Source organism: Cuculus canorus, chromosome 1, assembly GCF_017976375.1.
Source record: "Cuculus canorus isolate bCucCan1 chromosome 1, bCucCan1.pri, whole genome shotgun sequence".
NCBI classification, from domain to species: domain Eukaryota; kingdom Metazoa; phylum Chordata; class Aves; order Cuculiformes; family Cuculidae; genus Cuculus; species Cuculus canorus.
Genome location: NC_071401.1, coordinates 197,087,058 through 197,231,236, shown reverse-complemented (window position 1 = coordinate 197,231,236; position 144,179 = coordinate 197,087,058). Strand labels below are relative to the sequence as shown.

General features: G+C 36.8%; 1 long non-coding RNA gene across 2 annotated transcripts; it reads left to right on the top strand.

Annotated features, from left to right (window-relative positions):
* The first annotated feature begins 84,352 nt into the window (after positions 1-84,352).
* On the top strand, positions 84,353-127,004 carry LOC128854094 (uncharacterized). 2 transcript variants are annotated; one of them, XR_008452996.1, is made up of 4 exons: positions 84,353-84,455; positions 120,220-120,330; positions 125,843-126,007; positions 126,947-127,004. It is a non-coding gene; the product is annotated as an uncharacterized LOC128854094 (long non-coding RNA). The 2 variants fall into 2 exon arrangements; XR_008452995.1 differs by lacking the exon at positions 84,353-84,455 and adding an exon at positions 99,186-99,349.
* Positions 127,005-144,179: the final 17,175 nt, after the last annotated feature.

Genomic DNA, 144,179 nt, shown 5'->3' with positions numbered 1-144,179 from the left:
TTAAATAAGCTATAATGTGATGGCAATTGTAATACGGAAAGGAATGAAAATAGTATCCATTTTTTCTGTCAAAAATTGTATGCTAAGAAAATTAGTTAATTCATGATTGTTCAAGGTTCTGCTCATGCACCTGTCCTTCCCTTTCATATAGATTCCAAGTGCTGGAAGGTCAATCAGGAGTGTAAGGCAGATCATATTTTACCATTTATTTTTAAGCAAATGTACAGTAAAAGCCACTTTCTGCTCTACATAGATCTTTTTCAATAACTAGCCAAATATTTAGAAAATGTCACTACTTTCAAGAGAAATTGCTACTGAAGTAAATTTTAAAATGTGTTTTGGTTCAAGAGAGAGCAGGCAAGGTCAGCAGAAGTAGGTCTAATAATAAGACTTTCTGTTTATAAGAATTATTTCAATTAAATTTGAATTTTCTTCTTTAAAAACCCACCAAATTCATATAGAGGTCATTAGTTTATGAAAAACTTGATTCAGTAACTCATATTCTATGTGATTCAGCAATTGCTGACAGGAATTGTGAATCATTCTTGAAAACTTAGAAATGCTAAAGGCAAGCTGTTAATTTCCAGATAAAAGTGGCAGCTGGTTTTGCTGAAATCTGATTTTACTACTCTTCAGCAGAATAGTACGTAACTTTTCGATAACAGAGACAAATCAGGAATTTTAAAGTTTTGTTTTGCAGGTTTTTTTTTCTTATATCTTTTCCCAAAGACACAGAACAATTCCAGTTCAATATGAACTGCAAGCATAAAAGCAGGTCTACAAATAATAATCAAAAAAATCTCCTGTGAGTAGCTAATAAAATGGACACTCTTCAAAGTTGTCCAAGACATTACAGTTGACAAGTCAATGAGATTGCTTAGAATCTTATATTAATCCAGTAGCAATAAACTAACACAATTTTATAGTAATTCTTCCTGTACCTGTACTAAAATCATTTTACAATTCCTGAGTGTATGACTGAAATGAGGGGGTTTTATACCATTTGATCTCCAGCAAATTATTCTAGCGGATAGAAAGACTGCAATCTCTTCCTTTAAAGTTGTGTTTGTCTTATGCTGCTTACAACATATACTGAGATTAGAAGTCAGTCAAATGAACAGCAATTGTAATTGCTAAAAGAAAGGGAAAAAAAGACTCAGAGGGATATTTACCTAGAATTTTGCTTCTAAACATCCCCCAAAAACAGAGCATCCTCCTGGAACTTTCTTTTAAGAAATATATTATATTTGATTCGCAAGTTATTTGAAATGTTTTCCAACGGGAGCAAATCTATTCCAACCATATAGTAACACCCCCAGCATAAAGAGAGTCAAAAGATAAGTAAACCAAGAAACACTTTGAAGGTCTGCCCACAACAAACAACTCTGCCCATTCCCCAAACAGGAGCTCTCATTTGCATGAAGGTGAAAAAAGCAAATAGTTATGATTCTATGACCATGCTTTTAAAGCGGATTCAGATGAGCTGAAATAACAGCCTGTCTTACAAGAAGAGGATACTACTTGCCTCACTTCTGCTCTAAACTTTTGCTATGTGTTATTACTGTACATTATGGGTCATGCAATTGTCAAAATAGGTAAGCTACTGAGTTTATAACAGGCACACTTGAATATTTACAGCCCAAGTGTGAAAAATCACCCTTACTCAAGAGACCAAGATCTGTGACTGCCCCCCTGCTTGATGACTGCAGAAAACTTAACTAGAAAGTGTGAGCTTCTATGCCTCATTGACTGAGGTGAAGGAGTCTACGACGTTTTCAACAAGTTTGTTACAAGAAATTGCGAGCTTGTAGAAGTTTATGAAGTTAGAATTTAGAAATCAGCATATATATTTTTTTTTGCAAATTAATTTCCTAAAAATATATTTTAGTTACAAAGGAGAAAGTTGTAGATGGGGAAAGATATAATGAAAGTGAGTAAGTCCACTTGAGCTGAGTGTGATATCTGGCCTGCAGGGGGATTTGAACATATGTCTTCCACAGCACACACTAGTATTTCCTTTGAATCCTTTTCTTATTCTTCCTCTAGACCAATGAATAAGCAATTATTCTCATATATGATCATCTCCATCAGACAACTTTGATGTATACTGTTAACTTAGTCCGGAAGAGCGTTAATGTTTGTTCTGTGTGTTCAAGAATGCTTGCTGAAGAATCTCTCTTATACACAGTACATTTACTCTTTGTCATGTTCTCTGATTCATTTTTGTCGGCTAACATGATAGATTAATGATGTATCAACAATCCCTCTGCAGGGAGACGACTGTGGGTTTTATGTGTTCTGAGCTAGAGCCCTAAACAACAAAGCACTTCTACCCTATGCAGGGAGAAACAAGGAGGGAGAAGTGACAGAGAACAAAAGAGGTTTGCTTTGAAGGAAAAGAAGGAAAATACTTAAAAGCCTGAAGATTCCTGAGGAGGAAAAAAAAAATGTTTAGTGCTAGTTCAGAAAATAAATTAGCTGTGCAATGAATTACACAGCATTTGAATGAACCCTTTTTACTTTATTAACACAGTAGCACTTTAATTTTAAATAGTATTCCAATAATGGTCTTTTTAATTACATATATTGCAAAGCTAGCAAGATTTTATTGCACTTAGTACTTTCTTATCTATTGCATAGAAGCTACCACTTGTTGTATCTGATTTCACATGGTATGATAAGTACATCCTATATTTCATCACAGCAATGAGTTACTTTCTATCAATACTTTCCCACATAGCAAGTCCTCCTGTAGGCTCTTGGTTTCCCAGTGCAGCCTGTAGAAGATGCACTGCATTTGTGTGAGTCCAGCTGTCATGAGTTTCCTACTTTACTGGGCAGGTTAGCTCTGCAGTTTAACTTGTGACACTTCTTCTATCATATTCATAAGATTGAAAGGGTGAGGACATGCATATATTGCTATGGGTATATGTTATATTTAAGACTTACATTGATCATAAATTTTATTCAAATAAGAAAAGTTTCATACACTCATATCCCCTGCAGAGGATCCATGGCAGGAGCTTTCCTTTACCCATCTCTTAAGTAATTCAAACCACGGTTGTAATGTCACCTCTAAGCCAGGTTAACTCAAATGAAGAATCTTTCTTAAAAATAGCACTTAATTTAGAGTTCAGGGGTGCATGATGACAGCCCTCCAAGCACTTTCCCCAAGTGGAGTGTAAGATTAGCCTCCAAGCAGGTGTTTGTACTAGTGATCATATCGTACAAGTAAATAAAGGACGCTTTTTTTCTTCCATATCAGTGCTACACTAGAAACTAGTGATAGTTTGCACTGTAATCCTAGTGCATACGCCTCAGAATCAGAGGGACCTCTGTGCTTCTCAGTGCATGATGGCTCTCTACAACAGGAACTGGAGTTATTGCCATCCAGGACTTCCCCTGAACAAGAAAAAGTCCAAGTCTGTCCTTATGTCACTGTGGCTAAGGTGTTGCACCTTCATTATGGGACAGTGCTGACTAGCGTGCATGTGACACCACATTCCCACAACCCCATTGTCATTGCAAGCTAGTTCTACAGTTCTGCCTTTGCAGATGAAGTATGGGCTCAATGCCTTCTTATCATACTTTATTGCTGAGCATAAGCACATCTTTAATTTTTAACTTTTGGTAAACACCATCAGTTTGCTGTAGCTTTTGCATTTATGTCTATGCACAAAGATTTATTGAACAGTGATCCTAATACAGGTATAGAAGGCATTGCACTAACTGTACTATTTCATTTTCTCTAGTATAATTCAACATTTGAGCTACACAATCTTTTTTCATGTGAGAGTATAGTTTTGTTTCTGTAAAAGACCTTTATTTGTCTCAAATGTATAAAATTTAAGGTCAGAAGTAAAGGACTGTCCTTACATAATCCAAGCTCTGGCATAACATGGTTCATAGAATTTCATCCTGTAATATTGTCAGTGTTTTATGCAACGTCTTCCTAGGGGAATAATGGGAACCTATTTGTGCTAAGAGTTTTAGGAAACGTAGCCACTTCCATGTCCCCCATAACTGCCTAGGAGATATGCATATGTTAACTCCTTCCTATTTAAGTACTGAGTAGTGTTTTCTTAAGAATAAAATATACGCGGTATAATGAAAGCCTGCTGAAATTCTTCTACAGCCTACATGTCCTCAATAAAACAAAGTAATCAAAGCTGTGGCACATTCTGAAAAGACTCAGTTTATCCTGGAAAAAAAATATTCTTGTTAACTGGCTCCATAAAACTAAAGATAGAAAGAAAATCTACCAACACACAGCAGTAAACCTGCTTCATAAGTAGTCTCTCAACAGAATAAACACTATTTAACATTATTGTTACTATTTTTATTATATTGTGTGGGAGGAATTAGATGGAAAAGTTAAGAACAGATTTGAGACAAAAGCCTGAGTCAATGTGAATGCCTAATTTCAAATAGGTTGTTTAATGACCTGCTTGGCTGGGCTTTTCTTGAAGCATACAAAAAGCTAATAGGTGGTGTTCTTATATTTGTTTTTTTCATGTTTATTTTTTGTGCATACAAATAAAATTGAACTGCAAAGGAGTTGGCTTAAACTCCTTACACTGCATATTAAATTGTGTTTCGTTGGTGGTTTGAAGCTTGGCTACTGCAACTGAATGAATACTATTTGACTGACTGAAAGTGAGGCATATTTAACCTGTAAGTATTAATCATGTACAAAGAAAGTAAGTGTCGTGTTAATATATTTTATTAATTGCAGGCTGCTTGGCCTGAGCAACGTGGCCCTGTAATTAAGGTGCTATACTGGGATAGAAGAACAGTAGCATTTGCAGTTAAGATATCTGTAAGGTCACTTTGAGAAAATCACCATTTCTTTCTCTTTTCCCTTCTCCACTACAGCCATCTCATTCATTAAGGAGCAGAGTCTCTAGCTTAAGCCATTTCCCTTTGCTTTTTTGAAGGCATATCTATACTGATACTCTAACCTGGAGGTCAGAAGTAACACAAAGAACAGTGATATATGTTTTATGGGACCTAACTCAAACAGTGTCTATTGCATGCATGAGATATGAGATCCAACACAAAAGACCCGAGACTAATCCTATAGCTCAGGAACTGAGAGTGGGAGAAGAGAGACAAAGATATAGTTATAGAACATGTTCTAAGCTGTCAGAGCGAGACAATGCTCAACTCGATTGCTTCACTCAGCATGAGTGGACATGTGATCAAATATAGAAATATTCTTACCTTCAGTTGGAAAATGTCAGTATGCAAGAGTGAACAGTGAGTGAACACTAAGTTTCTCGTGAAATTGAAGAAGTCTGTGATGAAAACTTTTCAATTATTGACTGAGGCTTACAGTGAGGAATGCATGTCTCGTACACACACTTGTGAATCAAACAAACTGTCTTCAGAAGGCAGAGAAAGCATGGAAGATGATGATCACCCAGGCCACACATGCACAGCAGTTACTGATGACAAGACTGAAAAACTGCAAGATGTGATTCAAAAAGACAGAAGATTGTACATACAAGTACAAGAGCTGAGAAAGTTCATTTGGACAGGGAAAGTGTTTGACACATTCTTATGAAAGAATTTAACTTGAAAAAGGCTTGTGCAAAAATGGTTCAAAAAATGCTCAGTTGAACAGAAAGAATGTCACAATGAATTGTGTTTGGACCTTTTGCAATGCACTGAGGATGAAACAAATTTGTGGAATTCAGTAATTACTTGTGATGAAACAGATATTTATGCATGATCTGGAAACCAAGTGACAATCAATACAGTGGAACCGCAGCATCTCCAAGACTAAAAAAACCCACACATGAGTCATTTGAAGTTGAAGGCCATTTTGATTGTTTTCTTCAATATCCAGAGTATTACGATGGCAGAGTGGGTTCCTAGAAGCCAGACATTAAATCATTGAAGTCTTGACAAAATTGCATGAACACATGAGATGAAAATGACCTGAGTTGTAGCAAAAGGGGTGAATTTTCACCAAGATATGTGTGAGACCACGACATTTTGTGTAAAGCTTTTTAGCTAATAACAACTTCACTGCACTTGAGCACCCACCAGACATGGCTCTTTGAAGTTTTTACCTTTAACCAAAAACCAAGTTGATGCTCAAAGGAACCCAAGTTTTACGAATAGAAGATGCAAAAAGAAAAAGCTAGATCCTCAACAGCCTTTTCAAAAATTATCTGTAGAATTGCTCTCAACGTTGTCAGCATCATATACTGTTTGGTGTCAAGTCAGAAAGGAACTATCTTTAAAGATCACTGTAGTTGATTTTCTTAATTTGTTGAATAAAAAAATTACAGGCACAGTAGTGTTTTTCTGTGTTGGACCTCATACAGACAGCAACTCAATCCTCATGTGCAAATGTATACATAATAAACAAGGAATGCAACTTGTGAACCTGGAGAAGTGCATGCTTCAGGTATTCATATATGAAATAGGCTATTAGCCAGCTAGTTGACTACTGCTCTCCAAAATAATTGGCACATAGCTGAAGTTGTTAAAAAAATCACTGAAATTATTATACTAGTCAAAACTAGTCATTTTCATATGAGTTTTCATTTATAAACTGTAGGCAGGAAGAAAACTAAATCTGAGCAAAAAAACTCAGGATAACTCAGGAGGTTATCCTGGACAGAAACAAAAAAAAGTCGAAAAAGAAGGATTAACATAGCTAAAATTTCTCCAAACTCTTGTAAAACTAAAATGACTTAGTGAATTACATAGTGGATAGCTTCTATATAGAAAATAAATATGCAAAGCAAGTTGGAAAAAAGTCACACTGCAGAGCACTAAAAAAAACTCCATAGAAATAGAACATATAAAGTGTTGGGAAGTCTTCAGCTGGCACATCTCCTAGAAGAAATCTCACTGAAGTCCACTGGACAGAATTTTTCAAGGAAGTACAAGACCAAGTCTTATGCCTAGGACCCGGCTTCCTACCTATTCAAACGCTCCTCTAGAAATGATGTAGTCATCATCTGGAGCTTCACTCAGACTGCAATGAAGTCAAACAGTGTCCAAGCCTTTAAGAAACGGGCTTTACAGGCAGTAGACTTGGTTACTAACTCTAATATTTCCAGAAAAAAAGTATTTATTTTCAGACAGTAGGTATCAGAGTGGGATGTTTGGTTTGTTTTGGGTTTTTTTTTTTCAGAAAAGGAAGTCTCTTATTTTTTATTTTGTCCCAGCATCTAAAGAACATTTAAAAGGTAACAACATGTCACAAAGCAATGCTGCATTCTTATATTGTTTTGGTGAAGAAACCCAGATGCTTCAGAATAGGAACAATTATGTACAGAAACATTTCCTTTGAATCTGTCATATATGAAAGATTGATTTAAACTTGAAACATGGATTTTTCAAAGACTTTGCAGTATCCTCTTTTAGAAATAGTTCCAGCAGCTCTAGCTCTCCTTGTCATGAACAACAACAAACTCTTTGAACTTTGGTTGGGAGATAATCAAAGACAAGTTATACACTGTCGCTAAACAAATTACTTGGTTCATATGGAAAAGAAATGAAAGATTTTGCACACTAAGGAAAAATACTAATTTGATTCATCAAAGTCTGTTCAGCCTAGTTTACAAGGACTGGGCTATTAAAGAGCAAGGATGGAGATTACATAGAACAATATAAATCATAATTGTGTATAAAGATTTGCATCACTAAGATATTCAGCTGCAACTAATGGGATAAGCTACAATCTTTATTTTGAAGTAGAAGAGTTTGAAATTGCTAAGCTAATAGCCAAACACTTTTTAAAAACTGTATTTAAATCTTTAATGCATTCATGGTTGCTGCATAAAAACATGGTAAGAAATAAAATCACTCCTATTTAGGTTGTTCTGAAAATCACTCTGTACATTTATTGACAGACACTTTGAAGGTTATTACCAAAGATGAAGATAATGCAGAAACAGAAATAAAAAACTACAAATGAACAAAAGAAAGATTTTAACTGTACTTTGCATGAATCTTCTTAGTTAAGTGTTCTTCTAAAAACGTATTCTTGCTTCCCAAAAGATTCTAGTCAAGTAATATAGTTGGCATATTACTGTAGGTAAAGAGAAATCTAGGAACATATCTATTACATTAAGTAAGGAATAATGTTTTGACAATATTTTACTTTTTATTAATTTTTAAAAATTGAAAAACTGAATTTATTTTTTAAATTTCCTTTTTTTTTTTCAAACAGAGGTAAAAACTGTAAAACTCTGGTAAACTCTGTCATAAATTAAATATTTCATTAAGTAACAAGAAGTGTTTTAGTTTTCCCTCTTCCACCTCCCATCTCTCACAAAGACTCAAATATAACACAGAGTTTCATAGCGTTTATTGGCTTGATAATAAAAGGTCCTGGGAAGGACAAGGACTGTGAAAGAAGGTGGGAAGAAGCGAGTTGTGAAATATTTTACCTGACTCTCAAGTTCCACAACTACTCACATATATGTGACATTCCTGTCCTTACATACTAGGAGAAAAAAAAAAAAAAAAAGGCATATTTTTTATTTTGACCATGTGCTTAAATCCCACTGAAGTCAATAAAGCCAGAGTATAAATTGGAGCTTTAAGGAAGCTGAATAGTAAAAGACAGTTCTAGGTTCAGCTGGGTATTTGCCACAGCATGAAAAATCAGTTGGGTTTCTCCTCAAACATTGTCTGTCTCTTACCATTCTTGTAACCATCAAAGGGCCCAGAGGCTGAAAGTTAAGCATCTCTTGCAAAGGGCAACCTCAGACAGCTCTTCTTGACAGGATTTTGAAGCAGAACAGGAAAAGCAAGTCAGGTTGGGGAGATTCTCTACATCTGTTTTGAGCAATTGATTCCCTAGAGGTAACTCCACTCACATGAAACTAATTTTGCAATGTTTTAGCTAGAATGTGATTGAGTGAGGGAGCAGATTGAAAACTGAAGAAACTTGGTATTTGTTTTGTGAAAACAAATGAAGAGGCCATTAACCTCCCAATAGAACTGATTACTGTATATGTTTTTAAATATTAGTCCTTTCTTTTCCCAGGCTTGAGAACTGTACAACAATTTTAGTGAAAATCAAGATGATGCTACTTGTCAACACTAAGCCAAGACAGATTATTGTGATGAAGGAATCACAACTCTCTGAACATAAACATGAAACTGAACCCTATAAACTCTTGTAGCCTCTCTCGGAATCAGTCAGCTGTAGGTTGGATTCCCTTTTTCAGAGAAGAAGGGAATCAAGGTCTATTTCAGAGAGCATTAAGATAACATCTTAGTGAAGTAAAGGAAATCCTCTTTTAGCAGTTGGTGTCTGCTCAGAGTCAAGTAAAGACTGCCCAAGTCCTTGTATTCCTAGAATATCTAGGATCACAAAAAAGTCAATTCTGTTGCTATGCTTTCAGGTTTACTTAAATTTATCAGATTGTATGTGCAAATATTTTATAATTCCACTGCCAATTTATAGACACGAATGACAGTTTTTCTCTACACATATTTGCTTTTGTGCACCAATACAGATACTTAACAACATAAAATTTCTTTGGAATGGTGGCAAAGAGTGTACCAAAACCTCTTTGCTCTTGGTCGGCATGAAACCAGTCTTAAAAATTACTATCTTTAATCATGTTCAAGTCCAGCCATGGTTTGTGTTTTTCATTCCCAGTACCTACTTCTCATGTGGTATAGCCTGATCAAAACCAGAGTTTCCCATAGAACAAGCACTGTTTTGAAATAATGCTTTAGGAGTGTTACTGGTAACTGGTAAACCACTGTGAACAAACCTGGGTGCAGGGAAGTTTGGATATATGAGCAATTGTTTATCTTAAAAATGAACCTTATAGTAATTTTATTCTTTATCCACAAATCCCCAGTTCTATTGCTTCCAAACAATTTTGTAACTTATCATTGTTTTACTCATACTTGTTAAAGGCAAATCAAAATATTATTAATACATTGGTAGCCAAGTAGAGAAGTAACACTCAGATAATTGCCCCATACCCCAATAATAAAAATCTTACCAGAGAAGTTCAGTATATCACTGTTAAGTACTGCAGAAACTATACCGGAGACAACTGCATGAAAGCCAGGGGAAACCAGGATTTATAAATTCTGCTTCTCCTACAACTACTTGTCTTACTTCCTGTCTGTATACAAGGAAGCTCCCAGGGAAGACATCATTTAGCTACAACTCAGTGTGAAGAATCCCATTATTAATTAATTATTAATTTGCTTAGTCTCCTGCAATTTAAAGTCAGACTCTTTTAGAAACTCTTTTTTTTTTCTTCTGTGTTAGAAAGTTAAAAAAAAAAAAAATAAAAAAAAAAATTCAATCTGCTTCTGCTGTCCCCCTAAAATAGAATTTCAGGATGAACATTATTTATTTGGAGAAGCTTTATAACACTGGCTGCAGACAAACCTGCAGACAGGTGATCTTGTAAACGTTCTAATACATTGTCTAGCCAACTTACACAGCTCTTCAACTTCAGGCTCCCTCCTCTTTTACTTTGGTACTGAAAAGGTTTTCTGTCTTAATCAATTGCTTCAACACGTGTAGAAGTCATCACCCAAGCCTAACATTAAACCAAAAATGAATTGAACACACTCCTTCTAGATGGCCGGGTAGTACAAAGAAAATATTTAGTTAAGTTATAGCTTAAAATTAAAATAATATTTTAAGACCTGAGTATGTCTCCTCTAATCAGTGTTTCTCCACTAATCATGAAGAAATTGTGACTGGGATGCAGAGATATATGGATGAGCTCTTTTGAAAGCTGAAAGCATATAAATAATTATTGCTTCTTTTTAAAATTTTTACCTGCAATAAAGAGATTGAGATGAGCCATTTTTTCCCCCTAGATTAAATATTTAGGGATTTGCAAGTCATTGAATCTAAGAAATAGTGGTATCTGTTGTTCTGAGCAGATAGGTGTCTTGAGTTCTCTTTCCCTGTGGAGCTCTTTCACAGCCAAACCTAAAGGCCGATTGATTCTACACAGACTTTCAAAAGATATCAGGCAGGCTTTTCAGCCTTCAAATCCAGGAAGATTTACTCTTTCTCCACCTCCCCAAGCTTCTGACTGGTTGTTGAAAGAGAAATAATTTTATTTCTTCAAGTTGGTGTTAATTTTGTATCACTGACATAAAGAGACAATTTCTAAAGAGCTTTCACAGTAGTTTCAGGGATAATTTAGCCCTTGTTTTGATGGCAGTTCACGTTCTCCATGAAAACTAGGAAACGTTTAGATAATGCTTTGCTTGGCTATGGGTTAAATACTCTGGCTGAGGGAATGAAAGAACAGAACTGCATCAGCATTGCCGTGAACTGATCACCCCTTCGCCCCATATCTGAAAGAACTAGAAGAAGGTCTGTTGCTTAAGTTAGCTTGTCAGGGTGGATCCACCCTCAGATAGACGGGCCTTTGTTCAAGACTGAATAGCTTAGCACAACCAGGGTGATTCTAAGGCATAACTAACCATGCAAAATGAGTTATGAACATTTACTTTCATTTAAAGAACATCATTGTTGGAAAGAGAATGAGGAAAATTTTGTCTTAGGAAAATGCAAATATTGCAAAAAATGAAAGGACTTAATGAAAACACAATCTTAAGAGATATGTAATCAATGGCAAGCACTAATAAGTAGATTATTGTACTGTCTAAAGAATTATTTTCATGTTTTACATTTTTCCTCGCTTGGAACATATCATCTAAATTGCACCAATGATTATCACACAGTGAACTCAGGGTGCCTGTTTGTATCAATGAACCGTAAGTTCTCATAAAAATTAAAGCATACAGAGCTCTTGAAATAAAATAGAATGGAAAAAGAAGCGTTGGATAAATTCCAGCTTGGAAATTTATTCAAAGTTTTATGTGAAAAAGTGAATGTACTTTATGATCCCTCTGTGTATAACAGTTCTTAAACATGAGTTTTAATACAAGCATATGAAACCAAACAGATTTATGAACAATGTAGAGTTTAAATCATTGTGTACACATAGCAAAACCACCCCAACTCATCACTAGTTTCTTCTCACCCTGAACTTTCCCATTAAATCTTATAAACCTGATAAAAAAGCTTGGAGATTGTCACAAGTTTAAACTGTTTTCTATCGCTGGGTCAATAAGATTTCATGTATTTCCAGACAATCTTATGATTTACAGTTCTCACATTCCAGTCTGGTTCTGACTATAACAAGGTCCCAGCGACTGTCACATCTGTGAGTCACATTATTAATCGATTGCCAGACTCTGTTTGAACTGCTACATTTGTAAAGGAGCCAGCATGAAACTCTTGTTTTTTGCAGACTGTCTGCTAGATCCTTAGTGAGTGTAAACTAAAGAAGTTTCATAGACTTCAACACAATTCCAGCCAAGTACAGCCACTGATAGTCCCTCAGTGCTTATCTCAACTGCTATTGACTTATTAGGTGTCTAAATAGCAGTAGCATGTAAGTGTAAGAGTAACAGAACACGTATTTTATAGACATACCAGAAAAATATTTTAAGATGGCAATGAAAAGAGAATGCTTCTAGTGCACTGGTTCACAAAGATAAATGTTAACAAGCTTACTACATTCAATTACCCAATTTAGCAATCAGTTTTTCTCATGCTGTCTTGTTATCCTCTGTACAAGTCATATGCATCAAACCATTGATGTTAATACTTTTACTCAAGATGGCACGAATCTAGAGGCATGCAATATAACTACGTTCCTCTCATGCATGGAAATGATTGAAAACTTTACTTATCTTAAGAAATGGATAAGAATTATGTTACAGTGTGTGAACAGCATGATTATATTACAGATATATATTAAATTTTGAACTGTTTTTACTAATAGACTACTGAAGACTGACTCATAGACAATATCCTTCTGCCTGACATGGTATTGAGAAACAGCAACAAAATCATTGCTCTATCAGTAGAGTTCACACTTGAATACAGCACAGAAAAAAATAAATGGAGTCAGACAAACAGGGAAAGTAATAAAGTCATGAGACAAAAGTAACAACAGCATATCACCAGTTTAACGGCTGCTAAGTTCCTTCTCTTTTACAGAAAGATAGTTTAAGGAGGGATTTTAAGGACAATGTCTATGTGATTGTTAAATGAATGACGAAAGGTATGATGGTGAAAAAAATCTAAGTCACTTGCTTTACAATCCATAAAGTTTAAAAAAACAGCTGGTGAAAAGTGGTAATAAGGTTGGAGATGAAGTTGGCACTTCAGTGTTGAATAAGAGATGATAGGAGGACCCTTAAGGCAAGCTGGTGTGATAGTCCACATGGCAAGGAAAATTACAAGTAGGGTGAAAATGGATGGGACATCGCAATAGCTGTCACATCAGATTTGATATATAAGACTACATTTTTCAAAACAAGATAACGTTGTTTTGTTTTTTTCATAATAGAAGTGTAAGATGATGAAAACCTGGACAAGAACTTTAGATGAAGATGGGTAGGAAGGAATATATCTTGAACTTGTTATATGGGAGGAAGATGACCACATTGATATTGTTCAGATGTGGTGATGTAGTGTACAATTTACTGTGGCTATGACCAAGCAAGATCACCATTCTGACTGTTAACATGATCAAGGAAGGCAGGAGGGAAGGTAGGAAATTGGAAAAGATGTGGTCAAGTATAAGGAGGAGAATAAAATGCAATTTGTCCATTTGGAATATTGATCTGAACTTGTACATGCAGAAAGAATTACTTAAATAGAGACGGCATAGTGAGAAGAAAATGGAATAAAAGAGCCTGGAAGACTGTTCACAGGGAGTGGAAAGGAAAAAGGAGAAAGATCCTCTGAAGCATAGAGGAAGAATCAAATGGAAAAAGAGCCAGGAAATGTTAGATCCCCAAAACTCAAAGAAAGACAAGTTTTTGATAAAAGCAGAGATGATAGAACTGAAGAAACTAAGGGAACATTAAAGATGGGGACATAATACTAAAGACTCCAGAGAGGTTATGGAGGTTGTGGTTATACTCCAGGGAGTCTGTGGAGTCTCCCAGCCTGGAGATATTTAAAAGTTATCTGGATGTTGGCCTGGGCAACTGGCTCTAGGTGGCCCTCCTTGAGCAGGGGGTTTGGACCATATAACTCTGGAGGTCCCTTCCTCCCTCAACTATTCTTTGATTCTGTGAAAGTTTGCCTATGAATACTTGAGAAAAAAATACTGAAATGGTCTTTGGGGACTGACAAACATATTTTGCCTGAGAAAACCTATGGTGGATTTGGTGGTTATGACCCCATAGATACATGGTTAATAACAATGGACCTCATTTTTTTTTTCTTTTTTTTTTTTTTTTTGTAAAATGAGAGTAAAAACACATTTAAATGGTAACTCAAATGTTAATTAAAAGAAAAAGAAGGCAGATAAGACAATGAATGGTCAGCTCAGAAGACTGGAAAGGCTAAGGTGACTGGAAATGCTAAGATAACTGGAAGAGTGAAAGAGGACTAGGGAGGACAATGACTGAAAAATGCCTACATGTACAGAGGGGGAGAAGGAGGTGAGAGCTAGATGTCTGCCTGTGTAGAAGTCTTGCTATAAGTTTTATGCATTCTGATTGAGACAGTCAATGACAGGAGAAGGATGCTGAAGGAGACACTTCTAAATCTAAAATTGTAAGTAAGTTTAGGATGTCCTACACTTGAGTTTTGAGCTGAAGTACTCAGAAGTCCAATGCAAGTTAACTGAGGATATTTTTATTCAGCTGTAATTCTTACTATTTGACTTGCAAGGTAGGAGTCCACATTTGAGCCATTCACTCTAGGCTATCTTCACAGAAAGTGAAGAGAAATACGTACGTCTAAGGAACAACTTAGGCTGACTCATCTTTGACTCCTACATTTGGATGAAATGAGTTGGTCTATTATTTCTATTTCTTTTCAGTGGTGGCAAAGGGACGCTCGGGTAACCAGTTCCAGCTTCAGTGTTTGCTGTAGAGATGTATATGATCTGGTTTTGGCCTGCAGAATGCCACCTTTCAAGCCACATTTTAAATACATCAAAAATAGTTAACACCTCCTTGGCCTGAAATACTCTAAAATAAGTTGAGCGTTGTCCTGAAATGTCTGAACAAATGCCATATGCTGAAATCATAAGAATCTACTAGCAGTATGAATAATATCCCTTTACTGCCAAAGTACAGAAACGCTGATTTAAGCCCAGTGGCTCAATTTAGCTCTAATGGTCACCTTTGCATTTGATCATGTTCACATAAGATGTTGTGAAATCACAGGAAATTAGGGAAATATTTGTTACCATGCCAGGCAGCAATAAACATAAATCTTATGGTAAAAGACAGTAGTGTCTTTTTTTGCCTACATATTTCTTTCTAGTAGAGAGGGTCACCATTCTAATTCTGTAACATAAACTTTTATATACACATATTATTTATATTAAGAGAGCTCCTCTATTGCAATAGTGAGAGCAGAACCAAAAACTCCCTTGACTGCATCCCCTCTAACATCTCTGCATACACACAAAATTTGGGACAAAGTTCTTTGAACTTATTCACCTTTCTAACTACTTAGTCAGCCCAGGAAATATAGAAAAAGGTAATTTCATGCAAGAGACCTTGGCTGGGGTTGATTTCAAATAAACATGAATTATGACAGTTATCAAAATAGTAATGTAATCCATCCTTCTTCTTGGGCCTGTATTTATCATTATTACCTCTGCATGGATCCAAACGCAGATTTAAAAGGAAGTTTAGGAAAGCACTGATACTAATGTTCTGAGTCAACTTGTATTTGTGCTGCACCACTTACATCCTGGGCAGGATGGTTCAGCACAACTCTTCACATTGGTACAACATACATGTCCAACTTATTTCCCTTTATTGAGACTGGAATGACTGTAAGAATCTCTTTGCTGATGACCTGGAAGAAACCTGGAACTATTGCAGCAGCTTTGGATTGCCAGACTAGCAGTCTACTGTCAGACACCACTGATTCTCTTCCACAATGTGGTCTCAAGTTGTTTGCATTGGCTCCCCTGCTAGGTGAGCTGTCATCTGGCCATTTCCACCAGTTTTCCTTCACTAAAGAAGAAGTCTAACCCTCAGCTTTCAGCATTTACAAAGCACTGTTGTTTTCTGTTTAGCAGTGAGGGGTAGAGTTGAAAGCTCAGACTGGCATTCTTCATTCTGACACTGTAGAAGCACTTCACCTCAACAGCTCAGTATCTGCCAACACACTGGCATGTTACACGGGAATGCTTCTTACTTCCAAAATAAACCAAAGCAAGAACAAGAAAAACATATTTCACAGAAAATAAAGGAAGTTTCAGATTATGTAACACGTATTCCAATCTCACTCCACAGAGCTGTGAAGAATTTTATGTCTCTCAAAACAAAAAAAAAGTTAGAAATTATAGAAATACAGACTACAGGAAAGGTCAGAAAGGGATTGTGGGCCTACACTTGGACAACACAGGAGTACTTAGTCAGAAAGCAAGGCTCTGGCACAAACCCCAGACCTTTATGGCAGAGAAGTATCTTTAAAACAGCTATAAGAAGTGGGGAATTGCAAGGGTAAGATTTGCATAGCCATACTATCAAACACAAGACCAATAGTGAAAGACCAAAACCTACCACTGTGTCACAGTAAAAGATCAGGAGAGGTTCAAGGCATCTCCTTTTATCAGAGTGGAGCCAGACGAAATGCAGATCATTCAACAGTCCCCCTTGGTGAAATCATAGGGATAAAAAATTCTATGGAATCTAATTCCTACAGTCACTTAATCTAGAGTGCACAAACAGGATGTATTAATACACACCAGTAAGCATTTGATTTACCAGGAGAGTACTCTCTACCCACATCTTTTATCTATTATTGACATTGTTTCTATGATTACTTTTCACAATACTTCCTCTCAAGCTTTTTTAATCTTCCCTCCCCAGGAAAGTATTAGATTCATAGAAACAGAATAAAATGAGTTGGCAAGAATTGTGGAGGTCTCTAATCCAGCTTCTCTTTCAAAGGATGGCTAACTTCAAGATCAGATCGAGTAACTTATGGTCATACCAGCTGTTTTGAAAGCTTCTTAGGACAGAGCTTCCACAGGGTCCCTAGACAATCTGATCTGGTAGTTAAACTATCTTATTGAATACATAAGAAAATTTATTACAGTCAGAATTTCTGTGATTACTAATTGTGACTTTTGCCTCTTATTTTCTAGCCCAGTACTTCTGGGAAGAATTTGGTAAACTAGAGGTGTAGATATTTCCTGCGAAAGGGGTGGGTACGTGTGTAACTGGACACACTATTTCAGATTAGGCCTCAGAAGCACTAAGTAGAATGAAATAATAACTTGCCTCTCCATTAAGTAGCCCACTATACAGCCAGCCTACACACTGCTAACGTTTTTAGCTTGTTGAGTATCATTCAACTCCGTATCTGTATCAATGCACAGGTTTAGTCTGTCTTGGATGTAGGACTCCACATGTGTCTTTGCTGAAAATCAAAGTACTTCTTGCCTACCCTCCTAGCTTGCCAAGGCCCGTTTCTTCTGAAACGCAGCCCTGCCCTGCTGTGGTTTGACACTACCCCTGTATCTCCAGGTTTTCATGGATACATTAAACAAGATAGGGACAATACCAAGCCCTCAGGAACATCATTAGTAGTCTGTCACGTGTTAGATTTCAAACAGTAGTTTGTTGCTACATATTAAAATCCCTAGGCTCTTTGAAATGAAGCACAGCTTAAGTGAGAGATTTCAAAGAGTTGAACATAATCCTAGATCAGGCAACCCAAGCAGTTTTTCCACCCTCACTGCAGTCTACCTACCTAATCTAGACCTTTCTTGGCTACAATCTGACTTCAGGGCCATTATGTGATACTCTATTAAAAACCTTACTGAAATCTGTCTCTTATTCCTTCTTTATTACCCCCTGACCTCTGACAGATGTTCTTATTTTTGCTTCATATAATCTGATTTCTCTTTGCTCATACTATGTGTACTTCCATGTACATTTATGTTGCTTAGAATTGAGAAACAGATCTTTTAAGAACATTTATAAAGTTTTAGTAATGAATTTATCTACATCATCAAGCAGTTGATATCAGCACTACAGATGCCAGGGAAAAAACCTAAATGTTCCAAGAGCATTGATTCCTAATTTTAAGGGCACTGAGGGCCACATGCGTAAAGCTTATACAGACAATGTTTTGAAAATAACCCCATCTTTAGTACTTCATCACTCAGTGCTTGCCCAAATAGGTTTCTTCCCATGTTTTGCTACATAGCTGCCCAAAAGAATTATGGATGAGTTTTTTCTTCAGACTTCAGTTGAACATTGTCATAAACAAGCCAGTCAACAATTTTTACTGACTAGAGCATCAACTTAAAACCTAATGAGAAAGCAGAAAAGAAAGGTAACTTAAAACCAAAACCAAACCAAGCACCACCACTACCCCCCTTCAAAAAAAAAAAAAAAAAAAAGAGTACGAACATACAAACACAGAGCAAGAAACTGCTAAGCATCCAGTCTGCGAGAATGTACTCAGGTGAGCCATGTTTCTGAATTTCTTCTGACCCTGATATGGAGGAAGCACCAGTTGTAGTAACTGGCAATTAAAATCAGGAGACATAATGCAATAAAAATTAACTGTTATGATACCGCTACCAAGGTACTGGCACAGCAAATCCTCAGAAGTGCAGGTCAGTGGTGTGGCATGAAGAAACCTAGTTTGAAAGGCAGAGAAGGAGGGCTAGTAGGACACCTTTTTATTCTTCAGGAGAGCAGGAAAAAATCAGAGATGGCAAAGCAGAGAATAGCTCTGGTTCTTGGCAGACGTGGGAAGCATGTGTTTTGTATGTACTCTGTATGGAAGTAGGGAATGCTCAGTGGAGCTCTGAATCTTCTCAGCCAGAGCCCAGACACTCTGTGAAATAAAAACCCAGACATAGGTCTGGCTGAAAGCATTGGAACTAAGCTGAAACCACATGTGATTATACTTGTGTAGGTGACAAGAGAAACTGGAAAATAAAGTATTCTAAGCAGTCAATAAACCTGTCTTATAAAATTCCCTTTGTCTTCAGTGAAGAAAAATAACCTCAAGCGTAGCTGAAAATGTCAAAAGTTTTTTTTTAAAGAGAGAGTTAGTTAGGTTTTCTCCCTGCAAAAGAGACTAAATATTAGAAATATTCAGGGAATACTCCCAACTCTGTAACATAACTATGTCTCCTGTAGGCTTCTGCAGAAGTTAGCACATTCAAGATCTTTTGGTGCATCACTAACACGTATCCTGTAAACTATGCTGCAGGGTTTGGCTGACAAGCAACAGCTGTGAAATCTAACCGTCTCTCAAAATGTGCTTCCCTACATGATCTTGGATGGCTCAAACACCAGAGTAATCCTTTATAAGTATAAGCATCCTGATATCAGATACAGATAAGAATAGTTTTGCATGAAAACAGCTTATAACTGGCTGACTAACTTTTTGGGTTTTTTATCAGCTTTCAAAGGAAAAATTCAAAAAAAGGAAAGGAAAAGAATAAGAAAATGGGATTTTTCCTACTGTCAAGAAGTGTCCCTAGTTAAGACCACCATAATGCTATTGTTAAGCAGCATTTATGACAATCGCAATGTAAACAAATTGATTGCTTCAAAAATACAATTGATAGTATTTTCATCATGATGGCCATGGATATCTTTTTTCAAGAAAGGAGATAAATGTAAACATTTCATATTCACTAAGTCAGTGATGCAGCAACTTGGAAGGCAACAAGAGATACGTTCTTCAAGTGATAATATATGTCAAGTTTAAAAGATGTTACCTCAGTTTCTGCTTCCAAAAGCACTAGAAAATCTTTGATATTTCATGTCATTAGATCATTGAGTGAAAAGCTGATGGTAGAAAACACCTCTGAACGTTGCACAGTACAACTGCACAAAGCAGAGTCAGATAAAAGTTGCCCAGGACCACATTCAGCTGTGTTTTGAATGTTTCCAGTCATGAAGACTCCACAGCCCCTCTGGACAACTTATTCCAATGCTCAACCACTCTCACAGGAAAAAGAGTTTCTTAAGTTTAAGTAGAATTTCCCCTATTTCAATTTGTGTCCAATGTCTCTTGTCCTGTCATTTGGTACCATAGAGTTTGGCTCCATTTTCTTTGCTTTCCCCAACTACACACATTATTCCACCACCAGGTACCTACACATTGCTTCCCCTGAGCCTTCTCTTCTCCAGGCTGAGCAACTACAGCTCTTTCAACCTGTCTTCGTATGGCATATGTTCCAGTTCGGCAATCATCATTGTGACCCTTCAATAGACTCATTCTGGTATGACCAAGTATGCAAGCAAAACACCGCCACCGCCCCCTCCCCTGCTCCCCCCACAAAAAACCCCAAACCTCTAACCAAAACCAAAACAATCTATGGAGCTCTCTTCTTTCAAGAAGATTCTCCAACAGGATTCTTGCAAGCAGGTTCTGGAACAGGCCAGGAATACCCACATGAATGAACAGCAAGGGTGGAATAGTCCACAGGCTGGAAATTCCTAGACAGTCTCTCCAAAGTATCCCAGATCCAAGCCTCCAGATAGCAGAAAACAGCCCTGGAGAGTGAGTCAGGTCAGCAGACAGGGCCTCTGTATCCTGCTGCAGGGACTCTCCAATCACTCTCACTCACCATTTCCTCCTAGTGCATTTGCCTGGATCAGGCTCAGTCAGCTCAGATGCCTAATTGGCAAGAGCCTCTGATCTGCCTGACTGACCAATGCTGACCCGCTGCTAGGGTACTGTCCCGCTCATCCTGCAGTTCCAAGTCTGCAGGGTGGAGCAGGAACCATTCTTCTGATACCAGAAGTCATAAGATTCCAGCCTTCGCTGCTACAAGAATTTCCATTTCTCAATGTGAACAGACACTCTGTCTGCACCTCCTTCACTACAGTTAGTTGTTCATGCTACTGAAGGCACACAGCCTCAGAGAAGATCCCATCAGGTGATTTCTCTTCACCTTTCATGCTGTGCAGTCTGCTGGCCACTATCAGTGCACACTGCCTGCATCTCCTCCATGCCCTACTCACCTACAGTCCCTGGCTTGGAGAGCTGCATCCTTGTCTGGGAGCTGCTGTGGGTCAATGCCTCTGATGTTACCAGGATAGTGGTACATACAAAGAATTACTGCCACATCTGGATACATACCTCTGCTGTTTCAAAGCCTTGCCCACAAAATCTCTTTTCTCTGTAAGCTTTGTCTTAGGCTGGCATTTATACAAGCCTCTCCCCAGCACCTACTGCTCACTCCAAAATAGAGTCAGAAGCAATAGATGCTTTAGGCACCCTTTGGTGAAGAACAGCTGACAGAGCTTGTCAGAAGCTGCTAGAAGTTATAGAAAGTCATAACCTCTTGCTATTCTTTCCCAGTAACACCAAGACACTGTAGTATTCCTTAATCCCAGAAATCTCAAAAAGATCTAGAAGATTTCATGGCAGAACCCGGAAACTGCTGTGCAAACTGCTGTATCCGTTGGCCACACTGTAATAAAGGAGGTGAAGAAGGAGCATGATGTTAATTTGTAACGAAGGCTGTCACCCATGCAATAGGAGCTGGGCTGAGGACACTTTAAACTGCATATGAACTACTTTCAGCTGTGCTTGCAGATGTTTGTCCATGTTGTAAAACAACCATCAACTCTTGACACAATTCTACTTCTTTTCAGGCCAAGAACTAGGATTTGCTAAGAGACAATATCTTGCAAAATTTATGCCCAACCTTACAGTGTTGTTAGTCACTCCTTTATACAAGTTCCAGAACTTCATAAATAATGTGTCTTACCTGATCATGAGGAAAAGTGGGTCTGATAGGTCAAAGGCAGTCAGAGGACTGCACAGGCGATTACATAGATAGGTAATTAGAGAAGAAATGAAGCAATAAAACTAGCCTTGTGAAGAATAGCTCCCCCAACAACAACAGACTCCTAAAAACTAAAGAAAATATCAGGATCAGAACAATCAGAAGAGTAAGCTGGGCCAGCTTTTACTTCAGAAGGTCATAGAAGATTTATTACACCTCCATGGTGATATGGTGAAGGGGCTGGAGAACAAGTCTTACGAGGAGCGGCTGAGAGAGCTGGGGTTGTTTAGCCTGGAGAAGAGGAGGCTGAGGGAAGACCTTATTACTCTCTACAACTACCTGAAAGGAGGTTGTGGAGAGGAGGGAGCTGGCCTCTTCTCCCAAGTGACAGGGGACAGGACAAGAGGGAATGGCCTGAAGCTCCACCAGGGGAGGTTCAGGTTGGATATCAGAAAAAAATTCTTCACAGAAAGGGTCATTGGGCACTGGAACAGGCTGCCCAGGGAGGTGGTCGAGTCACCTTCCCTGGAGGTGTTTAAGGAACTGGTGGCTGAAGTGCTTAGGGATATGGTTTAGGGTGTGTTAGGAATGGTTGGACTCGATGATCCAGTGGGTCCTTTCCAACCTGGTGATTCTGTGATTCTACAGATATCTTTTGTGCTAAATGCCAGTTCAGTTCCAGAAATTTAACAAGTTGCTTCAAAACTGCCATATGTTTGCTCAGTCTTCTGATTTTGCATTGCTATATGAGCTAATTTGTGTGCCATGTTATGAAAGTCATGCTTGAATCACAAACCACTTTTTTTTTTTTTCACTGCGAAAAGTGAATCTGACAGTGCACAAACATTAGATCTCAAAGGCCACACTACAGAGCAGTGAGAGATTTCCAAACACCACACATGTAGCAGTATGTACATGGTAGAGGAGTAATCATCTATAATAGTTTGGTTTTGTGGATTCTTCACTGTTAACACTGATTTGTGTTTTCAGGTCTAGTGCAAAAGAAAAATGTCAAATATTTTGCTAGCCTAAGTATTGTGTACCGTGTAACATGTGGTGCTAATCATGAAAACAGTATCAAACATCTTCCTCATTCTGATTTGCAAGTCAGAAAATCTGAAAGGCTGTTCTGCCATAAGGTATATCAGAACTGCCAGTACTAAGCTCTTACTGTAATTCAAGGAGAAACAAAGCAAAAATTCAGAGGATGAGAAGCAACTGAAACTATAAATCATTATTTTTAGTTCCTTAGAATGGACATGAAATCCAGTCTGTCAGAATGATTGTGGGTTTTTTTTACTGCTATTCTGATCTGGAATGGCAGCCTGCATATAACTTTAAAAAACAGAAGTTTTTTTTCCTTTGTGTTCTGTTGGACATATAATACACGCAGCTTTAAAGCACCTCAGTCCTTACAGGAATGCTGTTTACATTAGGGCTGAATGGTTCGAAGTGCTTTCTGGATGAATGGCTCAAAGGCAACACGTGCCTTGTTCCTGGCACGTCCGGCTGCTGTGAGCCCCTGGCAGTGCGTAGGGTGTGTGGCAAGGCTGGGGTGAGTGAGAGAGCAGTTGTGGCTAACAGAGTGCCAAAACTGACTGAGTGCTTGATATCTAATGAGAGAAAAACTTCATCCCCAATTTTTGTGGATGGCTAAGTGACACAATCACCTCCAAACCGAGGAAGTTTAACAGCGGTGGCTACCAGCTTTTTCAAGCTATACCTGAAATGTGCTCCTGTAGAGCTGAGAAATGCAGAGTAGGTTTAAATAAATGAAGCTGGTCTCAGAGGCAGTCACTGAAATACAGTCTGCAGTATAGACTGCTTTAGATGAATGCTGTGCTTCTCAACTAGATGTAATTTATGTGCTGAACTGGAAAACTGTGCAATTCAACCATGTATACTTGTATCAGTTATTCATCTTCACAGGAGTTCATAGGGCTTTCTAATACACCCCAGACAGAGATGACTACCCCTCAGAGTGCATAATACACCTAATCTTTTGTACAGGATACTAGCTACTACTGCATTGCAAATTAATATTAAGTGCTGAGCGCTCACATCTGTTTTTAACAACACTAAAAATTGCAGCAAAATCATCTAGCCATGAAAAGTTTCCCAGCTGAAGGCCACCCAAGTCTGGAAAGTGTTAGCTGTTTTTTGTATTGATTTTTATTTGCTGGGGAACACAGGTTTCTCCCAAGCACAGACAGTTAGATCCATTTGAGCTACTGATTTCCCTAGTGTGTCCACTGTTTTCACTCTGGGGTGTTGTACTGTCATCACTGTAGCAGAATGAGTTCAGCTTGAGGAAAAGAATGAGGGAAGCCTGAGAGGAAGTAGGTCTGATGAAATAAGGATGAATATAAAAAATGTTCTTCTGAGCATAAATGATTTGTTGTACATCAAAGCATGTTTCATATATCCTTTGTAATCAATGGCATTGTGAAGCAGCTGGGTAACAGAGAGTGTGTTCAAGGGAAGGAAAACAGCTGCAAGTAGCAGAAGTTACTGAGGGTCCATTAATGAAATCTGGACATAGGTCCAGAGGTATTGGCATAAAGATGCCTTACAGTTTGTAAAAATTTAAAAGACAAAAAAGCAGCTCTGTCCAGCAATGTCTGAATAGTCAGGAGGACACAGATTGGCTGTGGAAAAAGGGGCACTCACCAAGAAGAGTAAATGAGATCACGTGAGACATTTCACCTTCTTTCACATCAGTTTTTTGTCAGCAATTAGACAAAAGCAAGAGTTTTTTTCTCTGTATCTAGGTATATTTGTACACATATGTACATATGAATGAAAGAAACCCCTCATGTCAAGCATTACCTTCTCCTACTGCTATGAGGCAAGCACTTTGGCTTTCAATGACCCAGTTATTCTCATCCATTTCATTACATTTCTTTTGTTGAGATCATTGCAAAAGAAAGTTATGCAAAAAGAAGCAAAGAAAACAGTTTCAAAATTAAAGAGAGTGTCAAACTAAGCAGTAAATCCCTTTTTTTTTCCCTAGGACAGAAGGAAAAAGCGGAAACGGTATGTCCTAGAATTTCCTTCATTCTGTTGTTAGAGATGTGTCATGTGTTTACCTTCTTCCCAGGCACAAGCTGATGTGTTTACAACCTAACCATGGTCCTCCTTTCCACAATCAGGGAATCCTGAACTACTACAAGTCCTCTGTAACTGCAGGATGCAAACACTCACACCAAACATAAACAAGTTCCTTTTTAGGTGGCTATAAACTACATTTTAGTCAATTCAAATAAAAAAACTAAGGCAAAAATGATGAGATCTATAAATTAAGTTTAATTATCAGGTGAAAATTGGTCCACTAATTGAGGAATTACACTATAAATTTACAAAGCTCCAAATAAAGAGTATCAGAATCATTGCCAGTTCTGATGTTAAAATATTCTGGTAATCAGAAAGCTAGCCCTAAAGGTTATCAAATGCTACTAGAAATGGCAGAAGTTGTAAGAATTCTTTCAAGAATGGGGTATTATCCTCACCCAGATTGTATCTGCAGTCTTGCATGTAATATGCTGATTTTTTCTGCGTATTGCTAAAGCTGCAGGAAACTCAGAAAGAGACTGATTTTTTCCAGCTAAACAGGTGCTGGAGATTTCCAATTGACCCTAAGTTCTATTCTGACATAATGCAGCTTGAAGCTAACTGTCAAATTCTTTAGAGACTTGTATATATTTTTAAAATGTGTTTTATGGCCTAAGTGGCTGAATATATAGATTTTTATAGGAGTGCATATGTGTGTACAGCCTGGTTAGTCTATTACAGAATATACTGAACTAAAATTTTATGCTCAAGTATTGGCTTAGAAGTGTGTTCAAATTTCTCTTTAACCATTGCCTCCTCCAGATGTTATTTTCTCTAACATTTTTTAATAAATGTAAAAGGCATTTATAAGCTGTGCTTTAATACAGTGAATTGGAATGCTTTTTCTTAATGTATGAACCAAAAAAAAAAGGCCTACATCTATCAATTTAATTTTAAATAATTTCTGTTTGAACAATCTTTTTCTTCTTCTGGATTGAGGTAAAAGTTGTGAAAATCCTGTTTGGTATACATTTTCTTGTACCGTAGCATGAGATCGAAGTGAGTTTCTAAAATAGTTTATTGGGATGGGTCTAGGTAGAACAATCTTTCTCCCTCATTCCTCTAGATTTTCTCTGAAGAAATGAACTTCCAAGGGATCTAAAAGAACCTCATTCTCTCTTAGCAGCCTATTTTCTGTCATAGAATCATAGAATCACCAGGTTGGAAAGGACCCACTGGATCATTGAGTCCAACCATTCCTAACACTCCCTAAACCATGCCCCTCAGCACCTCATCCACCTGTCCTTTAAACACCTCCAGGGAAGATGACTCAGTCGCCTCCCTGGGCAGCCTTTGTCAGTGCCTGATGACCCTTTCTGTGAAAAATTTTTTCTTGATGTCCAGCCTGATCCTCCCATGGCAGAGCTTGAGGCCATTCCCCCTTGTCCTGTCCCCTGTCACTTGGGAGAAGAGGCCAGCTCCCTCCTCTCCACAACCTCCTTTCAGGTAGTTGTAGAGAGTAATAAGGTCTTCCCTCAGCCTCCTCTTCTCCAGGCTAAACAACCCCAGCTCTCTCAGCCGCTCCTCATAAGACTCGTTCTCCAGCCCCCTCACCAGCTTCGTTGCTCTTCTCTGGACACACTCCAGGGCCTCAACATCCTTCTTGTGGTGAGGGGTCCAGAACTGAACACAGTACTCGAGGTGCGGTCTCACCAGTGCTGAGTACAGAGGGAGAATAACCTCCCTGGACCTGCTGGTGACCCCATTTCTGATACAAGCCAAGATGCCGTTGGCCTTCTTGGCCACCTGGGCACACTGCTGGCTCATGTTCAGTCGGCTGTCAACCAGCACCCCCAGGTCCTTCTCTTCCGTGCAGCTCTCCAGCCACTCTTCCCCCAGTCTGTAGCGCTGCATAGGGTTGTTGTGCCCCAAGTGCAGGACCTGGCATTTGGCCTTGTTGAACCTCATGCCATTGGCCTCAGCCCAGCGGTCCAGCCTGTTCAGATCCCTTTGCAGAGCCTCCCTACCCTCCAGCAGATCCACATTTCCTCCCAGCTTAGCGTCATCCGCAAATTTGCTGAGGGTGCACTCAATGCCTTCATCCAGGTCATTGATAAAGACGTTGAACAGGGCTGGACCCAGTACTGAGCCCTGGGGAACCCCACTTGTGACTGGCCTCCAGCTGGAGTTAACTCCATTGACCACCACTCTCTGGGCCCGGCCATCCAACCAGTTTTCAACCAAGGAGAGCGTGGGCCCATCCAGGCCAGAGGCTGACAGTTTCTGAAGCAGAATGCTGTGAGAAACTGTGTCAAAAGCTTTACTGAAGTAGAAGAAGACTACATCCACAGCCTTTCCCCTATCATTCTGAGTGCAGTATCATACCACTGCTCTTCACAGGGCTTCAGTGTCACAACTGGCTTAAGGAATTCAAAGTCAATGAAAGGGAAGTCGCCCCATCTTCCTCCTTTGTGGCAGCACAAGCGGTGGTATGGCCAGGTAAAGAGCCAAGGCAGTTCTGGCTAGAGACTGGCTGGATCAGGAAAACCCAGCAAAACAGGTGGAAAAAGAAAAGGATGGGTTGTCTGCAGCTCCAGCTCTGCTGCCACTTGATTGGTCAGAAGAAAAACGAAGTGAAATTGCTTAAACGGAGACATTTAAAAAAGAGTGAGAGAAGTCAGAAACCAAGAGCTTAGTGAAGGCAAACAGTAACCAGTCAGACAGGCAGAAGATTGAATTCAAATTTTATATCTGGCTCTCATATGCTTCATTTACTCAGGTTAAAAGAAGGGAATTGTTTTAATCTGTATCTGTGTAAGTCAGTATTACTATGCTGTAGCAAGGGAAAGGAGGTGAGGTTTCTTTTTACAAAGCAAAGATAAGCCTATGGTAAATTCACGCAATCCCCCAAATGGTTTGTTTCACACTATTTTGTATTTCAGAATGGTTTCCAAAGTGTGTAGATATTTGATTGGGCTGAACTGTTGTTGTAGGGGATCCAAGTGACACAAGGATAGAAGGATTAATATTGATTACAGAGCAAGTACAAAATTCACAGGGAGTTTCACACTCTTTGGAACACCTGAACTTTTTTTTTTCCTCCTTTGTTAATTACTAAGTGGATTTTTTGTTGATAATTTCTCTTTTGAATACATAAATTATGCAGAAGGATGGAAAACTTAACAAGTTAAAAGAAAGATTTTGTAGACCCATACACTTTTATAGAGGAAGTCATTGATGTAGTGATAAATGTCTCTCCTTAAACTAGGAAGCAGTTTTGATCATTTGAAGAGCCAAAAAAATGACAGAACTTACAATTATGCTTTTACTATCTTTGGTCTGGATCTGATCTACTACTACTGGCAGTGAAAATAACTTTCCCCACCTCCTCCCCCCAATTATTTCCTGTATATACCTTTCAACTTCTTCACAGTGAATTTTATCTTCACTATACTAGTGTAAAACGAAAAATATTTTCCTTGCTGTTCTTTTCAGTAAAGTATGTATCAGTGTGGGCTTTGTAGCTAAAATTGAATTCAGTAACCGGAAAAAAAGAAACAAGGTTATATTTTGTTCATTTGATAAATGGACCAAATTCTGCTCTCCCTTATAGTTGCAGAGTGCAATTCAGACCAGAATTAGGATTAATGTGGTTAATATATAAGCCTAAAAATAACATTTTGAGGAAAATCAGGTACCAAGTTTTCAGTAAATATGCATGTAAACTGTTTGGATTCATGAATATTCCTCGTTAGTTTAAAAAGTAGCTTAGGAAGAGAAACAAGCTTACTTTAGTCTCTCTTTATCCTCAAAAGAGCCATCATTCACTCAGGCCCAGGCATCTGTTTAAAATTTAGCCATTACTAACTCTCACATCTTCAGGACCTTCCCTTTAACAGGACGATTTAGAGAATTCCATATGTGCAAGGCTATCAATTGGCTGGGAGTACTTTGCTAGACTTGCATAGCCCATTTACCTAACGAACTGTTTTTGATCCAAGGTGACAGAAATGCCCAGAATAAAAATATGGGACTGTTATGAACTAATGAAATTAGGCGCGTACATGGATAACCTCTTTCAAACAGTTCGAAGTAAAATGTCAGAAGGTCATGCAGTAGAGCAGAAGTTAGTGAAAAGGAAACAGAATCACTAAAGCTACTAAGGATAAATAGATTCAAAGCTTCTCTTTCTAAGTTTGACCATGTCAGACAATGCTAGTAAGGACTCAGATGTAATATATAGGTAAAAACGTAATCAAATTTCATAAGCAAAAAACACAAAAGCAATCCCCCAAACCCCAAACTCAAAAAAACCCAAATAAAAACCAATTAAAACCCAACAAAATCCTATACTTAAGCATCTGATTCTGCCTTTTAAAAATGTCATTACAATTTTTCCCTTTTTTTGAAAGGAAAAATATGAAATAAAAATAGTTTATTTGAAACATTATCTTGAGCCATCATCACAACTTTCTTAGCTTTCTTAGACACATGTAAAGGCCAAGGTATCTCCATTCCTTGGAAAGGAACATAGACTCGTTGAAAGGCTCTTGGGAGCTTTAAAGATGAGGTGTCACCACATGGTAAGTGGCAAGATGAAAGCACATCTTTGGTTTGTTTTGAGATGTATTCCTGACCTCTAATGTAGTGCTACAATATTTTAAGAACTGTATTGTGAATTATCAGCTCAAGTGCGCTTGTTGTTGATCTCTCCAAAGCATTTCTCCCCTTGTCTGGCAGTATATAAACCTTCTGAAACCAGGACAGTATTATATGGTATTGTCAGAGGCAAAACTATTTATATTTAAGTAACACAAACAAAATTCACCAGCTGGGTTCAGACCTGGTGCAGACACAGCTGTATTTGCCAATTGATAATAACATAAATTTCTTGTGCAGATGGATCACAGCAGGTAGACAAGGTGAAGACAAGTTCAGACCCACATATGATACAGGTAACCACAAACAGGGGCAGTTTGGGAGCATAAAGGTTTTTTTGGGTTGATTATCTGAACATAACTTGTTTAGGCTGGTTTTGGCTTTAACTTGGTATAAAAATTTCAGAAAGAACTCTTGCTATAGACAGCCTTGGAACTTCATTTTTTTTCAGTAAGTGAACAGGATGGAATTAGGATAAAATGAAACATGAAACCAAAACATTCATAAACATGTGATTTTCACTTTTCAAAAAAAACCCTAAGTTTTATTTCAATTTGTGATTGCAAGTTTATAGAGTCCCTATTTTTAGCCCGACTGCTAGAGGTGACAGGTGAGGTTTTGCTAGATAAATTAGATACAAAAATTCTTAAATACATGGAATTGTGGCCTTCACCAGCTTAATACTCAAAGTAGGTTAGGTTCAGCCCAAATCATGCAAAAGAAGTAAAAGTCTTGAAGGCACCTTAGGGACTGATCTGTTACATGATTAATTTTCTGAGAGACATTACCAAGATAACTGAATTCTGAAGTAAACTATTGAATTTTTTAAAAGGTATAATGCAATATATGTCATAGAAGAGTGAAAAATCTTTATTTACTGGAATACCAGGAAGATCAGAAGTTATTACAAACATTAAAAAAATATATACTTCGTTCAGAAGGAAAAAATAGAAGATGAAAAAGGAAACAAATCCATACAGGGGAGTATTTTCTCAAGGTTTATCTAATCGATAAGTCCAGAGATTTTAGCCTTCCTATTAGTTATTGTTTTACATTGCAAACAACAGCTACTGCTTGTTTATAGTATTACATTTGCAGGGACCGGGAAAGAAGACTTTAAGCATTCCTTACTTCTGCAGAGTTTGCAGATCTTTAAATACTGGTGGCTGAACTGATTACTGAACACATCTGTAAGTTAAATTTTCAGAGGCTGTGTTAAGGCTGGCTAAAACCAGAAGTTACTGGGAATCGATGGAGAGGGTTTGAGATTCCCAAAAGAAAATCTAAAGCATACACATTTTCCTAAGGGTCTGAATGGAAATATTTGAAACCAGATTGCCTCTGCCAGTCTTTTCATGTTCAGAGTTATAAAATTGGCCAACTTAAGACAGACTAAATTTATAAGATTGAGCCACGTTTTGCACGGCTCAGCCCAAACCACAAGATAAGCATATGGATAGGGTGATGTTTTCTGTTTCTCTCTTTTTTTTTTCTTTAATTTGTCTTTAGTCTGATTTCACTTTCTGTGAGGTCTCATCACTCTGAACAATGGAGAAATACACAAACATTTCCAGTAGGATCAGTCAGTGGGTGATTGAAGCATCAGATTATGTTTCTGATGATTAAAGTAAAAGGAGTAATTGAAATTCCGTGTCACTCCAGTAGCTGAATGGGGTTGAAAAAAACACTACTTTGCTGCAAAGAAGGAGTATGAAGACTTAAACCCATTTCATTAAAGAAAATCAAGTTAAAGGTATAATAGTTTACATTTTTTGTACTGATTTCCTGGCTTGAATGACTTTACAAATGTTAGAATAAAGTTATTTTCCTTTTCAAATAAACTTTTGAAAAAGTTACAAGACAAACTGTTCTAGTTTAATTAATCCTGTTCCCTTGCTTCACTTAATATTGTTAGAAGGCAAAGATGAAATCTGGTGGGAAGGTGGCACATAGGAATTTAAGAAAATTTTCCCGCAGTTGAAAGGCTTATGAATCATAGGTTATCCTATGGAGCATCATCCTGCTTTTTGAGCCTAATTGAAGTTCAAGATATGACTAGCTCAGGAGCCGTGGAAATCACAGCCAATGTTCTCTCCAGAATCTGAAGCTGTGTTTGATTGAACTAGACTTCTTGCTACAAAAATCATGAGAAAATTTTTAGATGTCAAGCTGAATGAAATATTCAAGCAAGATTTTTTGTTTCCTTTTGAGAGCTTCCTAGTTTGTCCAGTGGTCAGGTAAACACAAACAGAATAATAACTGATTGTATACTTTCCAGTGAGAAGCTTATCTTTACATTCAAACCTTGTTTTCACATTTTCTTCCAAGTTTGATGACTATCTCTAAAATGAAAAAAAACATAATCCATAAATTCTTGTGATTCTTACTTGTATGGTGGTGGCTTCAGAGAGAGAACTAAGTTTATCTAAACCACTAAATTAATCTGATCATAACTAAGTTACTTGTACTTTCTGCAAAGTTATTTGGAATTTCTTAGACTTTTTTCCCAATATGATGAAGACTTAACAGTGGAAGAAATTCTTCATTGAAGTCACTCACAAAAATACTTAATTCTGATGCTGTAATCAAATCATGTTTGTATTTTGAAGAAATGGTTAAAATTCAGCATTGATTTAACTTGACTGGTTTCTTTGTCACTATGGCAGAATTAAGATACTAATTTAATTTAGTAAGTGACACATCTGGTTGCCATGCTGCCAGGTCCTGAAAACGTTCCAGAATCTTATACCCAAAGACACTGAGATGCACATTTATTTTGGGACTCACACTGGTCATTCATGTCCTGGCTCCAATCCCTTTATGTTTGATGACAGAAATGGATTATTTAAGTAGATACAAAATTCAGGCTTTTATGTTGTTTCAGTCTTAAGTGTTATGCATTCCCTTCACCTCACCACTAGGGGAATAGACGAGACATTCCTCTACACATGAAATGAAATACTTCCTTTTGTTAAGTCTCTTTTACATATATATATATATATATGTATAATTTTCTGAACATTAAAGAAAAAGTAGAAGATAAGTATTTTATTTTTTTACACAGTTGAAAGAATTATTTTCCTTCCCACAATTTGGATTTAAGTGGGAAATAATTTCCACATTTAATAAGCACTTTTCCTTTACTTTTTTCAAACTATTGCTCCCAAGAGTGATATTAGAGTTTGAGATGATTGTAATTCACTATAAAAGCTGAAGATAATTGAGAGAACATCTTTAGAAAGACAATCTAGGTCGACATATAAAATGAAGTATGCCAATGCATCAAGGTAATGCAACATGTGCAACAGAGGGAAAAGCTAAGAAGAAAACAATATAAATTGAGTAGTGGGAAAGTTTCTGATGTTTGAAGTATTAAGTAATTATTGAAAATACAAGAAATGTTTACTTAAATAGTGATGTTTCCTGTACACTAAAATAATCTCAAACACAATAACATTTCCAGGATTTAGAGTAGAAATAGGTCAGATTCAGAGTAAATTGAGAATAAATGCAAAAGTTTCTTTCTTTCCTCATATCCCACAAATACCACTGGGTTGATGACTTTATGCCTCCTTTGCTCCTGTAGCAGAAGCTTACCTGTTCAGAATGGGTGTTTTAGCATGAAAAGCAGAAAAGCAAAATAGTTTGGGAGAAACAGTATTCCCAGAGAACAAGGCAAGATGAAACTACCTAACTCAGAAATAATTTAGTCATCGCCTGCAAGTGTGTGTTGTGCTCCGTAGATACGCCATCATTTTACTGTAAGCATAGAATAAATTATATTGAGACATAGATCAAAAACTTTATAAAAAAATGCTTCTGTAATGCAGAGCTACCAGTAAAAAATAGTCTCTTGACACTGCCAAACCATCTTTCTTAGCTTGTCTGTGTCAGTAAGTGTTTAAAACTTAAAACAGAAGTCATATGACAGCAAAAATAGCCAAATACCCCCACAGAAAGGATATACAGGGGATAGCCAATTGCAGAATGGTTTGATGGTTTAGTGTGTAGTAGCTGAGCAGAGGAAACAGATTCTTTTGCCAGCTGGAAAGAAATTGAAAGGAAGTTGAAAAGTATGAAAGGGTTCAGGGATGAAGGAGAGAAGAGTTAAAAGAGGAACCTGTGGACTGAAGCTCAGATGAAAATCTGCAGTCAAAGGAGGAAAGTTCTTGGATTGAGCAACTAAAGAAGGCAGAGAAGGACTAGTTATGGTATGAAACAGCTTTGAGATGTCATTAACATCTGTTATAAATCAGGTTTTTTTGTGGATGGGGTTAATAAGTCCTAAGGAAAATCTAGCCACAAATGGTGTCAGAAAGTCTGCAAATATCCAGCTGAACCGTAAAGACAGGAAATCCTCATCCCCAAATTAATTTTCACTGTCAGAAAAAAGTAGTGCCTGTCACATCGTATTATCATGTATAGTTCAAAATAAGCTTCTTGTTCTTTACGCTTCCTATAAAATGAGAACAGAGAGTGAACTCTGATTTTGATGCATGAAAGCATATTATTTGCAGTTCATACTGTCTTAGTTTCATTTCTTCTTTTTCTTTTCCCCATATTTTTTTGCTCTTTTTCATCAACACTATGGAAGAGAACAAATCACTTCAAACGAAGGAATCATTCTCTGAAGTGCAAAGCAAAATCTGACTCGCTTTGGAGCTTACTCTTCATAGACTATAGAGACTTTCCAAGATACCTCCCCCAAGTGATTCCCATTTAAAGCATTAAGCATAGTCACAGAATCACAGAATGGTTTGTCTTGGAAGGGACCTTAAAGATCATTGAGTCCCACCCCCTGCCATGGCCAGGGACACCTCCCACTGGATCAGGGGCTCCAAGCCCCATCCACCCTGGCCTTGAACACCTCCATAAAGTTGATTTCAAAGTTTAAATTTACAATGGATTCCACTTATAAAATTGTAATAGTAGGTTTTCTAAGAGCATTTCAGACTAGTTGAGTGCTTCCCAGTTGAGTAAAAGCTGAGCTGTTCATACATATCAAAGCTTTCTCCGTTTTAAACAGATGCTTAGCTTTCCATTGGACTCTCAGAGAGATGGGGGGAGTTGTTATTTCAGAAGTGCCATTCTACAAAGGAACTTGTTCAAAAAGGCTGATCTATGCTCTTTGCTGTCTGTTCAGAACCTATTTTAAGGACATGACCTAATTCCTATCAAATCCAACAGGTTTCATTACGGACTGGAACATACCATGTGTCTGAAAAGGAGCACTTCCTTAGCATGAAGAAACACTACTTTTGAGTGGGATTTAAGAGTGTGTGGCAGAAGGAAAGAAATTTCTATCCTATTAAATTTTCTCCATGCTATTGTATTAAAAGTTGTAACTCATTTCATGTCTTAAAAAGTGTTTATGTTGGAGTAATTCTTAGCTGATAGAAATTATTGTGATTGTGATTGTGACACAGTTAATGGATGAGGGAAAGGCTATGGATATAGTCTACCTGGACTCCAATAATTGCCTTTGACACAGTATCTCACAGTATTTGAGAAACTAGCTACTACTGGCCTGGACAGGCATACCTTCTGTTGGGTTAAAAACTAGCTTGATGTCCAGGAACAAAGAGTCGTGGTAAATGGAGTCAAATCCATCTGGAGGCTGGTAACAAGTGAAAAAAAAAAGGACATACAAATATGTCCATTAGAACCCAGATTTCTACTCATGCAATCACAGCAGAAATATAAGGCTTGTGTAATGTGGTTTACCAAATACTGTTAATACAACTTAACTTTAGAAATTCTACTGTACATTGTTATTTTTCATCATTCCTCTGATCAAGTAAAAATAAAGTATCTCCTTTGAATAATCTACCCATACTGCTGGTCGTAACCAGAGCTGGGAAAAATACATGACTTAAACCCATCTAAATATATTATGAAAAAAACCCAACAGCTTTATAAATTTTGTGTGGGTTTTCTTTTAGGTATAAACTGTAAACTCTGTCATTATAGTTTCATGAGGATTTGATAAGTATGAGAAATTTTATATATGATAGCTGTGCTAAATTATCCCAAAAGAATGAGAACTTCACAAGACTACACTTCTGGGAATGATCTGTAAGAGTCTGCAGGGTAGTGTTCTGCTGCCAGACCAGTCATTTGAAAAATGACATTAGGGCCATCCAGTTCTAGTGGGAATGACTGTCTCATGATGTTTTTATTTTTGTTTGTGGCTACTAAATTCCCTACTGCTTAAATGCTTTTTGACTTTTTTATAAAGTCTGTCATAATATCGGTTTTATTTTGACATATAATAGATGTCTGTCTCCAGAGTCAAATGAAAGCTTTAGAGGAACACAAGCTAGACAGGGACTGTATTAGCATACTTAACACTCCCATTTATTGTTGTCCCCCCTCCTTAAATAACTCCTTTCTACTCTGTTCTTTCTAAAAATTCTAGTTTTTATGGAAAAAGTTTAGTCCTCACTTATTTGAATAGTGATATTTATTTTTTTCTCACATATTAAGAAAAGCAGCATGAGGTTTCTTCTCTATGTTATTCTACTCCATTCTGTTCCATTTTATGAAAGGACAATTTTGTATTCTTTTTGCTAATACAGCTTCAAAGTGCTGCTGCTGAATCCAGGAGGACAATTACCTTAAGAGTAAAGAAACGTATCTTTGTAGTGTTCTGTGTTTATGACAGACAAGGGAACCGGTGGAAGGATGCAAAGTGATAGATGAAAAGTATTTGCAGAAATAAGTTTTGATGATGATATTTTTTTGTAAAACCTTTGGCAAGTTATGTGTACTAGAAAAGAAAGAAATATAAATCTTCTTAAATTGGTGATGACATTTCTCATGGTCTTGAGAGAGTATTGAGACATAAATCTATGTGCACGAAACAGAGAATGATTATTTTTAGATTCAGACTCAGAAGGCCTGAAATTTATCTGTCCCTATACTCAATATTGGATTTAATTTATACAACACCTTCAAGTTCCTTCATTCCTTTTTAAAATAATGTTTTCCTGGTCTCAAGTTTTTTACATTCCCTAAAGTTTATAGTGCCTATTGCATAATCTACATTTTGTAGTAATGCTGCAGCTTAGCCTTCAGAGAGAATACGGAGAAATATGTAAATTTCTGTTTGTTTGGTTGTTTTTTTTAATATATCTGAGTTAGTCTACTTGTGTATGTGTTTTATTTAATGTGTTAAGTTGAAATAACATCATCAAAACAGTTAGAGGGGGGAGAAATCTATTCTCTTCAAGCCTTCTTCCCTAAAAGGCAATACATTTGCTCCCAGACACAGGAGAGATTAGACAGAAAGTTATTACATGCCATCAAAATGAAAAAAACACTCACAGATTTTCTCATACAAAATGCCATTCTTGCTTTTCCTAAACATCCCTCAGCTTGAATCTCAATACAGAGTCATCTATAGTTTTAATGCATAAACTCTTCATAGATTATTTTATGTACATGGAGAATGTATAAGATTTTTTTAGTCCAATCAGTGCATTCATGTGCCTGGAACTACTTTAATGTTTTGCTGGCAGACTTTAAATTCTACATATTTTCCCACTGACCACAATGGCTTTGCCTGTCAGGCATGGATTTTTCAGGGCCATTGACAGATATTTTCATGTGCAATGCATGCTATTACTTTTTCTATGGCTTCACCATAACCATTTTATGTCCATTTTTCCTCCGATCCATCTACAAAATCTGTCTAAACTTCTGGAGTGTTCATGAATTCACAAGGCATATAAGTGCATGCTTAGTTTAAATTAGAGTCTTTAATTGTATTATTTCTATTTATCCTTAAATGTAGGCTTCAATTCAACAATAGATGTTGAGTAAAAGCTACCTTTTGGTCCTAAAGTAGGGAACTGAATTCTGCTCTTTCACCTTACTAAATCCGAGCAGAAATAGTCAGCAGAACAAGATCTCCTGATTTGTTTATTTTTTTAAACAATCTCTGGATTTCTCCTATGACAAATTTTAATGAAACTATAGGGGTAAACAAATAATATTAAAATGTGTTTGTACATTTGAGTTTAAAATATAAAATCTTATGAACACAAAATATATACCTTAAACATTTGGGGACTTACTTGCTGAATAATGCATTGTTTGCTCATTCTGAAATAAACCACAGTCTAGAATACTGTGCTTCATATAACTTTTCAACAAAGAATTCCAAACTGTGAAACTGTAATTTGGAATATGATGCTACTCCTGTTTAATCTACTGTTTCACTAAGTCAAATGCAAAACTCTTCTACCGAGACCAATATTGTACGTAAAAACTAGACTCTTCTATGAAAACAAATGGCAGACCTAGTTTTCATTCAACACTGCAATAAAGTGAGCAGATGTAAATTAATGGTTAATTGAAACAAAATGAAACAATATTTCAAAATTATTATTTTTTTAACTTTTCATTCTATGTTTTCTATTATGATTTTTTTTTCTCCTACCTTTCAGGAAATGACTTTTGAGAACCAATGGAGCATTCCACTTCATTCTGAGTTCCGATTTTCATTTCTGTTCAGGTATCATTTGTTAAAGATAAAGGCAGATCATATGCAGGGGTTTTCCCTGACTGGCCTCATCCATCAAAAACTGTAGAAAATGTGGAAGAAAATTCTAACTCAAATACCACAGTAATTAATCACAGGCTATGTTTTAATTTGGCACACATTTTGACATCTTAATAAATATATGGATTAGCTAAATATCAGAACTGTGATTGACAGACAAAAACCTAGAGTGCTTTAGCCCAGTATTCCCAGATTTCACACACTGAGATGTCTTAATTTCATTAGATTTATTCTTATTTTACCCTCCTGCATATGGAATAGAAAGACTAATGGAAAATGACTGTATGCTTAACAGAAACTTAGAGTTGTGAAGACACTGAACTATGTTCCTCTACAAGATTTTTACTGAAGATTTCACTAAAGAGTTTTAAAAAATTCTTCTATAAAGTTGTTACTATGATTTTCAAGACTGAATTCAGTCACTAAGATGTAGAGAGGATTTCAACCCTCCTTTCTCTGTAAATTGGAATGTAACCTTAGCTACTGATTCCTCCACAGTTTTTTAAGGAAGCCAAACCTGACAGTTGCATTCACACTGAGTCTTTGCCTTTCTCCTGAACTGATGGGATAACTGAAGTAGGCTGATTCTCTTTGCCATGAATTACACTGAATGGACTATGCATTGTTTTGATAAAAATGTCCATCTTAGGAGCAATGTTTATTTTCTAGTCCATTTACTTTGGATGTCTTTTCATTGATTTATAAGTTTCCTTATAGCAAAGAACTTATAACAAAGATATAGATCATATTATGACTTCAAGGCATATAATTAAGACTGTGAAATAAAATAATCTAAAATGAGACAAACCTTCTGTATTTCTGTTTTATTTGGAACATTTGTTGTCTCTTGGGCTCCTAGTAAGAAAAAATCTTAAATATTGCATTGACCTAAATATCATCGCTATGCATAGGATACATTTTATTTTAACTTCACGATATCAAATCCCCTAGCTTACTTATTTGCAAAAATCTTTAGGTTTGCCAATAAAATTCAGCTGGAAAGAGTGGACTTACTTCTTTATCTAAGAGTTTGGAGTCATGTTCTTCATTATTTATATTCGAACAGCATTTGTAATGTCATATGGGCCCTGAGACTCATGTTCCAGAGCGCACAAACCCATTAATAGACATGGGTTACATCCAAGCAGTTTAGCCTTTAATTTAAGATGTTGTAGAATAAATTTAATTAAAAATAAAAACTAAGTCAGAACATAAGAATAATGTTGAAAGATTAACACGTGGAACACTTTTCCTGTTCACAACACTAGGTTAGATCCGTATTATAAGGGGGCTCTCTTCAAGTGCCCTAGAAATGGAAGATACTGGTTCAGCAGGTGGCACTATTCCCTCAAAATCATTGTGAAGCTTTTCCCTGGACAGGTATTTTGGGTACTGAGGGTGGAAAAAGTTCCATTCTTTGATTAATGATAATGAAATATAAAATATATAAAATGAAGGCCCTTCTGAAATCAGACAAAATAAAAAACCCACATCATTTAGGAAAACTTTACACAGCCTAGTAGGATTTTGTCAAAAAAATAATTTGTGCAGTAGAATTTTTAAATAAATTGAAAGTTGAATAATTTGTTACATTTCTGAAAATTAGCATTCTGAAACTCAGCATTCACAAAGCATTTCAAACAGTTAAAACTCTAAGGAAGTTAGATGTTAACAACTGGTGAGAATATGTGTACTTGAATACATCATTGATAGATTTCAGTTATTCAGTACTGCAGACAGCTTACATAAACTTTTTTCAGGCATCTGTATTCAGAATTAGACTTTGATTTACAAATCAAACCATTAGAAGCGTCTTTTCCATGATTCTTTGCAATACTACTGTACAATACTCTTTCATGGTATAATCAAAGTTTTTTTAATGTTAAAAATAACATCTGTAACAAGATCTGCATGAGCTTCACAATCAGAATACAATGTAGTATGACCTGAAAAAAAATGTCATCTCTATAGCCCCGAATTTCATAGGTGCTTTCAAAACCTACAAAAGATTCAGAAATATACCTACTATACTTTTATTTGTGATAGCAGCCTTAGGCTAAAATTCAGTGCATATAATACATCTTCCTATGAAGAGAACCATGAAAGATTTTCTTATTTCCTTGAGAAAATGAAATAATGGATAATTAAACTCGACAGGTGATTTCAATAGTTAAACTTTTATTTGAAGCTTACAAATGAGTCAGGAAATATTCCCCAGAAAACAATTTCTGTATTCAACATGTTAATGTTGCTTTTTCTTCCTAGAATACCAACGTATCATCCATCATCACAGAAGAGGTTAAAGTTCTTAATTTGACAGGGTATTTCTCGGAAGTGCTTTTAGGAAAATAAAGTCACATTATATAATAAGAGCAATATTGGAAAGTTTGATCCCTTAATTGCATTTGTTTATTTTTCCATTTTGTAATCCAAGCATTCAGGCACTTTACAGCTTACATGCAGATTTTGCTTGTAAAATAAACCATCACATGTGTAACTTATCACACTGAAAGTGAATGAAGCTTTATGGTAACTTTGAGGGTCTTTTATGACATAAAGAAAAGCCCACAACTACCCTTGTGTTACAGATTGTTAACAGTTGCCATTTGAATTCTTCTTAATGGATAACACCCAATAATTGTTTTGCTTTCCACTGTGCCTGCAATATGATATCTGTAAGAAATCTTAAATCTAAGAGTCAGCTTAAAATCTTTACTAAAATATTAAAGAAGAGAATGAATAATAAAGCATCTAGGGTTTCTAAAAGCCACATGCCCTTATTTTTAGTGTCCTAAAGTTGAAGCTATTCCCAGTTTACAATAACATTAACCACTTGAGCTCAACTTTGGCTTAACTGTATAAGCAAAGCAAAAAATGGAATATCCACACACTAATAAGGGTGATGATGGTGACTGCTTCAGCAACGGTTTCAGCTTCAATTCTGAGAAAACTATGACATGTTTCTGTGTTCACTATTACCTCAACTTCAGCAAGGATTTTGAGAGTGACTTCCATGACATTCTCATAGGTAGTGTGGGTTAGATGAATGAACAGTGAAGTGGATTGAGAACTGGCTGGATGTCAGAGCTCACAGGGTTGTGATCCATGGTGTAAAATCTAGTTGGAAGACTGTAGCTAGCAGTGTTCCCCAGGGTTGGGCCCAATCTTGTTCAACATATTCCTCAGTGACCTGGATGAGGGTACAGAACATACCTTCAGCAATTTTGATGATGATACAAAACTGAGAGGAGTGGCTGATGCACTAGAAAGCTGTGTGTTCAACAATATCTTCACAGATTAGAGAGTTGGATGAGGAGAAACCTGATGAAATACAACAAAGGCAAGTCTATAGAGTGGATCATCTTGAGTGCCATCACCTGACACAGTTTGCCCCAGTCACATGGGTTTAGATAAGGCAAGTCCTGCTAAACTAGCTTAATCTCCTCTATGACCCATTCAGTAGATGAGGAAAAGCCTGTGGTTGTTGTCTACCTAGATTTTAGTAATGTTTTTACACCGCTGCCAAGGCATTCATCTAGAAAGTCTGGCTGCTCATGGCTCGGACAGGTATACTCTTTGCTAGATAAACAAACTAGCTGGATGGACGAGCTCAAAGAACTGTGGTGAATGGGATTAAATTCAGCTGATGGTTTGTCACAGGTGGCATTCACCAGGACTCAGTGTTGGAGTCAGTCCTATTTAATATCTTTATCAGCAACCTGGGAAGTTTAGACTGGATACTAGGAAAAACTTCATCACAGAAAAGACTGTCAAGCATTGGCTTCCGAGGGAAGTGGTTGAGTCGATGTTTCTGAGGATATTTAGTAGATATGCAGACCCGGTGCTTAAGGATGTGGTTTAATGATGGACTTTGTAGTCCTAGGTTAAGGGCATGGCTAGGTGCTCATCAAGGTCTTTTCCAATCTAAAGGATTCTATGATTCTCTAATATGAAAAACTAGTGTTTGCATTCTTTGCCACAAGCACAATGTGTCTGGAGGAGAGTTGTGGTAAAATTCTTTGAATATCCCATTCTGTTTGGGTATGCTTGAGCTTCTCTTAGTTTGAGAACCTCTTTGGATCTGCTTTTGGATGCACTGACACAGATTATTGAGACAGCAAGACCCTAGGGATGAGATATGAAAAAATAATTTCCATTTAGGGAAGTCTTTTTCAGGTAACATTACAAAGTTAATTCCTTTACATGCAGCTGATCTGCATTTTTTTTAAAAAGCAATACTATTAATAACAAAAAAGGAGCTCCTGTTTTTTTTTTTTTAACCAAGCCAACTTCTGAATGTGCAGCTATTTACATCTCTAAAGATAAGCTAGATAGAGAACTTATTTTCTTCTGCTCTATTAAGGTAGAAGCCAAAAGGAATAAAGAAATGTTACAGGGAGTGAAGATTCGCTTTGCCCTATCTATTCAACTCCTGTAAGAATTTTGGTTTTCTCTTTGAAGATTGGATTCTTCTTATGTAGGGTTTTAGAAAACTACCACACAGAAAAAATAGTCAACAGCAATTGGTAGTATATGTTGTCTCCAAAAACAAACACTTAAGCCGTTGGACAACTCCATTCCACAATACCTTCAGGAATCAGTTATTTTTTAGGGGAACTGGGAGTTGTCCTTTTTTCCTTCTCTTTATTAACTATAAAGGAGAAAATGTTACTTCTCCTTATCTTAGACCCAGGTACTCCACTTGCTCATCATCCTTATCAAAACCTTCTCAGGTCCCGTTAGGAAAACTGAAAGCTGTATAAGTAAAAGCAACTCTTCTGGCATAAATCTCAGGAATTGTGTCACCTTAGCTGGTTTCTCATGGCTCACCTTGGCAGAGGAGAAAACTGGACTCAGTCTAATTTTCATATCCCAAACACTAACTAAAAGGAAGTGCAGGTTCAAAAGCACTTAATGGAGAACATTTGGTCGAAGCTTAGTATTTCCTACAGCAATTCTTTCATGCTAAGTGATTCCACACGCTTGAAGAGGAAGTCAGTTGATATTTTAAAGAAGTATAACAAAAATGACTTATTTTTTCATGTAATTTCACAGCATTAAATTAAATTTAGATGGTGTTTCCATAACTTGCTAAATGTAAATACTGAAGATGCAGACCATTGCACAATGCCCTTATTTTTGCAGATTCTTTTGGATTTCATTACCAAATAATTATTCTGAATTTCCTCTATCAAAACAGAAGTAGCTTTGCTTTTATCCAGAGTCGAAAGAATGGGCTTCCAAGTTAGCTTGTCTTGAACCTGGGTAATCTGTCATTATCACAGGAATCTCTTCAACAGACTGATCAGGAAATGGGTCTTTCACAATTCAGCCCCTGTAATTTTGCTATTTCTTCCAAATTAGAAATTTAAAACAATCACAGTATGAAAATTAATAGAAGCATACTTATATGCACTGATTCTAAATTAAAAAAAAAAATACAGTAACTAGAAATGTTAGATATTTTATTGTTTGGAGCCAGTACATAACACCATTCATATCTGACTGATATCTTGTATCAAAAATTTCAATTCTCACCTTGCAAACATAGGGTCAGTTTCTCATGAAGGTCAGGGAGACATGAACTTTTCCACCTGATGAAATAATTGATACAGCTCTGAGTCTAAACCTTGATTGTCATTTAATTTCCATTAATTTTGAAAACTAAAGCTTCTTTCTTCCAACTGTAGAAATGGTTGTAAGCATCTCTCTTTATTGTGCCTGCTAGACACCTGGAGTAATATATTTGAGAAAATAAAGCAAAGGCTGCTTAATTTTTTCCAATTTTTTGAACAGGAATAGTATAAAAAGTTATAAGCTGTTGGACTGCAAAGCATAGTTATAAAATAAGCCTCAGAAAATAATTTAAAACATCATCAATATTGATAAAATTCAGGAGGAAACCTGTCCAGTTGGAAATATCTTGTTGAAAACACATATCATTTATGACTGAGGATAAAGGTCTTTGCTAAAGTGTATGTAATTTATGCACTGATTGTAACAAATAACACATGTAATTCCATACGCTGTGCTTCATAAAACTTACGCAAGCTGCCCCACTATAGCAGACAGTGGAAACTCTGTTAGAATGAAATGTACTATGAATGGAGTCCAGTGTTGGAAGGCAGTTCAAAGAAATTTTATCTAAGCAAAGTAGAATGGGTGATTTCCTTGTAGCTTTACAGTAATTATTAGGCATATGCCAAGCTGCTCAGGAAAACCTGCAGTACCTTTGAAATGAGGTAACACAAATATCAGTCTCTGCTACTTAAGAAAGTTTAGTAGTATGAAAATATTTTTTTTGCATGGTGAAGCTTTCTCTAAAATCTCTTTGCACATAATTACTCTTCTCCCATAGGCAGAGACTTTGAATACTGTTTAATTTAAACACTGTAGCTGGCCTGTTAGCAGCAACAAAAGAAGTCTGTCAAATGCCCATTGTTAAACATCTTATGCAATCACGTACTTCAAAGCTTTAATTCCAAGTACAAGAATGAAAAACTGGAACAATTAGACAAGAGAAAAAAACCTAAGGAATCCTTTTCTAAGCTGAGATATTATGACCCATAACTGAATTTATGTCTAGGTGTTATTTAACATTTTTATATACTAATTAATTGTCAAGAGTACAATAATAATTAGCAAACCGCTGAAACAGCCTTGTAAGGAAAAAAATCAATAGTAATATTTCCATTTCTCCATGCTGCTGTTGGGAGAATGGAGATGATTTATCCAGTCTCAAGCAAAGGGCAATGGCAAAGCCGTACTTAGAAGCACTGAATCTAATTCTACACTCCATCAATATGTTTAATTCCCTAAAATTTAAGAGCATTTCAAGCCAGTATCTACCTCTCAGTTCTTTGTGAGATCCACAAGACATATTGCCACTTTTGAGTGCCTGCATATCTCTTCTAGAGTGACTAGAAAAAAAAACGCAGCAATTTCAGAAACAGCTTTGCAATTTTCCCACTTGATCAAAGAATAATGAGGTCAGAGATGTTTGTTTAATGTGTACAGGAATCACTACTAAACAAGAGGCAAGAAGAAAGAAATTAGTACCCACTTCCAACCTTCATTACGGGATTTTGGTTCTATATCTCACACGAACTGGATATCCTAGACATTTAAGAACATGTAAAATATTCAATAGTACATTTTATAGAAGCTGTTCCTTAGGCTAAGACTATGGGAACAGTTGCACAGATCTCAGGAGCTCCTCACATATCTTAATTCAAAACTGGGAGGAACATGTGAGTGTGTGGACGGGGCGGGGAATAAAAGGAAAAAAAAGTGGCTCCTAAGTTCCATAAACCAGCAAGTAAAACTTCCAGTCTAAATAAGTGGGACTCACCTCACCCAGACAAGCATGTAAATTCCGGATGCTCAATTTGAGTCCTGGGCAAGTGAAACATTACTGGAAGTGTCCACAGATTTTCTCATAACTTCTCTGCTTTCTGAAGTGAATTCTTCTGTCTGTGACAGTCACCCAGCAACTGCTAGCAATAAATCTGTTTAAAATATGAAATAGAGTAGTGAAAGAATGATTATCATTGTCAGCAGCTTCTAAACAGACATTAAGAAATCCTTTTCTGGTAGTCTTCAGATATCAGGTACTTTCAACACAAGAGAATTTCATTGGAGGAGTGTCTGTATGATACTGTGGTACTAAGATGTTGGCTCAGCCTTCCTTTCTAGCTTGAAGAGCTAAACTTCAGTGACACGGAATGTTTTCCAAATGCTTTTCATAGGATTTGTATTCATACTACGCAATAATCCTTTCCCATGATGAAGTAATTCCAGCATGAGTGGACTCAGTATTTGAATATATTCCATTACCTTCTCCTTCCTGATTTGATTAATGAAAAATTTTTTAGGATAGCTTTATAGAACGTTTTTGTAATAGAAAGCATGAGAAATACTATCATTATTTCTATACTGTTACAAGGTGTTTTATTTTCTAGTTAAGAAATACATAGTATGATGATAACAGCTGGAAGAACTCCTCTGAAGTCAACAGTATTGGTTCACCTCTGCCTAGAATTTGGCCTCACTGTCCTAACAAAATCTCTGTAAATCACAGTGAGTAAATCATATTGTTTGACATGGTAGTGCAGTGCCCTCTTAGTACTTACACTGTCTTTAACGTAGATGTTCTTGCTGCTAGAATTTAATACCAGCTCCAGTTTGCTCTCTGATTTTTTCAGGCCTTTCAGATGTAATGCAGCGCAGCCCGAATGCAAACACACACACGTCTGATAGTATATAAAAGACATTTTATTAAGTCACATAATGTTTGTAGGAAAGCAAGCCAGTCTCTTTAAGAGCCTTGTACCTGATAATTCATGCAGTCACTACATGTGCAACATCTGCTTCTATAAAGTTTTAATACTTCATCTGTACAGAATTTGGATCTTATTGTTCCTAAGAGAAGTTAAAAGCAGAGAAACAGAAAACTGCGAAAGTGCATAAAATAAAGCATGTGGGTTTTACAAATAACAGATCCTTGTTGCTGAACTTAACACAGACATATCTTAATTAGATCATAGTTACAAAGCCAAAGCAACTCTTGCATAGAATTCTTTTGGAGAAGACAGAATCTCCATCTCTCTTGATGTATTCCCTTGAGGTCTGCCTACTTGTGAAGAAAAAAAATTATTTTCCTTCACCTGACATTTTCTATTGCTGTAAAACAGAAAATAAATAGGATGGAGGCCTTGTACTTGTACATTGTTTACTGACAATGTTTTTGCCATGTTTGTAAGACTGAAAATGTCTCTGCTAAGTGTGTGCCTCCAGAACTGCTTGACAGCAGGAAGACAAATGCACCCGAACCCTCACCAATCTATCAAGCATCAGTTTGCGTGCCAGGAGAAGGTAAACGAGTCAAGGCAGTGAGTTAAATATTTCCTGCAAGGACAGCTATTCCCATATTGCTCTTTCCCAGAAATGATATTGGAGGTTTAGAGAAATCAGAATAACAGGTTCTGTAGAACTGTTATTGCTCTCAAGGCCCAGCTTCTTTGAGTTTTACCACCTTCTATTTCTTCCAACTCTAGGTAAAGACTGATGTCAAATTCCCTCCCATTGTAGCAAAATTTAAATTGACTCCAAATGACTTCTCAACGGACAATCATGAAAGCTGAAGGTCTGTTGCTAAATTCATAGTATCACATTAGATGAAATATGGAAAATGTGAAACACTTTCTGCTGAGTTTTCTGAAGTTAAGATTCCTCGCAACCAGAATTTAAAGGCTTTGCAAAACACATCTGCTCACTAGAAAGTATTGTAATTGAAAGCCTAACTCCACAATAAAAACCATCTCAGGTAGGTTAGATTCCTCATTTCAAATGCCAGTTCTTCATCAGCACCACTTCTGACAAGTTTTTGCAGGAGAAGAAACATGCAATAACAGCAGTCCATGTTTTGAACATACCTGGGCCCCATGTAACCAAAATATGTTGTTAATGAAGTGCAATGTCAGCAGATTCATTCATGAATCACTAAAGGATAAAATACAACAACCTACAATGATTTGAAAACTTCTACACCTGAAGCCACCTAGGTTTGGTCCAACTTTGCTCTTATTTTTATCTATGTTTCTACTTTTCTCAACTCAGAAGTTAGTGTTGCCCTACATTTCTGTTTTATTGTTGGCCTGTCCTCTACCTATTTAAACACTACTCTGCAGTTATTTTGGATAGCACTACAGGGGGAAGTAGTTTGCCATTCTAAAACAAAAGTTAATCTGAACATGTGGACTGGACATTTCAGAAGGTATTTTACAATTTCTGGGGGAAAAAAAAATAATCAGGACAAATTGTTTCTAACTTACATCCAAAACAGAATAAATTGAGATCATCAGCTAATGTAAATCAACAAAACTCTACTGAATTCATTAGAGCTCTTCTGATTCACATCTGCAGACAATCTGCATAATCATATTGTCACATATAACAGTTATATTATGTTCTCGTGGTTCCTTTTTAGCTGGATAGGAATGGCTTTTTTGTCCCGCAAAAATGTTAATGTGTTTGGAAGTGTCCCTTTCCATGTTAGGGCAAGTCTAAGACTAGGCTTGTATGCATAATATCTTTAAGTTGTTTGATTCAGATAAAAGAGGTAAACGAAACTGATTTTTTGTGGTATTTTCAGACGATCATAACTATTTCTTTTTTGGTTGATTGAAATTTTTTCTTCAACTTACTGAAAAACAAACTTTTCAGTTATAAGCTATTATAATAAAAGCAAATGAAAGAAAAGAGAGTTTTTTCCTAAGACATTAGAGGGTTATATTCCCTGTCCAACTCTAGCAGATAGAATGGGGAGAGAGTATCAAAATTCCTGCTTCCCCTCAAGGAATGAAAATCATTCTCTATGACAGGTTATATCCAGCCTAACAAAAAAAATTATATAATATAAGATGGCTTCAGAGTTTCACTGCTTCTCTCCTTTACTCCTCAAATGGTTCCTAACAAAAAGCAGAAGACCTGAGTTTTATCCTGTACTCCAGGCTGGACTGAAAAAGCATATGAAACCTGGGATCTTGCATCTATTGAGTTCCCTAAACACCAGAAAACTTGCTTTTTAATAAATTGATCATATTTGTTATAGAGCATATAAGATAATTCAGGAGCTATCAGAAGTATCTTTCAGTCTTTAAATTTCTGACTACCTACACTGTTCTCCAAAGAGGAAGGAATGGCTCAGGAAGTTCCAGAACTTGCCTATGGTTGAGAGATTCAGGTTCAGATCTTTGCTGCAATGCTTTTTTGCAGCATTGTTATACAAAAGGGAATAGCTCAATTAAGAGAACCCTTTAAAATAAATAGCTTCATCAAAGGAGTCTGAGCACTTCATCATCCTCATAGACTTTATTAGAAAATATATTTAGTGATTGGCTAGCTCTTCTGTAATTTGGAATAATTTTTTTATAGTATTTATACACATAGCTAAAACCAGAGTTAGAATATCAATACCATTCCTGCACCACCAGAATGTTTCAAACCCCTCTGTTATTTACTACATATTGCATTAAATCAGTCTTGTGCAGCTGGAAACTCTTCAAAGTCTTGTACACTAGAAAATAACTGACCATCCGATGATTTTTCCAGCAACAAAAGTTACTGCCAAACCATGCTGGCAAGCTTTCAGATCCTGACTGCAACCCCTAATGGATCACTTATCCTCATGCTTGTTCTCTCAGAAAGATAGGATAAACTTGCTGCAAAATGTAAAAAATCAGTGAAAATTTTATGGTAACTAAGAACCATCCTGAAGTTGTCTCTTGAAACAATACCAGTTATGCTACTGCTCCTTGTCAGGGTATTTTTACGGTGTAAATCAGCCCTTTGAGGTCAGTGAAGTCTAGCAAACAGAAAGAAAGAGTACTCTTTTTCTAAAACCAAGTAATGAAATCGGATCAGCCACACAAGATCTCTAATTTTAGAGTAATAAACTAACTGAATAGAAGAAATACAGATATATTCCTGTTGAAGCACTTGAATTACAGGATGGAGAAACCCCCAAAATTTTAGGAAGTTAATTTCTTATTGTTCCCTGATTGGTAGGACAATATCCCTTAATTGACTACAAAATTGTCTCAGAAGACACTGCTTAACCCCCAGAGGGTTAAGACATGTTGCGGAGATTCTGTCCCACCATCCTGGTTCCCAGTGAGGCCATGTGGCCCTGTTAAAAACAGCAAAACATTCACCAAGATTAACAGCAACCGATAAACCTTTATATAAGTCTTTACTGATCTGCCTTCTCTGCTTTATTATAATATTTTGACTGAACTCTCACTTTGCACTTTAATCAGAGTGCCCTGATGTATAGTGGCATTGTCTTTGCTGAGTGAGATGCTGGAGAGCAGCCCTGTGGAAAGGGATCTGGGAGTTCTGGTTGATGGCAAGCTGCACATGGGCCAACAGTGTGCCTCGGCAGCCAAAAAAGCCTGTGGGTTCTGGGGTGCATCACGCTAGTTGGGTGAGGGAGGTGATTGTCCTGCTCTAGTCCACACTGGTGCAGCCCCACCTTGAGTACTGGGTGCAGTTTTGGGCACAGTATAAAATGGATATAAAACTACTGGAGAGTGTCCAAAGGAGGGCTACAAAGTTGGTGAAGGGTTCAGAGGGGAAACCATATGAGAAGTGGCTAAAGACTCTTGACCTGTTCATCCTGGAGAAGAAGAGACTGAGGTGAGACGTCATTACAGTTTATTGCTTTTTCACAAGGGAAGGAGGAGGAAAGGGTTCTGATCTCTTCTCTCTTAGGACCAAAGATAGGACCTGAAGGAACGGCAGGATAATGTACAGAGGAGGTTTGGGTTGAATATTAGGAAAAGGTTCTTCACTCAGATGGTGGTGGAGCACGGGGACATCCTGTCCGGGGAGGTAGTCACAGGGCTAAACGTGACAAAATGCAAGAAGCATTTAGACAATGCCCTCAGTCACATGGTGTGAATTTTGGGGTTGTCTTACGCAGGGACAGGAGTTGTACTTGATGATCCTTGTGGGTCCCTTTCAACTCAGAATATTCTATAATTCTATGATTCTATGACTCACCTGCTTGAAGAACTCTGTAAAAATATATAGCATATATATAAGATAGTGCTGTGGATGGAATGAAAAAGTTCTTCATAGCTAGAGTTAGATTAATATTACTTATTTGAAGAACTGTTTATTTATTTATAATACAAATATAAATATATTAATAACCTAATATATAATATATACTATATATTCTATTTATGATATAAATATATTTATAATATATTTATTTAAATTCTTAGCCGATTATTTACATTTCTTTAAGAGTCAGTAAAGCTAAAGATTGCCCCATTGGGAGTGATTCATTCATCATTTTTCATACTACCTGTTTTGGAGAACTGTATTTTACACAAGTATAGTTTGTATAGTTTGATGCTTTGGGTGATTTACCTATACTTTGTTTATTTAACACTCATTAACCTCAAAAGAGATTTATAGAAAAAGTGGGTTTTTTTCAGTATAGATTTCTGGAAAGATTATATTAAGAATGTATTAAAGAGTTGAAACAATGCTGTGGATTCTTAACTGAGATTAGTAAAAAAAATGTAGTGACCAATCAGCTTCTTCTAAGAATTCTATGTACATCGGTCTTCTTAAAGTGTGTATTAACATTATAGCTAGAGTTGTCATATTATACCCAAGCTGATTTTGATTGGATTATATGGTTTAATGGAATACAAAATTCGGGGAATTTTCTTACTTAAATAGCAGCTGGAAGTCACATACTATGCACGTATCTTTGTCTTCTTTCACCTCTAGCACATTATATACTCTCCTGTGACACACGCCTTACATTAACTGCGATGGTCATAATCACCATTTTTACTTAACTGCTGCAGAAATTTGGTAAAAAGATTAATTTCTCATTGATTTCTATAATGTTGTGATCCACTACTGCGGAGTCACCTACGTGAGGTCCAAAATATAATTTAATACATATTGTATATTTTCATTGGTAGTGGTCTTCAGATTGAGCTCAGGGAAATTGTGTTGTCTCCTAATGTGTTATAAGGTCTTAAATTTTAAGAGCATTTGGATGCATGAAGCTCCAAGATTGTAAGGACTGTAATGTATTCATCCCACTTATACCTTCTTACTGTGTTTACTTAGCTATGTAATGCTTACAGACTGTAGACCTTGAAGGAATTTGCCAATATCAGTAATTACTGTTTTTTTGAACTCTGACCTCATTGGAATAACTGACTTTGAATTGCAAAGACAATGGCTAATTTTAGAATAGCTGATAACTCTGTGACTTGAAAATAACCAGAACGTTCCACACTTTGAGGGAGTAACACAGAGGTTGATTTCAGCCTCTCACTGATGCCTTCACCTCTCCAGTATTTCAGACAAAAGGACAGTGAGAAATGTATTGTGAAATGTAATTATTTCACTATAGTCGTCCACTCAAAAATTCTTTAGATAGGAAAAAAGTACAGATGTGATTATTTCACAAAAAACAAAATTTGAAAAAGGAAATGATATTGCTCAGAATAAATTTCTAAGTTTTTATCAGATTTCTGACGGTCTGAATACAACCATCCAATCAATTTCTTATCCGCTGAGCTATACACTCATCAAATTCATATCTCTCCAATCTATAGAGAAGGATGTTGTAGGGATCCATGTCAAAGGCCTTACATAGTCCAGATAGATCACATCCATTGGATTTCCCATGTCCGTGCTGGTTATCCCATTACAGACAGCCAAATGAAAGCATTATGATCTGCATCCCGTATTCCTCTAAATAGTCTTAGGAAGCAAAAGCAAGAACATATTCTTTTCTGTAATTATATGCAGTCTGCTGAGGCCATAGTATTAATAACATGCAGGTAAAAATTCTTATCACTCACTCAGCACTCTCTGCCATTCATGTTCACAATTTTTTTCTAATTTATTTTCTTTCATCTTTGATTTGATACTATGTAAGTTTCATTTTCTGCATAAAATCACTGCCATCTGTTCATCCCCCCTATATTCCTACTTTAAAATAGTATTTAAATAAACAATCAATCAATAACCCCCAACAACCACGATGAAAAGAAAAGTGAAACTACTGATCAGATATTTTAAAAGGTTAGACTATGCAGTTAGTTTGTGTAACCCACAAACTTCATCAGATCTGAATGGAATGGACCCAGTGTATCTTATATCAGCTCTATAGCACAAACACTCCACAGCTGATCTTCCTCCGCATAGCCTTAGATTAGCTCTTGCAATAAAGGGAAACAAATGCCTGCCAGAGGTCACAGTGTTGGCCGGAGTACAGCCTGTATAGTGCTTTTAACTTAAGCAGATGCTTCATTAGGCTGCAATTACTTAATGATGTTGATTAAACCTATAACCTGTGTATTCTTTCTAAGATTTGAAGCCTACCCTTGACTGCAGTGCTGGATGTGTTAGATTATATTCTCCATAGGACACAAAATTTAGGAGATTATTTAGAAAATGAAGACCAAAGAAATCAATAGGCCTTCTAGACTGAGAAATAGTCATAATTTTAGAGAGGCTGTGGATAATGAGGTCATGGTTAGCTATGTCAGCAAGAGTTCTATGAATTTTTAACCATGTCCTGGGGTAAAGTCTCTTTTGGCACAAAGATGGAAAATGTATCAGGAAACTTGATTCTGTTTAATTTAAATTATTTCCAAGCAGCATACCATGAATAGTTTGCTTTCTTGGATGTATCTGGCTTTTCTAATCTTCATGTAAAGAACAGGGCTGCAAACCATAAAAAAAGGGGTGTTTCCAGAAATTCTGCTACTTGGGTACTTTGTCAAGAACTGAACCCAAACACCTGTTTCTATTTCAAAGCCTAATAGGAATGAACAAGAGCACAATAGAAATGCAACCGAGTACTTACATGAAATTTATTTGTAGTTTAACATGCCATAATTATTTCTTCACCATTACTGAATATTTTTCCTCAAGAAGTAGCAGAATTCCCCTTAGCTGGGCATAGTTCCCTAAGAAGTTTATGATCCATGCTTAAAATTATAAACTAGTGAATATCCAACCCTTTTTAGTATCTATCGTTAAAAGTGTATTCTTTATAAAAGGGTCTTAGTGGGGGAAGGATGCTGGAATTTTCTACTGAAGTGCTTTTAAAGCAAACATGCCTTGAGATTTTATGGATGAAAAGTGTTTGTTAAATTACTTGATGTTACAAATATCTGAAATTGAGTGGGTGATTGATTTAATTACAGTTGTCAGACTGGTTTTAAAACCAGATTTTTCTTTTTGTTCTGTTTTTCAGATCTGCAGAACAGTTGGATTCTGAACATAAAGAAAAGAAAGTGTCTGAATATACTAACCACAAAATGTAGCTTCTGGCAAAGCCAAGGAATATTGTCAAGATGATGTTTCGCATAATTTTCAAAACACTCACTCTGACCAATGCATTCCATTTCTGAATAGCAGGACCCCTGTTATTTTCTGAATAGAAACATCCAATAATTGTGGTACTGTGGTGCTTTCATATATACATAAGGTTAATACAAATAGGAAAAACAGTGAATGGCTTGGAGCTGTAAGTTTAGGCAGAGCATCCTCTCCTGGGCTGCTAAATCCTTTCAGCGACAAGGAGTCCATCAAACTCACTGCAGCACTATTGCATTGAAGCTGGCTGTTCTAGAAGAAAAACACTTGGAATATGATTTGCTTAAACCTGATTCTGTGTTGAAGTACACAATTGAACAGTTAGATCATTAGTGCACTATGTTCCTGCAGATCCAGCTGGTTTAAACCTGTGACATCCAGGGTTAGCTTTAGAAGAAGGGCTTTAATTAAGTAATACCAATTCCACTCTTCTAGTGGGCACTAATTTCAGTATTTGAACTTTTCTGTCTCTTCTGTTGAAGTTGTGTCAGTTCTGTCTTACGTACAATAACCACACATTTAATGGGCTAGAGAATACCTTCAGGCAATTTACCAGTAGAAGTCTTGTTCTGTTCCTCTTTCCAGTGACTGTTGTACAATCTCGAAGAAAGCAGAGCAGCTGTAATGGGAGAGACTGTGAAAAAGCCCACCCTGGCAGTGTAGAATACCCTTCAGCTTGAATCTGAATCTTTTAGAAAGTTAAAGTAGGTGAGGTGAACACCTGGATAAAGTGTTGTGAATTAATGATTTTCCACAAGCCATTGACTCATGTTGACTAAAAAAGGATGAAATAAACATTTTCTTGAGAACTCATGTTAAAATCAGACTGCATTCTCTCAGTTCCTGAAGTTTTGCTGATGAGTCATAACTCTTTAACTGAGTACTTATTTAGTTGTTTTGTATCATCTGCCCATGCCTAAATCTCTTCCCTGACACCTTTGAAAATGCTGGCCTGTAATCACAAATCTCCTAAAATCTGTTTTGAAACACATACTAATATGAAAGTTCCCCATTGGTTTTAATGGACTTTGGGTCAGTCCGTGACTAATAGGGAAAAGTTGTCATTTCTTTCGTATGATTTATCACTGGGAAGCAAAGACACTTACTTTCATGCACAGCATGCTTATATTTCTAGGTCTTTAGCCCTCAGTTAGACGATATTATTGTCTGGCATCAAAGTGAAATCCAGAAGAAGAGAAAACAAACAAAATGGAAAAGTTCATAGGAAAGCATTTATTGAAGCAGAGCATAATCTTAGATTCACTCTTGTATCACCATATAGACCTGAATGTGCAGGAATATGTGTACTGACAAACTCCTGAGCCGACAGATCTTTCTAAGTTTCACATAAAATGACAGAAATACGCCAGAAAGCATCAGACACCTTTACAACTTTAGGTATCATTAAACAGCATTGCTTAAAATGTGTATGGCTCAGAACAGCCCTTTGGTTAGCTCTCACAGAAGGGAAAATAGTTTTGGGATTTTTTGCACCAAGGCTTACTGAAGAACTCTTTCTGCCTTCAGTAAGATCTGGTTTAAGTCTCTAAGAAACAGTTTAAAATATACAAGAAAAGCTAGAACAGATTTAGTACAAGTATTGGAAACTCTTTCATGGTTGTGCCCTGCTGTCACTCAGTAAGTACAGTTATAACACAGCAGACATGGAAATTTGTTTTTAATATTAGATTGAAGATATGTAGAGATACCAGATAGATTATGGTGATGTACCGTTGTAATTTCTGAGTCTGCAATTTAGAAGACATGAAAAATGTTAATAGGTAGGGAAAAGATGGTAAATGTATGCAAAAAATACACTAATTATACCCTTAGAGATGTTCCAATAAAGAAAGAGGAAAAACTTATATTTCACTCAAATGTATGAGAAAAATTCAGGCAGCACATTATTTACTGTATTCTTTATTTCTCTTTAAAAGCTTTTCTATTTAACACGAACAGAAAGCAGGGCTTTATGTAGCATTTGTCATATTATTGCAATTTAATCATCATCATAAAATGGTATATGTGTTTCCCTGCTGACAGCTTGTAGAGGTACTATGTTCAGCTAACACGTGCTATCAGCCCTCCGTGGAGACACAGATGGGACAGCTCAGCACATGCAGACAGAGAATTCCCAGGATAAAACTGATGGTGGATGGTCCTGAGCCTGATAAAACTGGTGAGACCAGAGGAAGCTTGGGACCCAGGGGAAACTGGACTTGCTTGCCCTGGGTGGGAACTTACTGTATTCATTAACTCAGCATTTTACTTCCTTTCTTACCCTCGCTTTATTGTCTTTGAGAGATACGGGTGTTTGATGACGTTATTCATAAAGGATTAGTTAAGCTCTCCATTTGGACCTTTCCACTGCATACAAATTTGGGTCCAGCAGAGCAGGTGCAGGTGTTGGCTTTCTGAGGCTGAGTAAGTAGGAATCACATCTTTCTTTAGCCTTTCTGAGTGTTTCTACGCTCATTTTCCTTGGTAGAAATGAAGGTATCCAGCTTAGCACCCTGGGCCCTTGAAAGCGATGCTGAGCTGCCCATCCCAGAGAGAACACATACGTTCTCAGTGCTTTGTCCTCATGACTTTTTTTGGACTTGCACATCATCTTCCACAACGAGGTAGATAATATGATGTAGGTGAAAAGGCATGTCGGATGTATCTGAATAAACAGGACCAAGGCATAGGCAAGTGACCAGGCCTGGGAAGAGCCAAACTTGTAAACTGTTAGAAAGGTCCCAAGCACAGTCTTTGCTTCCAGCCTACCCTCCAAAGCAATGTTTGGATCGGAAATAGGAGGCAGTGTCAGAGTCTATTCCCAGTAGTCTCTCTCTTTTGAGGGACAAGGAAATTCGTCCCTGCGGGCAAGAGCCACGCCACATCCAGTTAGTGAATATCTCATTATTTACTAACATTGATGTAGCCACAGGTATGTTACCTTTTCTTCAGCTTTCTCACTTGATTTCTAGTCAGCCTTCTCAATTTGTCAAAGTCTATGGGGCTGAGTTCAGGAAGTTAGAAAGAACAAATAAAATAACTAAAAGAAGGAGAAAAGAAAAGAAAAGAAAAGAAAAGAAAAGAAAAGAAAAGAAAAGAAAAGAAAAGAAAAGAAAAGAAAAGAAAAGAAAAGAAAAGAAAAGAAAAGAAAAGAAAAGAAAAGAAAAGAAAAGAAAAGAAAAGAAAAGAAAAGAAAAGAAAAGAAAAGAAAAGAAAAGAAAAGAAAAGAAAAGAGCACCAGGCTCTAGACCCGGAGAAGCCTAAAAGTAGAGATGCACTACAGAAGAAGTCAGTCCCTAGCAGCTCACTTGATGCCTCAGCATCAAGTTTCATGCAGCCAAAACTAATAGATTATATAGATTTCTGTAGGACCTATAACCTGAAGTTTTTATTAAAGTGATTATTATTTTTTTCTTTTCTATGTACTAAACAACATTATCCTAGTAGTCATCCCCACTTAAAGACAACTGTGTCAGGTTCCAAGGCTAACCATGTAATCAGTTAAAGCAAACGTTACTAGAAGCCAACATGGAGAATCTCTATTAGGAGCCTAATATTTGCCAAAACCATACACAATAATCATTTTCCCTTCTTAAGAACCCCGATTACAGTATCAGGATCTTAAAATCAACATTTCTAAATAACAAAGACATCTTTGTGCTGTTAAAGGTTAAAATCTTTGATACACCAAAAGGTTCTTGGCTGAACTTGCAATATAGTTGGTGCCTGAATTTTCTCATTAATGGACCAGAACGTCTTTAGTTTTAATGATTGCAAATCAGTTGACTCCTGTTGTACTTGCTAGAGGCAGTTGTCAAAAAGAAGAGACAGAAAAAAACTATAGCGTTAATTTTTATGTATTTAAGATCAGATCTCCAAAATGCTGTGCGATTAGTACATAACTTATTGATCAAGTTGAAAAAAAACTTCTCCTTAACGGAGCCTAAAAAATAAGGTAGACATATATATGCCATTTCTGTGGTATTTGTGGGCTAGCTGATAAAAAGACCATTGCTGCCTGTGTGTACAGAACACAACAGTCTTGGTTTGATAAATGACATCACTAAAACTTTGGGAGTGCAAACAAGAAGCTCAGGTAGCTTGGAACAAAGTTTCTTTGTGTGCATGGTTAGGGCATAGGGAAGGTATGCTAATAAAAACTTTTAGTTTGTCCCGTGGTCTTAGTCAGACCAGAGCAGGTCACATACAGCTTTGGTGTGGCAGTCAGATTTGGCATTTCAAGATCAAAACAATCTTCCTAATAATCCAATGCTGGCACCAATAAAGTATATTCAGGAATCTTCTATATGTCAAAATGATACATTGTCTCACAAAGGAAGTAAATACTCTACCTTCTTAAATATTAGTAAATGTAGTCGATTTTTCTGTATTAACAGATTTTAGGAACAGAGTATTTTGGAACATTAATTCCAGTTCATGGCTGGACTTGCAATACAGTTTGTGCCTGAATTTTCTCATGAGTGGGACTGGAACATCTTACACAATGGAAACAGATTCTTAACAGAGAAAGAGAGATTTTATATTTAAGAATATTATGAAATTTCATCTTTTTTTCCTTCTTTTATTTTGTTTGGGTTTTTTTTTTTTTTTTGAGTGAAACTTTATAATTCTTGCCACATCTGCCATCACAGATAAAATATTTGGCTTTTTTTTTGGCCAGGAGAAGAGATATGAGTCATGGAAAACAAGATTTATTGGTCTGCCAGAAACTTTTAGTTTAAATTTTCTCCTGTCAAATTCTCCCAAGGAAACTGAATGGGCATGTAATTGTACATAACCATGAAAAGCGCAACGTACTCTGACTAATTTAATTCACTGTCTTTTTGCTGAGGTTCTGACTTGTGGCTTTGCTCTATTAGACACAAATCTTGTGTTGAGCTACCCAAGCCTCCCCTGTTTGATTTACTATTTTAATGCACTGGTGCTAAACAGCTATAATATACTCCTTGAAGGACTTGAATATACCATCCAGTTATTGTCATATTGCCTAGAAGTGTGAGGTGACACGTAGCCTTTCGTAAAAATATGCACTGAAACAGATATTTGAACAAGATGTGTTTGAGAACACATAAATATAAGACTTAAATAACGAGACGGGTGATCGGCCTCTTAAATTGACATTCAACATGGTGGAGCTTGAAGGGCAATAACACTGGTGTCATGGAGCAGCAAGAGAAACTCCTAAGATTTGAAATACCATCAAGGGGACAACCCCAAAACAATGTACATTTTGAACTTTGACTTCATTAGACTTTGAAAACTCTGACATCAGAAAGTCAGCCAGGAGTGGCTTGTCTGTAGTAGATGAGACCATCTGTAGGTTCAGGAGCTAAACCTCAGCAGAAGGGAGGCTCGCCCTGTTCTAAGGAAAAATTCTGAAAACTCTATTGAGCTGCAGATCTCATAATACCTGGTTCCTGGCTGCAGCATAAATAGATTGATTATTTTGGCTGAGGGATGTTCCAATTTTCCACATATATCTGCCAAAAAGTCTAGGCATTTCAGTACTATGGCTTTGTGGGAGATTTGCTTGATGAATGAGGCTTTGTCTACGTTTAAAAGGTTAGAGCACTATGATGCCTTCTATGGAAATATTCAGTCTTCTAGGGAAGCACTCACTTAGCCACAGAAACTGGGTGAAATTAGACACTAATATATGAGGAGGCAGTTTAGGGAAACCCTGTCTAATCTATTTGATCAATAACACTGTCAGTTTCAGGAAAAAGAAGTCTTCCCGAAAATCCTAAAGCTGTGTTAATGAATAACTTCAATAGTATCTTCAATAAGTTAAGTACATAAAGGTCTTTCTCCTGACACATTCCTAACAGAATCCTTGGTGGAAGAACAGTATTGCTAAGCATGTTCTGAGAATCACTAATTGATTTGCTGCATGTTAGCAGTGATTACATTTCTTTGACCAGAACTATCTGTCCAACGCAAAAGAATCACAGAAATATAGGAGCATTGAATCATTTGGCTTGGAAAAGACCTTTAAGATCATCGAGTCTATCTGTAAATCTAACACTGCCAAATCCACTACTAAACCATGTCCCTAAGCACTGCACGTACCCATCTGTATCTTTTAAATACCTCCAGGAATGATAACACAACCAAGTCCCTGGGCAGCCTGATCCAATGAGGCAGCACTCTTTCGGGAAAAAATTTTTTCCTAATATCCAATCTAAATCTCCCCTAGCAAAACCTGAGGCCATTTCTTGTTGTCCTATTGTTTGTTACTTGGGGAAAAGAGACTGACACACACCTCAGTACAGACTCCTTTCAGGTAGTTGCAGAGAGCAATAGCATCTCTCCTGAATTCAAGACTTTCCTAAATCATTAGAGGTTTCTATCCTATTCATTCACAAAGAAAAAGTTGCTTTAATCACTACACTAAAAAATATAAGCATTTAAGAGGCTATCGTAGCCTTACACCAACACCAAGTCATACACTCCAAAGGAGAGAATGGTTAAAAAATGCCTGGATCTCCTACACAGCTTAGCGCTCTGCTAGAGTAAAGCAGCAGAGGATTCTGCAGTCAAGATCAGTTGCAGATTTTGTCCCAGAATTATCAAAAATAAAATCTATAAATTGCATATAAAGCATTATTTCTGGACTCAGTACTGAGAACAGACTACCTGAAACCCAGCGCTAGTGGGCTTGGATTCCCTCTGCAATACTTTCTCTCCTTTATGGTCCTCTTTTACAAAATCTTTCTGTTGATTGAGTGTCCTAATCAGAGTAAAATGTATTTTAAAAGACCTTTTCTCTTTGCATAATAATGACTTCATTTGACTTTTGATGAAGGAATTGGAATGACAAATAGATTAGAGTTCTGCCCAATAAAACAATGTTATTAAAAAAATATGTTTCTGCTTGATTTTAGATTTCTTTGTTGTTCTTTTTATTATTATTATCATTACTGTCATTTTTATTTAAGGTACTATGCTCTATCTCATTCAGATCCTTAACCTCAGACGCACTTTAAGAAAACCCACTTCTCAAGTATTCACCCGCAAAGCTGTTTGCATGAATGCTTGCCATGTTTTCACATTCTGGAAATACCCCTGTGAACAAATATTTGCTTGTATAACAGTTCTCAAAAGGTGAATAAAAGATCTTATGAACACTATCAAAGGAAATACAAGTGGCGCCTGGTACATGAACATTTATGATCACATTTTTTCAAGACAGAGCCAATGCTAACAGAGTTTCTGTATAATGTACAAAAGTGCACTTCTGCAAAATCAAAGATATGTGTTGCCTCAGCAAGTATCACTGTTGTTCCCTGGATGACATCCCAGCCCTGCTAAATTCAGGTGTAACCCTCCTGCTTTCTGACATCAAAAGTAATTTAATATATGTGGATATTATTCCATTCTTTACTGTCACTTTATTCTCAGGACATTCTCTTATTTCCTTGGATTGTTTCTTGGGAAAAAAAAAAAAACAATAGAAATTAAAAGTGACATAAACTTTACTCAACTATAGTACAGTGCAAATCCACTGAAGTCGAGAAATAACTTGGCTTGATTCGGAGGGCTCCCAGCCAGCCACCGGTGGCCTACACTGTATCTGAAATAGTTTAGCAGTACAATTTATGGTGTAAAAACTGGCCTAGTTTTTATTTTATCTGTTTTAATAAAGCTGAATGCTCTAGTGAACATATTCAAATTCAGATATTAAGTTTCATCCAGACTAAAGGTAAGAGCTCAGAGCTTGCCTTCGGGGACTGCATACCGAGCCAGTACAGTTGGAAATGTTCTTAATGCATCATGGTATTGTCTGTCCCTGATGTATTTGCAGCTTTAGGAACAAACCTACCGCTACCGATACTCTCCTTTGACAGCAGAGGGAGCATTTCATCCAATAACTTGTTTGTCTTCGTATGTTCTTATAAAGATCCTGGCAATAATTGATAAATAAACACATTACCAAACCCAAATATCTCTATCAGACAGGTAACCTGTGTTTGTATAACTGTAAAACAAAGTACAGAAGCTGGGAAATCATACCATGTAGGAAAACCAGAAGGTGTTAAGGATGGAGATCAGAAACTATTTTTCCTTTCTTTTTTTTTCTTAACAGATAATTTCAGAAGAGTAAACATCCAAATTAGTAAATTTTTCCCTACTGGAAAAGTAGTGTGAGGGGTCAAACAACTGGCAAATATAAAATAAAATAAAATAAAATAAAATAAAATAAAATAAAATAATAAAATAAAATATAAGAAGGGTAAGGAAATCTCCAAGTTTGAATTTAATTTCTAGATTTTTTAAGTTCTTATTCCTCAGAGCTCCCTGTGAGCTTTTTTCAGAAACTTCTGTGCGGAAAGCCCAAGCTACTTTAGAATCATAGAATCATGGAATCATAGAATAGTTAGGGTTGGAAGGGACCTGAAAGATCATCTACTTCCCACCCCCCTCTGCCATGGGCAGGGACATCCCACTGGATCAGGCTGCCCAAGGCCCCATCCAACCTGGCCTTGAACACCTCCAGGGATGGGGCAGCCACAACTTCCCTGGGCAACCTGTGCCAGTGCCTCACCACTCTCATAGTGAAGAAATTCTTCCTCATGTCTAGTCTAAATCTGCCCCTCTACAGTTTATGCCTATTCCCCCTGGTCCTATCTCCACAAGCCTTTGTAAACAGTCCTTCCCCAGCTTTCCTGTAGGTCCCCTTCAGGTACTGGAAGGTCGTTATAAGATCTCCTCGGAGCCTTCTCTTCTCCAGGCTGAACAACCCCAACTCTCTCAGCCTGTCCTCGTAGGGAAGGTGCTCCAGCCCTCTGGTCATCTTTGTAGCCCTGTGGATGATGTCCCATCCTTCCGGTGTGACAACGACACCACTCAGCTTGGTGTCATCCACAAAACTGCTGAGGGTACACTCGATATTGCTGTCAATATCATTGATAAAGATATTGAAAAGCACCGGTCCCAGTACGGACCCCTGAGGGACACCACTTGTCACAGATCTCCATCTGGACTTTGGGCCATTGAACACTACTCTTTTAATACGGCCATCCAACCAATTTCTTATCCATCTTACCTTCCACTCATCTAATCCGTATCTCTCTGATCTAGACAGAAGGATGTTGTGTGAGACTGTGTCAAAGGCTTTACAGAAGTCTAGATAGATCACACTTGTCGGTTTAACCATTTCCACTGCTGAGGTTACCCCATCATAGAAAGCCATCAAGTTGGTCAGACAGGACTTGCCCCTGTGCTCCATGTGCTTTAGCATAGCTTCTAGGAGGATCTGTTCTATGATCTTCCCAGGCACAGAGGTGAGGGTGACAGGTCAGTAGCTCTCAGGGTCACCTTTTCAACCTTTTTTAAAGGTGGGCACAATGTTACCCTTCTTCCAGTCACCAGGGACTTCTCCTGCCTGCCATGACTTTTCAAATACATATTTTCCTACTGAATCCAGGCTCTCAGCTGCTGGGGAGTAGGGGAGATCTGGCAAGAACATCAGACTTTTAAGTGTATGGAATAAGAAGTGCATTACTCATTTGGTCTCAGAATAACAGGTAAAAAAAAGACAGAACTCGAATAACAGCTCTGATCAGAGGATAACGTGAAGTAGTAATTCTGTATTGCTGTAGTTACTTCAGGAGATCTTTCTCACTTTTCAACAATGTCATTTCCCTGTGCCCAGTAATTTCTGTTCAGAAAAATAATTATTGAGCACGTTAGCATATGTATCCTGTACATTGCAACAACAGCACTGGCAGTGCTAGCTTTTCTATGAGCTTTCCTGACTGGACAGTTTATTGATCACCTGAGTGATGCTTATTTGGTTGAATACTCTTTTTATTTTTCCTTAGCCTTTACTCAGGCAAACTTGATACTTCAGAAGAAATTTTATTGAATGAAGAACATTTGCCTCCAGGTGAAAGTAATAGCTTTGATTCAACTACCCTATGGCCTGATTAAAAGCAGGCTGCGTTCATACACCAGGTTAAACCATGAGATTAAATAATGAACAACTGCCCCTCTAAGACTTTTGCCTGTTCAAAGAGGTGATCACAAACATGAAAATATTTTTAGCTGTTCATTATCTTAGGCTTCAGGCCTCAGCCAAAGTCAGACAACTTTTTGAGCAGAACTTGCAATACAACATATCTGCAAGAGATACATAGTGTTTCTGATTACATGGAAAGTCATCAGGGTATAGTGTTTGATAGGTGATAAAATACATTAAAAACTGCACATTTGATCAGAAACAAGCTGAAAGCAATGTCTGAGCTGAAATCTGCTCTCTGAAAATGAATTATTACATTTTGGTTGGAAATTTCATTCAGGGCTCAGGGTCTCTTACTCATGACTTTCTTTTCGTAAGTAGGCTGCTTGATCAGCAAAGCTGAGAAGGGCCTGATTCCTCATTGATTCCTCCAAATTTCTCAGTTTTTATATTCCCTCCACATTTTATTCTATCAGACTTTTTCCTGTTCTTTCCCCCCCATCCCCTTCTCTTTTTGAATGGATGTTTTCTCCCTGTCCCTCTTTCTAACTGAACCAGCTTTTCCTAACCATTGAGATGGTTGGCCAGGAACATTCTTGAAATAAAGTGAACATATTGTAAATAGACTCATGAGGTCTCACAAGCATATTTCAATGCTGGAAGAATAGTACGATTTCTGAAAGAATACTTTTTTTCTATACCATAAATAAATGTTTTTCTTGATTCACTATAGTAAATACACATTATTTTTCACTAAGTCAGTTTTCTAAGTAGGGATAACTATGTACCGGACCCACTTGAACTACTAGATTAATATTAATTATTAAAAGTAATATTAAAATATTAAAAAAAAATAAAAGTAGCTTGAAAAAGAAAGTGATGAAGAAAAAATGGCTGGATATTTGTTATTTGAATTTTGCAGGCACTTGTAGGACCCCTAAGGCTAGCCTTTAATTCCATATTTGTCCAACTTTACTCAAAATGAAGTGTGGAGAGGTGCTGTTTTATTTTGAGTAGGTAATATGCAACCCCTGAAATTTGTGGCAGTCACATGCTGGGCTATTTTTATTAAAGAAACTCCAGAATCCATGGCATGTTACGATAAGTGCTTATTTTTGCACATTCTTAGAGCTGAAATTAAAAGAAACAGGACAATAAAGCCAGCAGCTCTGATATCTGTCTAGAAAGGAGACAATGAATTCCAGCAAGTGTTAGGAACAGGTCCAAGTCCTGTCCTAGCTTACACCTATTTGGGTTAATAGGATTGTACTTCTATAAATGAGAGAAGACTTGTAAACTTCAAAAAGCTCACAATAGCAAATGAGGGGGGGGGGAAGAAGAAATGAAAAAGCAAACAACACCATGTGGAATGAATCTGAGACATCCCACCCCAGTAAGCACACTCAGCAGTCCATTCTATTTGTTCAGATCAAATGCAGACTGCGAGATATATAGACTGTGTGAGGATAGGGTGGGAAAGTGGAAATGTTAAAATAAAAGCATTACTTTGGCACTTCAGCTGAGATTAATGTGGGTTATGAAAAGAGAGCATCTGAGACTGGCACTCAAACTCTTGAGAGCTAAGCACATTCACAGGAATGAACTTATTTTGACAACCCTAGAATTGAGGGAAAGAAAATACAAAATCAGTACTTATATTTTCATACGAAATAATCGTATTTTACTGAAAGGGTTTAATTTAGAAAGAACAAAGATTTTTGAAAATGAACAGGATTTTTTTTAAAGAACAATAATAATAATTCAAACGGCAAAGCACAAAAATACTGAGGAAAATAACTCGGCTTTTTCAGTCTTCCTCATTGTTACTAAGCATTTAAGACGTGTATCACTTATGCAGGACAGAGAAGTATAAGTAATACATACTCATATGCGTATTACTTTTTAATAATGAAAATTATAGTTCTCTAAAGATTCTCAAAGCTAAAATGAATTTGTAGATGAAACCTCCAAAAAATATTTGACTCAGTATAGTGCAGTTCTGTAATCAGAAAATCAATCACTCCTTTTCTGATTGTTGAAGAGCAACTTCTGCTTCTGAAAACCTCCACAGAGGTACAGGAGGTCTCCCATATTTTTTTCATTCCTTAAATTGTATAAATCAGTTACTGGTATGAAGAGAAGACTTCAGAGGGGAAAGAAGGTGTTCAAGGCAGAATTGTATTCAACCAAGAACAACTTCCACTGCAGAGTCAGTAATCGTATGTGACCCTCAGCAATATGCTCTAGATAAAGCCTTTCAATGTTCAACTTCTGTTTTTCAGCTGGTTCCTGTAGTGTTTTTTTGAGTTAATGGAGGAAAACATGCCCTTCTAGTGATCTACTGATTGCATCTGTAGCAATATCTTTACAAGTGATGTGATTCACCTTTTGGGGTTCACTCTTGCAGTGTATTGGTTACAGAGGCAGTCTGGGGTGACTTGCTTGACACATATACCGCAGACCTTTTAAGTGGGAGGCAGCACTTTTTTGGCTTCAAGAAGGAAAAACTACCACTCTGAAATATACTTAAAACTTACTATTTTTACACAGTCACACAGAATCATGGAAAGGCCAGGACTGGAAGGAACTTCTGCAGATCATCTAGAACAATTCCCACCTAAAGCTCTTATTTTTGCTCTTGTTTTTCAAGAAAAGTACAAAGTTAGCTGATCTGAGATTTTCACCTGTACTTGCCCCCCTTCTCGTTAATTTTTATGCTTGAAACTAACTTCGATAAAGGGGATAATAACCACAGACCAAAGGGAGATGGAATTATGTCATGAAATTTATAGCAACTCCCAAACAGAGAAGAGCCTGCAAAGAGACTGTACAGATAATCCTCCTTATGACTCACAAGGAAGTTGCTTAATGTGAGGAAATATTAATGCATAGCATATGTAGAACCTATCTATAAGAGAATCATCCTTTAAGTATTTTTAAGTTTATTTCATCAAACCGAAATTTAAAACCATTTAATGCTTCTCTGCCAAACTGGAGAGTTAGACCAAAGTTTTCTTGAAAGGAAAAAATAATAATAAATAAATATGTTATCAACCTGAATCTTAGCTCTAGCAGCAGAATATATTTTTTGCTACTCCATCAAAATTAGGGCTTCATGTTCGTAATTTGAGATGAGACTCTCTTCTTGTGTTCTGTAACTCAGAATTGAAAAAGCATGACATAACCCATCTTTAATTTCACAAGTTTTTAGAGGGGAGGAGAATATAAAAATTCCATAAAAACAATTTGCAAAAGAACCGCATACAGAATTTTTAATGGCTGTGGTCATGCAAGCAATTTTAAAGTAGATATGTTTTTCTTCCCTTTCTATTTAAATTAAATGAAACATTGGTGCTGCCTTGTTTGCTTTTGATACAAATTGTACAAAACAAGATGAACTCTTGTTTTGGCAAATAACCTTTGCGTTCTGGTAGAATTGCATAATGCCAACTTCTCCTACATTTCTCAACCAATCAGAACATGTATTTCATTGAAATCAGTCCCATCTCTTCCTTCTTGAGAGGTACAAGTTCCAAAGGATGTACTACTGTGAACATTTGAATTTTCTCAAGATTTAAAGAAGCTCTTTTCTCAATATTTTTATTTAAAATGCTTTATTCTTTATGATTTATTAAACATTCTTCCAGATGGTAGTAGAAGTCTTTTCCTTGATGCCTCATACACAAAAATAATCTGTCTATTTCTGTAACTATAATGAGTGTATCTTTTCCTTAAATTAAGTAGCTACTACACATTACAAAGCACTGAGGCAGGTAACCAGTGTGAAAATGTTAGGGAAAATTAAATTGTAATATAAATTTAAAATGTTTGTTAGTTAATGTACTTTAATTTAATTTCCCTATATTTTTACTTCAGAATTTGCATGAAAATTAGACGTAATCCAAAGGGAATTTTGATATTTACAGGCTATCTGGCACAGCAAGCTAAAGTATGAGGGAAGGTTCAGCTATGTTTAGGGCTATAATAAATCATTTAAACAAATATTCTCTATTGAAAAAGGGAAATAAATATAATCAGTGAAATTAAATATCCTTTGTGCAATAATACCAGAACGACTTAGTCTTTAAAAGATGCAAGGATGGACAAAACATTCTTCACTTCAATGTGAGCTTCAAGAAGAATATTTTTAAAATATTAAGTCTTCCCCAGTAATAAAACCAGAGCTGTTCTGTAATGCTACTAGGCATCTTTTCAGTAATCCCATTTTATGTATACTCCATAGATTTGTACAATTATTTAGAGGAGGTATTTCTTCTGTTTTCCTTAATTTTTTCAGGTGTATGCAAGGGCAATATTTTGGGTTTTTTTTTTTTTCACCAGATATTGTCTGCGTACAATGACTTAATTGGTATTTGCATAAGAAATGATTCATGAAATCTTCAGTTTCTGGCTTATTGGCTCTTTGCTCATTTTTACATTTTGTTATTAAAGATTTTATGTGAAACATTTGTCATGTTTATCTCTTTTAAAAATAAATCTAGCAAAGCTTTCTGGAAAGTGCTGGAAAGAACATGCTAGAAGTATCTTTCTTCCTGCAAGCAATAAATTTTACTGCAAGCAGGTACTTCTCCATTGACACGCATATTAACACATATTGATAATATTGTTGATAAGGAATAAGCATTCCTCTATAAAAAAAGTTTTAATTGTCTTTTCTTCTAAGACCAACATCATTCTGTAGACATCATAAACTTAATAAGGTTTGTTAAATCTCCTGTCTCATCTTGACATCTACCTATTATTTATGGTTGCAACTTCTTTGGGATTAAGAACAATTGAAATATATCACATTGCCATCCTCAAAAGCACAAAATGCTCCTCTTGTCTTAAAGGAAAAATGATGCAATGCTTGTTATCTTAAGGCCCACGCTAATCAATATGGAAGGAATGTCATCTTCAAGCCCTTTGAGATCATGATTATGATTATGATTATTTTTACATTTTCTCTAATTGAAACAGCATGAAGAAGTTCATGCTGATTTTAATAATTCCAAAGACTGGTTCAAACACATCAGTATTCCTGTTTCTTTAATTCTCTTCTGACAAGGAAGGTGTAAAACAAGTCAAATTAACAAAAAAAAACCTGAAAAAGCCATCCAAAGCCAGTCATAGAAGAAATTATTTGGTTATGGTAAAAGTCAAATCACATGTTGAACTCAAGTCTGAATGGGAAAATACTTAAGTATTTTGTAAGACTTAAAAACTGAGGCACAAAGATTATTTGAAATATAACTTTTTTTTCCTGTGACGCATAATGGTTTTCTCCTCATTAGAAGCAAATAGATATCCTGCTTGATAATTATGATCAATGAGAGTGACAAGCAGGAAAATAACATTCAGGAATGAGGTTTCATGCAAACTCTATTTTCAAATATTAATATTAAATTAAGCTAGCTGAATTCATATCACACTTCTAGTTTGAGCACCTGAGTGTCAGCATGCATCTTAACTACTAGACGAGGTTGCTGAAGTTCAAAGCATCCTCACAAACCATAAGTCCTTCAAGTCAGACAGCTGAGTAAGTAGACAGGGATTTGTTTAATAACCACATATGACCCATGCAAACACATAGATTGAAGATGACCATAGTGAGCCAGAGGAAAACGAGGGACTAGAACAAAGATACCTCACCTATGATTGTATCCATAATAGACGTCTCCTTGTTAATTGTTTAAAATCTCTAGATATCAATGCATTGTTAGAATTACATTTTACGATGATATTAACACCAAATCAGTGCAGATACAGAGATTTCTCTTCCTTTGATGCTTTTTTTTTTAATATAAAGGGAAGTGATCATTTTCAAAACTTGCTGAAAAAATGTTATAGCAATATTTGTGTATTTTCTGGGGGTTTTATTCTAATATTACTGAGAAAGTAGAAAAATGTTAATGAAAAATGGATTTTAAATATGCACACAGTAAATGGCTTAATCCTGAAATCAGAGAATAATAAAATCATAGAATGGTTTGAGTTGGAAGGAACCTTAAAGATCACCTAGTTCCAACTGTCATGTTATGGGCTGGGATACTTCCCACTAGATCAGGCTGCTCAAGGCCCCATCCAGCCTGGTCTTGAACACCCCCAGGGATGGGACATCTACAACTTCCCTGGCCAACCTGTTCCAGTGCCTCACCACCCTCGTTGTGAAGAAGAAATTGTTAAAATTATTCCATGCTGACCTCAAAGGTTAGGTGCCAGGTCTGGTTTTACTTTCCTGGGTAACCATTCTTTGGTGGCTGAAAATTGTAATTTGAAGACAACAAAGAACAAGCTACAAACAATGAACTTTCAAGTGAATTTTCTTTTTGCATTCATCTGTCTAGCCAGATATCTGGGAAACTAGCTTTTATAGCCAAAATTATCAGAGAATGGTTTGGCAAGCTACTCAAACCCTTTCAAAACTGCATATTTCAAAAGTTAAATATTAGTCATAGTGTACCACAGGCTTTTGTCCTAATGTTAAAGAAAAAGGTCATATGGGAGCAGTATTTCATCTAGAAATTAATATAATGAACACACCTTGAGCTGACTTGTATTAGATCATATAACTCTCTACTGTAAGGACACAGAAAAGTGGGTGTTTTATCAAACCGCGTGATCAGTGTGTTTCAAAACTATGAATAATTTTTAGCAAGTTACAGCAGCAGAATATAACTTAATTGAAAAAATCCAATAAGATCCAATAAATAGTAATACCCATGTCATATGAGAAATATTTCAGAAAACGCTGGGAGTAATTCCCCATTTGTAAGCATGGCTTTATCCAGACTTTGCAGTTTTAATGACTGCAAATGAGTTGACTTCAGTTGTGCTAGCTAGGAGCAGTTGTCAAAAAGAAGAGGCAAAAAGCGATAGCATTGATTTTTATGTATTTAAGATCAGATCTCCAAAATGCTGTGTGATTAGTACATGACTTATTGATCAAGTTGAAAAAAAACTTCTCCTTAAAGGAGCCTAAGAACTAAGGTAGACATATATATGCCATTTTCTGTGGTATTTGTGGGCTAGCTGATAAAAAGACCATTGCTGCCTGCGTGTGCAGAACACAACAGTCTTGGTTTGATAAATGACATCACTAAAATTTTGGGAGTGCAAACCAGAAGCTCAGGTAGCTTGGAACAAAGTTTCTTTGTGTGCATGGCTAAGGCATAGGGAAGCTATGCCAATAAAAGCTTTTAGTTTGTCCTGTGATCTCAGTCAGACCAGAGCAGGTCACATACAGCTTTGGAGTGGCAGTCAGATTTTGGTATTTCAAAATCAAAACAACCTTCGTAATAATCCAGTGTTGACACCAATATAGTAAGTTCAGGGATCTGCTCTATGTCAAATTGATACAGTGTCTCACAAAGGAAGTAAATGCTCTACCTTCTTAAATATTAGTAAATGTAGTTGATTTTTCTGTATTAACAGACTTTAGCAGCAGATTGTTTTCAAACATAGCTGCAAGATTAATTGTGACCATACATCAAACAGTACAGGAATATAGGATATAACCTGGAAGACTGCCTGGTCTTCCTCCAGTCAGATTTTGTCCCCTGCTGTGGCAAGGAACAGCAGCCCCTCTGGTTGTCTGTGCTTTTCTACTTCCATATTAAAACCAAGATTTTGAACCTCACATCTGAGACCAAAAATCAAAGGTGCTTTTAGTAATTATAATACTTTGTTCTTGTTATTTTTACTTGTGCCAAGGTGGGCTTTATCTTCTCCTAACACCTTAATTTCTTCTTCTTCATATGTTTCTTCATTTCTTCATATGTTTATGACCAGAAATTATTTCCTTTGTTGTCTTTTTCTGTTAAGAATCTCAGCTCCTTAAGTCTTCTTCTATCTCTACACCAAAGCACTCAGCATGGGCAACAAACAGGAGTTGGAAATCACTGCGCTGCTAGAAAGCTATGACTAGTTGCCATGACTTAAAGTTGGTGGGATGAATCTCATAACTCAAGTGCAGCTATCTGGCTACAGGCTGTTCAGAAGGGACAAGCACGGAAATGGTCGAAAATATTGCCCTCCACATTGAGAAATGGATAGAGTGCGAAGAGCCGTGTCTGGGGAATAGCCACAAGCATGCTGAAAGCTTAAGAATTAGACACTGAGATAACACAGTGAATCTCATGGTTTGTGTCTACTGCACGTGGCCCAATCAAGGGGAACCTGTTGACAAAGCCTTCTTACTCCAGCTACAAGAAGGCATCATACTCACTGTCAGCCTGAAGGGGGACTTCACCCACCCCAACATCTGCTGGAAAAGTCACACAGCAAGGTGTAGGCAAATAAGGAGACTCCTGGAATGTGTTGAGGATAACTTCTTAAGCCAGGTGACTGAAAACCCTATCTGAGGGATGAAATACTGGACCCAACAGTCATCAACACAAGTGAGTTTTAAGGACACTTTCTGTAGAGTCTAAGAGCTCTTGAACCCCAGGTGTAAGACATCATGAAAGGAAGGTGAGAGTTCAACATGGCTGAGCCAAGACCTGCTAGTCAAACTAAAGGGCAAGAAAGAAACTCACAGGCAGGAACAGGTATCCTGGGAGCATAGAGATGCTGCATGCTTGTATAGGGATGGGATCAGGAAGGCCAAGGGGCAGCTAGACCTGAACTTTGCAAGGGATGCGAAAAAAAAAAAAAAAAATAAGGTTTCTACAAGTGTGTCAGCCAGAAATGGAGGGTCCAAGAAAGCATACTCCCCCTGATGAACAACACTGGCAAACTGGTAAGAAGACACAAGGGAAGGTTGAGGTATTTAACAGTTTTTTTGCCTCAGTCTTCTCTGGCAATCTGTCTTCCCATACCTCTCAAACAGATGGACTGCAGGACAGGGACTGGGAGATCAAAGTCTCTCCTGCTATAAGAGAAGATCACAGTCATGAACACTTGAGGAACCTGAATATACATATATAAGTCTATGGAACCTGATGACATGCATCCCAGAGTCCTGAGGGAATTGGCTGATGTAGTTGCCAGGTAATTCCCTATGATATTTGAAAAGTCATGGCAGTCAAGTGAACTCCCTGGTGACCGGAAAAAGGGAATAATGCACCCTTTGAAAAAGGGTAGGAAGGAAGACCCTAGGAAATACTGACAGGTTGCTTGAGGAAGGGCATGGAACAGATACAGTGCATGGAGGACAGGGGAGTGATTCAAGAAAGCCAGTGTGCCTTCACCAAGGGCAAGTCCTACCTGACCAACCCTGAGGCCTTCTATAATGGTGTTACTATGTCAGTGGAAAAGGGAAGAGCTATGAATGTCATCTATCTGTACGGTTGTAAGGCTTTTGACACAGTTCCCCACAACATCCTTCTCTCTAAACTGGAGAGATGTGTGTTTCATGAGTGGACTGTTCGATGGATGAGGAATTGGTTTGATGGTTGCATCCAGAGGGTAGTGGTCAATGGCTTTGTGTCCAGTTGGAGACTTGTGATGGGTGATGCCCCGCTACTTGACTCTGGTTAGACCCCACCTGGAGTACTGTGTCCGTTTCTGGAGCCCTCAGCACAGAAAAGACATGAATGTTTTGGAGCAGGTCCAGAGGAGGGCCACAAAAATGATCCAAGGGGTAGAACACTTGTCTTATGAAGAAACGCTTAGAGAGTTGGTCTTGTTCAGCCTGGAGAAAAGAAGGCTTCAGAGAGACCTTATTAAGGCACTTCATAATCAAATAGTGTCTTAAAAGAAAAACAGGGACAAAATTTTTAGCAGGGCATGCAGTGATAGAGGAAGGGGTAATGTTTTTAAAATAAAAAAGTATATATTTAGACTAGATATAGGGCTGTAATTTTTTATGATGAGAGTTGTGAAACACTAGAACAGGTTGCCCAGAGATGTGGTGGATGCCCCAGCTCTGGAAACATTCAAGATTAGGTTGGAACAGGCCCTGAACAACCTGATGTAGCTGAAGATGTCCCTGTTCATTTCAGGGGGGTTGGACTAGATAACCTCAAAAGGCTCCTTCCAACCCAAACAAATCTATAATTCTATATAGAATCATAGAATGACTAGGTTGGAAGGGACCTACTGGGTCATCGAGTCCAACCGTTGGACCATATATGTCAGGTTATCTTTCTTCCCTGAAAACCCGTTTACCATTCTTTGCACCTCCTCTGATTTCAGTGCATTTTCTTGATGAGAGACGTGTCCACAGAGGTTTTTTGGTTGTCATAGTCATACAAATACTGGATTGTAATTTCAGTGTTCCTCTGTAATGATATCGATTCCTGGCACATACTGGTTTACATGAATGTGCTCTTAATCAGGTTTGAAATCGGAAACTTTCAATCAGATTCTTCTGAAGACTATAAACTGAGAAATTCACTTTAAAGCCTTTATTCGGCCAGATACTATCTTCCTCAATCACTGTCTTCCTTGAGCCATCAGTTTGTTCAACATTCAGTTCCTCTGCTAATCCCTATCTTCTCCAGTTTCACAAGGAATTTGCTTTGTGTCATTGCATCAAATCCCTTACCAAAGCAGAGACAGACAAAAGCTACATTTCTTTTGGCTAGGAAATGGATTTCCTTACTAAAGAAGTTACTTTTTCAAAGATCTATTAAAAGATCTGTCTTTGGGAAACACATGTTGAAGTTTAGCTCATTTTTTGTTGTCTCATGTCTTTAATTATTCCCTTCATCCACAGATCGTTCTAATATCACCATGCAGTTGAGAAATAGATCTAAATTTATCTTTTTTTCTCTTTCACTGCTCCCATCAGACATTATATGTTCTGTATGACTGTTTCAATAGACAGTCATTGGTACTGGATCTGTGATTTCATGCACCAGTTGTCTTTGGATTCTGGAATAAATTTATTCTGGCTTCTATTCTGTTCTTGAGAACATTTTGCCTCTTTAGATTTTATTGCTACTCAACAATTTTTTGCATTTTCACATTCTCATTTCCATTCGCTTTTGATTCTGTACGCAAACATATTTATTCTTCCTGAAACCTGATTTTAAATTCATTTATCTTTGGGTCTGTAACTGGGTTATGAAACTCTTCAAAGTCAGTGTGTAGTACAACTCATTGTATGGCAGAAATATAGAAGTTTTAATTTACTTTAGCAATAAAGAAATTCAGTGAAGTACAGACTAATCTGAGTAGTGATGGCTATGAATAAAGATACATTTTGTATTACCTCTCATCCTTTTACTTGTTAATTCCAAAAAGTACAATTCTTCTCTGTAAGAGAATATATATATAATACATAATACATAATGCATAATACATAATATATAATATATATAATTAATATATAATATTCATATTCAGCCTTATCATCAACTTCGGGTGTTCTTTCTCCTTCATTCCTCCTCAGTTCTGACAGATTTAGTGCTGTCTGAAAGATTTTTCCATTATTATTAAAAACAATTTTCACTAATTTTCTGCCTTTGCCATTCCATCTTCTCTTCCCTCATTATCCTGACTTGTCTTCTGATGATCTGAATCAGCTTAAAAAAAGAATATTTTCTGATCCCCTCCTAGAGATCTTTCAGATTCTTCTTGTTTTCAGCTCCACATAATTTACTGAGAATCTTCTCTGCATACCACCTCCTTGTGTTTGACCTGTGCTTTCCATTTTTGTTGTCCTATCTTTGCTTTCTTTACAGTTTAGTTTACTTTTAACATGTCATTTCTTAAACACTTTTTTCTGGTTTTTTTTCTTTTCTTCTTTTTTCCCCACAAATCCAGAGACCTTCTTTCAGGTTATTGCCAAAACTGTAGCTGAAATATTGTGACTGGTTTTTGCTGGTAATAATAGCAGTGAAACTATGATAACATTAACTTCAATAAAGACTAGTTGCCTTAAATCATGTATGAAATTACTGGTGGGTTTAAGATGCCTGCATTAGATCTTATGTTTTCATATCTAATTTCAACCACTATCTAAACTAGCTTCATTAGAGCCTCCACGGATAGACTTATCTATATGAACACCAGACCAGAAATAAGTTTCTGTTTTCTACATCTGTTACAGACAAAGGAAGCATATTGCGTAATTTCTCTTACTGATACATTTCCTTCCTTTTCTCTCCATGTGCTCATAAATTTCAGTTGTCAAATAACAGCATTAATTCAAATGATGGGAAATATGAGATTATGACTGCAGTAACTGGGTGAGAAAATGTCTGCACACAATTCTAAATGTAAAAAAATATCCTTTATAATTAACAAATGAAAAAATTGATCTTTTCAAAATAAAAGCTAGTTCTCAGAATAGGTGCAAAAATTAGGAATATCATTGGGAACAAAAGGGTTTTAGCTCCACTCATATGTGTAGACATCCGTGGGAGACTTGAATATGAAGCACTTACAGACCAGGTGAATAAGCTGGCCACCAGATAATGGATTAGGGAATCCTGAGTTTTATTCCCAAAATGAACAACAAAGAGAAATCAAACTTTTGAATAGCATTGACTTAGCACTCCCCATTGTGTCCTGAACCTAATTTTCCATAGTTCAGATGAATGCTCTTATCACATGTTTACGTCAGTAGACACAGAGTAAGTATTTGCTACTTCTCCCTTTCCTCCTCCTTCTGCCTCTGGGAATATGAAACCATTTAAGAAAAATGGGACAGCACCACCAACGTAAACTACAGTAAACTCACCAAAGAAAAGTCCCAAATCGTGTTCATACAGTGATTCAAGTCCTTGGTCTGAAATACACCAGGCAATCTTCCACTAAGTCCTTACGCATTTGGCTAACAACGTCATTGCCACTTCTTCCTGAATTTTTCTCTCCTTCACTTCCTCCTTTCTTATCTTACTTTGGTACTTGTTTTGACCAAAATTGCACCTTGGCTTCAGGAAGACTTTCTTGAAAAAAAATCTTTTTGTCATCACTGTGTTTCCTTGAGAAGGGTCAGATGTAAGTGACTGGCATTTTCTGTTAGAATTGTTTTAGTGAAAAATGTCTGGCCAGAAATAGCATGAATAACTGAATGGGACTATTGACAATGAAATTTAGGTCCATGAATTATGATTAGCAAATGTGGGCTGTTCAGCATTTGCTGACTTCAGGTAGTTCTCTGAAAAAACCCATAATATGCATTTGTAATTAATCAAATAAATTAGTTAAGTGAAGATAAGTTTGGGGTATTATTTTAAGTTAAGGTTATACTGTAAAGCATTGATTAGGAATGGTCACAATCACAATCTCACTTGCTATTTTGTTCTGGTTATCCTATATGCGTTCATTACCATGTAGCATTTAGTTATATAATCTTATGTTATTTTTGTTCTGTGCTTCTCTTTGTGCAGAGAATAGGGAGTGGTCACTTACTGAGCAGCTAATCCGTGTTGTGAATACAGTGTGCACTGTTTACTGTGTGTAAAAACATAGAATCATAGAATGATAGAATGCCAGGTTGAAGGGACCTCAAGGATCACCTGATGCAACCTTTTTAGATGGGATAATAGTTTAAATGAGGTCTGTCAAGCTGAGCCTTAAAAGTGTCCAGTGTAGAGCAATCTACCACTTCGCGGGGGAGACTATTTCAACGTTTAACTGTTCTCATGGTGAAAAATTTTTTTCTGCAATCCAATTGGAATCTCCCCTGGAGCAACTTATACCCATTATCCCTTGTCTTTTCTGTGTCACTCCTTATAAAAAGTGAGTCTCCATCATCTTGGTAGACAACCTTTATGTTCTCGTAAGTAGTAATAATGTCTCCTATAAGTCTTCTCCTCTCAAGCTTGAACAAACCAGTTCTCTCAGCCTTACTTCATACGGTAGGTTTCCTAGTCCTCTGATCATCTTAGTGGCCCTTCTCTGGAGCCTCTCCAGCCAGTCTGCATCTCTTTCACTTAGTGGGGACCAAAACCAAAGGCAGTATTCCAGATGCAGCTGGACAAGTGTTGAGTAGAGTGAGATAATGACTTTTCTGCTGGTGATGACTTTGATTCACCCCAGCATCTTGTTGCCCTTCTTTGCTGCTGCAACACACTGTTCACTCATGTTCAGCCTGTTGTCCACCAAGACCTCCAGGTTCTTCTACACAGAGCTGCTCTTCAGTCAGGTGGAACCTAATCTGAACTGCACTCTGGGGTTATGTATTCCCAGGTGCAAGACCTTATACTTATTTCCATTGAACTTCATAAGTTTCCTGCTAGCCCACTCTTCCAGCCTGTCCAGGTCTTCCTGGAGAGTAGCTCTTCCCTTTGGAGTGTCAACTTCCCCATTCAACTTCGTGTCATCTGCAGATTTCAACAGGATGTTCTTGATCCCAACATCTAGGTCACTTATGAGGATTTTAAACAGCAATGGGCCCGATATCAGTCCCCCAGAGACCCCACTTGTAAGTGTTTGCCAGTTTGAGAAAGAATTATTTACCACCAGCATCTCGGTACAGTCTATCAGCCAGTTCCTCATCCACCACACAGACCATGTGTCTCGGCCATATCACATCAGTTTCTCTAGGAGGAGGCTGTGAGGAAAAAAAGTCTTGGAGAAGTCCAGGTAGACAATGTGGCCCAAGTTAAGTTCACTGCACAAAATGTAGAAGCTGCAATAAATTATTAAATTCAGTATGTGCTTTGTCATGACGTTCCTTACTATGGCATCTAAGTCCTTTGCATTTATTTACTAATCTCTACAACATCTCTGGTGAGGCTGGTGTTGCAAATCAATTTTTTAGGTTCCTGCCAACTATGGCAATTTTTCACAGACCTGTGTTTAGATAAAAGTGTGACTTAAGCCAGTTCAATAGCAAGGTCACCATTACTTACTACCTAAAGGAAACTTACAGAGGGAAAACTGGATTAAAATCAATTTGGAAAAATTTACACAGGGACTGGGGCTGCAAAAACATGATGGAGACTCTCCCATCAAGTCACAATATTCAGAATGGACCCCTCTGCTTTCTAAACTCCTCCTCAGAGAGGAGTGTGGCCGGATCCAATTCTAGTACCAGACTTGGTCAAAGTTTAATGGCTAAAGAATATGCAGGGTAAGGATTATATGTGTTTATAGATAAATGATGCTATGTTCACACAATTCTTTATGTCACTTATCTAAGATTTCAAAGTTTCAAAATATGTACCCCTAATTCACTTACCTTCTGTCTAGGCATCCAACATTGGTTCACTCTGAAGTTCGAATCCTAGTTTTCCCAAAGCAGACTCCCAGGCATTTGATTCCATAAAATAAATAATTTAATATAGTGGGACAATGGTGTGGTCAGCTCTAGGGAGAGGGCTGACACAAAGAACAAAATTCCAGTGCAATCATACTCTTACAGACAGTTTACCCGCCCACCAGGTAAAGGCTCAGTCCAGTAGAAATATTTGAGTATGGGGTCTCCTGGTTCCTCACTGTGTTCCTTCTCTGTCTTTCAGACAGCTCATTATCTTGTCTAGTCACAGCTGTTTTTTATAGTCTGTGTCCTTGAAACCTTTGTTATCTTCTGATTTTTGTTGACTCTGGAGGCCTTATTTTGTCTAAGTGGGTACATGTTCAATGAGTTAAGAGGAAGTTTACAGCTTATGGCCTAATGTTTCAGAAAATCTAGCAACTCATGCTAAACAAGAAAAGCTAATCAAACAGCATGCTAAATTACACAATATTATAACCCTAAGTGATTTATTCTATTTAAGAATTTTACTCATTTAAGCTAAACATCTAATCCCTTCCAAAGAGGAGAGCTGCTTGGTGTGCAGTCCAGCTGCAGCCCAGGGACAATTCAAATATGTCTCACCAGCAATCTGTCATTGGTAAAAGATCTCATTTTTTTGAGGGGCATCCTTGAGAGGTGTCCAAGCACAAGGGGAGATCGTTGTCATGCAGCCACACTGCCCAGCAAGGAGAGCTCAAAAAAAAGCTGACTTAATCTGTCATTTTTATGGGATAAAAGTGATTGGCTGGTAGTCAAAGTGTATGCAATAGGAGAGGTATGCACAAGGCTCCTTATACCCATAACTTATCAGTGTTTACTGCGTCGCTCTGCTCCACATGTGTTTCCTGGAGGAGTTCTTGGCGTAGCCATAGCTCAAACCTTTGCCTCCTTTGGAGCCTGAGCCAAACTGCTGCTGGTTTGTTTAAGGGGATTTGAGTGCATTCTTCATGATTGGTGGCTGAGGGAAACAAGAGAAGGTCGGAAAGCTTGCAGCTGATGCACACAGTGGATCGAATTAATCTATTAATTTGAGGTGTCTATTAGTTGGGTTTTTTTAAGTATATAGCACGATATAGCATTATCACTGTTCAAAACAAAGTGCATATGCAAATTTCCTATAAGAAAATGAAAGACAAATACACAGAAACAAATGTAAAGAACACACAGCTAGTGATCCCTGAGACAAATCTCCCTGAAGTAGGATTCCAACATTGATGTCTCTGAGGCAAATGCAGACAAGAAGATCACAAGGCAAAGTTCAACTATACTTTGTTTTCCCACACTTAACATTTGTCATTCAGTACTCATTTTCCACATCTGGAGGAAGCAAAGCTGAAATACAGCATCAGTACAGAGGTCTGATTTTGTAACGAAGTTGATTCAGCACAGTGACTAAGACACAGCAACTTTGGAAAACTTGAATATGTAAGACAGTGTCATATTGAAATTGCACAGAAAATAAAAACACTTGAATTTCCTAATTTCCTAATTTCCTCTTCCCTTATTTTGGAGCCCTAATTTGGGTCGATGCCACAGGACACAAGATCTTCATATTGATAATGAGCTGGCTAGAAAATTGAAAACTAGTGGTCACTTTTCACAGTAATAGATGACCAGTGAAATCCTTCAGAAATCTGTGAAAAAGCTAGTGCTGTTTAACAAAAATGATTTGGAATGCAGGACAAATGGCAAGTTGACAAAATTTGCAGATGTTTGGGGTGTTTAAAATGACAGTTGACTGTAAAATTTTGCTGAGGGAACTTGCACCCCTAGGTATCTCCCTCCCCTCCCCAACCCCCAACCCCCATGCCCAGGTAGAATGTAAGCAAACATGTAAAAAGGTAATCCTACCTTTACTTGTGTTAAAAGTAACACTGATCTAACTGATATGATGCTGAAACAAGATACTGAATAATAGCAGCTAGGAGAAATGCTGTGGTTAATAGGTGGAAATCTTTGTTCTGTTTTTGCAAAGATCCTTTAATACTGTTTGAGAAAGGAGGATGTAATGAAACTGAGAAAAGCATAGGAAGTGAAAAATATCTTCTGGATGAGGAGGACGGTGCAGACGCCTACAAAAAGCCTGCTCAAAACTAAAACAAAAACCAGAATATGGAAAATAACTCTCTATTCTTACAAGGAGATGACTGAAGGAAGTATGATGGAACTATGATAAAAGTATGTAAAACTCTGCATGGAAGAGATGCGGAACTGGAAATGTCTCTTCACTGTCTCAATTTCAGGGATCAAATATTCTCAGTTGAAACTGGAGTGAGCAAAGGGATCTTAGGTTCAAAAGAGAAAAGAAAGATATTTATCCACATGACATAAAATTAAGTACAAAAATTTGCTGCAGAACTCTGTAAATGTTAAAAACTTACACAGTCTCAAAGCAAATTTGCATAAATTCAGGGAAGAGAAATCCCTTGAAATCTACACTGGAGTACAGAGTTGTCACTTTTGGCACAGAAAGTCCCCAGCACTTATTAGAGAGATCGGGAGAGAAGTGCAACATGAACTTCCTCTGTTCTTATACTGTCCCACACCAACGACCTACTTTGAGTGACAGCATACTGGGCTAGAGGAACAGCGCAAATATTAGATTTCTTTTGTTCCTGGTATGCTTTTTCGTGTGTGTGAGTTTATGTATATATATAATAGAAAACATACTGACACACAAATGTTTGCGTATACAAAAATGTGTAAGCTTTTTTGAAAAGTCTTTAGATAACTAACTCTGACTTGAAAAAAAAAATTCAGTTTATTATTCTAGGTATATTGTGTCACTGAAGCTTTCTACCATTATTCCCTTTCAGAAAGAGATAGTTTCAGGGCAAAAAAAAGAAAAAAAAAAAAAGAGCAAACGAAATCACTCCTTTCCATCAGTCAACCAAGGTATCCTACGTAGAGATGCACATACCAGTGCAAGTGCATAGTTTCTGTATGACTGCCCCACTTTCAGGTGTATTTAACCTTTGACACAATTTTTGACCTCTCAGTCATCTATTAACTCTTAGACTTGTGCCATTTGTAGCCTTTCATCTACTTGACTTTTATTATCATAAATTAAAGAGGGCATTTACAAATCTTAGAAAAAGCAAAGAAGCTACAAGTAGTTCCATCAGCATGAGTCCTAAGAAGGGCAGCTCTGCTGTATTTTGCTGTTTATGGAAGAAATAAGATTTAGATTGGATATATGTCTTGGCAAACAAATTGGATGGTCCACTGTGATTCTCCCAGCAGATGCCAAAAGAAACAAAAATTAAGTGTATTGAAATCTTGTTCTTCGTAAAAAACCCAAAGAGTTAAAGCACTTTTGGGACAAAGAAAGCCCTAGGTGAGATTCTTAGTGCATGGAAGCTAGTGGACATATTCTGCAGTAAGATTATTTCCCGTTCTAGCAGCTGACAATTGACCATTTCAATTCAGAGCAACAACATCCAGTGCTACAATAAAAGCCTAATTTAGTGAGGCTCTGAGTCTATATTCCTGCCTCTGATTTCAGAGTCCAATGGGGAGATGAGATACTGTTCTCCAGATGGTTTCAGAGAAGACAAGAAGTAACTAAGCTAGAAGTAACTGAACCATAAAATTTAATTTTTTATATTCACATCAGCATACTCCTACCCAAGAGGAAGCTGTGATTTCCCCTCTTTAGGAGGCCACCTTAAATGTAGCTCTGAATTGGTACCGTGAGATGGTCATTGCATAACTTTATTTTTTGAAAGGAATTATTATTTTGCATAAAGAAATGCTTTCAACATGTAGGAACGCTTTAGTGTATGCAGATTTTCAGTCACCTAAAATCTTCCATAGTGCTCAAAGTTGAAATTCTGCTTAGAGAAAACATTTTATTTTCTAGTTCTTCTTGATATAAGGCTCATATTACAGTTATCTTGCCTCAGTCCTTTTATTCTTCTTCTATCTCACAAGTTTTCAGTAACATTACCCCTCTTTATTTAATGAAGTATAGCTGGGTAACAATGTATAAGCTGGTTGACTATAGAGCAGTCTATGTTTGAACCATCTTCTAAGGTGTTTTACAAGGTTTCTTGACCTTCCTGAATGCATAACATCAAATATCACACGAAGCCATATTTCACATCCAATGCAATTTTGTGAGCCTAGTACACCCAGCACTTCGTATTTCATCTTGAATACAAAGTCACTCTACTGCCAGTCCATGGGTCTCTGGGTTGTTACTCAAGGTCTCTGCAGATTCATCTTCCGTCTCTGGATAGTCAAGAGATTAACAGATCTGGAAGCAGAACAATGTTTTGATCACACATACAGAAAAAAAAAATTGTAAATAACTGAAATCATCCATTCATGTGTTATTCTTCCCCGTCTTAACATCACTTTGTGATGTCAAAGCGTTAAGGTAATACGGATGTTTGAAGGCTTTGTGCTGCAGATAGATATACAGTAAGGCTTTTCATTCCATTAATGCCTGATTATTATTTGAAAATGTATATTGATGTACAATTGCTCAATGTACAATAAGCCAGGACCTCTGCACCAGTGACATAGTTTATCCGTTCGGATTTAAAGGCAGATTGTGGTGCCTATGCCAGAAAATAATTCCTGCCTGATATAGTCAGTATATACCCTTCCATCTGCTGTAATCTTGGTGACCAGCAAGTACAGAATTGCCGTTGCAACAAGGCCACCAACTCTGCTTTAATCTAAGGCAAACTGTAGGCTTAGGGTCATAAGACATGCTTTGTTTGTACTTGGCTTGTTTTTCTCCAGCTTGTTTAGCTTTAAAACTGACTGATTAATGACCAGGTGGTTATTAGTAAATTTTACTTTGTTTAGCATTGTATAGTTACGTGGTGCAATGGCTGTTGTTAATGATATAGATAGGAACAAGGAGTAGTTAGGCTACACAAGAGAGAACTACTGTAGCGTTAACTACAATGTAGCTTAAAGGAGGTCAAATCTGGGGTGACATCAGAGTTCTCGAAGATTTGGGCATAGTATGATACTAGTAGTTCCAGGGCTATAAATAACTCATCTGTAAGCAGCTACTGAAAAAAAAAATGGAAAAAGGAGGAGGACAAAACTCTGTTTAAGGTGGAAAAAGAGACAAGAAACAAGTATCCTATGCATACAAAGGGACAAAAAACTGCAGAGTGTAAAGTGCATTAAAACAACCCACAAAAATTGCAGCAAGGGGACAGGAAGAAACTATCAACATTGTGCTCCTTCTGTAAAAGAGAAGGAAATAATATCCACCACTGACAGCACCCTCTCCCAGAAAAGATTTCAGGGAGATCATGAAACCCTGTAATTCCCACTACATCGAGCTGTTGACCTTGAGCTCCAGAGAGCATTGGAAAGGTAAATCTAAGAGTAGAGATAAAAAAAGACGTTAGAAGATATTCTATTGTTGACAAGACTTGCTTTCTGTTTAGATTGTATTAGCATCAATGTGACTGGACTACTAATAATAAATTCTTGTTTCATTTTAGTTACTTCACTGAAGTTTTCACTTTGGCTAACAGTAAATTCTTGGCTCCATATAGAAGGCATGGTCCCCTTTTAGCCATAAAAAGATCTTTAGCGTAACACTGCTGAGACGTAAGATATTGACAGATGGTTTTACGCTACCAGTCCCCAGCTTCTGGAAAGTCAGCTGGGAAGCTCTGCAGCTGTTGCAATTCAGAATACCTCTAATTTCCTAGGAACCATTTATCAGAACAAACCAATACTGGTCTTCACAAATCCTGGAATTACAAACTGAGAGTCCTGGCTTATTTTTGGAACCATTTCATTGCCTCCTGGTATAGAGTAAGCTTCAGGCTAAACAGTCCTAAAACATACAAAGTGACACATATTATCTCTAAAGCAAGTTTTTACAAAGAATGTCCTCCTTCCTTTCCTCTGCTTTTAAAATTGCAAAGTCTTAATGACAAAAGGGTACTTGAAGCATTTAGAATTTGCCCCAAAATTAAAAGAGAATAGAAAGAAAACTTTGCTCTCTAAATAATTTGTACTTAAACAAGAACATCATGGAAGCCTGTAAGCCTTTAATGATTACTGTTCATCCGTTTCTATGAGGCAAATACAATTGCTAATAGTTTCCAGTTATCCTGGCTTGACTTCTGGTTTACAATCCACAAATTATTCATTATATGAGGCTTAAAAAAGGGCTGATATAGAAAACCAAGAAAAAAGGCTAGGAGAACCACTTTTTATCCTAAGTACATCAGTTAAATACTTGAAGTTGGGTGGGATGGCTTCATGACAGTCATTGGGATGCCAGTAATGGTCATCAGTTTTATTTTCACACACTCCTCATAAAAATTATTTTCACACACTCATCATAAAATTTCCTTATTTCAGTCACTGACTTGACACACCACTTTTCTTTCCTATCACTCTATCTAAATTCTGCTATGTATTGAAGAATAACTTGCTTACCTGCCATGTGGATAAAGAACACACATGCACCTCTCCACACACACACACCTGTCCACTAGTCTGCATCACTAAAAGATACCATGTGCTTGTTAAGGAATTGTTACTGAAGTAAAAGCCCAAAAGACAGGCAGAAATGAAATTACTAAATAATAAATATGCTTCTCAAAAAGAAACCCAAAGAACCATAACCCACAAAGCAACCACACAAAGACAGCTGATCTCTCTGTAGACTGGTTGTTCTAGAATTTACAGTACTCTGACACAATTTTTTGTAACATGGGAATATTTTAATTTTGAAATATTGCCTATGCTCTGAAATTGCTTTGAGGTGTTTTTGCAGATTCTCCTGGGAAAAATAACCCAAAAGCCCATTTTCTAGTTTTCTTGTAGTATCACAAATATTTTTTTTTGCAAAATGCAAATGCAAAACTATACATATGTATTTCACATCTGAAATTAATAAAAGATACTCTGGTCAGAACTGTATTATACCTTCCGTATAACAAATTGTGTTGAGTATGTACAATACTGCAATACACTTATAGTTATTTCAAGGGATAGTATAAAAGTGATTAGTCTCTTGATTAACGATACAATCATGCTCTGTCAGCATCTTAGTAAGTTTATTTCGAGCAACATCAGTTAAATTAGAGCCCATGTACTTTTGTGGGGGAGTGACTTTTCTAAGAACTTTATGTTAGGGAACTGTTTTTAAAGGCAGCAACAATGACTTCATTGGACTTTAAAAGATGTTATTGGCCATGGTATTTGATGAACATCCTACACTGGTTTAATTTGCTTTGAAGGCACTCTGTTACTTAAACACTGATTTTGTGGGCAATTTTAAGAGATTATTGACTTTAGCATTTTATATACTTCGACTTTACAATAAATAATCTTAAGAGTTATATACTCTACTTGATAAATATAATAGGTATGACCCTAACCATGCAAAGTTGAAATTTGTCTATTGACTTGAATGAGCTCATATCAGTCACAAAGTTCACAAGGAAGAATACATTCATGATGGGTATGTATGGGTTTATTCTACCTAGTCTAAAATCAATACATCTGAATTTTCCCTGCAACTTGAAGGAATAAGAAAGGAAAACGAAATAATGGTGGAGCAAAAACAAAGCACCAGAACTGGCTAGTTCTATTTGAAAATGGAAGAAAAAGAAATGTAGTGGAGAAATTACTCCTTTTACCATCAGGTTATTAAATAGGCTCAGTAGACTCCTCCTTTAGGAGAAAAAAAAATGCTGCCCTTGGAAAAATTTGGTTTTACTTGACAGAATAAAAAGTAATGAGGTAAAAATAAAGAAAGGTAGACTCCAGACTAAATATCAAAAATCAAATTCCTTGACAATGGACTTGAGGTTTGCACTATGCGGCAATAAGTCAAGTTATTTGCTTTTTAAAGTTTCTTAGGGGAAGCTCTGACAATAGGAAGTTATTCTGAGTTAAGAAAGAACAGATTACAGCTGCCTTGGTCCACACCCTGCTTACATGAGGGAAAAATAAAAGTCAGCAAGGGTTTCCAGCGTAATAACTGCCTCTTTATGGTAAAGAAAATAGACTGGTATGTGGTTTTAAGTGTTTTCAAGTGTAGACCCTCAATTTCTGTTTTGAGATAGCTTCCTCTCGACTATGTTAAGTAGTGCTAAAATGACTGTGTACTTTTGATAAGAAAGGAGAATATTACTGGTGCAAGCTAAAGGAATTAATACAAATGAGTTATTTTGATATGACTTTGGTCCAGTATTAATGATACTTTTCGGAAAGTTCAAGTAGATATGAGGAAATCTTTGAGGACGATCAGATGCCATTCTCTGTTCTGACTCCATTTTGAGGCCACTTAATGAATATGGTTGTGTTAGCATAAAGAGCACAATGATACTCAGTGTTCTTAAATACATCAAGGTGAAATTGATTGGGTTTAGTAGTGGTTCATGCAACCAAAATTTCAGCTTATAAAAGAAAACAATGATTGCGTTCCCTGCAATAAATGAAAATAGACAAGTAAACTAAAAATTTCTGTGGAACTCACAGGCATACACCGAAGATCTGTTCAATAAAGTGTGGAGACATTTTTTACTGTATTGATAAAAGGGTCAACACACAACATGATGCTTTCTGACTTGAATTTTTGTACATATATTGAGTTGCATTTCCTAGACTGAACATAATCCCCACATAAAATGACAACTTTACAGTTCTAGTGGACAAATTCTTCAGCCATCCCTATTATCCTCTGGGAAAATTATTTCTGTGTTTGTGTTATTTCAGTGTACTTTTTTCCACACCATTTTTTTTTCCTAAAAAGCAGACATTGATAGGAAAACCTGGAAATGAGCCAAATAAATTGTTGAAATCATTGATTTGGAGAATTAAAAAATAGAAATTTAGGTACCAATTATGCTGAATGTTGTTACTATGATGCAAAAAGGTACTCAGGCCAAAATCAAGCCTTAGACTCAGTGCAGCTCCACATAAATCCGTGAACTCTGGATACTGAAAGTTTACTCTAACTGATATTAGTGGTTTATATAAATTTTAGCTTGTGTTCTAAGACTTCTACTGCCTAATCAACCTAAACAGTGGTTGATCTGTTGGACATATATAATCTAGGTCTGTTTGCTTTAGATTTGTAATGTTTTTATTGCAATGGATTGTAAGAATATAAAATGAGAGGTATGTAAAATGATCCCTTTAATGCTACTTTGTTATATTATCCTTTGAACACACTGAAAGGTCACCAAGGAACATGATGGAAAAGAAACCCATAATACAAAGAGCAGATGATTGATGTATCACGTTTAGAATGTAATCTGAAGTAGAAGAGATTTAATTTATTCCATGACATACAGCCTAAAGTTTGTTTTCAGTTTGATATGAAATAATGAAAATAATGTTTCCTTTGCAGCTGCCATTGATTACTGTAATCCACAATGAAATTAAAAGACACAGTGGATCAAATCAAGGTACTGGAAAGATAGCTTGCTTACAATAGAAGAGTACAGGCTAGCATGTGCCTGAGAAATATGTAAACTATGCTGACTTTTCCCCCCATGCTAATAGAAAGGAGGGGTTGTGATTAATAGCTTAAACACCAACAGTTAGCCCTACTCACCACGCTATCTTATCTCACTGTCTGAAATGGCATGTGGTGTTAATGTGTTAAATATGATATCTTATTTTCCTTGTGACCTGTTTTTTAAGAAGTGACATATGTATGCACACACATATGAAAAGCAAGTAGCTTGCTATTTTCTCATACAAAGGCTAATACCTTGTGTGGGTGAGGTTCTTTTTTTCTAAACAAAGCTTTAATGTGTACATAGCCTGTAATTATTCTTGTTCCTCTGGCTATTTTTCCTTTAGAAGATCTCCATCTGTCTATCATTATAATAGTTTGGTCTATGAAATACTCTCCATACCACAAAATTTTTTCAAGTTGGAATCAACAGGAATGAGGAAGGCTCAAACAAGTTCACCTTCTGCTCTGTCCTGTGAAATGGAAGGAGGTTTTTTTGTATTGGGTTGACAGGAAGAAAAAGAATTAAATACGTTTTTAAACTTCTGTTGAAACATGGTATGTATTTAAAGGTATCACACATAAAGATGAAAGCATATAATTGCTAGCCTTTAGTCAGCCAAAACTGTCACTGAGTCCTATTTCTGTAAAGGTAGAAATACAATTCTTCTGTCAGGATCTGAATATTGGAATAGTATTCAGTGCTATTCATTGAGGAATATTCTGTGAAGCTCTTTTCTGCATCTAGTTTTGTGGCATGTAAAGGCATGTTTCAACCCTGTCTCCAAAGGGGCAGGGACACCATCCACTGGATCAGGTTGCTCAAAACCTCATCCAGCTTGGCCTTGAAAACCTTCAGGGATGGGACATTCATGACTTCTCTGGGCAACGTGTTCCAGTGCTTCACTACCATCACAGTAAAAAAATTCTTCCTAATAGCTAATCTAAATCTACCCTCTTTCAGCTCAGAACCATTACCCCTTGTCCTATCTCTACACTCTCTGATAAAGAAACCCCTTGCAGCTTTCTTACAGGCCCTGTCTAAACACTGGAAGGCAGCTATAAACTGGAAGTGCGCTATAAACTGGAAGTGCACTCTAAACTCTCACTGGAGTCTTCTCTTCTCTAGGTTAAATGAGCCTGTCTTTGTATGGGAGGTACTTCAGCTCTCTGGATGCACGTCTTGGATGATAATTTAGATTGCTCAAGAAAGGTTCTGATGATGCCCAGAAGTGGTAAAAGATGCTTCAATCCACAGGGACTTTAAGGACTGAACCAATGTAAATTTTATGAGGTTCAAGATGAAGAATTGCAAATATACGCACCTGAGGCAGAATAACACCATGTGAATGTAGTAACCCTACTGAAAAGTACTTAAATGTTGAGGTGGAGGCAACATGAATACACAAATGACAAACGAATGAACAAATTACAGTTTATGTGAATTGCCTACTAAACTACATCAAAAAAAGCATTGTATGCTGACTGAGTGAAAGTATTTCCTTTAGAATTTATAAAGCTGCTGCTGGAATATAATGCTCCATCTGGGGGCCTCTTATTCCAGAAGGATGTCAAGAAATTAGAGAAGGTTCTTCGGAGGGTTACAAAGCTGTTGAGGGCCAACAGCACACAACAAGGTGAAGCTGAAGGGAAATGTACTTGTTTGGTCTGGTGAAGAGGCCATGTGGCTATCTAAAAGCATTACTATTTGAAGGCTGTTAGAAAGATACTGCAACCATATTTTCTCAGTAGTATCAGAGGCTATAACGAGGCCCAGAGACCGCAACTTAGCAGAATCAGACTGACAATCAGTAATTTTTCGTTGGGAACAAGTCACTCAGGGAGGCTAGAAATTCTTGAAGATTTTCAAAATGTAGATATGCGAAGTCATAGCTGACTTGTTTTAGTATTGCTGGTGATAGTCATTCTTGAAATTCAAGTAGAACTAGACCTACTTCAACACTCATGTGGTTCGGTGGTTTACTTTCAAGGCGTACTTCATAGTTATTGAGCAATCCCGTAAATATAGGGATCATTGAGCTCCAACAATTCACACAAAAATAATTCTGAAAAGAAGAGGTGGCTTATAAAGTATTACATTGCTAATCAAAATTATCTAGATGTCAAATACTTCTTGAGCACTTCTTTTTAGTTTGACAAAAGGGTTACAGAAGGGTTCATTTCTGCAGATGTAATTCCTACGATTTGTCCTGCCAAATCAAGACTAGCTGTAAGAATGTTGGCTTGCAGAACTCAGTGAAACATGCAAAGATTTAATCTGTCCTAATGCACCCTCACCTGACAAGTCTCTCAGGGCAGTTTTCTTAGAGGAAGGAGTGCAATCAGCTCATACTTCTAAGTTCAGAATGTTACATCCTGCCTCCATATATACATTTTTTTCTGGGCCAGAATTCAAAAATAGAGGTGTGGTGATTATAAGAATGTCTCTCTAAGGTATTATAAGCCACAAAGTGCAGCCAGAAAACATTCATCATATAATTATCTCAACGTATTTGTTTCCATATTACTTTATAAAATGTGTTGTAAGAAAAAGTGAGATAGAATTTTATTTTTTTTTTAATGCAGGAATGATTCAGTGCTCAATTGAGAATGCTAAAGTAAATAAATTCTCTAGCTTCTGCCAAAGATCAGCGTTTTCTTTCAAAAATCACCAACAAATTAAGCATTTTCTACATGTGAGTACTTGCAGCAACATTGGAGTAATTATTCCAGTTATTAAAAGCCTAAAAACATTTTTGGATATTTTTCTATAAATGTCATGCTCAACTTCATTTAGCTATAGATCCTGCTCTGAACATTTTTATTTTCTTTTAATTTTGATTTTTGTCAATAATTATAGGAAAACTGTGTTTTTTCTAAAACATTTTTTTAAATAGATAAAATGTTGCAGTACAGTTAGAAGATATTATGAAAAGTGCTCCTTCTGCAAAACTCACCATATTCTGATTGCTCATATACTTCTCACAGACCAAATTATAAATATCACTGGGCAGTAAATGTCAAAGGGAAATGCTGTGAATTGATTGCCTTGGCTGAAAGAGGTTTGACATTAGGAATTATAAGGTGAAGGTTTATGTCTGGTGAGGTCAGATGATAACATCATAATGGTCCTGCCTTGTCTAGAATCCCTTACTGAATCAATAACAAAAAAGAAAAGGAAAAACCTTCTGAGTCAGATAACAATATGCCTGTGTGTGTACATCAAATAGATACTGAGTGCAACTGGGTTTTTTTTTCCTTTTTTTTAGTTTGTTTTTTATTAATGTAAATAAGATTTTTTTTTACCTGAATTCTCCACTGAAAATGCAATATTGCCTACTTTAGCTTCTTTTAAAACTTCTCCAAATGCTAAACACTAAAAATGCTGACAGGTTTTATTTATTTGTATCTTACAATCAGACATCAATGAGAAAGGCTGTGGATTCTCAAGGTGGACCTAGTCTGAATCTCCTCTTTTATGCTTTCAAAACAGGCTGCCTGTCTCAGCTGTCATGGGAATTGTAGTGATTGGAATACTCGTTTTCCACAGAACAATCTGTTGGGGCATACCTACATGTGTACTAAGTTTTCCCATGTCAACGACTGAATGATGCATATGGATATGAGAGTGATTTCAGAACTGTACAGACATAAGGATCTTAAACATGTTACTGATCACACACTAACTACTGTCTCTCTCTGACAATTCTTTTGCTCTTGAGTCCTGGCACCCATGTTGTGTGTGACTGTTTATGGTAGCAAAATGTTATGCTGAATTAGGATGTCAAAGAAGGGAGAAGGTTGAAAAGTCATAGCCTAATATCACAAAGCAGTGTTTTGGTGTCCATCAGTCGGTGCTTCAGAGGGGATTAAGGGATCTTATTTGAGAAAGACTATAATACAGAAAATAAAAGCTTCCAAAATAAAGAGGAGGGGAGTAATAAAAGAAGAGATGGGAAATGCTGTAAGAATACAACTAAAATAAATATTCTAAATGGAAGAATAAAAAAGCTATTTAAGGATTTCTATAACTGAAAGAACAAATAAGCCTTTGTTCCACTTGTTTACACAAAATGTGAATGCGAAGATGGACAATGGGAAAAAAAAAGTGTGGGAAAGACTTAATGAAAATCATGGTTACCATATCTGATTGTGCCAAAGGTATGAGACCAAACACATTGCAGTACAAGATCAGAAGAAAATGGCATGTGCAACAGTAGTCTCATAAAACATGACCTTGAGTCAGTGGAAAATTAGGAAATGCTCTACTTACATGCAAAAAGAGGAAAACAGGATTGGCATATAAAAAGCCACTTATTCTTCCATCAGTAATTTGCAAAATTAATTTGGTGAAAAAGTTTTATCAATTTACTAGCATAATGTAAATCAGAAGTCCATAATAGAAAAACTTTAAAATAAAAAGCAATGTCATTTGCTAAATAAGTGATAATTAAAAATTTGGAAGTAAGTGGGAAATGAGATAAACTGCAGTGTCAATTTATAAAAGGCATTAGTCTAATATATTTAGCGAAATGAAAGTTTTTATAGGCAAAGGAAATGGACAAGTGCTTAACCCAAGTCTAAAATAGGTAATAAACTGTTAAGAAGGAGAGGCAACTGTGAGCTATGCTGAATTGGGCTGATAGGGTGTTTTAAAGAGTTCTTCAAGATGTGATCTGGTGCCAGATATGAAATTCGGTGATGAGTTAGGCACAACGACCAAGACTACTTGTGAATTTTAGTTACAAAGAACTGAGAAACTTTGTCAATATTGAGGACAGAGATCATAGGTAGGGCCTGGATTCTTTTTTGGTCTATTAAGTTCTTTTGGACTTGTGGACTTCAGTAGCAGAAGCAGATTCTTATATTAGACATTATAAAGAAACATGAAATGCTATAATATGGCACCAGAAACGACAGTAAAAGAAGCAGGACAGAAAAAGAAAAGATTTCACAAAGGTTTAAAACTATATGGCTTCTTCAGTTTAGGAGTGTGGAGCCGGAGGAAGAATAAGAATTTATTCTTCACAAATATATGAAGGAATTATCAGCTAGGTAGGGGATAGATAATCTAGCTGAAAGGTAGCAATACATAGGGAAAATGTTGATGCCACATTTGATTAAAAAGGGCTCTACCAAGCATAGCAAGGGGAAAAAATGTTTAGAATCTCATTGCATCGTTGCCTCTTTCTGGAGATTGACCCTGAGGGGTCTTCTCTTGTACTTGGTTGTTCCTAATTCTACTTACTGCTTGTGGTCTTGGCTAGAAAAAAAAAAAAAATAAAGTATTCACTTACTGAATGTGGGTTGTTACTATCCCAGCCCTTTCAGGAAGCGTGAGTCCATACAGCATGTCCCCTTTGGGACAGCAGCTGCAGTCACCTGCAACAGAAGTCACACACTGACACTGTCAGTATAGCTGAATTCTGCTTTCTGGGATTCTTTTCTTTTTGCAGTCTGCTACCTGCTCTTAAATCTTTACTACCCTGTGTGTGCAGCTTTTAAAAAGAGTCAGCGGCAATGCTTTCAATTAATTACAGCTGCATGATGTGCTGCAATCAACTTTGGTGATGACAAAAATAGGACATGCAAGACACATGGTCACAATCACACCAATATGTTTTGCTCAAAACAGTGGAAAGAATTCCTTAATTTCTCAATTTCCTATGAAACAGACAACATTCTTCCACTCCCAGTAAGGAGTGTGCTATTAGCTGGGTTCCAGTCACCCTCTCCAGTCACCCAGAACTTAGTCCTTTGCAAAGTATTTCTACAAGTAAGAGTCTTCGATTGAAGAATAATACTTAGCTATATAGAGATATTTTTATGGAGTTTCTTTTCTTTATGTAGGAGTGACACAGTACAGAGTAAAAATAAAGCAATGCCAAAACTAATACTTCTACAATCCATCATAATGAAAGATAAAATAAGAAAACCTGACAATTACTGTATTTCAGGTTTCAAAACAGTTTGAGTTTGTGGACTTCAAGAGAGCTGAAATACAAAGATTTATTTAATTGTGATCATTCACATAACCAGGTGCTAGATGTTATCCCCATGTCACTGCTGGGCATGAAACAAAAGGTGAAGTTTTCTCTAGGTTTTTTTTTCGGCTCAGTTTTTCTCTTTTTAGTGACACGTATGTCTACTTCCCCACTTCTTTAGTTGAACCATTGCTCTTCTACTGACTACCAGTCATTTTGTTCTTTGCCTTTCCATTATCTCCCCTTGATAAGATTCCTCTAGGAGCCACAGATTAGTTCCCTTGTCTCCTCAGTACCAGTGAACGGCCAAGTTCACCCTCTAAAATCAGCCGTTCAGTGGTATAATTTATTTGCCTTATTGTAACTAGGAAAACTCACACCAACTAAGGATTTAGATGTTTTGCATAGCACAGTGAAGACTTCCTCCATTTCTGTAGGAATCTGAGAAGTTTGTAACAAGGTAGGAAACCACAGAAGAGAAATTATTAACTGTGATAGACACAAAATGACAGAAGCACAAAGTCAGAAAATCATAGAATGTCAAAATCATAGTCCGACATTGGAAGAGACCTCTGGGTGCCATATGGCTCAGTGCCCTCTGCTCACACAGGGCTCCCTAGAACATGTTCATGGCTTTTGAATATCAATTCTACCTAATTATAAACATAACTGGGATGCAGAAGGCTGAAGAAAAGCACTGTTTATATCAGCCAGAAAGTAGGAAAAGGTAATAAGAAACAAAATCCTAGAAAATGGCTGCTACCTTGTGGTTTTCAAATGAATGTGTGAAAAAACTGTCTTAGGAAGAAAAGAGTTAACACTGAAGTACTCACAGGCCATATTTCAGAGGTAGATTTATGTTGAGTTAGAGGTGGTCTTCATTCAGAACGCCTTTGCAATTTAGTCTACCCGAAAGCATAAACAAAGATATGTTTGTATATATATCTACAGCAGACTCAAATTTTCCTCTTTAATTTTAGTTTGCACATAGTAACAGGAAGTTTGACCACAGTCAATAATCAACTCAAGCCAATGGTTCTTATAACTTACTAATAAAAAGTTAACACACAGTAGCTATGATATGTAAACAAAACATGTTTTATATCGTGAAAACATTGTGTGGGTGTGCAGTTACATTGTATATCACTTTCTACGTCTAGAGCCACACTTGACTAGAAAAAATAAGTGTTGCATACAATGTTCCATGGAGTTTTTCTCTCTCATAAATTAATGTATTCAGAATAGTAGATAACAATTTAAAACCTGGTCCAGCACCATGTTCGCAGCACGTAAGGAAGTGTTAGTCCTTGGGAAATATGGAAGAATGGTATTCATACATCCAGAGGTGTATGCGTATGTATGTATTCATATTTACACACACATGCACACCGATATTATTTCTTCTTTCTTCCCTTCCTCCTTTCCTCTCATCCTCCCTTTCCTTTTCTCTCTTTCTTTCCTTCTCCCTTTCCCTCTTTCCCTCTTTCTTTCACTCTTTCTCATTTTGTCTTTTCAATTGATGAGGACAAGAGTAAAGTTAATATTATGTTATAAATCATTATTGATTTTATGTTCACTAAAAAGTATATATTTGCAGATGACAGATTGTATATTCTAAGTAATTTAAATTTTAAAAAGTGCAAAATTTCTTAGCATTTTAGCAGTTTTGCCAAGGTATTGTCTTTACATCAATAATGCTTGGGAAAAAAAATGGTACTAATCCTTAACAACAGTAATCATGACTGAAACAGCTTGGGTTTGATATTTGCTTTACAAATGTTTGAAATGGCAATGAAAATGTTCAGAATAGTTGACAAGCTCAAGTAGTAGGTTTCATTGTTACATCCACACACAAAAGCAGCATAAAACAATATCTATTGTTTATAGTGTACAGCTCTGTGAATTTCCTAGAGCCACAATTAAGAAACTAAAACATGTAAAATAATAGGGAAAAAAAAAAACCCCAACAATTTCCACAGAGTAAAATATAATAAATTATATAAAGAATGTATTATTCTATGAGGAATACTAATTTAGATCCATCAATGAGAATTCCTCTTCTAAGAACATAGTTTTAGTTTAAGGGTATTAAGACTTTTAAACAGATTAGCATTCCTGGAATATAACCATTTTCCTTTTTTGGTTTGTTTTTTTTACACTTACTAGAGTACAAAAATTATTCTTAACCAGAGAGGAATTGTGATAATCTCTGAACTGAAGAAAACACATGGACTAGAAAAAAAATATAAAGATATATCATAGAATCATAGAACAGTTCAGGTTGGAAGGGACCTGAAAGATCATCTAGTTCCAAACCCCACTGCCATGGGCAGGGACATCCCACTGGATCAGGCTGCCCAAGGCCCCATCCAACCTGGCCTTGAACACCTCCAGGGTTGGGACATCCACAACCTCCCTGGACAATCTGTTCCCGTGTCTCACCACTCTCATGGTGAAGAAATTCTTCCTAATGCCTAGTCTAAATCTGCCCCTCTCTGGTTTGTACCTGTAATATAGAATAGTTTATGGTAATATACCCGTTATATATAATATTGGGGGGTTTGTTTTATTTATTCTGATATTTATCACAGAGGAAATATAATTCCAGATGATTTTCAGGAAAAATGTGACTAAAATTATTATTGTACCATATTGAATACAGTTAAGGAAGAATCAAGAGGAAAAATGATACTTTACTAAAGCGGTTCCTAAATTTAGTGGTGTTGTCCATTATACATAATTATAAGAATGGCAAAAGTAAGCAAAGATTAGCAAACTTCTTCATCCTTTTTGTTAGTTATAGCCTGGATACAGGCTATATACAAGATGTATGGGTATTCACAACATATTTTGAGGCTAGTTCCTACTTTTCAAAAGTTGGTGAGTGAGATAGTGACAGTAGGTGTCTTGAGTGCTATGACTGCTGTGGAAAAGAAAGAAATAAAAAGCAGAGATCATTGTCGTGGAGGGAACAGCATGTTGTAGGCAAGAAAATATCTTAATCAGAACACTAAATGGTGGCAATTATCTGGGGCGGGGTTGGGTCAGGGAGAATGAATATCCAAAACTGATTGCTTGCTCTTCCATTTTTTGGTGCTTCCAAGTTGCAGTCGGCTGTTACTTGCTAGCTGCAACTGGGACAGACTTTATGTAAATTTAAGGTAGCATCTGGAGTAAGGAGAAGTGGCAGGTGTGAGTTCTCCGGTTAGTAACAGAACCACAACTGCAAGATATGCTGTGCTTCTGCATGTAGACCATTAAGACCAGGGGCACGTGGACCTGGGAAGAAATGGGTATGCCATAAAAAAGGGTTCCTGAAAAAAAGTGTTCCAGGGCCCTGAGTACCCTAATGCCCCTGCCTGTCCTTGCAGCTCCTCTTGTCCTGCCCATAGACCTGGACCTCTCTCCAGCACCCAGGGACGTCTGTCCCTGCCTCATGGAGGCTGTAGGATGCTGCCTGCTGCCCTCTCACAGCCATGTCCTGCCCAGCCACAGCCCACACCAAGCTGGGCTCCCCTGCAGGCTGATAACGCCGTCCTGGCCTCACTCCATCCCCAGAGCTCTGCCGACCGTCCTGTGCTGGATGTGATCCCAGTTCCTCTGGCCCCGCGTGACCCTGACACTCGTCCGTGGGCCAATACGCCAGCCAGTCCTAGGTCCCTGCTGCCCCTGTGAGCCCCTCCAGCTGCCTGCTCACCACCCCTGAGGGATGTGCCCAGCTCCCTTTGCTTCCTGGGAGGGGATGGGGAAAGAAGGCAGCACAGCACAAGCTGACACAGCGTCCTGCCCAGCCTTCCCCCGACAGCAGTGATGTTGCCACTCTCTCCTGCCTATGGCACAAAAAGGTGTCAGAAGTGGAATTTGATCCCATGCTTCCCAGGGTTTCTCACAAGCAAGGACTTGGATACAGGACTTTGCTACAGGGCTTGGGGACTACAGGAAAGATGGGGAGGGGGGTCTTTATCATGGAGTGTAGTGATAAGATACGGGGTAATGGTTTTAAGTTGAAAAAGGGTAGATTTAGATCAGATATTAGGAAGAAATTTTTTACTGAGAGGGTGATGAGGCACTGGAACAGGTTATCCAAGGAAGTCATGGATGCTCCATCCCTGGAGGTGTTCAAGGCGAGGTTGGATAGGGCTTTGAGCAGCTTGGTCGAGTGGAGATTATCCCTACCCATGAGAGAGGATTGGATCTAGAATGATCCCTTCCAACTAAATCATTCTATGAATTTGTGATTCTATGATTCTATGTAAGGAGAGCACTGCCCTTACCCTATCCAGTCCACTTGCTCCCCGACTAGCCTCGTGTTCGTGATATTCCGTCTTCTTTTCCTTCTAGCCCAGAATAGGCAGGATGTGATACAAATTAATGAGTAAATAACTGAAAAAAACCAAATGTACATGAAGTCCTCATTGCCACCTTTTCTTTTTCAAAATTAAGGAATTGACACAGTGTGGCAGGTAAAATGTATTGTTGCTCCAAAAGCTTAGGATGGGGTAATTTGCTGACAGATTTCATTGAACTTCTCCCTTCCTCAAGCCTTCAGAACTGTATTTCAGTCTTGCAAGTTCCATGCTGAACAAGTGTTCTGTGTTCCAAATTTCACAGATTGCTGCTGTGAAAGGCCAGAATTTGCCGTGGGTGAGCTCATCCATCTGGGAGCAAAGGGCCAGCTCCTCAGCTTGACGCACGCGGGTGACCTTCTTCAGAGGTTGTCTGGGTGTGACCAAGAGCAACACTTGGCCCTAGAAATCAAGAAAATAACTTTCTCCTCTGGACTGACACTGGTAATTGTCCTTTGCTCATACTAGAAATATTCACACTGCAGCCTAGCATTCATCAAAAAATTCTACAGTCCATTCTGCATTGAAAAAACCCTTTCTGCAGAATGAAACATCTGAGTTCATAATGTGTAAGCACATTTAAATACATTTAAACTTTTAAAAGTCAGGTAAAGATTTTACCTTTTAAAATGTTCACTAGAAACATTACCTTTTAATACAAGAACACAACAAATTTAATCATTTTCCTCAAAAAGAATCATTAAATTTAAATTGAGTCATGTAAAGTAGTGCGCTTCATGAAACAACTCTGATGGGATTAATAGCCAGAGACCACTAGAAATCTTCAAAGCTTGGAGCAGTTAGAAATCTAATTCTATTATAATCTCTCAAGTCTCTCAAACACCAGACCTCGTGTGGTCCTCCAGATGATCTTTTGATAATTCAAGGGATATTAAGAAAGTAAAACTCCATAATAATTTAAAGATGTGGCCTGTCCTTTCTGTTCAGACCATAGCCATTTCTCCTGTAACCGAAGCATGCCTTATATTGTGCAGAATAACTGCACAATAAGAATGCATGTTTTTATATACACAGCTAATTTTTCTCAAAATGAATAGTAACACTATTTCTGCATACAGTCATATTGTCGTACATATTGTCAGTACAGTGCAGACAAATAATAATCTGCATAGAAGTCAGCTATCTACGGTAAAAAAAAGAAAAAATCCTATACTTATAATTTAGGAAATATAAAACTCCCCCTTACCTGTTAAATTCACTAGATTAACTGACTAATTATATGGCTAAAAAGCAATAGTTTCATTCAGCAGGAACACTGATATCACCTTGATTCAAATATGTCTGTATTACTACATTCAATTTCTTTCTTTTCTTAGTGTATTGAATTCCTTTTTGAGTGTATAAATTGCATTCAGCAAAATTATTCAGCTGAAAGTATTTCATTATTAAATTGAAACATTTCTAATAAAGACAGTATTTCTCCTTTGAATCTAGGACAAAAGGAAGTTCTTAATACATTTCTGAAATCAAATGTTTCCATCATCCAAAATGTATTTTAATTTTAAAATTCTTCGCCATCACAGGGTTAGACTGACTGCAAATCACAATGTAATGCCAAAAGTAAAATGGATTTTACTGTTCTAATACTAGACTTTTAGCATCTCGAAAATGGTAGCAAACTGAAAAAGAACAGTGGCCATGGTTAAAATTAGTTTGCTTAGTGATACAGCAGTAAAATTTAAGCCAAACTTGAATTTAGAGCAATATCAGCCTGAAGACTTCCTTGTGCAGCATTTTTCAAATGAACAAATCAGTAGCAGTTGATTTTCCTGAAACAAATAATTGGAAGGAACATTTGCAGTGGTACTTATTGTCTGACTTAAACTGAAATATCGATACCATATTAACATTTTAACTTGGTTCTCGCTTTCTATAGCTGCTGTGTAGAAACCAGCACTTTCAGAGGACAGTTCATTTACTTAACTATTGACAGCAGTAGCAATTGAGTGTTACCCTAGAAGTGCTATGGGACACTCACATGCCCACCTTTGATCAGATGATTTCTTTCTATATCTTTGAAACAGGTTTCCAAAAACATAGAAAATGTAGGGCTGAGCATCCTGGTCCATGGTGCAAAGTGGACTTCCATAAGGTGTGGTCTGAACTAGACAAAACAAAGACTTATTTATGTACATTTTAGACTCAAATGACAGCAACTTCCAAATTTCAAAGCTCTTATTAAAAATGATACGGAGCAAACTTTCTCTCCCTCTTCTCTCCACTCACATTCGCCCAGTATCCAAACATCCTCCTGCTCTTCTTACTCTTTGGGACATCCAAATTTAGCTCCAGACTTGTGGTTATTAATAATCTCAATCAAAATGCTGGATTCAATTTTTCTTCTATCTCTTTTTCTACCTACCAATGACTTTCTGTATGATTCCATGTCCCACCCTGAGGTTTAGGCCTTCTCTATCTCTAGTTTTAAAAAGAAACAGGTGATGTTTTCATAGCTGAGCTGTATTAGAATTAAAAATAACCATGCTACATTAAATGAAGTCTTCTGATTTCTGATGTAATTTAATACACAGGAAAAATCTTTTGGATTAATATTTGTATGACTAGCTCCAGAACTGCTGACTGTGATCAGCTGTGTATCAGGTCAGGGGCTTTCATTTCTGGCTCTTTCCCATCTTTATTCTCTACTCTCAATCTGTTTTTAATGACCTGTTCTTTTTGTAAGTTTTAAACCACTACAAGTGTTTAAAAGGACATCACTTTGTAGTGGCGTAGTTAATAAAATTCAAACTGATTTTCAAGGATGCATAGGAATATGAGTTTAAAAGGAGAAAAATCAAAAAAGGAATCTGAGGGCTCATAAACTATTGTTTGCCATGTAAAGAATGAACAGGAAGTTGTTCTTCTCATAACTCCTCATAAAGTGTAATAACATAATCTCTAATACATGCTCCTCTGTTTTTGTAAAAGTTGTAACAGCACAATAAGACTGAAAACATTGTGGGTTTTCTTCTTCTGTATTTTTTTTTTTTTTAATTTCCACCAAAGAATTTGTAATAGCTTAATATAAGCCAATAGCCTAGCAGGTTGTACTCATATAAGAGGGGTCAGAGGTTCAGTCTAAAGTCTTCACTGTGATTGAAGATCTTTGGATGCGTGGCCCTACAATCTTTTCCAAGGAAATAAAATTAAATATTTCTCTAATTTTGCTATCAACATCAGGCATGTCTTTATTTTCTAATATCTCACTGAAATAAGGGATTAGTTTTATCTTTAATGTGAAATTGAGGTACGTAAGAAATGGACATATAATTAAAAACATTTCATGTTAGAATTTTTTTTGGAGCAAGAAATATTTTTGAAACACATTTAATAGTCTATCTATTCAACACAGAAATTTTCATTAAAAAATAATTCAGTTAAATTGACAAGTAAAATTTTGAAACCTTAGATAATGCTTTAAGGTACAGAAAATCAAATGTTTCAGATTAAAACAAGCAGTTACTTTCTCAGCTAAGTGTGCTTTTTGATTTAGTTAGATAAAATAGAACAGCAAAGAATACTTTGTGGTACAAGAACTGCCATTGACCACACTACCCTCAGAGAACATCTTATATGACTCCAAACATGTCTTTTCCATAAGTCAAATTAAGACTTTTAATAATTCATGAGCATGAGCTTTACAGACTACAAAAGAATTAAAAATTTGTGCCAAACTTGGATGTCAAGATAGTTACATTAACACGCTAAAATATCATGTTCAGTAGGCACTAAAAAGATGTCCAGTGTCTTAGAATTATGTAAAATTCTCTGAAAGCTTTATGGGCAAAATAGTTTAAAGGGATATGATTATAATTAATTACCTCTGGAACCATATATTAATACCAGGAATAACATACAAAATTCTGAATGAACATTGCTGTCTGTAAAATGCTGCTGATGTATGTATCTCAATTTTAATTAAAACCTGTCAGCTTTCCAGGAACTTCCCATCAAGATTATTTAACTCTCTAGACATCATTAATCTCAGACACTACAGTCCTTCAGTGTTGCTTAAGTTCACCGCTAAAGGCCCTATGACTCTAATGTAAGACAACCCTCAAGTATGAAAGTAATATTCAGAAAACACCTTTGCTGGCTATTCATATTTCGTGGAATGGAAAACACTGAAGAAAAATATTTTGTGGGGAAAAAAATAAATCAAAGTCCCCCAGTGCAGTGTGTGGTTTTGGGTTCCCAGATTCTTTTGGTTTGAGTTGCTTCTTCCTACTGGTTTTATCAGTAAAATATTCCTACTTATTCCTCTTAAAATTGTCCTGTACCCATCCACATATTTTCACCATAGAACAATTCAAAACAGGATTCAAATCACCACAGTGAAGAACTCACAAGAGTAAGTTGGCTGTCAGAATCTCACACATCAGAATCCTGTTTGTAACGGGGGAACAGAATTGAGCCGTGGACTTGCAAAATAACAAAGGCTAAAAGGGACGCTGGGAGGTGAGTACTGTGTGTATTGGGGTGCATTAGTGTGAAAGACAGCTGGCCCGTAAACTGAGTGGAAAGGCAGAAAACTGGCCCTGACGCAGCTAAAAGGAGAGGCAGAAAGATGAAGCCTGGAAGAATCCTGTGTGAGGAGAATTACCTGTTTTCAGAAAACAGGGAGAAGTAGTCAAGATGAATCAGGCAAGAACCATTACCAAACCTGGAGAAAGATAACATTTTAAAGCTATTACACTATGCAAATTTGTTTTCTTCTATCATTTTTCAGTTACCAATGCCTTAACAGTTTTTTCTTTTCTGCTGAATTGCAGTAAGCACTTGGGGATCTCACAGACATTGAAGGAAAAATCATAGATATGAAGTCTGGGTTTATTTCAAGTATAACTCATTTTTATTTGCACTCACACCTGCCATCAAAAAAGAGATGAAAAAGAACGTGCCAGACACACTCTTCTTTAGGTCTCTCATTTCCAGACACTCAATTCCAGCTTCTCAGTTAGTAGCTCTACCTCAAGGGCTGAATTTTAACAATACTCTTGTGGAAACATCTAGAGTTTACACATCTTCCTTCCTATGTTGCTTTACTTAACTTAGATATGACCTACTTGTATCTTTCAAACACTGAACATTTTCTTAACAGAATTAAAAAAAATAAAAAACAAGAAAAACTCAGATGACAATGCATAAACTCAACGCACAAACTGTTTCAGGATACTAATTTCTGACTGAATTACTAGCTAGGTGAATGTACAGTTATTGAGATACAACAAAATCTCGTAGCTCCTTCTACTTCTTTCCCACGTACTAGATTTTTCTATTTTGTCTTAACTCCTTAACTTCAATCAGTAGTGATTGTATTTGCTGTGTTCATTTTCTCCTCTGCCCTTTAATAAATTAGAGAATAAAGCAAGAAAACACAGCAGGAGAAAGCAGATACACACTATGGACTCAATTGTGAAAACTTCTCACTTGTTGTATTAAGGAATGTTTCAGAAGGAATAAAAAAAGGTCTTGATAATGAAAGGATTTGTGATATTGTTCCATGTTCAAAGGGCAGTACTACAACCTTGTATCAAGCACAGATGATTCTCTCCTTTGAACTTGTATGTTTTTTGGTGCTGCCATCTGCTCTCAGGGAGGACAGCAGGCTGATTTAATCCTTCTTAACTTGTAAGGTATATAGCACATCAGTGTCCTCCTGATTTTTTAATTTTATTGAATGTAGTGACATCTCCAACAAATTACACGCATATGGAAAATAGCGAACAGCCCTTAGAAGATACTTACAAACAGTTTTTTAGTTTACATTCTCAGTTCAACATTCATTTTGAGGATTTCATTTATTTTTTTCCTCCTAATTGTCACAGAATCATAATCCCTTTCATGGATGTCCATATATTAGAAAATGATAAATAGATCGCAGTTATCTCAGGGATAAGAATGATTTTCAATAAGTGTTGAACAGTTGGACAACTCTGCTGGAAACAGACTTGGTCTAAATCTATCCCAGATGTATTCAATCTGACACCAATTGTACAGAACTTTAGAAAACACTTCTTGTGGAGGTCTGCAGGGTTCAGCAGTGTTACCTCTTGGGACTTCACTGTATTACTGTAACTTTATTTGACATGGGCTCCACACAGAGATCATAAATCAGTGCAGAAGAGCATGGTGAAAGGAGATCTGGGATTACTTGGCTGACAGAGATAACCTTATTCCTGTCATTTTACCACCAAAGTCTATCTTTTTTCTTTCTTTATCAGAACTGGGTTTACCCAGAAACACGTGTGAGATGCTGGCATGTGTGGTAATGATGACAGAACAAATCATGCTTTCTGTAAGACTACCTCACAACTATCTTACTGGTTCATAAGAAATCACATGCAAAGCTACTTGGAAGGATTTCAGGGAAAAAATACCTCAAAATAGGGGATATTTTTGTATGTTGATTTGTGAATCTTCCAGAAAAGTAAATTTGCTTTTTTTCTATCCAAACTAAGGAATGTGCTTTTAAGAATGGGATTCTAAAAGACAGTCTATAATTAGATAAACTATCAGAAAAACTATCTTCTCCGCTAATGCTAGAGTAGAAAGGTGATGTACAGCAAGGCTAATTAATTAAATAAGGTTGGAGAGTTAGTAGCAGGAGCTGATTTGTTTAGCACAGTTAAGACATTCAGTGTTTTAAAGCTCACCAGGTAGGTTCTTGCTTCTGGGTAAAACCTATCAGGTAAAAAGACACTGGTCTATGTGTCAAAAATGTTGTGTCAGAACAATGGATGCAAACTTTATTTTGTGTAAATTCTTGCTTCTGACATTCTTTTTTTCAATTATTGTTGCTGGTGTCTGAATTCAGTAGCACTGAGTATTTTCTTACTATACCAATAAAATGCTTTTAATTCATCTTGCTAAAGGACATAAAAATAAGATAAATCCAAAAAACCAGCTTTTCTCAATTTGCAACTCAACCATTTTTTTGGAAAGTATTTCTTTGATCTTGCAGGTGATTTTTCGTTCAATTTATAGTGTTCATTCCAGCGCCTTTGACTTAATGTTTCACACATGCAGAAAGATACTATCTCAAATGCACAGAATTTCATTTAAACTCACTATGGGGATCAAAACCCATTAAGTTTTCAAAGAAGTATTTTGACAAATATGTTAACTTCTAAATCTAGAATGGGGGTGCTTCACAACTCTTTTGGTTTTTTTTACTGTGACATAAATGCCACCTATATCATGTAACCTGCAGTATCACAAATGAAACAAGTTAGAACAGGCATTGGGTAACTGACTAATATTCATTCAATAAGAAAAAGAAAAGCATGTATGAACTATAATTAGCCTTTTGGTATAATAATATATATATATTATATATATATTATTATACCAATAATATATATATTATATATATATAATAATAATCCTAAATGAGATGCTATTGGCTTTACTAGTTCTTTCAGGTATGAAAAACTGCCCACATAACATATATTGCTGTGCAGATTTGAGACTGTTGTGGATGTCTGGTCCTAAATTTACTTTAATATAAATGTTTGGTCTTCTATAAGACAACAAGCAACAAGGAGATTCCTTCCCCTCTTCTCGGCACTGGTGAGACATATTTGAAGTAATTCATCTAGTTCTGGGCTCTTCTCAGTGGTGCCCACAGACAGGACCAGAGTCAATGGGCACAAACTGAAACACAGAAGGTGCCATTTGAACATGAGACCACTTTTTTCACTATGAGGGTCAATTTCCAAGCCTCCATGCTTGGAAATATTTGGAAGCCACACAGACAAAGTCCTGGTCAGCCTGGCCTAGGTGGCCATCCTTAAGCAGGGAGACGGAACCAGATAACCCTCAGAGGTCCCTTCTATCCTTAGCCATTCTATGATCGTGTGATTCTGTTTGTCCCTCATTATATCGATATTTTATCATTATTTCAAAACTAACTAATTGTGATGATAAAAGTGGGGAATGTGTGCTTATATTTATATTCACATTCGTATCCATATTTGATGCCCATATGTACTTCTGCTACTCTAGCTACTTTGGTTATTCATTTCATTGTCCTTTTTGAGCTTAAGTACATAGCAAGGTTTGTAAGGACAGTTTGTTTTTCTATTGGATGAGCTTGTAGAAGAAAAGATGACCTTTCTAACACCTGCAGATGATTTGCAAGTTATAATGATGCCTGCTTAACTTCTCCGTGGGATATAAAGATAAAGGAAAAACACCTGAAAAGCCGAATTGATGGGCGTATTATTCCTTGAAAGAAACTATTTGTCTTCAGCCAATAAAACTAGTGTTTCCTTGAACAGTTTGATTTTCTAGCCATGAAATTTTCTTTCCAGGTGTCCAATGTATCTGACAATAGTAAAGAGAAAATGGAAATCTCTAGTCCAATAACTCAGTGAGTCAGATCACTACCAAAACCACTATCTATAGAAAAGAAGAGAGAAACCAGATTCCCAGACTTGTCTGCTTAGGGACATCATCCAGGAGAATTATTGCATTACAAATACATTGTTGCTGATATACTGGCATAACTCCCCCAAGAACTTTGTTTCAACATACACGCGGCCTTAATATTGTAATTTCTTTCCTCCAGTATAATTATTTCTTTGTATAAAGAGTAATTATTAAAAAAAAAGCTTCATGGTTGTAGGAGTGTGATTGTGCAGCAAAAATATCACTTAATTACACTAAACACCTAAAGATCTACCACACATACTTCTTTCTTTCAGATTCAAACCATTTAATGGCTGCAATGAGTATGTTTCTGATGGAATGGTTAACGGAAAAGTGGTGTAGTTGCCACACTGGAAGGACAGGATATCATCCAGAGGGGCCTGGACAGACTGGAGAAGTGGGCCTGTGAGAACCTCGTGAGGTTCAACAAGGCCAAGTGTAAGGTCCTGCACCTGGGTCGGGGCAATCCCATTTTCAGTACATGATGGGGCATGACATGCTTGAGAGCAGCCCTGCAGAGAAGGAATTGGGGTGCTGATCGATGAGAAGCTCAACATGAGCCGGCAATGTGTGCTCACAGCCCAGAAGGCCAACCGTATCCTGGGCTGCATCAAAAGTAGCGTGGCCAGCAGGGCGAGGGAAGTGATTCTGCCCCTCTATTCCTAAGGATGTCCGTAACAGAGGTTCAAGAAATGTTTTTGTTCAGACAACCACAAAGCTTCTACAAGTACAGGGAATATTTCAGAATTGTTTTTCTGTACCTAATAGCCTGTGAAGAGCAGGACAGATCTGGCATATCTGTGTTCTTTATACTCACCTATTCACAAAAAGCTATTGCGGATAACATAAATAGTTTTCCATCATTCTTTAGAGCAGGAAAACACAAACTACAAGAAATTATTTAGCTGTATTCTAGTGCCTGTGGTACTTTAGTTAGCAAACAAAGACAGATTTCATATAGAAGTATTTTATTATGGGAGCTGAACATCTCTCTGAGTCTGTAGATATGATAAATTCCCTGTAAATTTTACTGTGCATTAACAAACAACCTTTTTCACATCAGCATGTTAGTTCTTTGTTCCTAACATATCCCAGTGAAATGACAAAGAAAAGCCCTCAGTTGTGTTAGAAAGCTGTCACATAAGCAAAAAAAAAAAAATCTACAGATTATTCCTTGAAGTAAAATTGCATTCGAACTGTTTTCTTTTAAAATGCAATACCCTTTGAGAACTTGAATAGCATTTAGTCTTTTCTTTAGGTGTCTCATTGTACAGACTGAAAAATATTCCTATTACACGTGTCATGTCATGTTTTCCTACTTCTTTGTGAAACTGAAAGTAATCAAAAAACTGCAGAACTTAAAAATCCAGAAAATCAGAAAACCAATGGTAACTATAGTTTAAACCATAAATCAGTGATTTTCAAGCATGGCTCCCTGTTTACAAAATCAGCTGGTACAAAAACTGAAAAATTTGCAGTTGATTGTAGATTATTATCTGAACAGTCTTTCTGACATAACATTCATTTTCTTTATTTGTACTACAATACCATTTACAATTAGCATCACAAATACAACAAAGAAATTGGAATTCTTTTGGGGCCTGTGGTTTTGCTACTTTGGCATGAGAGCAAGCAAACATAGTAGAAACAATTTCAGTGTGACATTTGAAAGAAAAATAAATTTACAAGATATTTTCTGCTCCCTCTGCCATCTTTATACTCCCACATTTTTATCAAAAGTCTACTTCCTAGAGATTTTGTAGGCAAAAGGGAAGGGGTATATGTGCTCTACATATTGCTATGTACCACCACATAAACAGTCACCTAAAAAATAATATCCTATATTATAGTTATGAATTGCTAGACCAGTGAAAGGCCTTTATTAAACTTTAGGAAGAATTTGTGACTGTCTGCTAGAAGCACCTTAGAATTCATGTGTAAGGATTGTTGAGAATTCCACTTATTTCTATGTGGTTTTCCCCAGAAGTTTCATAAAATATCTGCTCTTATTCAACTGAAAGAGGCACTTCCTCTATTAAAGGTACATGTAGAGAACAAGTATTTGGGGTAGTTAAAGCAGCAATGCTACTATTTGTGAGGTCAACACTGACAGAATTATGGAGGCGATTTTGCCTGTATCTAGTATGACTTTGCTGCCTTCTAGCAGCTAGCACAGTGGGAACACTGCAGTTCACTGTCCATATTTCAAAAGCCATTAAAGTTCTCATTATTTCATTTCTCTCCACATGTTGGGTTACTATAAAGAAAAAGCAAACCAAGGATATAGTACTTCATTCACAAAGGTTATGTGTTCAGATACCATGTACAATGTAATAAACTCATAACACTTATTGCTTCTGAGTTGCACGACTAATCCATCGTGGACGTACAAACAGAAGTTTAAATTCAAATACTTTTATTGCTTCAGGAAACTCAAATAACTTTCCGGTTTTATGGGAGCACTCACTGCTCACTGCTGGCAAGAAATGAGACATAAAATTCCATTTATTGGAACAAGTGTTTCTCAGAATCATTGATAACAAGACCAGAATAGTAACTCTTAACCATGATTCCTTCTTTCTCAGTATTGCTCTTCTAACACTTATTTTGTATTTTAGAAAAATACAGATTGTATGGATATCACTAGATACCTTTGTACAGGTTTTCAGAAATCTTGGAGGGAGAAATTAATAGTAAAAGTGTAAACACTCAAAGAGTTACACAAAACTCTCTTAGAATGTTCAGGGAAGTTAAATAAAAGAGAATGTGAACTGTGCTGCAAATATTTCAACTATTGTACAGACGTGGACAGGTAAAGTTTCTGCTAACTAATTAACATTTATCTTAGAAAGACATTAATGACCTTCCTTCATACTAGGCACATAAACTTTGGGAGTAGGAGGAGGTAAATACATAGTAGAGTTACCCTTAACCAAGATAAGCAAAGAAATTATTGTGTGTGAGCTAGTGAGGTATTAGACCTTTTCACTCTTTAATTACATTGACATAGGAGATGGTTTAAGACAAACTGAACATAGAAGATTTCCACTTGTTTTCATGGACTCCTAATTTGACCTAACATAATGAAAAATGTTCAAATAAGTGCAGATACTCTCCTCTTAAACTTAGAGCAATCACATGAAATCTGAGCAAATTGTTCCTCAGCATTCTTTTTTTTAAGTTCAATGTACAACTGGAGATAATTTCCATAGCCCATTTGAGCAGAAATATCTTTTTATTCTTTTCTTTGTGGTAGGGCTTTTTTCCCTTCTTTTTGTTGCTGTTGCTTTGTTGTTTTTATTTATTTTGGGTCAGGTTTTTTTCCCTCTTGGCAAAGTGATAGTATCTTTGAACTTATATTGAAAGAAGATGTAACTTCAATTGGATATGAAATGTGTTTGACTGGAAGCCACAGTATAGTCACAGAAAACCGTGCTGGTTGCCACAATTAATTGCAGGTTTTTGAAATTTACCCTGGTAAAACAAGGTCACATATGTTTATGCTGAGTATACAGATTCTGAATGTGTAGGCTTAGAAATGTTAAGAAAATAACAACAACAAAGTAAATTAAGATGTTTTAAAAGAAGCAGGAATTTTTATGTTACATGCTAGTAGACCTTTCAAATAAATGGTGAAGGCAATGTTCCAGAATTAATTGAAAAGAGAGAAGAAAAATTTGATTATTAGACTCCTTATTCAAGAATGTTTATAGCCTCATTGTTCTCTAAAGATTAAAATTTGGATATGGTACAGAATTTCTGACTTTACTGATCTAATCTTGTCCTGTAATCAATGAAAATGCTCCCAATTTTATGTCCTAGTTTTAACTAAAGAATTTAAATAGCTCATCATTTGAACACTGGTTTAGCTATTGTATTAATTCACCTCTTAATTTTTTCATCACACTTGTAAGTCAGAGGTTGCATTTTCTATTTTTAAGGGATTTTTCTGAAAAGGTAAACCAAACAAACATATATCACTGACAACTGAATGCCTGATGTCAGCCATTGAAAAAGTTTTGTAAACATTTTTTCAAGTCTCTATTCTTTCCTAAAGTTCCTTAGACTGAATGGACACCTCAAAGCCACTCATTCAGTGAGGTGGCAGCCCAGAAAAAAAGGATCCAGGATCTAGATCTAGCTGTGAAAAATAATTACCCCAGACCAAGGAACCTGCTGTTTGCTTGTGTGTTTTGCCATTAAAAAGTTATTACACTCATATTAGTTGTTCACTTGACACCACAATGATCTCAGTGTGCTGGGGTATTATATTAACAATCCATAGGGCTTCCATTATTGATAGCCTAAAAAGAGAGACTAGAGGTAGGGCAGGAAGCACAGTTCCTTCGTGGGAAAGACGGCAAGAAGAGAGAGTTTCAATTTACAAGAATTAACATAAAAAGGTCTCATCTCCAACTAGGTTTTTATAGATATCTTTTTTATGAGCTTATACATGTCGTCATAATGCCTGAAATACACTCTTTCACTGAAGAAATGTTACCTTACCGTGTTCATTCTTCTGTGATTATTCTGTGCATCCCTTTCTATCTTCTTCAGTCAAATGAAATGTTAAGAAATCACTCTTCTTCCCAAATAAAATAATTGCACTCAACTTTGTTTGACATAAGGAGTTCTGGATGAGGTTCTAATCTTTCAAGTACTCATATATTTAGTTAGGTTTATGAAGAATATTGCTGAGCTAGTTATGACTAACTCTATATACAAAGGCAAATGTATGGGTGAGCCTTTACAGAGTTGGGAACAGTTTTATTTGAGTCTGAATTGTGCATTAAAAGAGGCTACTGATAATTATAGTAAAAAAAACTTACAGTATAATAATGGAAACAAATTGAAAAGCACTTGTAAGATTAGAATTACACAGTGTCATCTCATAGCTAAGTGCAAAATAAAGAATCACCAGAAAAAAAATGAAACAAAATCCAAAAGAATTAATATAGAAACCAAACAAAAGCAATTACCATAAATTACATGCTCTCTAAAAGGAAAAGAAAAAGATTTTTCTACATACTCAATACCAGCATAGGCCAGACAAAAGTCTGGGAAAAATCTGAAGAGGTGTCAATAAATGGAAATAGAATAAAAATATTTATTGTAATATAATATAATAAAATAAATATTTTGCTTTTCTCTACTTTAGTTATAGAAAGCCTGTATTGTAAGGCAGTTACTCCTTGTGATGTCTCATTTTTTATTTTTACTATGTCAGCATTCCCATTCTTTTTCAGAGTGATTTCTTCAGGATTTTTTAAATTATATGAAATAAAATATCTTATGTGCTTCTGATTTTTCATGAAGTGTGTAGTCATGATCTTCCGCACATTTTTGGTGTGCCAGTGGGATACTGATTTCATACTGTTTCTCAGCCTGCTTTAGAGACTTCCTGAAACAAGACAGAATGAGGAGCATGAATCAATTATAATATATGGTTTTAATTTTCTTTTGTGAACAACTCTTTGTATTGCAACATGAGTTAAAAAATGTATGTCACACCATTAGAAGGCATCACATTTGCAGAGTGAGAGGTTGCTAGAGTAAAATTAGTAGCATGCTTTAAGAAAAGAGCATATGAAAGCTATGTTCGTGCTTCTTGGACAGAACAAAAATATAATATTTTTTAAAATAGAATTGTAGCAATTTAGCTGGCTGTATTATTTTCTAAAATACCAGTTGGACAAATGTGTATGAGAATTTCCAAACTAACTATAACTTCAGTGTTAAAAAATAAGTCAAAGGGACTTTACATACCAAGTTTATTTTCCAGAAATATAGCTCAGAGACCAAAGCTATTCATCCATCTCATGTTAAACCTGGCACCCAGTTCTTTTGTTTGACAAATTTTTCTGCCAGACTTACCCACTTCCTCGGCATGTTGCTAAATATTGAATTAAGGCATAGCTGAGTACTTGCCTATCAGTTAATTTCCCATGGTGCAAACTACTATGGACTCGTCTCCAGGGTATGAGTCCACGTGCAGGAATTACAAGGCGTTCCACAGCATGAGTAACCAAGTGACCTGTAACAACACATATGTTGTTTCCACATGTTTCTGGAATACTTTGTCCAGCTGTCTCAATGCATACATTATGCTGGGAGACAGCTGGCCAGCCTTCTGAGAAGCAAGCTGAAGCACATAGCTGCTCTCTTCTGACCCCTTATATACATTGTGCTACCCTGAAAAAAAACCCGTGGTACTCAGCTTGTCATTAAATGAACCCCAGGATGGATAGGCTTTTTCCTCCCAAGCAAAAGGAAAAACTGAAGGACTTCTTGTGTTAAAGTACTATTAGCTGCATAGAAAAAAATAAAAAGACAGGGAAACATTTGCTATTCAGAAAAGGATGAACTCTATTCCCACTGTGAATGTCAGTAGAACTTGAGTGACGAAGGCTTGATTTGGTCTAAAACTTGGAAACTAGTACCCTTAAATTCTGTATTCAGCTCTAACACTCATTTAAGCTCGGCAGTGGGCCCAGTCATGTAATTTAAATGACCTTCATTTGAAACGTCAAATAAACCGTGAGAGCTGGTGCTGCTTACCTTTGTGACATGTTGTAAGAGCATTTTTTTTGGCACTTCAATTAGGTAGGGATCACTCCAGAATATTAATACTATTAATGCATGTAACATGCCTTTGTTGCAGAGGAGGAGAGGCATCATTCACCTCTGTTTTAGAATGAAATTGTAAGAGGCTTTCCTGAATTCATGCTTTGTTTCTAAGTTAGTAGGTCAGTCTTCAATACCTTTAATTCAGGTTTGAACCAGATTACCTCAGCATTGAAACCTTCACCTTTTCTACAGTGTCAGGAGCCTTCAGTGCCAATAGCTCACACATGACTATTCCATTTATGCTTTCCCATTTGTTTAAACATAGTGTTTTAAAACCATTTATTCTGTTCATTGAGGGCAATATTGAGTACATTTTGCTTGGCTTCACTTTATATCTTGCCACTTTTCCCATGTGTAATAGCCTTTCTATAAGTAATCTATAAACCATGCACTGAAGTCTGTATTTACACTCCTCCAGGAATGTTCTGAAAAGACTGTAAAATATAGTGCCAGGGATTCAAATTTCAAGGGTGATAACATATAGTATTCAGTGTTACTGCCCTGTAATTTACTCCAGATAGATATGGTTAGACCTTTATACATGGCTTACCTGCTGATATGCTATGTCCCATATTCATGTCTCACAAAATTATAATTGGGCAAAATAAGCAATTCTATACAAATACATACAAATCAATGGCATCATAATCATACATCAAACAAGGTCTGTCTGTAGCAGATTCAAAGTATCACTGACTATTCCTGTGTTTACATTTTTATATGGAGTAGTTTACTGTCGTGCTCTTTCAAATAAGAAAGTATTTGAACATAAAATATGAATTGCTCTCTGCAAAAAATTGAAGCAACACAAAGGAAAAATAATTTATTAAAGGTCAGCATTTCAGCATTTTTCTGAGACTGCAGCATGCTGAGTGCCTTAGCCCATCTAAGCAGTATTTAATATTCAGCCACATGCTGCGACTTCAAGTGTATTATTAACTTCCCACCCTTTCATTGTACTACTGACTTGTTTCACAAAAAGATGTATATCTGCATATTCTAATTATATTCAGGTACAAAGCTTACTGAAATCAGCGAGAGCCTTCCAATTGATTTCTACTGATGCTGGATCAGACTGATCTGTGGCTGGATTAATTTTCAAGATGAATTTAAAAATATACCAAATATATAAAATCAACCTTTTATTTAGCTACAATTACATCTTGAGGATAGTAACAGTCTACAGTGTATTTCCCAGGAGAGCTAAAGTATATTATCCCCTGGAGGCTGCAGGTGCTGCCCATTCTGAAAAAAAATGCTGATAAATCTCCTGCCTGTTTCCATAATATCAAAATCCAGATGCTCGTAACAGTTTAAAACTCACTTTTAGCGGTCTTCCTTTTTCTTTGAAGTTTGTTTCTAAGCCTTCGTGAGCTTGTATTTCTGAATTTGGTTAACAGAACACAAAAACTAAAATAAATTAGAGCAGAGAAATAGAATAGCTGTGCAATGAACATGTCTTAAAAAGATATCCAAGTGCTATGTTAATCATACAGTGAATCTAAATAAATATATATACCTAATTTTGTATTTTTGTAAGCGTAATTTGATTATGATTTCTGACTATGAGACTGTAAGCCAGAAACTCTCTGGAATACGGTTAATCACTCAGGTCGTATCATTGGTAGTAGTGAAACTAACAGCACATAGCGGGGTTTCAGACGGTAAACGAAGATTTCAAAACATTTCCTGGGTCAAGTCACAACTATTGTGCCATTCTAGTAACACAAAGACAGATTGCTTATTTTAGCTGAACTTGGAAAGCGATAGGTGTCCTTGGTTTTGTTCTCTTATTTAGTTGCTCTTCCACTTCAAATTTCTGAAGATGACAGAAACTGGATAAATTCTGAAGGCACCTCAAATTCAAAATCAGGAAGGCAAACAAAGGGACAAATGGGCAGGACTGAAATATGTTTATTTTACATTTATTTTTGTATTATGGGAGAGCATTTTTCTCATCAAAATAATCATATAGCATCAAGAACTTTATATGCGATAATGACATATGGGAGTTAAAGAAGTTAACTGTGCATAGTGTGCCTGGGTGGTGGCCAACATGAACTGAGCAATAGTTTCAAGCGTTGATATGAAAAAATGTATGAGCAAAGAATTGAACAGAAAGCAGATGACTTTGTTTTAGAGATTTCTGCAGATGGAGAACAGGAAAAGCTGTTTGTTAGTCTCTCATACATCGAAGGCTACTGCATTAGCTCTGTATTGTTGGACACAATTTTACTACGAACTGGAGGAACAAAACCTGTTAACGAAGCTATAATAGCTGGTCAAGACAGGCCCTGGAATTAGGAGCAGTGCGAGGGGTGATAGAGCAGTTAACAGGAGCAGAACAGCTTAAATTGGATCTCCTTTCTGCGAAGATTTGACAGCCCCAAAGTGTCACTGAGGTATTATCATAGGAAGGGGGAAGGAACCAGCTGTCTTAGCAGTTGCCTCATCAAAGAAGACTGTGAAATGGCATCAGTTATGCATGAGAATTAGGTATTGTGTGCTGCTTTGTTTGTGGTTTTGTTAAGGCTTTCTTTTTTTCCTTTTCTTCCTTTTATGCTATTAAAAATTATGAAACCAATGGAAATAAACGGAGAAAATAAATTCACTGGGAAGAGAATGCATATTACATTTTTTATAGTTTCTGGAAAATCTAGACAATGTTTTTTTTAATACAAGTTTTACATATGAATGAAGCTCATGTGTTGCTACCAGTCAGGAAAGTTATTCTTCTGAAAAGTTATTATAACTGATATGAACCACTCCTCATCTACTACATTGCCAAAATGTGTTATATCTTTCAAGAAAATAATCTATAACTGAAAGTTTGTTTTTTTTTATTTGCTTGCTCAGATAAATAAAATACAGGAGTTACCAGTATGGCTATAATACAGTATAAATCCACTCCAGAAGCCTGGTTTTGACCTGGACTAATTGCCGTAAGGAGAAAGAGCTTATCTGGCTTCATCTGACACTATGTTTTATATATATGTGTGGTTATTGATGGTATAACTGTTTCTCTCAATGAGTCATTTCCTTCCCTTTTCTCATATTTTTTTCTCACTCAGCTTTTAAGGATTACAAAAAATAAGACTATTAAATGACACTCCTCAGAGCAATTTACCACACACTTGACCAGTCTTGTACCATTTTCTGAACTAGTACAACCTGAACTAGAGCAATATCCTTCCCTCTCCTGTCCTAGAAGTCTTATGTCTTTAGTGTTGCCTATATCTGCATACACCGAAAAAAGTAAAACCCACATCACAGGGAGAATTACTGGTGTCTTGGAATGGGGGTTACTCTTTATTATTAATCTTCATGGCAGTAGTACATCAGCAGCATGAAAAGAGATGATCTATGTCTGGATGTACTATATTTCAGATGAGACAAAAAACTAGTAAATATTCTATAAGAAATGTTTCCAAAAAAAATATATGTGGTAAATCAATCTTTATGTTCTCTTTGAAGATCATCCACAGCCTTATAACTTGCTCAAATGCAAACAACAATGACTTTCATCCTTATTTTAACATGTGCAGAATGATACCGTAAATTTTACATGCAAAGATTTTTCTGAAAAATCCTGAAACTTGTACGCAATTGGAAAAAAAACTCAATTTTACACATTTTCCAGGGGAAAAAACAAACAAATCAAACCAAACCAAACCAAAACTAGTGTACTTTAATTTTGAGTTGCTGTGGAAGAAATCTGTTTCATAAGTAGATTTGAAATATCTTCAGTGTAAGTATAATGCTTCATTATGATGGAAGATTGACTTCAGTAAAGCCTTTGACACAATTCCTCACAGTATTTCACTTAAGAAACTGGCTTCCACTGGCCTGGATCAGCACACCCTCTGCTGGATAAAAACTGGCTGGATGGCCAGGCCCAAAGAGTTCTGGTAAATGGAGCTAAAGTCAGTTGGAGGCTCGTCACAAGTGGTGTCCCCCAGGGCTCAGTGTTGGGTCCAGTCCTGTTCAATATCTTAATCGATGACCTGGATAACAGGATCAAGTGCACCCTTAGCAAGGTTGCAGACCACATTAAGCTGGGAGGAACTGTCGACCTGCTGGAGGGTAGGGAGCTTCTACAGAGGGGTCTGAACAGGCTGAGGCCAGGGAGAAGATGTTTAACAAGGCCAAGTGCAGAGTCCTGTTCTTGGGACACAACAATCCCATGCAGTGCTACGGGCTTGAGGAAGAGTGGCTGGAAAGCTGCCTGGCAGAGAAAGATCTGGGGGTGTTGGTTGACAGCTGACTGAAAACGAGCCAGCAGTGTGCCCAGGTGGCCAAGAAGGCCAACAGCATCTTCACTTGTGCCTCGGTACTCAGCACGGGTAAGGCCAGACCTCAAACCCTGTGTTCTGTTTTGAGTCCTTCACTACAAGAAAGACATTGAGGTCCTGAAGCGTGTCCAGAGAAGAGCAATGAAGCTATTGAAGGGGCTGGAGAACAGGTCTTTCGAGAAGCAGCTGAGGGAGATGGGGTTGTTTTGCCTGGAGAAGAGGAGGCTGAGGGGTGACCTCATCACTGTCTACAACTACCTGAAAGGAAGTTGTAGACAGATAGGTGTTGGTCTCCTCTCCCAGGCGATAGGTAATAGGACAAGAGGGAATGGCCTCAAGCTGCACCAGGGGAGGTTCGGATTGGACATTAGGAAAAGCTTCTTTGCGGCAAGGGTTATCAAGCATTGGAACAGGTTGCACAGGGAGGTGATTGAGTCACCATCCCTGGAGGTATTTAAAAGATGAGCAGATGAAGTTCTTAGAGATATGATTTAGTAGAGGAAAGGTACAGTTGGGGTTGATGATCTCAATGGTCTTTTTGAACCTAGAGATTCTATGATTCTATGATTATTTCTGAGAAAAAGTATATCAACATTAGGAATTGTATTCAGAGATATTATTTTTTAAAGATCTGAATACCAGAGTGGTTTCAAATAAATTCTCAAAAATATTTAAATGTGAACATTAGCTACATTGTGAGGAGATTTAAACCACAAAAATAATACACAGACAAGACCTATTAGAGGATTCAATGCACGTCTCTGACAGGAAGGATTATTTCTAACGACAATTTTCCGCATATATTTTTTTTCTCAGTTAGTGACAAATAGCCAAAACACCTGGGGCACTACTACTTACCTAGGGAAAACTTTAGAGTCCAAATCTCTATCACAAATTATGTTATGGCTGCAGCGAAAATCTGTTTATTAGGATCAGTTACATCAATGTTTCATTCTTCTCTCTAGTAAGGAAAAGAAAAAAAGATGTCCTAGCATTTCTTCTGCACCTCTACTCTGTTTCTTAGAACATTGAAATTTCGAGTTAAAATATTGCAATGCTGCTAACCATGACTATTTTAAAATCTCATTAATTCTGTCAATTGGACATATACTATTACATTTTCTCTTCAACAAAAATTCTTTTTTGTAATATAGTGTTAACATAATGTTCCTCATGTCTAGCAGTTACACTTTGCATTTAAGAAATAAAGCTGAGTACAGACTACAAAAGTTAAAACAACAGTTACACCTAAAATTAGTATTCATGCATTAGAAAAAAAGTTCTTGATAGTGATTAAAGAATACTTTCATGCAGTGAAATTTAACAAAGAATTGCTTGAGTTCCAAATGGAAAAGTATAATACTTCATTGGCCTGGACAACAGCATACAATATTCACAGTTTTCAGACTCAATATGGTTCTCTAATTCAATGCAGATGCTTGCAACAAGTCATTCAGTGTCTGAGTGAAACAATTAACATTTTGCTGGTTAGCTAAAAACCTTAATAACTGATTCACTTATTCATCATTGGCTGATGAATACAGAAATAGTTCCTGATTTAAACTTGACCTTTCCTTTCAGTCATCAGTCATTTGTATTGCATAGCCAAGTGTATCACAAACATGCCTTTCATTTTGGACATGAGTGTGCAAAGTTAAGCTATAGGATTCTCATTAAGAATGTTTATTTCTTTAAATATGTATTAATTGATGGAATGTCACACACATTACTTTTGTAGCATACGCTGCAATGACTAAGAAAACACCTAAGTCTACCACCTTTCAGAAAATCAGAAATGGAAATGTTCAGAACCCTTAGATTCCACTTGTGCTGAGACTTACACAGAATGGAAGTGTTGAAAACATAAGTACACTTTGCACTTCTAGTGGTACATAAGAACTAATATCCTCATTTTGACATAATTCTCTTCCGCCCTAACAGAGGTACAACAACTGCATGGGACAAGTCCTAGGTGTGGTTCCAGTCCAATTCTTTGACAGATTGGGTTCCTAGAGAAGGAAACAAGAGCTAGACTCCTCTCCCCTCAACAAGGTAACCTTTTTCACTGAGCCATAGAACTGGTCTTTTTTATGCTTGCTCTTTCTCTGTACACAACTATGTTGACTTCCCAAAAATGGCTCAACATCAGCATATTTGAGATGGAGATATTGGCATTTTCACACTTGGAACAGAACAAATGCCTTGTGATGTGGGTGGGAGTTGTACCTTTCCAGCTTCTCAAAATGGCAACAGTATAGAAGAAATCTTCCCATTTCCAGAAATGTTGGTACTTCCATTTTCAGCTGATCTGAAAGAGGAAAAGGGTAACTCTCTTCAAGCTTAAGAAAAAGACCATAGAGTAATTCTAAATTATAAAGGGAGAGTCAGACTCTAAAGATCTGATTCAGATACTAAAGGTTATAAAGAGGGCAACCCATACCTGTTGCCACGTATTTATTTATTTTTATTTTCTAATAACAACCGAGTCAGTATTCTACTGAAATCTCCTTACTGAGAACCTTAAATTCAGAAAGCAGTCAAAAAGAGGCGTAAGCATGAGTCACTCTAAACAGCCAGCAGATGGAATAGAGGTCTGTACTGAATAAATTTTATGTCACTAAAGTTTAAATTTTAAGACTAGTCCAGCTGAGACAAGATAATTATTCTAGACATCTAAAATAAGTTACCTGAATTTGAGTTTTATTCTTAATTAAACAGTTGTCTTCAATGTATCTTACTAATGTTCTTATAAAATTAATATATAAATGTATGGTCTACGTAACACTAGGTTTTTAATCTCATATCAAAGTTACTCCTTATAAACTGAGTCCAAATACATGTGCTTTTAATGTATTGTGGGAATATGGGAGAACATTTCTATTTCTTGCCAGCAATACTACACATTACAGTTCAGAAAAGAAGTGAAGAAAGATCTCTTTTAATGAGCCTGTAGATACAAAAATAGTAAGGAATATTAGCCCATTTGAATTATCCAAACAGATTCAAATTGCCTGTTTTAAAACTTGTCCAGAAGCCAAATTTAACATTTCATGTACTCTTGCAAGCAGTACATTGAGATTTTTTAATGATCAAAGGTGCCCGACTTTGTTTTAATGACTTATTCATAGTACGTCATGTCCTGACACCATTGTAGGTCACAGATGCGGTGTCAGTTCACTAGGAAGGCTTCAGTTACTGAATAGTTCATGCTACTTCCTCATCATTTCATTCTTTCCAGAAATACAGCATTTTAAGAAATACTCAGCATGAAATTGATTGATTATCATAAATGATTTTTTCCATTGTGAGAAGGTGTCTCCAAAAGCATTTCTGTTATAATTGAACATGAATATATATTGAGCAACACATAGCTGCTAAAGTGTTAATGGCTTGTGAAATGCCAGTTCTATTCAATCAGGTCTCTCATTGTGTCATCTATTGCCTGTTGTTAGTATAACACTATCAAAGGAATAGAATTTGCAGAAAAAAAAAATATAAGATTACAAAAGACTGAAAATAATATTTTGTTTTCCTTTAGAGAATTCTGTTTCATACAGTGAAATTGAGAAGAATCTATATTGATTTTAACATAAATTAGAATGACTTCTTTTATTTTTAATCTGGAGTGTCCAGTGGAGACATGTTACTTTCATGATCCCTAGCAATTCAGTGACTGCAGTTGGCCTGGAGGCAATTGAAGCAGTATTTGTGTGGAGAGTTAACAAGCCACAGGGGACCTGGAACATGAGCAAAGGCATAACCATCACAACAAGCCCATGTTTTCTTACAGCTTGCTTGCTGTTGTAAGGTCATAGGCTGTAAAGCTGTGGTTAGTGAGAGAAATTAGTCATGAAAACAGCATAACCCAGTGGGGATTCATAATATATGAATAAAGTTCAATTTTTGTTTGTTTAAAAGAAGCGGGTTTGGTAAAAAAAAAAAAAAAAAAAAAAAAAAAAAAAAAAAAACCACAAAAAACCAAGAAAAAACCAACAAAAAAACTCTTAATAATATCCTAGTGGCATAAGCCCATGTTTGGAAGGGTTTCTATAAAATGCATCATGAGCTAATTTCACTTTGAGGACATGACAGTCCAATAGTAAGAATAACATGAAGGAATGCAGTGCTTGAGACACCCCATTTGGGCCAGGAAAACAACCACACCTAGTATGAGAAACTGTGTTGCCTTCCTGTGAAAACCACTAACCTTTCTGCAATTTTTTTCCTGGAGCAATATCCACTGCAAAAGGCAATGCAGAATTCATCTACACAATTTAACAGCTGTTGCAAGCTGACGCAGGATTTTAAACCAGTAACGATTTGGGATGTATGTGTAAATGTGCTGCTCATGGAGCACCACCGAGTTACCTACCCCAAGATGATTCACTGCTATTAGCACCTACATTAACTATGACTACATCAAGAAGCCTCAGCTGCTTGTATTTTAAGAGGAGAAAGGAGCACTTGGAAAACAAAAGTTGATACCAAGCAGCAGCCTGACACTAGTTCTGTGTCTTGGAGAGATTCCTTGGGTGGAAATAGTAGCATAGCAAGTGCAGGAATAAAGCAACAGTCTCTCCCATCATTACAACAGCTAGGAAATGATAGCTGGTCTGAAAACACCAGTTCAAATCATGATAAGCAGCAGCTGGTGTACTTAAGATGTTGCAAGACAGCAGAGAAAATGTATAGAGAAGTCATTTGGTAGGTTTCCCAAGCAGCAGATTTGGTTCATCTTTGCTCTCTGTAGTAGTTTTGCATGTGCAAGTAGTTTGTTGTTGCACAGTTCATAAGCTGAGCCACAGCCACAGTTTTATTGAACACAGATATACACTAGCCCTAAGGATAATGCCTGTAACTTTTGAAAGAAATGTTTACTGATATGAAAAGCTGGATTGAAGGAGACATCACAAATAGCTTCAAATAAATAATTAGTCAACAAAAGAATAGAAACCAGAAAGAACAGAAACCTCACTTACTGAGGATAGAGCAGAAAGCAGTCAGGTAAAAGAATATAAGCAAGGAGATTGAGATTAAACATTAATAATTTTCTAACAGGAAAATAGTCAAATGTTGGGATAATTTAGCTAGGAATGTTGTTCAACTTCTCTTACTGAAGTATTTAAGACTGGACTAGAACAATATGCATTGGAATAGCTTTGCTAAAGTTAGACGAGATGATCTATCAAAGTATGTCCTAGCAATATTTTCTGTTTTTCAAAGGTTAAAAACAGCCAACATCAGGATAAGTTATAACTGTGCACAGGGCTTGTAAACTCATTAATTCTGTGTTAAAGATGCAAGATTACACCCCAATTAATTTTTTGGCCTGGATCGTGGGTAAGAGTCGTAGAACAGCAATGGCCAAACACATGTTCAGATCTTCAGCTGCCTGGGAGAAAGTGAGTGTCATGCTGAGAATCTTTGCTTTCATCAAAGCCACAAATAACGGGACCAAGAATTAGATTAAACAAAAGAGAAAGACATTGCATGACAAGAAAGTTGTTCTTTGTCATTCTCAGTGCACCTATTCAACACAAAGAAACACAAATCAGAAAGGTTAGCTCGGCCATGTGAACAAACACAATCATTTCACTCCCTGAAAATAAGAATGCTACCCTCTTGTACTGCTATGAATTGTTGAACATGACATTAACTAACAAAGGCAGAGAAATGGTAATGTGCTCTAATAGTAGGTGGTTAAAATGGCAAAATGACAAAATCTTTTTTTTTCTTTAGTTATAAAGCCATCTATAAGCTACAGTAGGAAATATTTTTTGCACAGCTTTATTTGCTAGCTCCTCTCAGTTTTGTACAAATAATGCTAACTAGAGAAGATGACGGTAACAATTTCAAATATTTCTTTAATAATGTTATTATCATATGTTCATAATATTAGGAATATCCTGATAAACAAAATACAATTATTTTTTTCATTTTTAAAGTTATTGTTTTCTTTGTAAATTTAGATCTTTAGGAAAATAACAGAAAAAGCAGAGGTCAGAGATCAAGGTTTTTCTTAAGGGCATGAAACAAAATTAACAAGAAGATACATAATTTCAAATATTAAAAAAGAAAAACAGTAAAGAAAATATGACACAACTGAGTAGCTCATTTTTACAAGCTTAGTATTACACTAAATCAAACTATTAGAGGAAGGAACTTAAAAATCTATTCAATTACCTTAAAATCCGAAGCCCAGTGGAACATTTAACATTATGTACAAATTCCTCCCAGTACTCTGATCTTCCCATATTACTGCAAATAATATTCACCATCTGCCTTCGCAGTAATGCTGGGGGTCCCCCTATCACAATATACCTGTACAATATTTTTCTTCTCTTGCAAATATGACTAATAGTACCAATTTCCTTCTTTAATTCTAGGAAGTATTATAACTGTTAAGGTAATTACCATGTGCTTAGCAATATTGATTAAGTCTAATAGAGTCATAAAAATCATAGTGGTTAAACATTAGTCATTTTTGTCTTTCTTAAAATTGAAGGCCTGTAGGTATATCTGAGTTCACAACGTAAATGAAATAAGTAAAGCAAATGTTCTTAAATGCTTCAGATAAAGTACATTAGGCTTGCAGAGACTTATTCATTAATATTCATAATTCAGGGGAATAGATTGTTAGAGAGCTAATGAAAAACTTCTTATCTCTACACTACATGGATTTACGAAAGCCTAACGGAGATTGAATATGTCTAACTTCCAGCAATTTGTTCAAGGAGCTTTACTATTCCTATTAAGCCACACATTATAACATACAGCTACAGCACATTGGTATCCTTAAGCAGTTCAACAGAAGACAAGTTATGAGAAATAAAGCTCTTTAGAAATGTAGTGGAGCAAATAGAGTTCAAGTTCAGAAGATCTGAAGGAAGGAGTAGACATTAGTAATCTTAGATAAGTGACATGGACACTACTACAGTCTCAAACTTCATTAAAATTATTCTGTGGAATAAAGGAGAGATTTCAGTAAAGCTTCAGCGAATTTTTATGGCTAAAATTCAGTTCCTGGGGCTGCACTTAGGGGTGTCACTATTTCCATTTTAAACCTAAGTTCTAAAAGAGGTGTAACAAAATAAAGAAAACTGTGTGGGTTTACACAAAACATTGCTGTATAAGAGCTCAACATTTTTAAGTACACAAGTGATTTTGAGTACATTCTGTTTTCCAGTAAGGAAACATTTCAAAAGAGACTTGTTAGCAGGATAAGCCTGAGCATCCATTGTTTGGAAAATAGCCCTTGTAAGAATGCTGACATGAGAACCTTAAACCAGATAAAACTAGTTCAGCCAGTAGATTTTATTAAAAATGGCCTATTTGCCAATATGAAGATGCGTCATGTACACATTTCTTATCAGTGGATAACCCCACACAAAAGACATAGCAATGGAATGACTAAAAATTAAGAGCAGGCTGTGACTGCATTGGCTGAGTTTATATCAGCAGCCTGAACACAAGTATTGCAATAAGGTTGAAAAGGAGGACAGAGGATAGCTAGGTTCACAAATGTGTTATCCAAAAAAATAATTATATTTATAATTTTTTACAGAAAAGTTAAATCTTGTACTACAGCCAGATCAAAATAACCAGGAAGGAATGAGTAGATGAGGTCTCAGTCTCTCCCTATTGATGCTATAACACACTGCAATGCTGGATGTTACCTGCACTCTGAGATGCCCTGCAAAATTGCCCACAGCAGCTGAGGGGGACCTAGGTACGTATCCAACACAGGAAAAGTTTATTCTTATTTCCTAAAAGAGCCATCATCTCATCACATAAACCACCATAGCGTGAATATTCCATTATTACAGTTTTCAAGTGCTGGGTATGGCTTACTTCACTTCTGTTAAAACTGAGACTGTGTCTGTCCCTGACTGTGTTAAGATTCTTCTGTCTTACTTTTATAGTCCTAGTTCTATTTGTGACAAATGCTGGGATTGTAGCATCACTTTCCTTCCTATTTTACCTTTACTCTATTTTATTAAACCTTATAGAGACTTTCATCAGTTTTATTTGGTGTGTATATAATATATGTATATCTTGCAGACGATGCAAGACAATTTGAACTGCAGTTCATCTGTTGCACTAGTCCGTTGCACTAGTTAGCACATTGTCCTTGAAAGAGCTCCAGAATAATCTCTTCAATTACCTTCTAGCTGAGCAGTGCTATATGGCCTGAAATTTGGCTGGAGCAGCGATCAGAGGTGTCCAGCAGACTCCTGCACGATGCGTGGCAGGAGCTCCTATGGGTAGCTGGGACCACTTGGGCAATTGAGATTTTTAAAACTAGTTGTTAAAACACTCCACTAAAGGGTAAAACCACTCCCTATGTTCATCTCAGTGCACTTTTATATTTCCATGCAGAGAAGAGGCTTTGGATTAAGTATTTACCCTGCCACTAGATTAAAAGCTCAAAACCATGCTTTCTGCTGCTGGGAGAAGATTCCTGGTACTTCAGGGCAGTAATTGCTCTCTCTCTGCTGTACACTTTTTTAGTTTGATTTTTTTTTCAATTCTTCCATTTCACAAATAACTTATCTTCAAGAATTTACACATGCTCTACAGTCACACACCTAGGCTATTCTCATGGACTGAAGATATTCACAAGAAAAACTGCTATAGTTGATGTGTTTTTTTCCTCATCTTCTCCCAGCAAACAAAAGTCCCATCTCCTCTTTGCATTGCTGTGGTATTTGATCTTGCCTTCAACAGCATTCATGATAACTTTCCAGTGTGCTCTGATTGTGAAGATGTGACACTTTTCCATGATTTGGAGCACCAACGGGTTTCATTTTGAACTATTATTTATCAGGTGTGCTCTGTGTTACCATGCTTTATGCCAGACCCTAATGAAACCTCAGTGGAATTCAGGCTTATGCCCATCTGTGAGTAATGCAAAAGCTGGACAGAAGCGCAATACTCACTCATTAGGTTACTGTGTAGCCCAGGGGGAGAAGCTATCGTATTCCAGGGGTTCCAACTGACTAACTCCTTGAAGAGACGGAATTTTGCTTTCCTAAAATTTAGAGTCCAGCTGTACTTCTCATGTGTCTCACATCCCTCAGGACCTTGCATGATCACAGCAGCCCAGGCTGGCTGCCTCTGATCTCGACACCACTGATGCGCTTACTTTCATTGGTGACCATCAGGTCCAGCATTGCGTCCCCTTGGGTAGGGGTGTCTGTTACCTGGGTTAAGAAATTATCTTCGTTTCTTTGAGGATTACTTGTTTAAGGCTCAGTACTCATCTATTTTAATCTCCCTCCTCCTCCCTACACGCTTGGACATGAAAGCTAAATAATTAATCAAGATTAAAAGTCATAGAGAGCCAAAAAACCCATGGTGTGCTCAATAGGATAGCACTTAATTATTTTCCACACCTAACAATAGTACCTTCTGTGAGCTCTTTTTTTAAACAACTTTCTTATACCCTTTAGCTAAGGCACAGCTTTATGGCTTGCAGTACGTGACTTGCAGTGTGTGCATCAGTGACTGGAAAAGTGAAAGTTCAAACTAATGATCCAATTCACCAGAACAGATGCTACCGACTTTCTGTAACCTCATTGATGAATGGCTACAAATGGTTCTGGGGTGGATCATAACAGGATTTATACATACACACAGGTGTGGAGGGGCACGTGTTTCCTCCTATGAACTGGGCTGCAGCAACTGTAATGTACTGTGTACTTAGAATGATCTTAGAGGACAAGGAAAATAAGACAGAACTGGACCTCTGAGTCAAGTACTTCTGAGCTTATCCTGACACTAGACAAATTTATCAGAACATAACTTTGTTGAATGTAACTCTCATTGCTCTTTTATTTCTGATATCTACTCTGAGTTAAGATAAAGAAACTAATAAAATACTCTATTTTACAAGTAAACAAGAATGTTGTTATTTCATTTCTGTAAAAATCCCCTTGACACAAATAAAAAAAAGTCTTTGTTAGTGTTCCAAATTATGTTAGTGTTTCCAAATGAAACCACAAATCAGCTTCTGTTTTATCTAGAAGTAAAAATGTAAATTTACAGTATTTTTTACTTTCAAGGCTATCAGCCTTCCTTAAAGTTTTACTATCAAGTTATGATATACACTAATGGCTATGGTAGTTATATTAAAAAATTAATTCAATGCAAATACACTCTGCATCAGAATCCTACTGCTATACATCAAAAGATAGCTTGAAGTTTTAATAGTTTTAGTGCTATGGAGTATCTAAGTGCCTAGTTGCGTAAATGACATTAGCACAGTTCATGTACATGTTGCATTCCTCTGATATTTGACCGAGTTTCTGCTACTGAAATGCCTTCCAGATGCCATCACAGCTATTACAAGTCTAATCCAAGTTTAGAATACCTAAATAGAAAAAAAATAATAAAGAAAAGCAGAAGAATCAGTTCTTCAGGTACTGGATTAATCATTTGGGAAGAATGTTTAAGATTGTTTCACATTTATACTTACTGAGATATGAAGCCCAAGAAACAAAAGATTTTTTATCAGGATTTTGTGATGCTTTGGTACGTGTTTATACTCCCTTATTATTGAATAGTCCTCTTCACTGAAAATCAGGCATTCTGTAATTTTCATTTGTTCAAATAATACCAATAAATAAAGTTGAAATTACATTTCTTTTTAATGGAAATGAAATAAAAATCAAGAGATATTTATTTTTGTTTCCCTAAATGACAAAATAAATGCATTACTGTTCAGATATGATTTTCTTAAAAGTTGCATTTATAGCTAAACTTTACCAACATATTAGGTTGATAATGCAGTCATATACCAAAGTGTTGGTGTCAGATGACTCTAAGACTAATTCTGACTCCCGGAAAGAGTTGAATAACCCCAGATGTATTTATTCTTAAAGCAAGTCAAAGCAATACAGTAAATATATTATATTTACACAATTCCAGACTGTTTAAAGGAACAATAGAAACACTTCATCCTCGCAAGTCAAACTATTGAAAATATACTGCAATGTTTGTATACCTTAAGTGAGGATATGCATTTTGTTAAAAATAGTAATATTTTTGTGAACAGGAATTACTCTGAAAAAAATCTCCTGTATTTAAGAGTGTAATAGAAAATCAAAGTGTATGTGAAAATGTCCTACGCTGTACTGATGAGGCAAATTTCTGTAGCAAGGTGCTATGTAAAAGAAGGAAAATTGTTTCATATCTTTTATTGTAAAACTAAATTTTAAGGCATAGAAATGTTTTAAAACATAAACTCTTCTATTTAATTTCTGTAATATGACATTTTTATTCTTCCTATTTGTGATCATAACAGTTACACAAAAGTTTACATTTCCTTTTATTGAACAGATAGGAAATTACTGCTTTCTGTCCTAATAGTAAAAAGCTGCAGACCACACAGATTCAACTCTATCAGGCTGACTTGGCTCACACATGACATAAACAAGCAGAATCTGTATGGATATTTGAGCTGCTGTAAGTAAAGCAATGGATCAGATGGCGCCTCTTAGTATTTTACATCAGACCAGGAAAGCAAAAGGAGATATATGGTTTCAGTATTCTTATTTTGAAAAGGGAGATTAGAGCTGCAAGAGCCACAAAAAACTCTAAACTGTTGATTCATCCTCATCGTTTAATGAAAAGTACTTGAAATGTTTAGTATAGAAAGGGACTGGAAGCTACCATTACACTGCAGATAGATTCACCCAAGCATGACTTCTATCTAGGACACCTATCCTCTTTGTCTCGTACTTTTGTATGATATAACACTGGTTAAATCATCTTTCAATAATGCCCTCCATTTCAGAGTTTAAAAGATAGCTCATTTAATGATGAAGCAACTGGAAAGAAAACCCTTTGGTCATACAAAAGTGACTTTAAGTTACTTAAATGAAATTAAGGCTGAATCTGAATTGTAGGTCAAGGTTTAAACTGAAAGATTGCTGACTAGAAACCTAGTGAAGACCAGAGGTTTGATGATGCATGCACTGCAAAATTCTTCCATTTTCCACTCATGTCTCTAAACTCATGGAGGTACTCTTAGAGTAAATACAATCCCTAGTGTGCCAACATAAAAAAAACCAAACATGAACAAAGTGATAAGGTGAATTACCAAGAACATTCAATTGATGTTGGGACTATATCTTTGACTAACACTAGGAAAAGAAAAATAGAGAAGCTTTTTTCAATACATTTTTTGGTAAAGTTTATATACACATACATACCTACTCACATTTATTTAATTCTCATTACATCTAATAAAGTCTAAGGGTGAATTTTACATGGTTTTGACATTTTCTTCACATCCTTTTTTTGATAAAGTACTGTAGTGAAATTTATAGAACTGACACTATATTTTTGTTTAGCTACTCCTGTCTGTCTGCTCATTCATTGTGTATACACATCTGAACACCAGTATTTCTGTTAGGCAAATGCAAGGGGTGACCACTTACAGTCAAAGCTAAATCTGGTCTTACTGCACACGATAAAGTAGTATCCATGTGGACATGTGAGCGTGGCATTAGTGAAGGACATGATGAGAAGGACTGAAGCACAAGCTTTCTTCAACAGTATAGCACATTGTCATTGTGGATCAGTGATCCAAAGGATTTAATAAAGCTTTTGCACCATCGTTGTTGTCTTTGCTTTTACTGTCTTCCTGCTCTCAGCTAACAGCACTTCATAATTTTTCTTTTTAAAGGGATATAGTGTCTGTTTTGAAGGATAACATACACTCATACAAATCCAATTAATTTAAGGTGAGATGAAACATTTAATCAAGACAGTACATATTGTAACATCTAAATTAGCATTTAAAAGATATGTCCAGCAGCTCATATATATCTATCCACCTGAAGAGTAACAGTTTCTGCTTTTGAAATCTAATTTGTACCAGCTGAGTCTATTTCATGCACTTTTCAAAGCCTCTCAGAGTTAATGTGAAGCACCAGGTGCCCACCAAAGCCACTCTATCACTCCCCCTCCTCAGCAGGACAGGGGAAAGAAAATACAGCAAAAGGCTCACAGGTCACCATAAGGACAGGGAGAGATCACTCACTAGTTACTGTCATGGGCAAAATAAATTCAACTTGAGGAAAATTAATTTAACTTATAACCAATCAAATCACAATAGGATAATGAGAAATAGAAGCTAAATCTTAAAACTCCTTCCCTTAACCCCTCCATTGCTCCTGTGCTTAATATTACTTCCTGACCTCTCTTACCAGCAAAGCAGGGGAGTGAGAGTTGTATTCAGTTCCTCACAGTTACTGTCACTTCTTCCTCCTCAGGGGGCGAACTCCCCAAACTCTTCCCCTCCTCTGGCATGGGGTCCCTCCCACGGGTGAACAGCTGTCCATGAACTTCTCCAGTGAGTCCTTCCTATAGGGTCACAGCCTCCTTTGGGGAACATTCCTCTGCTCCAAAGGGGGGTCCTCCACAGCCTGCAGGTGGATATCTGCTCCACCATGGAGCACCATTCCTTCCTCACTGACTCTCTCTCCAGGTGCAATTGCTGTTGAACCAAGTTTTTTTCCCCCGCTTCTTCAATATGTTATCACAGAGACACTACTACAGTTGCCAATTCACTCAGCACACAGAGGAAGCCTCTAGCAGCTCCTTACAGTAGCCATCCCAGTAGCCCCCTGCTACCAAAACCTTGCCATGCAAACCCAATGCATCAGCTACAAAGAAACATGTACTAACTTTTCCATGTGTCTCTCTAAATCCAGTAATGGTTGTGTTGAAGTGTAGGATTTCTGAAAATATCTCCTTTCTTTGTCATAATCGTACATTTAGAATCATAGGATCATTAAGATTGGAAAAGATCTCTAAGATCATCAAGTCAAACACCACATGGCCCAACAGCACATGGTCTGAAGTGCCATGTCTACATGTTTTTTGAATATGTCCGGGGTTGTTGACTCCACAGCTTTGCTAGCAAGCTCATTCCAGTGCTTTATCCCTCTTTCAGTAAAGAAATTTTTCTTAATATCCAATCTAAACCTCCGTTGATGCAACTTGAGTTTTTTTTGTCCTATTGATAGTCACTTGGGAGAAGAGACCAAGACCCACCCCACTTCCTTTCAAGTAGCTGTAGAGAGCGATAAGGTCTCCCATCGGCCTCCTTTTCTCCAGATTAAACAATCCCAGTTCCCTCAGTCACTTCTCATAAAACCTGTACTCCAGACCCTTCACCAGCTTTGCTGCCCTTCTCTGGACATGCTCCAGCAACTTAATGTCCTTCTTGTACTGAGGGTCCCAAAAATGAACACAGTATTTGGCATGCAGCCTCAACAGTACTGTGTATATGGGGATGATCACTTCCCTGCTCCTCCTGGCCACACCATTTCTGATCTAAGCCAGGATGCTGTTGGCCTTCTTGGCCACCTGAGCACGCTGCTTTCTCATGTTCATCCAGCTATCAAACAGCACCCCCAGGTCCCTTTTCAACAGGCAGTTTTCCAGCCACTCTTCCTCAAGCCTGTGGCATTACATGGCGTTATTGTGACCCAAGTGCAGGGCCCACCACTTGGCCTTGTTAAACCTCATGCAATTTACCTGGGCCCATAGATCCAGCCTGTCCAGATCCCTCTGCAGAGGCCTCCTACCCCAAGCAGATCAATACTCTCACCCAATTTAGTGCCATTGGCAAATTTACAGGCAGCACTCAATCCTCTCATCCAGATCATTGAACAAGCTATTAAACAAGACTGGCCCTAACACTGATCCCTAAGGAACACTGCTTGTGACTGGCTGCCAGCTGGATTTAGCTCTGTTCACCGCAACTCTCTAGGCTGAAACATCCAGACAATTTTTACGCACTGAAGATTACACCTGTCTAAGCCATGACCCACCAGCCCCTCTAGAAGAATGCTGTGGGAGATAGTGTCAAAGGTTTTACTGAAGTCCAGGTAGATAACATCTACATCCTCTCCCTCATCCACTAGGTGGGTTGCCTGATCATAGAAGGAGATTATGTTGGTCAAGTAGGACCTGCCTTTCATGAACCCTTGCTGGCTGGGCCTGATCCCCTGGTTGTCCTGTACGTGCCTTGTGATCACACTCAAGAAGAACCGCTCCATAACCTTCCCCAGTACTGAGGACAAGCTGACAGACCTGTAGTTCCCCAGATCATCCTTTCAGCCCTTCTTGTAGATGGGTGTCACACTGACAAACCTCCAGTCATCTGGGACTTCTCCTGTTAACTAGCATGATGCTGATGATTTCCAAATAACTAGGAAACTATTTTTTTTTTTCCTGGTTGCGGTCAATCTAAAACCTGGGATCCTTGGTCAATTCCTCAGAGTAAATGGAAGCCCTCAGCACAGCCTTATGAATTAGTTTAAGAGTTAATAGTCTAGAATAGAGTTTATGATACTTTCTGTGGCTTGTGTTAGCCTCAACCTTCACGATATATAGCAGGATACAGGGTAGTAGATTGGGTAGAATATATCAATATAAGTAGTATACTTAGCCAGGAAGAGGCATTTAAAAGCACAGACCCATTGCATCAAAACAAAACAAATCTACAATAGTAACAACAAAACTAACTATTTAACAATGCATCAGGAAAATAATCAGTCATTAAGCAGAGGGAGATATTATACTAGACTCCATAAAAGGAAAAAAACACTTTTCAGCAAGATTGAAAATGGCTGTTTACTTCTCCAGCATGGTGATTTCCAGATTGTAAAATGGCTGGGAGTGTGAGGCACGAAAGCAAGGTGCATCACTTTCATTCTTCTGCTCTCTGCACAGGTTGTTTATATTTAATTTTCAGTTTTAACAGAAAGTTGCTGTTCCACTCAGACTTGGGCATTATTAAACAGCCCTGTATCCTTAGTTCACCCTTCAAAATCTGAACTCCTTGGACTTGAGTTCTCATACCGGCCTCTTGTTAACTCATCATAATATTAAGTTTCCTGGCATAAACCTAAGAAATTCCTTTGAGTGACAATTCCAAAATACTTTATTGTCCACATTAAATGAGTCATCAGTTAATACTTGAAATCAGTATTTTGAATCCCTTTACCATTTTGAAATTGCCAGCATTTGGCTTTATTACCTATCAGAGGTCTGTGCAGCCCCTCTTTCCATTTCATGGGGCTCTACACCAGATGCGAAGGGGGATAACATTAGAGTAGCCTATAGTTTTGGGAGAACAGACAATGGTTGAAGGGATGGGGTGCTGGTATGGGCCCTTCACCTGGTGTTCAGGGGCGTGCTGGGGATGCTGAAGTCCTGTGGAGAATAGTGGGAGGCTCGTAAGCCAGTAGGTGTCAGGGGGGAAACTTCGCCAAAACACCTTATAGGTAATAAAGGGTCCACTGAGAAGGTGATCAGACCAGAGCCCAGCTGGAAGAATTTCTTCACTATGAGAGTGGTGAGGCACTGGAACAAGTTTCCCAGGGAAGTTGTGACTGCCTCATCCCTGGAGGTGTTCAAGGCCAGGTTGGATGGGGCTTTGGGCAGCCTAATCTAGTGGGAGGTGCCCCTGCCCATGGCAGGGGGCTTGGAACTAGATGATCTTTAAGGTCCCTTCTAACTCCAATTATTTAATGTTGCTATGATTCTAGGATTCCTTAAACCTCTAGTGGAAAATTTTAGGCTTATTTACATTTCTGTTATTAGTGGTCAGCACTGAAATGGGAAGCCTGTTTTTTTCAGGTGCTGAGCTCCAACAGCCTTCACAGCTGTCAGCAGGTGCTGAAGTAACTCTGGTTTTGAAAAAGATTAGGAAACCAGCCTACCAAATTATTGTGCCGAACTGTAGGAACTATGTTTAAAGTGCAATTGAGAAAAATTAAAACTGAACTCTTTATATAAATACAAAAGGACAGACAGGGAGAATGAATATAGCGATCACGACGTTACAGACAGGGGGAATGAATATTAGGAAAGCAAGATTTGGTCTGTGTTATAAATTGTAACCTAACAAGTGTCACTGTGAAAATCACACATATACAAAGGTGGGGCTGGGTGACAGTGAGGGGTGTGCTGACAGGTTTCTGTCTGTAGTTTAGATATTCCAGGATGTCCTTATGTAGATAATATATAGTAGACTGGGAAGGGGAGGGGAAAGCTGACTTTGTTTTTAATTCACAAATTTTTCACTTACTGTGCTTCTACCCATAAATGAATTTATTCCATTCTGTGCCCATTAGAATATCATAATATAAATTATCTTTTTTATGCATCTTCATTGGGCAAATAGATAAACTCTACTTGTGCCTCTGCTTTTAGATGCAGCTTTGGACTTGACCAGAGGATACATGGTGGAATCTTGCCAGATCACATTATTTCTCTTCCTCTGCCACTATACACATGCAAACACATAGCAGTATCTTTTCTTATAGTAGCAGAGAGAACATATGCACTATATCTATTTGAAGCTTTATAAATAATGACAAACAGAGCAGCATTGTCAAACCAGAGATCATACCTAAACTTCTGTTCTTGATTGTACTCTGAACATAGTAACTTGTAAATATTATTATTTCTTGATCAAAGTGAAAGCTATTAAGTACTATAACCCTTTAAGTGTTTCTTCACTTCATTCTGTTTGGTTTTAACAAACTTCATAAAAACCTTACCTGGTAATTGAAGCTTACATTTTTGTTATGTGGGATGGGAAAAAAAAGGGGGGGGGGAGGATATCTTTTCATATATTAGGAGCTTCCCAGAAGTTTTATTAACTAAGCTGAAAGAAATTAAAGGAATTATTTCATAATAATGGTGACTATTTAAACAGACAGTGAAATCTAACTAGACTAGAGTTGTTTGTCAGAGCAACTAATCCTAATTACTTCTGCATTTTAGCTTCTAATGTAATGACAACAGTATTTTCTCCATACTAGCAACTGAATGGTAGCTTAGAGACCTTTTATAAAAGAGTGGGAGTTTAAGTTACTGCAATACCTTACTTTCTGCTGTGGGAGTACTGTTATTCTAGGGACAGGTGGATCTTATTTATTCTTACAACATGGAGAAAAGGCATCTTTTGAAAGCTGCTGGGAAGCAAAGGAAAGTGTGGTAGTGGCCAAGAATGAAGAAAACATTCCAAATTGGTGTTTATGGAATTAGATTCAAGGATCACTGAAATGAATATGAACATTTCTATTTAATTCCTGTTTAACAAATGAAAGGCAGATGAAGCGAAGTGATCTCCCTTCATTTTAGAGATATCAATGGAAGTACTCTTAAGAATACACTTTCATTTTGCCATTCCTTAGGGATTTCAGGTTCAATGTAATGCAAGATAAGAGTTCCATAGCTAAATACAAATATCAGGATTTGGAGGAAAATGCGTAATATTAAGGTAACAGTAAATCAATGCTAAAAAGTTCATCAGTTGAACTGTTCACTGAATATTTTAAAAAGTGTATTTCAAAAGCAAACTACATCCTGATGGCTATAAAATCATCTGTAGTATCCTACTGTATTGTACCTTCTGCTAATGGATGCTGTTATCTAAAACTGCTAGTGCAAAAGGTAATAGCTCTGAAAGCAATCAGCCTGAAAGCAGTTCATAGAGAGCTAGAAAAGTGGTGATATTCTTAGCAAGATGAAGAATAGAAAACCACAAGCAGTAAGTGCATTCTTTCTATTTCAGTATATTCTTCTTTCTCTCTGTTAGACTTATGGATTTATGACAAATTTTTTTTTTTTTTTTAAAAAGGCACTTGTCTTTCAATACCAATATTGCACGCAGAAAATACCATTTACCAAAATGTATAGGCACTGGCAATCTAATTCTTTTTTTCCCTTAATTTTCTTTCTTTTCTTCTAAAGCATGGGATGAATCAAGCATGTTAATCAAAGAAAACACTCGGTCAATATTATTTGTAAGTCTTATACATAACTATTTAGGCAATGGAGCATGATTTTCTTAATGTTCAGAAAAAAACAACGGATGGAAAGATTAATGAATAGTTTCATTTTGGGTTTTTGTTTTGCTTTGTTTGTCCAGATTTAGCTAACAAGATAGAAAGAAAATCAAAGACATACTTGAGTTATTTGCTTTGGACTGATCTTCTTACGAGATTAATTGTGCACTATTCAAGTTAATAGAAGCCCAGACAATTACATTAGTGGGTTTTAGATCAAGTTCTATTAACAACAACATCTTTTCCTTTTCCTTGATCATATGTGCCTTTGGCTGGCAAGGATATTTGATGAATGAAGGTTAAGCTAAATAAAACCCAGAAGAGTAAAAAAGGCCCTTTGTCATATTACAGTGTCATTGAAATAGAGTTAATTTTGTTTAATGGACTACAAATTCTGTCTCATTATCTCTGTTCTACAGCTGAGTGGGGAAAAAAAGAACAGCAATGCAAAAAAATAGAAGGAAATAGAGGCTTGCTCTTTTGTGGCCTAAATAATATCTGTTGATTTGGTAACTCTCTATGATTTTACATAAACAAATTTTAGCTTTTTTTTTTTTTTTTGGTTGTATAACAAGGTGTTCTATAAATGTAGTTTTGATGTGCCACGGGTTCTGAGAAGATGGATTTAAAACACTGGTTTGAGCACAGGCGGTTGGCAGGTCGTAGTTGTGCTGTATGATTACGATCTTTTCAGACTATTTTAAACCCATATATTTAAAACAAGGTAATGCTCAATTTATTTGTGAGATGAAGCCATTTTCTTAGCACAAGAAGCCAGGATGCGGTTTACACCTTGCTGCAAACAAGGTGCTGTAAAAAATGAGATTGGTCCTTTTCTTACACAAATGGTTATTTACTGATAGAGCAGTCTGTTACTGGAAAAAGGCCCAGCTGAGGCCAGCTAATTAATCTAAAGAAAAAGATCTTTTATGGTTCAAAGCTCTGGCACTGTTTATTTAAAAAAAAATGCAGAAAACTCTGTTGAATATTCCAACCGTGTCTATTCCTGGACAGACTTGTGTTTATAGAACTTTTGGCATCACCAGAAGCATCAAGACCAAACTCTGACTTGCTTTGTTGCATAGCTCTTACCGTGCACTTCAGTGCCTTGTTTGATTAGTGAAAGGAAGCAAAAGAGCAAAACTTAGTGTCCTTTCTGTCATGGAGCCCTTACACAGCGTCATTAATACTCCAAACATCCTTGCCTGCAGGAACCTGAATCTGCTCGCTTTTATCACAAGGTATACAGGTGGGCTGTCACCAATCAAGAAAGAAATTACAGAGGAAGGAAGGCTGCTTTTCTGTGTGTGGAAGGAGTACCTTGGAGTCTAAGACCTCGATAAGCTTATCTCACCAGAAACATATCACTGTGAAGACTAATAACTAATTGAATCAACAGGTTACTCTTACTTACAGTGAGAGCCTTTGTATAGGCTCATGGCATAATCGTGTGCCAAAGACACTAATATGAGTCTTTGAGATGAAACATGTTATCAACCTTTCAGGAGCCTGTCCTGAAAAAAAGTTAGCATGGGAGAACTTCAGCATGTGGAAAAATTGGGACAATTTCCATGGAACACAGAGGATTTCTTGTGAAAGGAGGAAGAATGGATGGAGTAATGTATCATGGAGTTGCAGCAAATCGTCCAATTTGCTTGTGCTAGGAGAGCAAGAAGATGGATGACTTGTCAGCACCATAAATTCTAGGAAGCAGGAATTCAGCTGTGAACATTAGTAGAAGGTCCAAGTTTTCTTGGCCACAGATGATTCTTCCTATTCCAGAGATTTTCAACATACAAGCCAAGTGAGGTAGTTGTCTCTGCAGATAGAGATCAAGATAATCATCTGGTCATGGGAGTCACCAGCTCAGCAAGAGTATCAGAAGCCATAGAAATGAGAAAGGTTATGGCCTTCATGTTTTTTTTCACATTTTATTTCATGTCCTGAATAGAACAATTTATTTCTCAAGTGCCTTGAAAGACCAAGACAGAATTTGTCCTGTCTTTACTTTCTCTGCATTTGGTTTCACAATCTACCTTATGCTGAAGACAATTTCTGAGTGCATTTATCTGAATGGACTGTAGAGAGTTTTAGATTTATATAGCAGGGGAAAAAAACCCACAAAACTTGATTACCTGCCACAGTCTTATGTTGCCTGACTTGGTGTTGTCTAATAAAACTTGATTTTCCTGATATACTTGGACTGCACTTAATGTATGCTGTCTACAGTCATAAGAACTGACCTACACAAGAATTTTATTTATCTTTTTAAAAATATTTCAAGGGATCAAGAAGTCCTTGGTTTGAAGTGTGGGCTGATTTGTAAAGTATACTTTTTGTCAATGGCCTTACTATATGAGGACAATAAAGTCTTCTGATCTTTGACAATGGAAAAATATTTTCATACTTGATGACAAGAAAGTATTGTAGAAAATGAAAAACACGTGCTTGATCTTTTGACTCAATGTTTTCTGTGGAGTCCCTTAGTTCTGTAGTGGCTTCCACTCTAACTGATGACTAATTAATCAGTGATCATATAAAAGTAACCTGTTTATTAGTTGATTCAGAAGTCCATGTCCTGATTAGAGCAAGGAAAACACACGAGATTCTTCAGCAAAGAAAGGTACAATTCATAAGTAAATGGGACTGGATGGCAGCATGATAGAGGAAGGGGAAGTTCCTCTGGATCAGAGGACATAAAGAGATTTCTTATTTTATGGATGGATAGCTGCTGACCTAGTAAGGTGTTATCAAATTAAGTTCCCTACTTTCTAGAGGACTCCCTTATATCCCAGAAAACTACTGTGCATTAATCAGTTTCCAGGTTGACCTGTCATGGCAGAGACCAAGGATCCAATCTAACAGTGAGCAAAATAGTCAATTCTCTGGAGGTCCTGTTTAAAGTGTTACAATTACTCTGCCTCCCACAAAAAAAACCATGCATTCTTTCACTACATCTACTTTTAAAGTAACTGAGTTTTGCTACACGTAAATACAGCGAGAAAACTTTACTTTAGCTCATAGGGCTACCATACAGTTTCCTTAATACAACTCTTAAGTTTACTGACAAATGTTTAATTTTCTGCTCTCCAATGCTTATTTATCCATGTATTGATAAATTTGTAAAAGTATATTTCATCATCAACTTCATGTGTCGCCTTGTATTCTCAGTGCCAGATTTTGGCCACTACACCTTTAGTAATGATGTCATAGAAATAATCAGTGTATCATTACTGTTGGGAAGTGGAACACGAAAAATAATTTGATTTCAAGCTAGACAATATTGGTTAGGTAACATGTATAGTAACATGTGCAACAACCATATTGATTCACATCCTCTTTATCAGAAACTCTAAGCTGAATCTCAGTCCTTACCAAGTGATAGTCATCTTTTTTTTTTGATCTATATGGCTCTTGTGCTGGCTAACTTAATACATTTCTTTAATACGTATTTTCTGTGAGGATATACTATGGGACTAAGTCCCTCCAAGATGGAATATGTCTGCTGTCATTGGTACATAGTCTTTAACTAACCCAAGTCAGTAGTTTAAATCTTCCAACATAGATATCAAGACAACGGAACATAAAAGCATTTTAAATTCATTGAGATTTGGTGCCAAGTGAATACAAATACAACAAACACTTGAAAAACTGTGGTTTCCCTAAATAAAGCAGGTGGAAAACCTGAAGTCCTCAGACTTTGCTAAGCGTAAGAAGAATTAGTAAGAATGGAGAATTTCTAAGAACACTGAATCAGGCTGAGCTACCAAGTTTCCTCTATTCCTTATTAACCTGACAGAAGATTATGTTGTTATAAATAAGTAACTTTTACTATTCAGAAAGTTATATAGAATTGTATGCTATTGTGCAGTATTACTGTCTTTGGAGATTTGCTCATTCATCTGTGATAAAACATTTGATCTAAGAATTCACCTCACTGCAAGAACTGGCACTACTTCAAACATATTTATGGGAATGACCTGTTGATTTAGCCATTTCCCTCAATTTCCATCTGTACTAGCCAAAGAGCATTCTAATTAGGCTATGCTGAGTACTGAACAATGTTAGCATAAAACCAACTTCTGCTAAGTCTTTGTCCATTTTTCTGGCTGATCCAGCAAGAATAAAAATAAGTAATTAACTCCTCTTGCACCTATTTTACTAGATTTTATTCCAGTAAAATATAGCTGTAGTTCGTGTGCTTTGTGCACTTAACAGATTTTATTGTAGTGGCTACAAGACACATTCATTTAATAAATGTTAATTTAAATCAAGTAAAGTAAAACAAAAATAATTTTCAGAGGGAAATAATCAAAATACTAGACACGCTTGGGGTCTTCAGAATTACAGAATCACAGAATTGTTTGGGTTGTGAAAGACCTTTAAGATCATTGATTCCAACTGTAACCCTAAGACTGCCAAGTCCACCACTAAACCATGTTCCTAAGTGACACATCAACGCAACTTTTAAAGACCTCTAGGGATGGTGACTCAACCAAATGCTTGGGAGGCCTGTTCCACTTTTTGAGAACCCTTGGATTATAAAGATAACCATAGACCATCTACATACATTGTCAGAAAAAAGGAGTAGCATAAAAGATGTATTTCAAGCCTGCAAGCTGTTATATCGATTTTATTTATTTATCTTACTCTAATGCCCTTGGGACTAAAATTCATAGCTTCTTCATCTCATTTTTTTTAATAATTTGCTATAACCAGCAGTCCTTCAGAAACATAGAAAACAGGAGGATAAAAACTCCCCTTACTAATGAATGTTTAAGAAATATTTAGTCAAATTCTGTGGATTTACTCCAAGGATTGAGAATAAATGTGTATTTTAACAGAGTATCACACTAACCATAACATCAAAGGTTCTGGAGATTAATATGCAATTATTCATTGATGACCACAGCCATACTGTCTGTGACACAGATTCAATTAAAGGCATAGACACATCTTGATTAGTTTAATCATTTCTCAGTTATAACAAGGAATGAAGGCTATAACCAACTAAATTCATTTTTGTTGTTTATGAACATCTGGAGTTTCTGACCATTCTAACTGTAAATAATATCTGATCCAAAATATTTCACACTCTGCATAGTAAAATAATATACTCAAAGATCTGAAGAGAATAACTAAGACCCAATAGCAATAAAACACAGTGAAATTAGGAAAGAATTAACTGTTTAAACAAGAAATAAGCCTAACTTCCTGTCCAGTTTAAGATGTATGTAGCCAAAGGACATATATGATAGCAAAAATGCTTATATAACTGTTAAAAACTGTCCACTCAACAGATTTGCTCTGTTTCTTAGTAGAAATCTGACTTTTTTGGTGGTGAATATTCCCTGTAAAAAGGAAGATTTCCCCTTTTTCCTATTCAGAGAAAAGCTGAACTTTTATACTGAAGAAAATGCTAATTATCTACAAATAATAGTGTGAACTGAATGAACATTCGGAAGATTAACGTATTTAAACTGCTGAATTACTGGGATGATCTGTAGTTTCCTGCTAGAATATTTTTAATTATAAAACTATTTAGGACTGCTTATCTCCATGCCTTCTGCCAGCCACCTCCCTGCAAAGATCTTAACCAAATTCCAAGCACCAGTGCGAAGATCTCCAAGATTCCTCTCCCTACTGTGTCTTTATTCTCTACATCCAGGATTACAGAAGTTTCAGTACCTTCTTTTCTCTCTAAAAAAACCTGCTTGAATGTAGAGATAATCTTACTGCAGTTAATTTTGAACTTGTAATGTTCTACCTTCCTTGACAAAGGTCTACCAAGAATATTCAGCATGTTCTATACATGCCACTCTTTAATGAGAAATTTTCAGCAAGGGAAGCTAATATGACATAGGAGTAGTAGATACCTCTAAAATTATATGTGGAAAACAAACTTTTTGCTTGAGCGTTGGTTTTTTTGAGGCGGGGGGGGACAGGGGGGTAAGCAGAGAAAAGAAGTCCTAGATATTTTTAGTTCAAACAAGGGGAAATGGGCACAAGTTGCAGTAAGAGAAATTCTGACTAGATATTATGAAAATTTCACAATGATGCTGCTAAAACATGTGCACAGGTTGCCTAGAGCAGCTGCGAATATTTGTATCCTTTTGGATATAATAGATTTCAAAACTTGTTTGGATAGGACCCTGAGAAAGCTGATCTAACTTTGAAGTTGTATCCAACTTTGAAGCTGGTTTTGCTTTAAGGGGGAGAAGCGCGTTTGGACCAAACAACCTACAGAAATATGTTCCACATATTGATTTTCTTTGTGATTATGAGCTGGTTCAATGTATCTTTGATGAGTCACTAATCAATTCCATTTACTACAAGTTGGTATAATTACAATTATGGTTTTGCAACTTGCAATAAATTTTAATAGTTACTTATGATTAAGTTTCAATTTCTTTTTTTATAATTCCCACCTCCTAAATAGATGGTAGTAGCAAATTTTGAATGAGGGCTTTTACATAACAAAACACAACCTAGGGTAGTTTTTGTTAAATGAATATATGAATATACAAACGATAGAAATAGACTGGTACTCATTTTCTGATGGTAAGTTATAAAGAGACTACAACAAACACTTTGTTATCGTATTATGGTTGGAACAGTAGCTGCAATTAATTTACTTCTTCAAATTCTAAAAAAATATTAAAATCATATTCTTATACAGATGGGAAAGTCTAATAATTATGACATGAATGAGACTGTGCTTTTCGTACTTATGAAATAGAAATGGGAAATTAACTAATTACTGTCACATGCTGTGAATACAGATTTAAGAAGAATAAACCCACAAATTTCTTTATGTGTGTGTGTGCACGCACTTGCATGTGGTTTTGATTTAGGACAAGCACTTCCAATATTATTTTTCAATAGAATTTACAAAAATGTATTGAAAATTTGAATTATTTTAGCCGCAATCTCCCACTAAAGTTAGTGACACAGAACCTTATTGATTATTCAAAAATTCCTATTTTACTTCTTCTAATACTTTGTCTGTTACAGTATAAGGAA